Genomic DNA, 144,179 nt, shown 5'->3' on the forward strand with positions numbered 1-144,179 from the left:
GTGGCGGGTTGGCTGACCTCTCTCAACTGAAGACAATGTAATATAGTGGTGTAATTTGAGAGCATGGCAGTGTCTGTTTCTTATGACATGTCTCTCTCGGACGAAGAGTCTTCATCAGAGGATTGTCCCACTGTCAGGAACGAAGGGTTCTTGTCATTTAATTTCTCATACCCAAGCTATATTTTAACATGTTCCTTTATTGAGTTAGTCTCCGCCAGCACCCCAAGCTAAATCTGCTGTGACAATGCACATATGTTCACAATCATTTTCACAATAATTTCAAATGGGTCCTGCTTATGTCTGAATTATCCAATAAACGCTCAACCAATTAAAGTTGAGCTCAGCCTCTGAGAGCCCCTCGAGGTGCTCTACCTTAACCAAGTCCATGGCTGTTCTCAGAGGTTCTTATATGGAACAAAGATCCCTAATTCCTACTTACAGAGAGATATTTGTACACTCCCTGTGTTAATGTTCTTGATTTGATTATACACTCTCAATTGTGTGCAGCCAATTCTCATGTTTGCAGCGAAGTCAGCATCTTTGGGCACAATCCCATCCTTCTTTGACTAGGCTATTGAAAAAGGGAATTATGTGCAGTGCAATCACTGATTCATGGCCAATTTCCTGGACTCTGATTTTATTTGGTTTGTCAACGTTTAGGTGGCAGATGATGGCCCATTGACCCAGTCTAAAGGAGGTCTGAATCAGTCCACAACTATTCCTCATGACAGTGTAAGCACTCGTGTGGATGATGTTTGCCACAACCTACCAATCCGACAAACCAACTCCTTCTCAGATTGACTAAACCTCCCTGATCTATAAAGGTTCTGACAGGTAGACCAGACTGACTAGCAAGAGTTCCATGGGCACAGTTTTTCAAAAGTTACCTTTCCAAATTTCATCTATCGGATAGGATTAAATGCATAGAAATATAATGAATAGAACGGGTCTTTATTGAGCCTGGTTCTGACCTCAATAAACCACATGGACTCAGACCAGCAATCCACACAATAGTTTTTTTGACCAAGCAGATATATTAATAAAGACCATGGGACATCATACCACACATTACTGTGAAGTATGAAAAATGAAAATTACAAAACAATAGAACAAATATTTCCAAGGCATAGATGACAACTTTTGTGGCACTGTATATATTTTCATATATCCATTTTAATGGTGCAATATAAATGTCTACAATAGTTACTCCCTATCTTAGACAATGGAAATCCAAACCAGCTGGTGCAGGACTAAGCATTAGCCTGCATTGGTTTGTTGTGTGAGGGGCATGTTCAAACCTTGTTATGATACAGTGGTGTAAACATTTATGGCCTCAGGGATGTACTCATTAAATGGCATTATTTGCTTTCACAGTTACCACAGTGAACTCTGCAGTGTTTAATTGGATTAATTGGTGAACAGTTGAGGGGGTGTCTCATTTAGAAGCAGGGGTCCTTGCCCAATAACACCTCATTTATTTGTTTACTTGATTAACATAGTTAAAAGCCCATGATCGTAGACATGCCATTTATAGACATAACTCAGGGGTGAGACCCGCTATCTGCCCCTGGTATTTTCATAGTTTCAGCGGCACTGCTCCCCCCTGTAGGAGTGGGGGTATATTATTTACTTTGGAGATTCCAATATGGACATTTCTTAAGAAGGCTTTTCATTCATTCTTGTGCTTACAAGTTCATAATTGGATCAATCAAAAGCATTCCGATAACTTTTTAAAGTAACACTTTCTTCCAACCGCCTTTGTTTAATGAATCTATATTGCGTTCTACTGCACCCATATTGCACTACAATGTAAGACTTCTTATAAAAAATCATAACAACTCATGGGCTTTTATAATATGGCAATGCATTACACATTGGTAGTTCAAAGTGTTACAAATATGCTATGCAAAAAACAACTAGCCTACACACCGTTTGCTTGAAAGGTATAATCTATAACACCGTAACTGACTAATACAAAGTGAAGAAGGGGATGTGCAAAAGAGGAGGTGGGCCAAGTCAAACAAGGCCATCAGAAACAATTTTAGCACCTTTTTGTTAAATAAGAGCCCATTGTCCTCTACAGGATTACATCAGCATGTTCATCAGGGAGACCATTGTAGCAACAATTAGAGCAGTCAGCCGCCCCACCCTTCCCGAAGATTATTTGACAGACCCTCATAGTCTCAGACAGACATGAGTACCCATCCCCCCAAGGAGTTATGCACATTACGGCCCTACACAGACCTCCTAGACATTGGATGAGGAGAGAGGGAGCCAAATCCTCTCTATATACACTACCGTTGAAAAGTTTGGGGTCACTTAGAAATCTCCTTGTTTTTTGAAGAAAAGCACATTTTATGTCCATTAAAATACCATCAAATTGATCAGAAATACAGTGTAGACATTGTTAATGTTGTAAATGACTATTGTAGCTGGAAACGGCTGATGTTTAATGGAATATCTACATAGACGTACAGAGGCCCATTATCAGCAACCTTCACTCCTGTGTTCCAATGGCACGTTGTGTTAGCTAATTCAAGTTGATCAATTTAAAAGGCTAATTGATCATTAGAAAACCATTTTGCAAGTAAGTTAGCACAGCTGAAAACTGTTGTGGTGATTAAATAAGCAATAAAAATTGCCTTCATTAGACTAGTTGAGTATCTGGAGCATCAGCATTTGTGGGTTCGATTACAGGCTCAAAATGGCCCGAAACAAAGAACTTTCTTCTGAAATGTTTCAGTCTATTCTTGTTCTGAGAAATGAAGGCTATTCCATGCAAGAAATTGCCAAGAAACTGAAGATCTCGTACAAAGCTGTGTACTACTCCCTTCACAGAACAGCGCAAACTGGCACTAACCAGAATAGAAAGAGGAGTGGGAGGCCCCGGTGAACAACTGAGCAAGAGGACAAGTACATTAGAGTGTCTAGTTTGAGAAACAGACCCCTCACAGGCAAGGCAAGTTTGATTGCTTATTTAATCACCACAACAGTTTTCAGCTGTGCTAACTTACTTGCAAAATGGTTTTCTAATGATCAATTAGCCTTTTAAAATTATAAACTTGAATTAGCTAACACAACGTGCCATTGGAACACAGGAGTGAAGGTTGCTGATAATGGGCATCTGTACGGCTATGTAGATATTCCATTAAAAAATCTGCCGTTTATAGCTACAATAGTCATTTACAACATTAACAATGTCTACACTGTATTTCTGATCAATTTGATGTTATTTTAATGGACATAAAATGTGCCTTTATTTAAAAAACAAGGACATTTCTAAGTGACCCCAAACTTTTGAACGGTAGTTAATGTTGATATTCAACCCACCACATGCAGACTTTGAGCATGTTGAGAAAGGAGGAAAACTTGAAACACACTCAACCATAGCCAGTGATCCTTGGGGGGGTAAGCATTTTAGGGAGGAGCCTTGTACCCCCTGTGTCTGTCTTTCTGTCTGTCTTTAACTGCAAAGCTGACAGCGTGCCTGCTGGAAAAGTTGTTTTACTACACTGCCCTTGCTATGAGTAGTCTCCAGAGCCTTGGGTAAGGTATAGTCCTTTGCATTAACTAACACAGTTGTTGCTGTATCTGGAACAATCACAGCCTGAGCATTAGTAAATGCTTTCCAGCCGTTTGACTTCTGATGACTTATTCAGGTTTTCATTTCGCTAAGCTTCCTTGAGAAACAAAGAAGGGATTTCCTCTCAAACAGACAGACGGTGGCAGTACCAAGTACTCCTGGTACTAGTCTAATCAGAAAAAACATCAGTCAGTGATGTAAACGGTTGACTACCTGAACCAACCCAGCCACGTGATAATAAAAAAATCAGTAACATGAGATAAGAGTACATCTCATCTTCGTTTTCTCAGGCATGTTTTGGTGCTAGGCAGAAAGAAGGCGGTACTAGTACACTTTTCCGTGTGTTTATTGACACCATGCTGCCGCTCTCACCTTCCATTCTGAGAAGAAGATCTGTTTCTGAATACTACCACCACACAAGTGTGGAATTTGGAAGATTTTATTTACTTCTTTACTCGTATTTCCTATAGATGATGTATATATTTTTTGTAAAGGGTGGACATAATTTTTTATATATGCGTTGGCCGTCGTATTCGTCAACTTATTCAAATGTAGTGCTTGGACAAATGTAGTTCTCAACTGGATATATTCTATATGAACCAGGGGGGTTGGTAAGAAAAGGCGCTTTATTTCTCCACAAAAGAAGTACCCTCTCTATTGACTGTGTCCATGACAGAGGGCTTTTTATGTCTTATTGAATAAAAACAACAAAAGATAGAAAGTCCAATTACTTCATGAGTCAACCTTAAAAAAAGGTCACAGTCAACCTATACAAAAAGAAAGGCAAAAGGCAAACAAAAAAGAAAATAACTAAAATCCTTAAACTTGTTTAGATGATGCACTCTGACGGATGCAATCTTTTGTGAGCAGAGACAACATGTCTTCCCTAGCCATGTCCTCATCTACTACCCTTTCTCTCTCTCTATCTCTCTCTCTCTCTCTCCCCCGAACCCCTACCCCCCACACACTCCTTACCAGGAACCAGGGACCATCCCCCACATGAGCAGACACTGAAGCCCACAGATAAGTGACGGGCGTATCCCTATTTAGTGTAACAATAGCACATCAAAACATTAAGTAATCTATAGCTAATTTCAGAGCAGCAGGTTTGGACAGTGCATACATCAGATGACAAGACGTGTGGAGCTGTTCTTGCATTTTATGAATCAACAGGAGGCATTTGTGAGTGAGTGTGTGTGTGTGTGTGTGTGTGTGTGTGTGTGTGTGTGTGTGTGTGTGTGTGTGTGTGTGTGTGTGTGTGTGTGTGTGTGTGTGTGTGTGTGTGTGTGTGTGTGTGTGTGTGTGTACGGGTTTGTGTGAAAGTAAGTGAGGGCCCTGTCCATCCTGTCGCACAATAAACAGTTTGTTTCCCAGGAGCACCCCTCATGTTCCTGTTGTTGGCTACGTCGCTGCTCACTGGGAAACGTCCTGGCCTCTATTGTCCAGGGGTCAGGGGTCACAGGATGCTTCTAAAGGCCCAAAGGGGGAGGTGAGAGGTTGGATGTGAAGCATGATAAAGAGCCTTCCCCTCTAGAGAAAAGAAAACATTAAAATGTACTCTTCTTGCTCTCTTGTCTTTCTCTCTTTTATTCTGAAACACCGTTATTTCAAGAGTTTTGTCGAACTAAAGTAGAGTTTCTGGTTAGAATAGAATGTCCGACCATTTCTTAATAAACTTCCTGACTTTACTGCCTTTAGTTATTTTTTCATCTGAGTAGACCACTCTTCCCTCTTCGCGTTCTATGTATGTCTTAATTAGGTACTTCAATATAGTGATTTCCTTCAAAGGGGGACATAGTATACATGCTTTCCCACAAAAGTATGGGAATTACATTTTGACCAAATTGGGGGTAACGCAGATCATTAAATAGAAAAAACAACTAAGAAAGGACTGCTTGTGTCTTGGGTTCTCTAGCATACAATGCTGCTTATACCTCGGCTACAGAGCGACAGGCCTGGCAAAGTCTATACTGGAAGGTCCTGTCTGAAAATCATGCTGAATAGTTGATCAATTAACAGCTTTATCAACAGAATATTAAATACAATTGTGTGACGTGTATACACAGCTAGTTTTTGAATCTCATAGTATGACTTGGAATTTTACATACAAAGAAGAAGCAGACATCCATTACAAAAATCGGAGAAATGTCTCAGACTTGCTCTCTCTTGAAACTGCTATGCTTTGCAAAATTAAGGTTGATGCACAGCAGCTGACCGTAACTGCTTGCGGTCATGCATACCTATATACAGTATGATAATGTAATGATCTCTCCCAATAATTTGCATTTATCTAAACAATAACGCATCATCCTCCCAGGCCTTTCTTCAAGCTGAGGCGTATGCCAATGCTATTATGCTTGCACTCAACTGAAGTGTACAGGGGGATAGAAGTGCATAGGAGCTTTTTAGCCACAGTGGGTACCTGTGGGTACCTCAGGTAAAATCGGAATAATGGAAGCCAAGTATACAAGGGTAAGAGTCATTTTTTAAAGAGAGACAGAAGTGGCAGAAGTGTTTGACAGCCAGAGTGGTTGTGGTGCAGAGGTTTAAGAATACATCTAAATCAGTAGAGTACAATGTTTAAATTGTTTATCATAAATCCTAATCTAAATTAGTTTGATGTGGGATTCAAATGCCCGGCTTGCTTTACAAGGGAATAAGTTAATTATTTCTCTATTGCTCAGTGTACACATGCTCTTGAGCTTAGTGCACTTTAACCAAAGAGAGATTTAAGACCTCCAGTCTGTCCTCAAACCTTGTGTCTTGAGGGATTTGGATGAGTCTATGTGCGGTCTCTGGACATTCTCAGAGACACATCCATATTGTTTATGGTACTAGGACTTGAGCTTTCTGTGATATTCCAGATGCTCTTTGGCCAGGATGTTGTCAGGTTACTGCATGTTTATCTTGACATGTTATCTGTTGTGTCATCAACACACAGGTTGTTATAGTACATTACAGTAAATTATAAAGATGCAAAATAGTTTGTTAACAGTATTTGTGTAATAATACTGCAGCTCTCAAAGTCCTTAAAGCTCTGACTGCTATGAACCAATTGCTACTCAATAGATTGAAATTCTACTTTGAACAAGCATTCAAACTTTTTGCATACAGAAAATGATTCTGAGTGCTTTGTAGTTGAATCTGTGGGAAGGCTTAAAGTTATATGCAACTGAAATATGATTCAGTGTAGGTGTTACACTTGTCTTGTTTTTCATCCAACAGTGATTCGGAGCATAGTACTTGTAGTTTGAGTTACATATCTTGTATTTTCCTCGTGTCTCAACCCTCACCCCTTCTTGCCCTAATGGTATCAGATTGAAACCATTGGAGGGGGAGGTGACAGCTGGAAATGCTTTTTTTTGGGGTCCATGGATAGTTTATTTTCATATCAGGCTGCAGGAAATGGATCTTGGAGACATGTAACTATTGGTTTCAGTACTTTGTCAAATGTTTTATGAGACAAACAACACTGTCATTGATGTCACTATTATAAAACCTGTATTTCTGCATGTTATCTGTTCTACACTGATAACAAACCCAGAGTAGTATTCATCATCATGAGTGGTCTGGGCTATCTGTCTAAAATCTCCAGGTATGCTAGTAATGTGCCACTATCTGAGCTGATTAGTCTATGTATGGTTTGAATATTCTGGGTGCACTTTGACCCCTCAGAAAACATTTCCTGGCCCGTTGTGTTTCTTTGTCTACAACTGGGTCTGGCATGACTTGGTTTCCCACTTCCCCAGCCCCTTCAGATGGTGGGGTGCTTTTACTCTCTTTATGACCAAATAAATCTGACCGTGCCAAAGAACAAAAAAAACATGGGATTAAAATTCCCCTTTTTCTGTGTCTTGAAGAGCCCAGCTGCACGGCACTGTTTGTTTTTCAGAGCACGGTGCAGCTGCACAGCCAAGCATTTAAAAGTAAGTAGGCTAGTGCTAAGCAGAAATTACTTGTTTTTATTGGCCCGTACGATCCCTTTCACTAAGTGATAATTGTGTTGCAGAATTAGTGGAGAAAAGAACAACAGTCTGGCTAAGACAATTTTAATATGCGCAAATATGTCTTCTGTTTTGGGGCGTTTTGGAGTATTTTATGCTTTTAGTAAATATATATATATTTACAGTAGCTCTTTTTAACACAACAGTGTGACCTTCACAATCAACTATTACTGTGGGGTGATTGGTCAGTGTGTCCATCATCAGATAAAGACAGAACGTGGTGAAGTAGTGGGAGGTATTGTGATGCATGTGTGATTCCTAAACACAAAGAAGGAATGTGGAGCAGCAGGTAGGACTATCTTCCATGCGATTGGTCAGACGGTTCAGACAGGTTGAATGTGAATGAGCATGACCGCTCAGCAGGTTTATGAGTACCTTCACATCTGAATGCACCCTCTCAATACTTGGCAAGGCCTTGGGAAGGACTGATCCGTCACAGAGGGAAAGGGGGTCAGCCTTTCACTGAATATCCTGGTTTGCTCTTTACCAAAACAGAATATCTATGCCAGCCCTTAAACACTGAAAAATGAAAACAAGTTGTCCATTCAAACATGATGACCTCGACATTTGAAGAGAGCCTTCAGTATAATTCCACATCACCAGAAAATAACCCCTGTATCTATTTTTCACCTAGAGTGTTTTCTCTCTGAGCTAATAAATAAAGATACTGTATTATCGTAGATCAGCATACAGAGATTTTTCCTGTGCCCATTAGTGTAGTCTCACCGACAGTGGAGAGAAAAGCCTAGAAATAACATAGGCCTATTTTTCCACAACATTCATTCCTTCCACACCCAAATCACAGCTGTAGACACACGGTTGGTACCCAGGAGCACGAGGCAAATGCCTGAAGAAGGTTGTGTAGTAATTTTATGGTCCAGAGTTTTACACACTAACACATAAAAATGATGGCTTCCAGACTGTCCATTATATTGGACAGGATCTTATGTGAAAAAGGGAAAGAAAAAAAACTATAAAAAGTAATCCATGAGAGAAATGAAAGATCCTATAAACTGGGAATAACTACAACTTCTCCTGTGGATTCATTCTGAGAAAAACAGCTCGGACACTAAAAATATGCAAAAGACTTGTGGTGCAGTTTCCCAAGGCCACAGAAAGGAAATAGTCTGACAGTTTCTCCCTGACCTCTTTACTACCCCTGTAACCTCTAAACAACCCCCACGGGGGATCCTGTCTCTATGTGTAAAACAGACAAAAAGCATCCTGGAAACTCTAAACCCAAAAGAATCAGGGGACATGAGGAAGGCCAGTAAGCCTGTACATAGCAGGGCTCAGTCAAGAGATAATCCGTGGCCCACACAGACCAGGCGCCCAGTTTATGGTGTTGTAGTATGGCCTTGGCCATTCTACAGCAGAGCACCATGGTTATTGTTGTCTTTGCAAAGTAAGCAACTTTAGTGAGGGCAGTGGTGTGAAAACCATCTCTCTACTTCAGTGTCTGCTCCAGTCCCCTGTGTTGACATACAGGACAGGTGCAGCTGCTCTCTCGAACCCTATCAACTAACCACACACACACACACACACACACACACACACACACACACACACACACACACACACACACACACACACACACACACACACACACACACACACACACACACACACACACACACACACACACACACACACACACTGACACACACACACACACACACACAGCTTGGATGTCACAAGATGCGGGTTTATGTGGACAAAGCCATTTTCTTAAATATCTCTGCAACAATCAGCAAGGCATTGCTGGGTTAACACAGGGCCCACAGAGATGAAAACAATGGGTGGATTCTTCTTGGTTGAGGATGGCTATGGGAAATGGCAGGGATGCCAGTACTGATAAGTGACTGAGAGTCTCGAGTTACTTCCAGCTGTCTACAGCTATGCATGCCTCTGCTCAACGTATGGTTCATGCATAATGAAAACCATCTCAGACACGTAAAACTCCTAAAATCTGGCGGACATATTAAATAAAGTCAACATTCTTTCACTTGTATAGGGTTTACATCACAGGAAAGGACCTCCAATCCTCCAAGGAGCTCTGCTGTGCATCCTCAGCTGACAAAACACCAGACAGTTAAAAAGTGCTTGCCTTGCTAACTGGATCAATAAAATGTGTGATGGCAGAATGGGAGAGTCCCATATCTGAAGAGAGACTCATTTTGCACAGTCCAATACAGGGGACAATAGAGTATATTACATTTTTAACAGTGATTTAGGTAAATTACAGTAATCTTGCATTGGCATGTCAACTGCACTAATTGGGAATAAACTAGCCAGAGGGTATAGTTGATATTACTGTAACTTTACATTTTGTACTGGATTGTAAAACTTAACATTGTGTACCAGAGCTTTTTTCAGTTTTTTAAATAATGAATTGCTTCAAGCAAATGTGGAAGGCATCAAGTCATTTTTACAGGGTAGTTAGTAAAATTGTTGTCATGCATGGCACTCTTCCCTTTTCAGTGTTCATTAGAGTGGAAATAGGGTTAATCTAGAGTTGTATATGAATGATCTCAATAGGGCTGAGTACCGTGCTGGCTCAGTCACCAGGGACAAACAGGGTTATGTGGAAAACAAGTGCTGCACTGCATTAACATTACCTCAATACCAGCGAGTGCCTCTTCCTGTCCATTTGGAAAATATAAGGATGTTTTTAAGAGGAGAGGAGAGTGCATTTGGCAGGCTTTGAAGTTCTTGGCAATAATGCTCCTTAAAAGAAACCTCTGCATTACAGAGAACACAAAAAGGTATTTCAATCAAAGGACCGGGCACAATTTTAGGGAGCCATGTAAACCGTAAACACACAATGGAAGATGCACTGATACATGTTTCCTCTTGACCGTGTTTTTGGGGAGTCTTATAAAGCAGAACTGTATAACGTATGACAGGATTATCAGTATGAACAATTAAAATGTGCTCATGTGAGCTTTAAAACCGGCTAAATTGGGATTATATTCAGTGTTAAGATTCACTGAATTTAGACAGAGATAATGTGACTCTTGCGTGTGAACAAAACATAGTTTGGATCAATGTAGAAATGAACACCTTACCGTATCTTGAAAAATATAGCTTTTGAAAATTAATACTTTAAGTGCAACACAAGAGAAACTGAATGAATAAAATGCTGAAACAGTATTTTATTTTCTCTTCTCTGCACAGTTTACTGTTTCAGTTACACCCTCTTGGCAGTAAAAACTGTCATCTAATATAGTGTCATCATACAGTTTTAACTACCACGTACGCCCTACCAGCTTGAAAAAGGGGCCTTTCTTTAGAGAAAACGGATATGAAGTTATTTAATAAAACATATGATTGCATGAGGCACTCCCACTAAAAGTCAGAGTGCTGTCTGTGGAGGAGATAGGAGGGGGAGTTAGACAAATAAATAAACATGGGGACATGGCTGTATGAGTTGCGGGTAGCCCTGTCAATCAACAAAACATCAGAAAACATTCTCAATGAAGTGGAAAAAATATGTGGTTGCCTCTGAATAACAAAGAGAAAATGCTTGAGTAACTTCCAGCAACAATTCTAATAAACAAGATCTTTGAATAACAATAAAGGTGTTACGGAAAAATCCCACTTGAAGAGAGAACTTGTACATTCTGAAGTAAATCAAATCAAAGATCAGTATGACAGAAAGAACAACTTATCATTTTTCCACCTGTGAAACCAGTTGAATAAGTTCAACCTGCTTTATATTCACAGTTGCTAACTGGTTTCATTGTTCAATTTGTGACACACTGAATGGCCCTAAGGGTTAATAAAACATGTGTCATGTTCATGTGTGGATCAACATGTACATTTAGGAAAGCTTTGAAGTTGTGGACAGTGGAGTGAGACTTGAACCTGTAAGGACTGAGATAGAGGGGACAGCCAGTGTGGAGTCTGACATGTCTCTATCCAGCCATACATACATGTCACAGTGACTAGCTGGGCTCTGCATGCCATAATGTGCTCAACATAACACTGCAGATCAGAGCAGAGAAAAGAGCACCTAGAAAACAGTGAGGCAAATTCGTGACTAGGAGGCCGGAATTAGCTCTGAATTAAACATTACTTTGATGGAAAACTGATTGAGTGAAGATCGGCAAAACATAAAAGAATGACCTTGAATTTAGATAGGCACAGAGTATCCCACCCCTTCTCTCTCTTCCTCTCTCGTACACACACACACACTCGTTCTATTTCTCTCTTTTCGCTCTCTCTCTCTCCAGAAAGGAAAAAATGGGCATAAAGTCACGTAAGACAAGCCAGAGTTGAGAGAACAACTTCAAAGTAAGGCAGATGCAGGGACAGCACCCTCTGAATACATTTTCTGGCCACCAGTCGATCTGCCCTCAGGCTAAGATTGTGGCTGTTCGCATCTCTCCTGACCCCTCATGAGCTCCCAGTTCAAATGAATCCCTCACTAACAAGGAAGACATGGAGAAAATGAGAAATAGAAAAACATGATAAGAGTGGATATTTAGAAGAGAGAGGGATTCTATTATCAACTGTAGAAGTGCTGTAATAGGTTAAAGAGCCTTCAATTTTATTCAAGAATATATAGTACGTATTAATGAAGCACTACTGTATTAATCATTACCTTGCTGTATACTCCCTTGAGTTTTCACTTCATCATTCAGGTATAAGTGCTATGTCGCAGTGTGTTGCTTTTGGTTCTTACATGTATAACAGCATGTTTTTCAGCAGTAGTACTTCATAGCTCAGTGACATTGATGCATCCATGAGAATTGTCAGTGTGTTGGAGATTTTTGGTTCAGGAGGATCTAAGACCTAAAATCTATGTTGTTGTAATTAATTAATTAAATATTTGATTGGGTAAATCCTTCATAAGTGTGTGGTGTGTGAATGAAGGTAATTATGTCTACTGGGACACAGGATCAAAATCACATACACACATTCATTCACGCTTGCTCAACCACCACACACACACACACACACACACACACACACACACACACACACACACACACACACACACACACACACACACACACACACACACACACACACACACACACACACACACACACACACACACACACACACACACACCACACACTCTGGAAGGAGTCAAAGGACTATTATGTCATGTGATGCAAGGTGCCCTTCAATTAGAAATTGAAATCCTTGAAAATAATTGGATAAAACAAAGAAAATCATTTGTACCTTTCCTCATGATAATTGACTTGTGTAAAATAATCTATGCCTGAAAAATTGTGTAAGCACCAACAGTCGGTAGGAGTAAGTATTGTGGTTGTGGTTAGGTTATCCATTTGGACATACAATAGAGCAAGAGTTTTCTGTGCATCATGGGGAAAATGTTTTGTGTTATGTGCTGGGGATGCAGTAGGGCAAGAAGACACTGGGATGTAGCCCTTGGAGCAAAAATGTATCTGCGTGTGTGGAACTCTAAGCTGGGTCTATTGTTCATGATCACCATACCTGCAATTCATAGTGATATGGTACGCATGTGCAAAACGCGCACTCACACACACACATGGGGAGTGGGGCTCTAATGAGGCCCTTGGAGACTCTGCTGGATTGTCAATCAAGCATCTGCATGCTGACACGCGGTCGACAACATCAATGATATTTTTCCCAAACAGATAAAAGCCTGTCAGATTGCATCAGAAAAGAAGGGGATCAGAAGTCCATAGGAGTTTTGGTGAGAAAGATGAAGAGGGAGGGCTGAGGGAGGACATGAGGAAAGAAGAGTAAAAGCAAAAGGAAAGAGGGCAAGAGTAAAAAAAGAATAAGAGAAAAAAATGAATGAAAAGCCGGAGAGAAAGAAATTGTGGGCATGGAAGAGAAGATGATGGTGAAAGTTTTCTTCCCTCCAAATGTACACTATACAGTATAGAAAAAAGTATGTGGACACCCCTTCAAATTAGTGGATTCGGCTATTTCAGTCACACCCATTGCTGATTGGTGTATAAAATCTCCACACAGCCATGTAATCGCCATAGACAAACATTGGCAGTAGAATGGCCTTACTGAAGAGCTCAGTGACTTTCAACGTGGCACCGTCATAGGATGCCACCCTTCCAACGAGTCAGTAGAGCTGCCCCAGTCAACTGTAAGTGCTGTTATTGTAAAGTGGAAACGTCTAGGTGCAACAACGGCTCAGCCATGAAGTGCTAAGCCACACAAGCTCATAGAACGAGACCGCCAAGTGCTGCGTGTAGCGTGTTAAAATCGTCTGTCCTCAGTTGTAATACTCACTACTGAGTTCCAAACTGCCTCTGGAAGCAACGTCAGCACAATAACTGTTCGTCGGGAGCTTCATGAAATGGGTTTCCATGGCCGAGCAGCAGCACACAAGCCTAAGATCACCATGCGCAATGCCAAACATTGGCTGGAGTGGTGTAAAGCTTGCTGCCATTGGAGTCTGGAGCAGGGGAAACGCGTTCTCTGGAGTGATGAATCACGCTTCACCATCTTGCAGTCCGACTCCCACGGACGAATCTGGGTTTGGCGGATTCCAGGAAAATGCTACCTGCCCCAATGTATAGTGCCAACTGTAAAGTTTGGTGGAGGAAGAATAATGGTCTGGGGCTGTATTTCATGGTTCGGGCTAGGCCCCTTAGTTCCAGTGAAGGGAAATCTTAATAATACAGCATGCAATAACATTCTAGAGCAGGCCTGGGCAACTCCAGTCCTCAGGGGCCTGATTGGTGTCACACTTTTGCCCCAGCCCCATCTAACACACCTGACTCAAATAATCAACTATTCATGATCCTCAGTTAATAATGCAATTACTTTCAATCAGGTGTGTTTGCTAGGGATGGGGGAAAAGTGTGACACCAATCAGGCCCCCGAGGACTGGAGTTGCCCAGGCCTGTTCTAGAGGATTCTGTACCTCCAACTTTGTGGCAATAGTTTGGGGAATACCCTTTCCTGTTTCAGCATGACATTGCCCCCATGCACAAAGCGAGGTCCATACAGAAATGGTTTGTCGAGACCGGTGTGGAAGAACTTGACTGGCCTGCACAGAGCTCTGACCTCAACCCCATTGAACACATTTGGGATGAATTGAAATGCCAACTGCGAGCCAGGCCTAATCGCCCAACATCAGTGCCCGACCTCACTAATGCTCTTGTGGCTGAAAGGAAGCAAGTCCCTGCAGCAATGTTCCAACATCTAGTGGAAAGCCTTCCCAAAAGAGTGTTATAGCAGCAAAGGGGGATCAACTCCATATTAATGCCCATGATTTTGGAAGGAGATGTTCGACAAGCAGGTGTCCACTACTTTTCGTCATGTAGTGTATTTTCTGTTGTGCCACTCCTCCAGAACAATATTGTAGATCTGTTTACTATGAATCATTCAGTAAATCAAATCTAATTGTATTTGTCACATGCGCCGAACACAACAGGTGTAGACTTAACGGTGAAATGCTTACGAGCCCTTAACCAACAAAGCAGTTAAAAAGTAAGAAAAAGTAGGTAAATAAAAAAAGGATATAGTAACACAATAAAATAACGAGGCTATATTTATTTTTTATTTAACTAGGCAAGTCAGGTAAGAACAAATTCTTATTTACAATGACGGCCTACGCAGGCCAAACTCTAACCCGGATGACGCTGGGCCAATTGTGAGCTTCCCAATGGGACTCCCAATCACGGCCGATTGTGATACTGGAATCGAACCAGGGTCTGTAGTGACACCTCTAGCACTGTGATGCAGTGCCTTAGACCGCTGCGCCACTCGGGAGCCAATATACAAGGAGTACCGGTACCTAGTCAATCTGCAGGGGTACGAGGTAGTTGAGGTGATTGATGTCATTTGTACAGTACATATAGGTGGGGGTAAAAGTGACTAGGCAATCAGGATAGATAATAAACAGTGTGAAAGTGTGTTTATGTGAGTGTGGCGTCAATATGCATGTGTGTGTGTGTATGTATGTGTTTGTGTGTGTGTTTTGTGTGTGTGTGAGTGAATGTAGTTTGTGTGTGTTGGAGTGTCAGTGTAGTATGTGTGTGGGTAGAGTCCAGTGAGTGTGCATAGAGCCAGTGCAAGAGAGTGAAGTATGTGCCTCAGATGAGGGAAACTTGCTTCTGACTTCAACTAGATGATCAGACAGATCCCTTTCTGACAGTTATAATCATTTATGCCCTTCCTCAATGACACTTCACCATTTTTATTTTCAGTACTTATCAATAGATGCTGTACATAGATTCCATGCAGGGAAAAAATGACTATATAGAGTTGAAATGAATATATAAAGTTTTAATTGGTCAGCTTCAGCTTCACAGATGTGCACTTAAATGCACTAGGCTACACCAGTATATAATGCTGAGCTTAGAAAAATGCACAATTTCCAGGGTTAGGGAAAGATCGCATGCGACAAACAGGTACTAGAATATTAATGCACAGTGACAGGTATCATTTGACAATTTTTCTTCTTTTGCCACATTTCTGAACTCATCTGACAGTCACAGATATAGACATGATTCGTAATAGGTGATGGTCAGAGGGGGAGGTGGATTTAAAATAAATTATTACATTAAAATTAAAAAGCAATCTATTTATCTTTGAGAATATAGCTAACCTCTTTGGAAGTATATAAGTATAGTAGAAACATGTCTTTAATCATTTATTTCTCCTTATATTAGCTGGAGTGTGTATACGTGTTGGCGTCGTCCCTGTTTATTAGTCAACATCACACATGTAGATTCCCCTCGATGGTATCTCCAAAAGCCCCAACTCACTGCAGAGGGCATCATGCAGCTGGGGTTAGTGCAATGGCCAGGACAGTCCTGTCTAGGTGGGAGGGCTGGAGATCCAACCTCATAACAAGAGGATTTCATTACCAAACTGAACCTGAAGCTCTGCTAACAGACCATGCTGCTGGGCCTTGCCTTTCCAAGTGTATTGTTCCAGGAACACACCAACACACAATTAGCATGGCAGCGTGTAATTAAGACTCTTTTTTCTGAGCCTGTCATTATCACATGGCTTCAGCCCAACATGGTTCCTGCATGCTGCTGCTGGGTTCACAGCTTGGACAGGAGACAGGGATGCATGGGATGACATGAGCATGAGGTGCTGCTGATGGGTTCACAGCTTGGACAGGAGACAGGGATGCATGGGATGACATGAGCATGAGGTGCTGCTGCTGGGTTCACATCTTGGACAGGAGACAGGGATGCATGGGATGACATGAGCATGAGGTGCTGCTGCTGGATACTGTATTTATTTTCTTTGTGCTGCTGTATCCATCAGCAGCACAAATAAAATAAATACAGTGTTGTTGGAGGATTAGGTATTTCTAAAGATTACTGTATAGGTTTATCATATCATAATATTTGGTCTGCTTGATAGAAACCCCGACTTCTCTCTCTGTCAGAAAGTGAAATTCTGTCAGTAAGTGCCCACTGGAACAAATGTTTATGAATATTACTTTCTCTATTTCGTAGAACAATTTGCCTAAAAATAAGATACAACAAAAAGTAGCTACTGCAGGCAGGCTACGTTGAATTTTAAAGATTTAAATTAAAGTATAGACCTATTAGTTGACATTGTCATGGATCTTGGAAGCATTGTTAGTCACATAATAACCATTGATATCTTGCTGATGTTGAAACAACAGGATACTATTTCCATATGAATGGTAACGTTGTAATGTGTAATATGGTCAAACTGTTCCTTTAAGCATACCCGTCTACATGGTGAATGAAGTGTCGTTTTTCAGCGTTAACTCCTCCTTTGCATTCTGAACAAGTTGCGCTGTTTCTTACACTTGAACAACCAAGTAGTTTCTAAGCGCATTCCCCGTTAGCTAATGTGGAGGGAAAGAGGGTTCTTTTTTTACCTACCCGAAAATATAGATTTGGCACCGGATATCATTTGACAGTTAATATAAGAACATACGAAGGTCGGTTATTAAAGGTAAACTTCCTCGAAGTAAATATAGTTTTGATCGAAACTCTTGACTGAACGAGAGTGTCCTGCGAAGAAAGCAATAGCTGTGGTTCGATTTCCATGCTTATAATAAGACTCATCTTTTGCCTGTCGAATTGAAACTCACATATGATATTAGGAAGTGAAATTGGACGTCATCCTTGAATTTAAATTGGTTCGTGCCCAGTTTGTTTGCCTGTGAGCGTCTCGGGAAGAATATCGAAGTTGCATTCTTCAGCACCCATACGGAGGGAGAGTGGGTTGCAACTAACCCACTGGGTAGAGTGAAGAAGACACTTCTGGGAAGTTGCTTTATCCGGCTATTGACGCCGAAATTAAAACAGTTGCATTTGGTGGATTATTGGAGAGGTCATCATCATGGAAAAGTTGGAGATTATTCAGTATATCAAAATGGAGATGTGAAAACGTGGCATTTTGTTTTTCACACGGTCAGTTTTGGGTTTATTCTAGTGCACAAACTGGACGGTCCCCCCCTTTGCAAATAGACGATTTATTTCGGTTTGTTGGAGCGATCGTGCATTCTTGTCAACTTTATCAGGGAGAAACTTTTTCATCAGCAAAATGCCACAACTTAACGGAGGTGGTGGTGATGATTTGGGGGCGAACGATGAAATGATATCATTCAAAGATGAAGGCGAGCAAGAGGAAAAAATATCCGAAAATGTATCAGCGGAGAGGGATTTGGATGATCTGAAGTCTTCGTTAGTGAACGAATCGGAAAACAACAGTAGCTCGTCAGACTCCGAGGTAAGGCCGTTATATGCTGATCTGAAGTCTGATCTATTGCAAACGCGTGTCTATAGCCTATAGGCTTTATACTACATGCCCATTTAAAAATTATATTTTTTGGTATAGCCTATTGCTGAAGTAGACTACTATTACATGTTTTCCCCTTTTTGTTCTGTGTGTGCCTCTGTCCTTGTCAGCAAGCAGAGCGGCGCCCTCAACCAAGACCAGACTTGGACAGTTACGAGAAAACCAGGGATTACTTTAGTGAAGGTAAAATCTGTCACTTGCAATGCTACATTGTTACATTTGCTTTACTATTGTTTAATGCATTTCATATGTATGTGATGTCCCTTCTCTTTACTGATATTCATGCTCTGTCCTTGCAGCACTCAGAAGACAGCAAGATGGTGGCTTTTTCAAGAGTCCCCATTATCCTGGGTACCCGTTTCTTATGATCCCAGATCTTACCAACCCCTACCTATCCAATGGGGCCCTCTCCCCTAGCGCAAGAACGGTGAGTGACCATAACAAAACGAATCTACAATGTAGGCTACTCTTCAGTGTTGCCAGTTATCCGCGTTGCTTTCCACTGAAGGCATGTGTAAAAATTGGTTATGCACAACCAGACCGCCATATTCCCTTCGAGTGGCCTCTCAAGGAGTAGGCTAACTAGTTCTTTGTTCTTTTGGGATATTTTTCCTCCTGTCAGCCTTCTGTAGGGTACTAACTGCACATTTTTAGGCTCGATCTCTAATTCAGATGAAGTGCATGATTTATCTATGTGTTGGTCTATTTATTTCGAGGCAGAAGTGATTATGATAAATATGAGCAGTAAAGTGTTTTGTAAATGTGATTCTTCAACGGAAGCTGTGGCATTCGGGTGGTTAACAACTTATTAGGTACTAAGTACATACTACATTGAGGACCATGAATTCCAAAGCCCATCTAATGTTCCATAGAGCCCAAATTCAACAATAAGTATGAAGGAAAACTTTGCAATAATGATAACTTGTGGGTGATAGCCAACATGTACTCTTACAAACAGACACTTTATGCACAGGGCATCATCAGATGTTGCAGTCAAGAGACCTAAGCAAAACATGTAGGTGGCCACAGTAGTGTCCAATAACCTGTCATCCTGAATGTGCTTATTTTCAGGAGTTGACTGTCCTGTCAAAATGTGTTTTCGCCCAGTTATTTACCCAAAATCATATGCCCATGACTTAGAAAGTCATTTTCTTCTTTAAAATTATGCCTACTGTAATTTTCCATATACCACAATGTATTCCAGGTTGTGTGGCATATTATGAAAAAAATACTGAGACCTGCTTGTTCGGGCAAATTAAAGTTTTCTGCATAAAATATATATTTTTAAGAAATAATATAACTTGTTACCTTAGATATCTGTATGCTATCCATTGTGTATATAATTCACAATTAAATAATGTGCATCATTATCAACTAAATAATAGTGCAAACGTCATTAAAATACCACCTAATGAAATAATGTTGTTGTTAAGATAATTTCCATCCCCCAGTCCTTCTCACCCTGAAAAGACAGTGATTTGGATGGGACCAGTCAAGCATTTCAGTGAAAAGCAATTACCCTCTTTCTTTCTCTGCTTTTCCCTGCCTACTTTGCACTGTTCCAAACCAACTCTCCCTGCCTCCTTTTCACTGTTCCAAACCAACTCTCCCTGCCTCCTTTTCACTGTTCCAAACCAACTCTCCCTGCCTACTTTGCACTGTTCCAAACCAACTCTCCCTGCCTACTTTGCACTGTTCCAAACCAACTCTCCCTGCCTACTTTGCACTGTTCCAAACCAACTCTCCCTGCCTCCTTTTCACTGTTCCAAACCAACTCTCCCTGCCTCCTTTTCACTGTTCCAAACCAACTCTCCCTGCCTCCTTTTCACTGTTCCAAACCAACTCTCCCTGCCTCCTTTTTACTGTTCCAAACCAACTCTCCCTGCCTCCTTTTCACTGTTCCATACCAACTCTCCCTGCCTCCCTGTACCTTCCATTCAATTAGGGAGGCGTTTGTTGACCATTGTTATTCTGATCAGGCGCTTGATGGCTTCATTGGAGGTCTCCATTGGGGCTCATTAACTAAATGGCTACTCTCTACACACAAGTTGCATACCACTGTGGAGATCCTCTTTTGTTCCTCAAGCCATTTGTAGGGATAGGCAATTAGCATAATTGTTGCATTTAATTAGCATGCCTGTGTTTTTTTCCATGTTTAATTTTCATCCTCATGGACATTATCTAGATCTATTCCAATTCTTGCTTTAATTTCGGTTCCTTCGATCTATGGTTTGAGCAATACTCATTTTTTTGTACACTCCTTGCCTGAATTTGGCAATGAGATTTCAAAAAGTTTTTCAAATTAAGATAATTTTCTTTACAAAATGTTGTATGGTCCATGTTTGTGCAAGCAATCCATGCTGCTCTCTCACGTCACAAAAATATTAATTGTGTGGACAAATATACAATATTTTCCTTCTCACTGCTTCCTTCTTGATGTTTTTCATCACTTCCTCTTTTTTTGTGTGTGAGTTGACCAAAATGTAAATCCTATCCAAGGTCAGTGATATCAGAAAAAATCTGGGTATTTTTTGCAAACGTGCCAGGCCCTATTTACTAATAACCTTCCATGTTGTATTCCTTACAGCACTTGGTATTTTAGCAGAACTTGTGATCAAATAGCCTATTTATTATGTTGAGTTAGCGAAATAATAAGTAAGTACATTTTACTTAACCCTGTCTTGAACTCACGTTGTTCCTCATTGACCCCTCACACAAAGCATGCTGGGACCTAGAGCTCCACCGCCGCATGGTTTTGATTTGGTTTAGAAAAACAAACTCTTAAACAAAAAGTTAGTTAGGATAGCTGTCAGTTTTCTTTCTCAATGTTATACGCTTTAGGGAGGGATCCACATTCCTTCTAAGCCTTTCCAATTTGGAGCTATATCCCCTTAATGACATGAGGAGGACAGAATCAGGTCAATGGGATGTATTGAGCCCACTCTGTCAATCAGCACCACCATGGTAGAGAAACTACAGTGAGACAATGGCTGGCTGGAATACTCAGGATATTTACTGAACAAGTAGTCCTAAACTGCACATTTACTGGTATTGCCCCATTGAGCTGAATAAAACTCATTGCCTGGGATCTAACAGAAAATGCTCTGAATTCGAATAATCTGATAATGTATCATCTTTTAAGCCTACAATGACAGTTTTTGAACCGTTATGCCAAGTTGGATACAGCTGCATTTAATAGAGAATACTTGTCACTGGTCTCTGCTCAAACATTGGGTTAACAAGTTTGTTAAACTAATGAGTTCCACAGTAACATTTGCTCTGTACATACCTTCAAGGTTTCCTAATTGGTTAGTTAGCTGGAGAGTGTGACTGAGGTCTCTATACAGGCTCACATAGTAGATAATTAGTCTTGTTGAGTTTGACAGCATTGCTCCAGATTTGGGCAGAAATGAATTAAGGGCAGAAAGATATTATACGGTACTTTTGTATACTTTTTAGCCATTAGTTCTGAAAGTAGCGCCCACAAGCCAAAAGTGATCCCCGAAAATTGGATACTACGTCACAAATGTGCAGATATGTGCACCACATCATTTGTCTCTCTCTCTCTCTCTCTCTCTCTACTGTGTGTGCATCTTACTAGCAGTCACTCAAATTGCGTGGGCTGAAGCTTGTGGGCTGAAGCTCATTGGCTGAAACTCGAATTGCTAGGGGGCAGGCCCACGTTGGGGGAGTAAATGTTGCTTTCAAACTAGGGATTTTGTGGCTAATTGAGGTAAAACTGTAATTCTGCTCATAGATTATGCATGTATGAACTACACATTGGCACATCCCAGCCTAAAGCGGGAGGTTTAAAAAAATATTTACTAGTTGCCAAAGTACCGGAGCATGTCTTCAATTTCAAATCAGTTTCATACAGTAGTTTGGTGTTGCAAATATTCTGTTCTCGAGCTCAGTTAAAACAGAGCTCAGAATTAGAATAAGGAATGTAAACACAGATACTGGAGCAGTAAAGGTACATTAACAACACGGTCTCCCTTGCTTTGAACCAACCAATTGATAACAAGCGTAATAGATGTATCATAACTTTAGTAGTAATTAGTGAATGTTTAAATCTCTAACCTTTAGGTGGAATTGTTTGGGAAGTCTTGCTTTTTCTCCCCAAGGTGCATTCTCTCTGTCTCTGGGACAATGTTGTCGACAACTCCCCCTTCTGGCCTCCCCCAGTAATATAGATACTATGATAATACATGGGCATTTTCAATCAATTGATATGCCATGTTTTAGAAGAAGTAGTGTGATGTCCAGACGAAGAGAGCAGTTACAGAGGCTTCTCAAGAGACCACCATGCTTTCTCAGAATACGCCTTGTTTCTTTTAGTGTTTCTGGTTTAATCTAGTATTGTATGTCAATTGTTTTGAGGGAAAACTTGAGAATGTGGATATGACAACCCTATCGTGAGCAATGGTAAGACACTTTGGCTCAGCACAACACAAATCCCTAGAGGGAGAAGCATAACTGATTTAGTGGCTGTTCTGAGCTGAAATTCCACTGTAATCCGCTGAGGGTTCAGGAGGAACTTTGCTTTTGGAAATCCGTTTTACTAGACTTTTGTCATGGGTGCAGGGCCAAGGAGGCTGTCCCCTGTGAGGTAGAATATCAGACGGTGTTGTTTTTAGGCCTAGTGTAGATGTAATTAAGAACTCTCAGTGACGAGTGCTGGAGGAGTTGTTCCAGACTACAATGTTCATCGGCCCTATTATATTTTAGTCAAGATTGTTTTCTTTTTTAAAGGGACACCCTTTGTACAATGTTGTCAGTAAACAGTGATTTACCTCTTGTGTGAGAGGTGTCCGTCATGTCGGCTAAAGTCAGTTGAATACAACTAAATCAAATGCATGTATTCTAGTCAATCATGGGCTTTGAAATAGGGCTGTTACTATGTCTGAACATGTCAGTTACTACAATTGCATGCTTCACTGACGTGTTCATTTTTCCAGCCTTGCTGATGGTTTTGGTGTTTAAAAATGGGTAGACAAAGACAAGTAAACAGTGGCATTGTCCTATTGAATAAAAGGACCTCTCCTTGTATAAGCAAACAGTGTTTGTGTGGAGCAGTCTTTTCATCAGGTAGGACACTGCCTTTTCCTCTAACCTTGCAGTCCCAATGGTGGAGGGGTGGTTGAGGGAACGAGCATCGGGGGAGGTTCTGTGGCTGCTCTGCTATAGAGGGAACAGTGTCCACGCTCATTCTGACAAGCCTCGATACTGTGCGACTGCTGAAAGTCATCTCAATGTTAGCTGGCAAATATTTTTTTACAAGGACTGTGTAAACAGAGCTAACATTTTTTTACTAGGTTTATGTTTTAGAAAAGTTTTTTTTCTTCAAAGGCAAACAAATCTACATCAATTTAGTAGCAGCTTTTTGATTAAAAAAAGATTGCACACGCCCTCAGGGACGTCAAGACCAGCTAACATCTCACAACTAAAATTATTTATTTGTCATAAATGGTCTTATTGTTTGCAATGGGGGAAATTAAATGCTCAAAAAGCCTTATTATTTGGCTAAACTGAAGTAAACTACGAATCTGAAGAACGGTGTTCTACTAACCCTTTAATATACAGCTCTAACTCAGATTAAGTTCTGATATGTCTTAAAGACGGTTTGAAAACATTTCTCTAGTACCCACCCATATTAATTGAATGAATAGAGTATAAACCAAAGACTTGTTTTGATTTTGGTTTCTACTGATTACTTCATGCAGTGGTAAAGGTGCTACTTAGGTCTTTGCTCTGGATTCTCAGCACAAATCTCTTCCTGTGTCTCGGGGAGGATGGATATTTCTCTGTATTTCATCTTTCGGACTTAGGGTTGTTCATGTTCGGTTCATAACAGCACTTGTATTGAAGTGTGTGAAATGGTGCCAGTCCTGGTCTCTATTCCTCCCTCTTTGGTCTCTGTGGAAAGCATGAGCTGGCGTCAAATCCTCCCGCCATCCCTCGCCTGCTAGCTCACCACCTACCCACCCTCCCTCCCGCCTGCCATTAGAAATTCTGTTTATAGCACTCGCTGGCTTCTCAAGAGCAGGGCCCATCAGGAGCATCTCGGCACCCTTTGAGGAAAGGATAACCACCCCCTCAGCCGCAGACTCCCTACGTTCTGTGACATCAATGAATCCTTTTGAAGTGCCAATATGAATATGTGTGCAAATGTGTTTTTATCAATTTATCCCAGATATGTGTTTTGGTCTAACCAGAACTACTGCAGAGTTTGAGATGTAGTACAGTACTTGTCTTCATGAAAAAAAATTGGGACTACTTTTTGTCAAACCTGATAGATATTTTGCCAACCAAAGCATGAATACCTTTCAAGTCCACTTTGATAGCATCTGTTTTACTTGATACAGTAAGTAGAAATGTATATGTTATTTGTGAAACAAGTCACCTGGCCTAGTTTTCCAGGTTTAAGTTAGGAGCAGGTTGGAAGGCATCTGAGTAAGTGTTTATGACCATGAGTCAATGGCTTGAGTCAATGTAATGCTGTGCAACATCAAACCCCGGCAGCAGGTTTCAGGAAACCACACGTGGATCATATATACCTGTATATCACTCATTTCACCTAATATCTTCAACATTGTTACTGTGTAGGCAGTTTCCTGAACCTCTCCATGCCTGAAAAGAAAGACAGCACAGCACTGTGTGGTGTACATGGACGTGTTGATATTTGCAGCCCTCTTTTAGCAGATTCTCTTATTTTTCTAGCGTCTTTAGGATAGGCCGTGATGGGGTTCAGAGAGTCAGAGGAGTCAAGGTAGTGGAAGTGCAATTTGATTCTCATTGACAAACCTGTCATCTTCGGCATGAAGGTAAGGGCTAAGCCATGACCAGTGTGATATGTGGAATTCTCCCACTAAACAATGGAGCTCCCAGCAAGGCCATACAGCTGTTAACTGTATTGAAAGTAAAAAGGTTGCCATGACATGAGCTGGAGGTTGTGGGGGCTGGATCATATATCATATGAATGCCAGCATGTCTCATGCTCACTAATGTCTATGGTCTCCGTTATTAGGAGTAAGCCTCCGTTTAGGAGGGAGTTTTTCTCCCTAGTTTTATCAGGGGATCTGGGTAATCAATCTGCCTCCCAGGTGATTGGGCCAATCGCTGATTGATGGGGAAGGGGGCACAGTGACGACACCACTACTCACGGCTTTGGGGTTCCTTGTACGTGGGCCGCACTTTGCAGAGACTTGTTTATATTACATTAACTAAGGTTAGCTCTCAAAGTGTACACTAAAGTTTTCATTCCATGCTAATAAAACCTGATTGTACAGCAAAAAAAATCTAATCTAAATAGGTTTTATCAGTCTGGTATTACAAACAGCTGTTTTTAGTTTAAGTTGTGCATGCAGCAGAAGAGCGAGAGGGGAGCAGAGAAGGTAAGAGGAGAGATTGTTGATGAGATGTGGTGGTGGGAGCATAAACTGGGGCAGATATAGGCCTCACTATTCCTTTGCTTGTTATCCCGAGGTCGGCCAGCTTCCAGACCTTGAGGCTCTCTCTTATTTGAGGGATTCTCTCCCCCACAGAGCTGCACTACTCTGCTATGGACCAGAATGCATTGCCCTTTCCTCACAGGCCAATCAGAGAGCTGCAGGATACTGTCAGATCCTACAGATCTAGATTCCCTGGTACTTAGATTTTAATCTGGTCTCACTTAAATTCATATAAATGCCATGGAAATAATTTTTTAAGGCTTACTCTGCAACTTTTACTTTTAGGAACGCAGGATAAAGTAAGTATAGTAACTACTGGTAGGTTACCATAGGTTAATTGTGTTTGTGAAGTGTATATACTAGTATGGCCAGATTAGACTCTCCAACCTATACTATATAAAGAAATGGTTGGGTATCTTTCCAACATGAGTTTAGTTGTCAGTGAGCGGAGCAGCTGTTGTTCATGTTGAAGTTGTAAATCAGTGTGTCTCATTCCAGCACTGCTGGTCCCGGCTTAAGTCTCCTGGTAGAGCCATCACGTTGCACCTGCATGCATTCTAAAGGTCCTAGATACCACCGTGACACAGTAAGATGAGGACATGTTTTCTTGGACATTGGACATAAGTGTCCTTCTGTCATAAGACCTACGTACTTGGTGATTACATGACACGTTGAAAGATTTGTGAGAAACGTGTGTTAATGAACATGCAGTCCATGTAATCAATACAATGTCATACAAGTTCGCTAAAGTGTGAACTGGTGTGCTACTCCCATTTCAACTCTTATTACAATGTCATACATATTGACAGTGTAATAACACTAGTGTTTATAGTACACTAGTGTAATGTAAGCTTGCATACATTTACAAGCAGCAGATGGATGTATTGGAATGTTTCTTCGAAGAGAGTAGCTGCTACCCATTTTACTGAATGTCAACATTTATTAAATCACTTTAAGCTTCTGGAGATAAGGATTAACTTGTTCAGTGGAGGATGTCTGGGGAAGATGCAAGACTTTCAAACAAGGTTCTTTGGATAAGGCATGTAGGTGGAACATCACTTTTGGACCTGTGACAGAGCTTTCAGTGTAATGCCATAAACTGAAATGGTTATTTAGTTATCATTCAGCTTGTTGATGTGGATGTTGTCCTAACATTTCAATTCTCCATTTGCCTCTGGTTGCCTTTGCTGCCTCCAAGTAATCCCTGTAAACCAATTGTACTTGTTAAGGAGTCACAATGTTCTGCAGAGCATCACATTTGATTAAAGCAAAGACACAAGTCATCTGAAATGTGTAGCTTCGTTGTCTCCACTTGTGGATCTAGTTAGTCAGACGAGATGTAAAATTGTCACAGCTTTTAATTGTTTGATTTGTAGTTTTTATGGCCTTTCATGGAATATTTCAAACCATTATGCAATGTACTTGATTACCATGAATAATACACACTGATGCATTCCAGCTGAGATCGTCAAGCTTTAGTTTCAAGTGATTTTGGGATTTCCCCTTCTCCTGCCTTTTAGCAGGGACATGCACATAGGATTGTCTACCGTTCGCCAGCCACGAATAATTAGCACCTCTGAACAGTGTCGGCAGTCAATCTCTTTTGTGTTCACACAGCAAAGACCTTGGTCGTCAGTCACTCAGCCTGGTTAAAGTACTCCAAACCAGAAGGTGGCTGTAGCGTTGGCAATGCTTGTCCGTTTGTGTTGCTTAGTTTATGGTCTAGATTCCAATGTTAGTTTGCTAGCTGCACTAATATTGCTATTTTGTAGAAAGCCCTTGTTGATACTAGCCAGATAATTACCTACCAAGATGACGAAGAAACAATTTAATTCACTCTCCATAATCACATACTGCCAGTGCCAGCCCATAGCCAAATGTTTAGCTAGCTAATGTTAGCATATTCATTAGTTAGCACAACATAGCTGGTTAGCTAGCTAAGGACATTGCACCAACTCGGCAGCTAACAAAGGCAGTTGTTTCCAGGAAACTAATACACTGTGATTTAATTATAATGGCAATACTAGCTACGGTGGTTATCTAGCTTGGAGGAAGTATTTAGTGTTGTTTGCAATGCATCTGTGCACTTAGCTAGCTACCATCCCATAGCCTACATTTTCATATGGGTAGCCTAGCTGGCCAGTAACCGAAAGGTCGCTGGTTCAAATCCCAGAGCCGACTAGGCGAAAGATCTGTCTGTGCCCTTGAGCAAAGCACTTAACCCGAAATGTTGTCACCCCTGTTGGCTCCGCCACGTGGGGGGTTGTGCTCTCTGATTGACTAAAAGTCAAGTTGTTGGCCACTGACTAGCATTGCGATTCTACAAGTGGGAACGGCAGATTCGTCACTACCAGGTCGGCACGCAGCAGGTATCACTTTTGTTCTAGCAAGAGTAGAAACGGCCTCCTACTGTGATAAGTACCTATCGGCAGTGAGATTCTCTGTGTTTTTGATTCTTTAGATTATCCTTGTGATTTGTTCATTTGACGCTTGTCCTTATTTGGCTTAAAGATGTTTTCAAAACTTTGAAACAGTTGTCCCCTAGCATCATCAATAGTATAATAAAAGATAAGACTTCAAATTTAAACATGTTTAAGAGAGGGGTCTCTATAGGTGCAGTTGCAATATGGCGAGTTGGAATGATTAGATGCAAACTCCTCCACACCTTCCATTGGTATAATTTCTCATCCATTTACATGGTTTGATACAAAATCCTTACAAACGTGAATGACTTATTTGCTGCATAGTTAGACCAGTTAGCTACATTAAAAAAGCTCTAATCAAGCCTATATGACATGAAGTAAGCCAAGGAGTCCTTTTGTTTGATTTGTACATGGGCTGGAAAGGCCTGCTATTGGAAATCCCTGAAGCAGGCTTTGGGGGGCAGGTCTGATTCTCGTGTGAAATGGGAAGGATCTATAGCTGTGGGCTGAGTTGACTGGGGCTGTATGGGTGTGTTGGCAGCGAGAGCTCTGGTCATGAATAGGGTCTTTGACTACCTCAGACTTGCCCTAAAAAGCAGGACAAAGACCCCAGGGCAACTACTTCGAGCCTCACAGCTGAGCTACAGAATGCTGCCTTCGCCCAATGTTCCTCTCTCCTTGCCTGATTTAAATACTACAGTGGCTTTAAGCTTTCTGGAGACCAAGGCTTACATTCACTTCTATATGCCACATTTGCAATCAACACTCTCCAGTGTTTTTGTTTACAACATGCTACTGCTTGGAGGCTATTTACGTGAGCTATTGTGTTGAGTCTTTGGAAGAGCAGTGCATATGCCTCAGTGAGTTCCTTATAAACAGACTGGTTATTATTTGTTTGTTTCATCTATTTTTCGATAATGGGTTTTGCCATGTTATTCCATTTTTTTCTCCTTCTTTGCTATAACTCATATTAGTCTGGGCTTCGCAAAGCCCCTCGTTAAACATGTATAACTAGCTCCATGGAACCTCTCTCTCGCTTGTTGTTGGTAACCACAGCTTTGCTTGGCGTCAGGCGGGTGAAGTTGTTCATTAGGGAACAGTTTTGTTTGCTCTCGGATAATACGGAGGTGTTGGCAAATAAATTAGATTAAATGAGATGAGGACTTTGACCTCAAATTAGTTGTTTGCTTCGTTATTTTGATTGAGCTGTGTGCTACCCCATGGTTTAAGATGCGCATAAGAAAAAAAAGACACAATCTTATCAGCAGCGTTAATGGGTCAGTTCAGCCCTGTCCAGATACTCTCTCCCCATAGGGTCTCCTGTTTCAGATGTCACTCAGAGCTTTGTTTGCCCCCCAAAGGTGAAGGGTGAGAGGTCAAGGTTCAGGGCCACTTGGCTGAGTGGGCACCAAACCCCACCAAGCACATCCGTTCCCTTTTTCAGACCAGCTCTAAGCTGTGAAAAGAGAGGGAAAAAGCCACTCTATTGTTAAATAATTTTTTTCTTTCACAATGATTTATCTCAAATAAATGTTTGGGTTCACTCTAATCCATTGATGTGATTATGGTGGTTAAATACTTTCACATGGATGTAATGACATTGGCTTAGAACTTGAGATATGGATATGGTGTCTTATTGCAGGCTACGCTAGGGCCATTGTATAACTGTTGTTGGTATTTTTGCTGGAGGCCTACTTTGTGGCTCTCCCTCAATAATTACCCTTCACCTCCATACATAATGGCATTTAGATTGATTGAGCTTTTCATAAACGTCTGACTTATTATTTGCATGTGAAAAGTCATATTGTGAGGTTTACGCAAGGACTCTCCATCTCAAGATCAGCAATCTTGTTTTGCACCTCAGCAAAATTTCACACCACACAAATAAAAGACTCTCAGCCTTTTTGTCCATAACACCTCCAAAGTTTGTGAGCCAAAGACCTCTCTCGTCAGCCCCCACCAACAACTCCAGCCTCTTTCCGTCCCACCACCCCCACCCCCAAAATGTCCTCCAGTCAGGTTTATTATGCAGTTTCACGCAGACCAAAATTGCAGCTGCATGGAGAGCAATCTGGATCACATTATCTCAGGCGATGTGATTTATAAATTGTTTCTCAGGCCATAAATCCCTACTGTAATTGTGCACAAGCTCCCCTCTCCCTTCTCTCCCCCCTCCCCCTTCTTTCCTCCATCAGCTTCCCCCCCCCCCTCTCTCTCTTTCTGTCTCTGTCTCACTCTGAGCCACAGCTTACAGTGCTTGGGTCATCTCATTTTTTTTGCAGGAGTGAGCACTTTGGATTTGGAAGAAGTTTGTTACACTGTAAAGTAGGATAGGTTTAGTTTTTTGGAAAGAATATATCTGGAAATAAATATATTTTCTTCCACTCTCCATCAACAAAACTACTATGTGAGCTAAACAGCATGTGCGGTATTGCTATGGCCAGTGGTGATTGTGGAGAGTGGTCCGTGTTCAGGTCTGTGGCTGCGTGGTCTTGGCTCTACATTCCCGAACACTCTCAGTGTAATTGGTACACTGCCCTGTTCCTGCCTGGGAATCTGATATTTGCTGCAGCCCCTGATCATAATCACCTTGCCCCTCTCATAAGAATGTATACCGATTTGAATTATAGTAATATGCAGCGACTGGAATATTTTATCAAAATGGCAAGGTCAGCCTTTAGTTGATGTTGGTGTAGTTACAGCATCTTTATGGATTTCAATATCTTTCCATTGGCATTTAGTGGCCCTCCATTCTCCCTGATAAAAGTCTCCATGATATCATTGGCATTCATCAAGACTACTGGCTAACATTGTGCCTTTGGTACTTCCCGTCATTCCTCTCAGATACAGATAATTTTATTTCATTTGACATGGCATTTATTATCTGTAAAGATTTTATTTCTTTAAGATCACTGAATTTCATCCCTCCCTTTTCCTCCAAACCCTCTGAAAAGTATTTGTTCAAGAGGTTTTTCCTAAGTATTGACAGGGACTGAGAGGTTAATGTGTGCTCAGGAAGGTGAATATTCCCCTGCAAATGTTTACTACTCCATTGTTTTGCTGTCAGGCGACTTGGTGATCCTTGAAGAGGTTTAAGGATCTTATGACCCAGGCTCGTTTTGCTCCGTGTTCCTCCTAAAGGCTGATGTTTCTGGAATTAGGGAACTGGCAAGCAGGAGTATGTGCTGACTGCTTGCTCTGGGTTTAAATGTACTTTCTTAAGAAAGTGTCATTTTATTTACATTTGTACTAGTGAACATTTTTATGATTTTGTATGGTAACCGCTGTTTGACCCATTTTAACATTTTCGTCTTGAAAGGTGAGTCAGCAACACAGTCTAACTTTGTTTGATTAATAATTTTTACATGAATACGATTGTTTAAGTCCAAAATGCTGCCATATTAAACTTGAACAATGTGACTTGGATGTATGGGCTGTAGTAACGCAAGGGGAACATAGTGTTCAGGCATGCATACCCGCAGTGTGTGTGTGTGTGTTTCAGAGGGAGAGAGAGTAAGTTAGCAGTGGGGTGAGAGGGATGTCAGGCAGTAAAACTGAGACGAAGCAGGGCTGAGACTTCAGGCCCTGAGATTTGTGCATGCTTGCAGTGCAAACACTGGAGGCATCTGCAGGCAGCTGTGTGTGTGTGTGTGGTGGTGGGGAGGGTGGAGCTGGTGGAGGAGGCTGGGTGGCATTGGGGGGTGGCTGCAGAGAGAACACAATCATCCCTCTGTTTTCATAAGACTTGTGGTATGTGAGAGCAGAAACAAATGTGTTTAATTTAGGCTCTTTTTCTCTCTCCCCTTCTCCCCAGCACCCCACCCACTGACCCCACTTTTTCAAACTGACTTTTTCTAAAAGATGCTTCATGGCCTCCTGCCTCTGTCAGCTGCTCTGAGGCAGTTTTAAAAGACTAGACAAAATCGGCCTGGTTTGCTCTGTCGATTTAAGATCAAATTTACTCTGAGGTGTAAATATTTATCCACTTTTTCTGTAAAAAGTTTATTTGTATGTTTCTCCCTCAGTTTAGAAGTGATTACTGTGTAGTGGTATTTTCCCTGTTGTGTGAGGGTGTATGGTGGACTTATTATTGCGTCTTAATCAGCTTGGCAGGCACCACACTCTCCATTATATTGGTAACCCATGCTGTCCCTTTTAGTCTATGTGTTTTGGTTAAACATGAAAAATGCAGGTTTCAATGATGTGTCTTTTGTTTAGATGTTGCACTTTTATTTCTGTCCCTCGCACACGCACATACACACATACACGCACATGCACACACATGCACACACATGCACATGGAGTTCATTTGATTTCTCTGTTGAGCTTTACAGTAAACATCCAGCCAACCACTGTTAACCACCACATGTTCTGGAGTTAATTACACAGAGGTTTACGGCTGTGCATTTCAATGAAAGTAGGCTGCTCCCAAAACAATAAAATGTTGTGTTACTGGACAAACAATGACAGTAGAAATGATGTGAAAGACAGACAACGTCTTCTTCGTTATTGGTGTAGCATGGTTTGATATTGGACTGCATTAACACTAGGCTTAACAGAGAAGCCTATCACAATTGAAAGCAGATACGCCAGGTATGGAAAACCACATAACTGACTGCAACAGCATGGCAGCCTCCTATCCTCTCATGCCAGACGCATGATTATTTTCTTATGGCTCTAATTATACATTCAGTTTTATTCGACCTGCCTGTTGTTGTGTTCTGTAATACAATTGCTCACTTATTCCAAACTTTCACCCCAACAAGGCCTCACAAAGTGCTTATTTTCCTTAACCACATCTTATTGAAATTGCCTTAAAGTCAATTAAATAGAATAAAAACTATACTGTGCTTCCTTTAAAAAGGCTTTCACTCTGCTGCCGTAGCAACACATGTTAAGCTCTGGCTACAGGAAGCAATAATTCAGGGTCACATCAAACCCCCCAAAAAATTAACCCTGAAATAACTGCGTGAGCTGTAAAAATGCATAGTCTCACTAAAGCCATTTTCCTCTCTAGTAAAACCCCCAAGGCACTATTCAGAAAGGCCAAAATAAGAGTAAGCAAAATCCAACATATAACTTGGGCTTGCACTTCATGTTCATGTACAAAGAGATTGTGTATTGAGACTGAAGTCCAAATTCATTAGTGGGTCTTTACAAACAAAACCTAATGTTTGCAGCCTAAAAAACTCGGGGCTTGAAGACCAGTTTGGCATTTTTCAAAATATGCATGAGCTAGTCATATGACACGAAAGCTCATTGAGTTCAATGAAATTGAATCTCTGGTATGTTTGTGTGATATTTAGAAGTATTTTCCCTGTTGAGTATCAAACCAATACCAAAAGTGTGGATGAATTAGCAAGTTTTTTTTTCTTCTGTGTCTTAAACCTCTACTTTGTAGCTTGTAGATGACCGTGGCAGTGATGTCAGCTCTGTATTGGACTAAGACTGATAGTTGTGAGAAAGCATCGATGGATGTTATGTTGGATTTATCTGGGACTGTTTGGCACAGTCTAACTGGTTGAGAATCTTCGAAAAGCCCCTCCACTGTGTTTTTAATACCTCCCTCAGCCTTCCTTCCCTCTTCACTCTCCTCTCTCCCTCTTTGCACTAATAGTTATTTTGTGTACAAGAGCATGTTAAGAGGCAAATGAGCCTGGCCTTCATAGGCCATGTTGCCATAGAAACCAGTGCACTCTGGATGGCTGACCTTTGACCCATTTTCCCCGGCTGTGAATAAGAGAGCAGGGCGACCAACCGGGTCACAATAGAGGCCCAACGAGCGGAGGGAGTGCCCCTGTCACAGTCACTTAACTTCACTCCTCTACTTACTAATGGATACTTCAAATGTGCTAGCCATTAGCAGGATGCTAGTGACACTGCTGGAAACAGTGGCCTTCTCAGGGTTAACCCCACACATAAACTGGATGTTTGCTCTGCGCTGGGGGGCATTGAGAAATATCATTCTGTTATTCACATATCCTACCACACACATCTATAATTTTTGATGTACTCATATTCAAAATGGCCTAGTTGGTATTGTATCCATTTTATGGCATGTGCATTTGGCACACAGTTTTTCCTGAAAAGGGGGGGGGGGGGGGGGGGGGGGATGGTACCAACACTGATAAGGACATTGAAAGTGATTTGATAATGTCTCATTGTATTGCCTTGGAGTAGTTCATACATTGTTTAGTTTAAGAATATAACTGTTCAAGGCAATATTTGTCTTTAATGTGAAGAGCATCTTGTTATTTACTGACAACCCTATAAAGGTGGCCAGTGTATATCTATGTTTAGGTATGACATGATAAATACAGTGTGTGGATATATTCACAGTAAAGAATTGTTATTTCCATCAATTATGTAGGCACCATAATATTTTCTCCATGTTTTATTTCTCCTTGTAAGTTCCTTAGTTTTCCTCAGGATTGTTTTCATTGACAACTTCCTCCTAAGGTAATCCACTTTACTGCAGAGTCAGACTGGATAATGGGCTGTTTTTCCACTAGGACCGTTCCATGTTATTTCAGCAAGCCATGACACCCACCATCTCCGATTTTTCTGAAATAATTTCTGTAGTTAGAAACAGATATTAGCATTCCCGCAACATTATTTTGTTGAAACATAATTTTATCTCTAACAAGAAGTATACAGTATCCGTTTTCTATGTTAGACAAGTAGTATGTTTACTGAACAGAAATCTAAACGCAACATGCAAAATTGTACGGAGTTACAGTTCATATAAGGAAATCAGTCAATTTAAATAAATCCATTAGGCCCTAATCTATGGATTTCACGACTGGGGAAAAAAGACATGCATATGTTGGTCACAGATACTTTAAAAAAAGGTAGGGGTGTGGATCAGAAAACCAGTCCGTATCTGTTGTGACCATGCAATGCAAATAATCTCCTTCACATAGAGTTAATCAGGCTGTGGAATGTTGTCCAACTCCTCTTCAATGGCTGTGTGAAATTGCTGGATATTTGCCGGGAACTGGAACACGCTGTCGTACATGTCAACCCAGAGCATTCCAAACATGCTCAATGGGTGACATGTCTTGTGAGTATGCAGGCCATGGAAGAACTGGGACATTTTCAGCTTTGTTTCAGAACATTCTATTCTCTGCCAATAGCGCTGGTGGACATTCCTGCAGTCAGCATGCCAATTGTATGCTCCCTCAACTTGAGACATGATCTGTGGCATTGTGTTGTGTGACAACTGCACATTTTAGTGGCCTTTTATTTTGCACCTGTGTAATGATCATGCTGTTTAATCAGCTTCTTGATATGCCACACCTGTCAGGTGGATGGATTATCTTGGCAAAGGAGAAATGCTCACTAACAGGGATGTAAACACATTTGTGAGAGGAATGAGCTTTTTGTGCGTATGACATGGTACCAACACTTTACAAATTGCATTTATATTTTTGTTCAGTGTAGATGCGTCTCGGAGTATTATGTATTTATCCTATGTAATGTATTTCGTTTTTTTCCCCTGTTCAGAGAATTAGTCATTTAAGTTCTTAGGTTTGTGTCCCATCCTTCATCCTGATGTTACCAGGTTCTGACCACTAGATGGTTTTGTTCCATGTGATTTTTATTACATTTTTTAATCCCCCCACACCTCAGTGTTTGGTCCAAATGTTAAAGGGATATTTCACCCAAATTCTAAAATGACATATTGGTTTCTATATGCAGTCTATGGACAAGGTATGACAGCAACCCATGCTTTGGTTTTGTTTAACTGGCCTTTGTTTCAAATGCTAATACTTAACATTTGTGGCACAAAAAAGTCAATGGTACCTATATTTGCATTTCCACGCTCCATTTCCAAATCCTCTATAAGTAAAATTTTTGAGTTACACAATACATTTTTAGATACTTCAGGGTGATTTGGACATGAAGCGTGAAAATTGTAATTTAGGTACAATTTACCTTAATTGGATTTGAAACAGTGGGCAACAAAACCAACGCATGGATTGCTGTCATACCTTGTCCATAGGATGCGTACATGGTATGGAAACCAATGTCATTTTGGAATTTGGGTGAACTATCCCTTTAACATTGAGGTGTGGGGATTCTTTAAAAAAAGACCTAGAACAGCACCATCTAGTGGTCAGAACCTGGGAATATCAGAATGTAAGATGGGACATAAACCTAACTTAAATGACTAATTCTCTGAACAGGGGAAATAAACATCACCATACTACTTGTGAGACATAGAGAACTCAGAACTGATACTATATACTCGTTGTTGGGGTGTGGAGGGTCCGTGGGTGGCTTTTGTCCCTTTCTTTGTATTCCTCATGTCTAACTAGTGGTTAGAAAAAAGTTTAGTTCAAATCAGATGTTAGGTACTATATTTAATTAATATGAAATGAATCCTATACATTTAAATGGCCAATTTGGGTGCAATAAATTAGCTTCTCAGATCAAATTATATTTCAACAAAATAATGAAACAATTTCAGAACAATCTGAGATGGTGGGTCCTCTTTGTGCTTTTTGAGGTGGAACGACCCACTAACAACTATTTCTGTGCCCTGTAGCAGCCAAGCTGACCAGCGGAACTGCTTGTCGTTTCCCCATCAATTAACCACTAATTAGCACAATGAGGGCTGGACTTTGCCTATGTCTATGTAATTGCCCGCAATGTCTGCAAACAATGGGTCTTAATTCAAACTCGGTGACAAGGTGTGACTACTTACAGCAATTGTCTTTGCTCTGCAAGCTTATAATTGTATGTCATGCATAGATCAAGTGGAGGTGTCAATGGCTCGCATAAGCAGGTGATTTGAGCAGAGAGAAACGGGGGACTATGGTGTAAGGTTTGACAAGGCAAATGTGTGGAGCTGCTATTCATATGGGTAGAGGATCATTAACACCTCACTCTAACAGCAAGCTGTGTGGCCCATTTGTTTTATGTTGGAGGGCAAAAGAAAACCATACGGAGGGGCTCTCCACACAGTAGGTGATTGACATTATCTGCTGGAGCAGTCACTGGAAGCATTCCTCTGGCCCTGCTGTTTGGAGAGGAGAGGGGTGGGAGGGGGCTTGATGCCACAGCGCAAGGCAGCTTTAGGGCAGGTCTGAGCTGGAGTGTCACTGTCAATTAATCTGTTGCCATTGGAATCTTAGAACAGTGTATTAACATTTTAAAGTCATTTGGTTAGTAATTTGTAACCATAATAAATGGGTCTACAATAGGGTTTTTAGACAAGATTGCTCTTTAAAATAGACATTGTAGACACTCCAAAGACACATTTTTGTAGTTTTGTTTGACTAGAACAGAAGACCCCGAGGATGTGTCATGCCATTGACATCAGATTGATAACACTTTTTAAAACACTCCAAAGTCTGCAGATAGTTGGTGGAAAAGTTTGGCCTGTTTTTTTTCTCTCTCTGGCAGTGTCTGATTTACTTTGACAACAAATGTCCAGACATCTGCCTCTCCTCTCCTCCATGCTCTGATGTTGTCTGGCCAGCAGTATGGCACCACACACTTCAGAGATGACAAAGACACTTGGCTATGTTCCCCCCTGCTCTGTGAGAGAAATTTAACAATTAGAACCCAACTCTGGCAGTCAGCATGCCCCAGAGCATATGCTGTATTCTCTCTGTTCGAAAAACCAAAGAGTTAATCTTGGCTTTTTGGAAATTTTCTGTGGCGACTTTGCCACCTTTGTTGCATCTGGGTCCCTGACATGTAGCACAGTATTCTACTGATGTCTATTTTGAGTTCTGGAGGCTGGAAGACAGAGAGGCATGGAAATGGATCAGATATTTGCAGAAGTTGACTATTTGCACAGCTCTCACAGCTTTTTATCTGACACTCTTCTCTAGAGCAGTCTCTACAGTGAAACCAGCGTCTCGATGGAGGCCAACCATAGGCCTGCTCAAATTGTTTCTAATGAAATTAAGGACATCTGTGAAGCATTACAGGACTGCCTGAAGTTTACTGTAAAATGTAATTGCTGATTTTAGTTAATCAGTGTTTTCAATCTTTTACAGACTATTCAATAAGACTGCAGCCATGGGAACCTCCTTTTCAGTAGTATCTTCCTATTTACCGTGCCTTCCTTTCTGGGTTTTTAAGTACCTTTTTTATTTGGGGGGGATTTAATGAAGTCTCCTAACCAGGTTTCTGTGTTATAGTCCAAAACACCATTTGGATTTGATTTTGATTGAATGGGGGGAGGGGCTCGATTCTTAGGCTAAATCGGGTACATACTAGATTCAGCCGCGGGCTGATTTTGTTCGGAGCGGATGGTCAGGGGCAGGAACATAATTCTAATAATTTGTTCACTGCAAATTGACCACACCTTAGTCCAAAAATAGATTGTTTTGAACATAAGAATCATTTCATAACTAGATTACATTGAGACATGATCACTTGTCTCTTTTTATTTTTTTTCGTGGGAATACTTGGAGAACAAATTTTCTAAATGAAACGCATTTTTAACAGAATTCCTGGTAATTTTAGCAACCTCTGGCCTAAATGTTCTGTTATTTTGCAGAGAGAACATGTCATTCCCATTTGGATTTGAAGCTTCCTCCCCGTACTTAGAGTAATGTAAAGTTCTTCATGAGGAACACTGATCTTTTGCCAATATACAGCTCATTTGGAAAGTATTCAGACCCCTTTCCCTTTTCCACATTTTGTTACGTTACAGCCTTATTCTAAAAGTGATTACATTACACATAATCTACACACAATACCTCAAAATGACAAAGCGAAAACAGGTTTTTAGAAATGTTTGCAACAAATAAAAATGTACGGAAATAGTTTATTTACATAAGTATTCAGACCCTTTGCTATGAGACTCGAAATTGAGCTCCGGTGCATCCTGTTTCCATTGATCATCCTAGATGTTTCTACAACTTTATTCTAGTCCACCTGTGGTACATTCAAATGATTGGACATGATTTGGAAAGGCACACACCTGTCTATATAAGGTCCCACAGTTGACAGTGCAAGTCAGAGCAAAAACGAAAAAATAAATACAAATAAAATAAAACACATGAGGTCGAAGGAATTGTCCGTAGAACACAGAGACAGGCTTGTGTTGAGGTCCAGATCTGGGGAAGGGTACCAAAAAATGTCTGCAGCATTGAAGGTCCCCAAGAACACAGTGGCCTCCGTCATTTTTAAATGGAAGAAGTTTGGAACCACCAAGACTTTTCCTAAGCTGGCCACCCGTCCAAGCCAAGCAATCGGGGGAGAAGGGCCTTGGTCAGGGAGGTGACCAAGAACCCGATGAGAGCTCCAGAGTTCCTCTGTGGAGATGGGAAAACCTTCCAGAAGGACAAACATCTCTGCAGTACTCCACCAATCAGGCCTTTAAGGTAGAGTGGTCAGACGGAAGCCACTCCTCAGTAAAAGGCACATGACGGCCCGCTTGGAGTTTGCCAAAAGGCATCTAAAGAACTCTCAGACCATGATAAACAAGATTCTCTGGTTTGACCAAGATTGAACTCTTTGGCCTGAATGCCAAGTGTCACGTCTAGAGGAAACCTGGCACCATCCCTATGGTGGTGGCAGCATCATGCTGTGGGGATGTTTTTCAGCAGCAGGTACTGGGAGACTAGTCCGGATCAAGGGAAATATGAATGGAGCAAAGTACAGAGATTCTTGATAAAAACCTGCTCCAGAGTGCTCAGGACCTCAGACTGGGGCGAAGGTTTCCCTTCCAACATGATAACGACACTAAGCACACAGCCAAGACAATGCAGGAATGGCTTCAGGACAAATCTCTGAATGTCCTTGAGTGGCCCAGCCATAGCCCTGACTTGAACCCGATCAAACCTCTCTGGAGAGACCTGAAAATAGCTGTGTATTAACGCTCCCCATCCAACCTGACTGAACTTGAGAGGATCTGCAGAGAAGAATGGGAGAAACTCCCCAAATACAGGTGTGCCAAGCTTGAAGCGTAATACCCAGGAAGAATCGAGTCTGTAATCACTGGCAAAGGTGCTTCAACAAAGTACAGGGGGTCTAAATACTTATGTAAATGTGATATTTCATTTTTTTCATTTTAATCCATTTTCAAATAAGGCTGTAACGTAACAAAATGTGGAAAAAGTTAAGCGGTCTGAATACTTTCCGAATGTACTGTATTTGTGTGTGTGTGAGAGTGTGTCAGGAAAGATTTATAAGAAGCATTTGAATAACTTAGGCTCCTCTGAGTTGATCCCTGAGTTGTTTTTCTCCCTCTTGCTCTCCTTGTCTCCCCTACCACAGCCCACTGGACTGTTCTCGCTCTCTTGTTAGTGAGTGAGTGAGTGAGTTGTGTGTAGTTGACTACAGTGAGGTAGGGTGTGTAAGGTTGAGTAGACATTTGTAGGGAGGGTAGTGGAAGATGGTAGTTTGAGGGTTTCTTTCTCTAACCAGCCGCTCCATAGTGTACAGTGGCAATTATTTAAAGGAGGCTGACTCTTCTGAATATAAAAGTGCCTTAGGGCATGTTCCCCAGTCCTGGCAGAAGCTGTCAAATAAGGGAAGGGGGGGGGGGGGGGGTGGGGGAGCTGGGGGTAGGCATGGTCAGGGTAGACCAAACGCTCACAATAGGGCTTGTTTCATTTATGGAGGGACTCGTGAATGACATAGATTAGACAGTGAAAACTGTATTGTTTTGTTTTTTTTCCCCCAGAAAGCAGCATTCTTTAGGCAGTATGCACAGCGCATAATACATTTTCAATGGGGAGCTAGCAGCCTCTAAAAGCAAGGGCCTTCTGACAGTTGTATGGACTTGGGCCCATTAGTTGGAACCTGCGATTCAGCCTTGAGCAGTGTGGTGAAAATGAAAAGGGCTGATGTCAACTCCAAGAATTCCCCCCCCCTTTAGATGGGAATAAGGGTCCCCCTCCCTCCTCCCTCAGTACTCTATTGGACCCCAGCTGTCAGGAAACAATACCCTCTGCCTGCTCCGACAAACTAATTCCTGAATGTTTTTTTCCCCTCTCTCCCTTTCCCCCTGCTGCTATAATGTCTTTTCCATTTTTAACCCGCAGTCATCCAAGTTTCCTTCCTCTCTACAAACTCTGAGTGATGAATGAAGCTTTAAAAATCAAATCCTGCACAGATGATTGATAAGTCATTTAAGCCTTGAATAGGCTTTTGTCATCTTTCACATGCGTGCAGTGAGTTTTCCCCACCATATATACATCACTTTGTGCAACAGTATAATTTATTAATGAAAGTGCACAGCCTTGGTTTATGTAATATGAGGAAACGTGCAATGTCTTATTGTACAATATGGCCTTTTCCCATGCAAAATACTCTTTAATTTGTTTGATTCTGGGATGTGGTTTTGAGAAGTTAAACAGCAGGACACGATGACGTTATGAGTCAAATGTGATGTGTGTGTGTGTGTGTGTGTGTGTGTGTGTGTGTGTGTGTGTGTGTGTGAGAGAGAGCGAGAGAGAGAGAGAGAGAGAGCATGTATGTTTTAGTGCACTAGCCCCTGAAACAGCTGAGCTGTCAAAATGGTCTTAACCTTTAGATCAGGGCAGTGAAACAGTCAAAGGTCCACTGATAAGGCCTAGGTGGCTGAGGTTGGTTACAGGAACCATCATTCTCTATGTAGCCTGCTTCTGACCTAGCCATTTTGGGGAGTGCCATACTCAACATAAATTAAACTACTGAGTAATGTGCTAAACTTCTCGCAACTAGAGGATCCATTACTAAACAGCAATGCTGTTACATTACTAATGACACATGCAGAGGTGTTGGAAACATGTTGGTATTCAGATTAACTTTGATACCACATGTCTATGTGTGCTCGCACAAATGCAGCATAAGCTGAAATGAAAACCCTTTTCATGAATTTGAAGTCGTTGGATACCATGGAGAAAATCCACATGCATGACAATCTGCTGTATCCGGTATTTAAACTGATTCACAAACCAGATGGTGGAGCTATGCATCGAACAGATCACCAGCTCCACACAGCACCAAGACTGACAGGGAAAATGTATTTGAAACATGTTGCTTTCAGGCTGAGATAGAACAACTCCTGTATACATGATCCTGTTCCAAAGCGAGGATGCATGGGCTGGGCTGCCATAAAATAACAATTAGTGTTTTCCTTTCCCCCCAAAATGAAAGGAAAACACTAATGCTCCATATAATGATAACTATGATAACAAGATGAAAAATGCTAACAAGGAGAGTGGATTAGTTTGGTTTGGGTCAAAAGGCCAAAACAATTCACCAGGATGCCATAGGCTTAGTGTTGAGACCCCACCCCTGCCTTTCCCTCCCGTTCTGATGGAGCTTCCTTCCAGCTGTCCCTTCCCACCCGCTAGTCGATGGGCGCCCACAGCTGGACTCTTGTTTTTTCTCTGACAAACGGAGATTTCACAGTCCCCCTCCAGTCTGCTGTGTTCACTTCCCTCTCCCCCGCTCTGCCAAAAGCCGGTGTCTGACTCCAACAACATATGAGTCTCATACAGGTGTCTGTCAGAGTTCTGTCTCTCTGCTGGCTCCCACACCATTTATGACATGGTCTGCTCTGGAATAGCTCAACCATATTTCATGCAATTCAGTCTCAACAAGTATTAGCGAGTTGGTCTAAACACATTATAGCAAGTTCGATAATGGCATGTGGTGTAAAATTGTGTGAGTGGTAAATTTGAGTGTGCACCAAGCAGATTTGGTATTATTGTATAAGAAATACATTCATTTTCACTCTTTTCACCCCCCCTACATGTTTTTGTATGCTTGTCCTTACTGTATTATTTCAGTGTCCAGACATGTGTGTTTCATGTTACCTATTCTTCACCCCACAGTACCTGCAGATGAAATGGCCTTTACTGGATGTCCCTGGAGCTCCCGGACTCAAAGACCCCCGCTCCCCCACCCCAGGACACCTCGTGAGTACACCACACCATCCATCCAGCCACCCCCGCTCCCCCACCCCAGGACACCTAGTGAGTACACCATACCATCCATCCAGCCACCCCCACTCTCCCACCCCAGGACACCTCGTGAGTACACCATACCATCCATCCAGCCACCCCCACTCTCCCACCCCAGGACACCTAGTGAGTACACCATACCATCCATCCAGCCACCCCCGCTCTCCCACCCCAGGACACCTCGTGAGTACACCACACCATCCATCCAGCCACCCCCGCTCCCCCACCCCAGGACACCTAGTGAGTACACCATACCATCCATCCAGCCACCCCCACTCTCCCACCCCAGGACACCTCGTGAGTACACCATACCATCCATCCAGCCACCCCCACTCTCCCACCCCAGGACACCTAGTGAGTACACCATACCATCCATCCAGCCACCCCCGCTCTCCCACCCCAGGACACCTAGTGAGTACACCATACCATCCATCCAGCCACCCCCACTCTCCCACCCCAGGACACCTAGTGAGTACACCATACCATCCATCCAGCCACCCCCGCTCCCCCACCCCAGGACACCTAGTGAGTACACCATACCATCCATCCAGCCACCCCCGCTCTCCCACCCCAGGACACCTAGTGAGTACACCATACCATCCATCCAGCCAACCCCGCTCCCCCACCCCAGGACATCTAGTGAGTACACCATACCATCCATCCAGCCACCCCCGCTCTCCCACCCCAGGACAGCTAGTGAGTACACCATACCATCCATCCAGCCACCCCCGCTCCCCCACGCCAGGACACCTAGTGAGTACACCATACCATCCATCCAGCCACCCCCGCTCCCCCACCCCAGGACACCTAGTGAGTACACCATACCATCCATCCAGCCACCCCCGCTCCCCCACCCCAGGACACCTAGTGAGTACACCATACCATCCATCCAGCCACCCCCACTCTCCCACCCCAGGACACCTAGTGAGTACACCATACCATCCATCCAGCCACCCCCACTCTCCCACCCCAGGACACCTAGTGAGTACACCATACCATCCATCCAGCCACCCCCACTCTCCCACCCCAGGACACCTAGTGAGTACACCATACCATCCATCCAGCCACCCCCGCTCCCCCACCCCAGGACACCTAGTGAGTACACCATACCATCCATCCAGCCACCCCCGCTCCCCCACCCCAGGACACCTAGTGAGTACACCATACCATCCATCCAGCCACCCCCACTCTCCCACCCCAGGACACCTAGTGAGTACACCATCCATCCATCCAGCCACCCCCGCTCCCCCACCCCAGGACACCTAGTGAGTACACCATCCATCCATCCAGCCACCCCCACTCTCCCACCCCAGGACACCTAGTGAGTACACCATACCATCCATCCAGCCACCCCCGCTCTCCCACCCCAGGACACCTAGTGAGTACACCATCCACCCATCCAGCCACCCCTGCTCTCCCACCCCAGGACACCTAGTGAGTACACCATCCATCCATCCAGCCACCCCTGCTCTGCCACCCCAGGACACCTAGTGAGTACACCATCCATCCATCCAGCCACCCCCGCTCCCCCACCCCAGGACACCTAGTGAGTACACCATCCATCCATCCAGCCACCCCCGCTCCCCCACCCCAGGACACCTAGTGAGTACACCATCCATCCATCCAGCCACCCCCGCTCCCCCACCCCAGGACACCTAGTGAGTACACCATCCATCCATCCAGCCACCCCCGCTCCCCCACCCAGGACACCTAGTGAGTACACCACACCATCCATCCAGCCACCCCCGCTCCCCCACCCCAGGACACCTAGTGAGTACACCATACCATCCATCCAGCCACCCCAGCTCCCCCACCCCAGGACACCTAGTGAGTACACCACACCATCCATCCAGCCACCCCCGCTCCCCCACCCCAGGACACCTAGTGAGTACACCATCCATCCATCCAGCCACCCCCGCTCCCCCACCCCAGGACACCTAGTGAGTACACCATCCATCCATCCAGCCACCCCCGCTCCCCCACCCCAGGACACCTAGTGAGTACACCACACCATCCATCCAGCCACCCCCACTCTCCCACCCCAGGACACCTAGTGAGTACACCATCCACCCATCCAGCCACCCCCGCTCCCCCACCCCAGGACACCTAGTGAGTACACCATCCATCCATCCAGCCACCCCCGCTCCCCCACCCCAGGACACCTAGTGAGTACACCACACCATCCATCCAGCCACCCCCGCTCCCCCACCCCAGGACACCTAGTGAGTACACCACACCATCCATCCAGCCACTCACTGTGTCTAGTAACGGCTCCCAGCACCCTCTGCTGCTACTACTACTACAACTACTACTACTACTACTACTACATCATTGCAACAGTCATCTAGTCATTCCATACTATGAAGTGGGGAGGAAGTAGAGCAGCGTATTGTACCTCATATCTGGGTGATCTGGGGTTAGGGAAGTGATTTGTATTTGTGCTCAGCGAGCCACCCATGGTTACCACACTGTGGTTAAATAATCACAGTGACTCAGCCTGTGACCTTAGTGATTCCGGCTAGACGGGTCTGTTTAGTTTGTGGTGTGTTTGTCGGATCGCATAAACACAATGATGCACTTGACAAAGTCTTCATTGAGTGGCCTCAATGGGAAGCTGTTGTCAGTGGGAGCAGTGCAGGCCTTGGCCTGGGGAATCCAGAGCTTCTCTGTGGCTGACTTCCCTCTCAATTGGAAGCCAATTAAATATATTTTATTACAGTGCTGACCTGTCAGTGACTCTCTGTGAGTATGGCTCGTTTGTCTGCGGGACACAGGGCTCGCTGTGCCCTGTTTTGTTCCTGCCAATGGATTTTATTTTATTTACTTAATATATGACATTATGAAATGCATGGGCCTGTATTTTAGGGCAGCAAGAAAATGTGAATAAGGAGCAGAGTAATTGCAATTGAATTAGGAGGAAATGAAAGGGGCTATTGAAGACTTGACGAGGAACCTGAGGTCTTTGGCTTGGTTCCATGCTGCCCTACCTTGGCCAAACTCAAGATTCGCATAAAAGAAACCTACGAATGTTTCTCTGTGACGAGCCTTCTATATTTGTGTGACCTTCATCTTTATTGAATGTCCATTGAACCAGGAAGGTTGATAGAGAGAGACTTATGAGGACCAGGACTTTGAGATTCAGACGTGAAGGATTTAGTTGATTTTGAAGGAGAATATTTTACTTATTTTAATTGCCTAACTTTAGATTTTGTATTGGACAGTTTGCTTGTTCCCATTTCAAGTCACGGTCTCCTTTATATTTTCTTGCCCTTCAGCTAAATCTCTTCGGTCCACAGAGTATTTTAGAGTGGTCATGTTAACCAGAAGAGGATGTAGCCAAGATAAAATCAGGTGATCTGAGAGACAAGGTCATCAGATGTGTGAGCAGAAGCGTCCTCTGATACCCAGGCCATTCAGACTGAAACACCCCACTGTGCCCTTACCCCCACCATCCACCACCTCCCACCCACACACACACCATGGCCATAAGCCCACATGCCCCTCTGGTGAGCTGCTGCCAGGGAGCCAGGCTGATTATGTGCTCATTACCCTAGCAGCAGAGAGGGGGAGCAGGAGGCAGGCTCCCCAGGCCTGCAGGGCCCCAGCACTGCACTAATGAGAGCAGGGGGAGCGGATGGGGTCCGTGGGGGTCCAGGGATTACTGCCCAGGAGCCAGGGCCAGCCAGCCAGAGGGACCTGAGGAGAGAGGGGGACAGCAGCATCTTTATGTATTCCTGCTCTCTTCTGCAAGCACTCATTACATGTTATAATTGTATATTCATGACGGCTGGTGTGGAGACGAGTTTTTGTCTGGTATTGATTATGTGGGACTTCTGGGGATGACCGTCAAGTATCTTCCACTGTTCATGCACATATGGCTCTTAATTGATATGACTTATCTGCCCTCCAATGTGTTTGTTGAAAGGCCTTCTCCCCCCTTAGTGTCTTTGCTGATTTAATATTTAGCTGCAGCACTACAGCAGTAATGAGATGATGATGCCATTGGTTATGATCAGATTCCTGGTGCAATTGTCCCTCACGGTGCCTGGTCTGCAGCAGACAACAATGTGCATTGTAATGAATGATGGAGCTGGTCTCACTAGGACTCCTCTCGCTGTGTTAGTGGACCAGGAGTAAGAGGAGTCTGAAATAGAAATGAAACCCTTCTGTGCATTTGAGAAGCCCGGGAACAGGGAAGGCTGTCTGTCCTGTCACTGCTGTGCAGATTGGGTCCATAAGGCCCGTATGCTAATCAGAGCCTGCTCTGGCCAAGATCCTCAATTATTCACGAGACAGGTTTATTTAGCATTCAGTTGGTATTGCTTTTGGTAGTATGGGGGCGGGGTTTGGAGTTGGGGTGGGGGGCTGGATATGGAGAAGGGAACAAGCTTGTCTGTGAATACCACACCATCGCCCCAATATCACACCCTGTGTTCAGAGAGCTGCCTATTCATGCATTATACATCAAAGGCGATGCAAGGCCAGGTGATGCATTGTGGGTGTCAGCCTCAGCCTTGTCAGTCACCAGTAGCGGTATGCCAGCCGGACTAGACTGGACAGGGAGAGAGCTGCCTGCGTTCTGGCTCCTCAGATCACAGCAGCAATAACACACTCCTCAGACTAGACTAACTCTGCCTAATCATCACCATGGTGATCAAGCTGTGTCAATAGCACACACTTCCGCTGATTCAAGTCATTCTACCATTCCTACTGATTTTTCTATGTTAGACATGTCATTGGTAACAAGTGACTCACTGTTAAGCAAGTTTACGAAGTAATGTGACTTCCTAACGAGGTCGGTCTTAGACACTGAAGTCAGGACTATATCTGCCCAGTTCAGTCATCAGATGATCAGTACTCACAGCTCAAATATGGCCTCCTGTTCTGAATTTGACAAAGATAGAATAATTATTTTCTCTGTGTTTCAATACCCCATTACAGCGCAATCATGATGACAGGAGCGCTGTCTTGGTCCCCGTGTGTCAGTAGCATGTCATAATTCATTTAGTGGAGTATGGCGGTCACCTGGTTGCTTGTTAATTGAATTGAAGTGGTAAGACCTCAGCATTGACATGGATTTCCATTCCAAAGATGGCTTCTCCATGAAGTGCCCGTGCATCTTTCAGCACATTAGACTGAGTAGAAGTTTTTGTAAAGACGTCGACAGAGAATGGTACAGGTTGGGTTTGCCAAAGATACTTTCTGCTAGCTCGCAGTCCAAAATAGTTTGAAAGACCTTTGACTGGGTGTTCTCTGAGATTTGCCAGTGTTGCATTACGCATTGAACAACCAGAGTCCATCATGAAATCAAAGGCTTTGGGAAGCCTGAACTGAATACTGATGGGAAGGCTGCAGTCCTTTCATGGCTCTGCAGAAACACTGCTTTTATAGACACACACTGATAGGAATCAGGTCTCAATATCCAAGTACATAGCCACTAATAAACAAGAAAGTGCACTTGTTCCCTCAATTTTTGGGGGCACTGAGCAAATGTCAGGTCTGCTGAGTGCAAACTTGAACGTTGTGAAAATTCTGTGCAATTTCTGGGATGCATTTATTGTGAAGACTGACGCTGTACTTGCTTTAAGTTACAGTTATAACAGTGGCCAAGTAGTTACTGTGGTCATAATGTAGGCCTATCAAGTGGCCTACAATCAAAAACAATAGAGAAAATGCATCCCATAACATTTTAACATGGAAATAGCTGTTCTATCATTCAGCCTACAGTAGCAGCCAATGTGGGGTGTTCATTGTAGGCAAACATTCCGTAAGACTTTTGGAAAAAATATGCAGGGCTTGACATTAATAACCTCTTGAGCCTATGGGGGGTGCTATTTCGACTTTGGAAAAATTAGTTCCCAAATTAAACTGCCTCGTACTCAATTCTTGCTCGTACAATATGCATATTATTATTACTATTGGATAGAAAACACTCTCTAGTTTCTAAAACCGTTTGAATTATGTCTCTGAGTGAAACAGGACTCATTCTGCAGCACATTTCCTGTCAGGGAGTGAGATTTCTGAAATCGAGGTCCCTGTTCTGGGGTCAGTTTATAAGTCCCTATGTACGCTGTGGGGCTACAAACACTGCATACGCCTTCCTCTAGATGTCAGTAAGTGGTGAGAATTTGAATGGAGTGGATTGCGCAATCTGGGACCTTATATAAGACCCTGGAGCGGAAGTACCGTCCTTTTCAACGGTGCACCTGGCGCAGTAGGGACATCAGAGTGGCCTCCTGCCAAGCTTTTGTTTTGCCAGTTCTATATCTCCGGTCATGTTTTTATTCGTTATAGTTGTTAAAGACATCATAAGGTAGTTAATTTAAACCGACTTATAGCAATTTATATCAGTTTATTGCGATTTTCTGGCATTTCTTTGTGACGCGCTTTCAAGAGTTGGACACCTTTCCGGCACATGCCGAACGTTAGCGGCTATTTCGACAGGACAAGAGGACAGCTTTCAACCAAAAGACGATTGTTCTGGACAAAGGACACCTTTCCCAAGATTCTGATGGGAGGTCATCAAAAAGTAAGAACTATTTATGCTGATAAATCGTTGTTCTGTTGAAAAATGTTAAATGCATAAGCCGCCATTAATTTCAGTGTAGCCTTGCTTTAGCGCACGCTGTATTGCGCAATAACGTTAATTTTAAAAATGTAACAAAGCGATTGCATTAAGAACTAATTTGTCTTTCATTTGCTGTCCACCCTGTATTTTTTAGTCAAGTTTATGATTCTTTATTGATTAGAATAGGTGCCTCTCCAAGATGGCGCCCGACATTTTCTGGGCATCTCGGCAACTTTTCTCATTGTATAACCACGATTTGTGCCGCTAAATATGCACATTTTCGAACAAACTCTATATGCATTGTGTAATATGATGTTACAGGACTGTCATCTGAAGAATTCTGAGAAGGTTAGTGAAAAAATTAATATATTTTGGTGGTGAATACGTTATCGCTATGTTTGGCTGGCATCAATGCTGTTGTGTGGTTTGCTATTGTGCTAAGCTAATATAACGCTATATTGTGTTTTCGCTGTAAAACACTTAGAAAATCTGAAATATTGTCTGGATTCACAAGATCTGTGTCTTTCAATTGCTGTACGCTGTGTATTTTTAAGAAATGTTTTATGATGAGTAATTAGGTAATACACGTTGCTCTCTGTAGTTATTCTAGTCGCTTTGGGGAGAGTTGTGATGGTGGCTGCAATGGTAAACTATGATTTATACCTGAAATATGCACATTTTTCTAACAAAACATATGCTATACAATAAATATGTTATCAGACTGTCATCTGATAAAGTTGTTTCTTGGTTAGGGGCTATTTATATCTTTATTTGGTCGAATTTGTGATAGCTACTGATGCAGTAAAAAAATGGTGGAGTAAGAAAAGTGGTGTCTTTTGCTAACGTGGTTAGCTAATAGATTTACATATTGTGTCTTCCCTGTAAAACATTTTAAAAATCAGAAATGATGGCTGGATTCATAAGAAGTGTATCTTTCATCTGGTGTCTTGGACTTGTGATTTAATGATATTTAGATGCTAGTATTTACTTGTGACGCTATGCTAGGCTATGCTAGTCAGCTTTTTTACTGGTGGGGGTGCTCCCGGATCCGGGTTTGGGAGGAACTAGAAGTTAACCTGTTTATCCACTTGTCCTTCAGACAAGGAGATGACTGAAAATGTGCTGTTTTATGCAAGAAACCACTTTACAAAATAAAGTTAATTATTATTCCCATACCATTTTTACAGATAATCAGACAAATTATGCTACCTTCTGCCTATTGGCTACTTTAGTCTCAAAGTACAACACTGTCCCTTTAAGACAGAAAAAATGCTCTTTACCTGACTCGCTTTTCAAAGATGGATAGAAATGCATACTTTTTGTGCTCTTGTAGGAAACAACCACTCCCCCATGGCTGATTTAGAAATGAGCTATAACTGGGCTAATAATTCAATTACTAGCAAAGTATATGAACAAATGTCCACGCGTGGCTACATGCTGCTCTCAAGTGATCTCAAAACAAGCGCATATACTCACCACCATTAATGCTGTAAACACAGTCCAGTTAAAAGTGAATTGCACACATCCATATATGGCAATGGTCTATTTGCATATAGGGAGAGTGCAGCTCTGATTGGTTATGCACCACTGGTCTGTAGAGTATGGGCTGAGTCGTGCCTGTCAATGCAATAGAATCCTACTCCGGTGCGCTCTGCCTACAAGAAAATCTCTTGCATAGTTGTTTTTGTTTCTGTATGTTTCATTGAAAGTGGCTAATATTCACAATACCCACAGTAGAGGGAGACGTTGATAGTGTTAAAGGGGAAAAATAGAAAGTTGAGTGAAGTTCAACCTTGTGCTTCTCTGCGCGTGCTGATATTTCTTCTGCAAGGCAGTCCCATGGGAGCTGCATGCCCTCCCGCAGATTAGAGGGAACATTGCCTAGAATGTATCTTTATCAAAAGGTCAAACGTATAGGAATTTGATTATATAATTATATATAATTTGTTTATATACCATGTTAATGATTTAGACGTTTGTTGAATAATTATTCTCTGCTACCTCTTTTAATAAATTCACTATGTTTTTAGCTTGCCCTCTCAGTTCTTCACGTGACCTAGGTGAAACACTAAATTATTTATTGGTGTCTAGCCACTGCAAAGTGACACAGCCATTTTCTTAACCTTAAACATTATTGCAATTGACCCTTTCAGAGGGGATGACTGGTCAGACAAAGTGGCGTAGCTTCTCTGGGATTAATGTCATAGTTTTTGGTGGGTTGATTCTAAAATCATGTGACACGGTCAGTCAACTTACGTCTGTTTCCTTTTGTCATTGACAAACAAGGCTTGGATTTCTCAGCATGCTATGCAATCTTTTCACTCTTTCTTTCCTGGAGTTTTGAAAGGCCTCTGAGCCTCCCACCCTGAAGTGATTGCGTAGTAGAAAGGCATACACAAAGTTTGTTCTGCGCTCTCTTCCCCATCGGCTGTTTGCGTAGTAATTCAATTCAGATGTGCAGGATCCAAAAACATGTTTGCTTGAATGAAATCCACCCCTACACCCACATTGACTAAGGACTGTGGTTTTCTTAGCAGTGCTCCAAGTTTAATGACCCAGTGAGGTACTGCCACCTCGGTCTACTTCGCCTCAAACCGCTTAACAGACAGCGACCTTGTCTCTGCACTGGCTCAGCAACTTTTCTTCCTGTTACCGTGTTGACTCAGATCTAATATCATTAGTCAGTGTTGCCACACGACATTTGTGAAGGCATTGTGTTTTGGTACATGTTTATATTTGAAACATAGCTTATGTTCCATGTGGTTTACTTAATACACCTTGCCCATGTGATCATGAAGCCAAGCATGTGAAGCTGTCATGGGTAGGAGGGTTATTAGAGGATGAATAGAGGTATTGATGGGCTAGAGTCTATTGACCTAGAGTCTATTGACACACCTGGAATCTAATGCTGCGTTTAGACGAGGGACGCAAAAACCACCTGTTGGCAAAGCGGGACAAGAAAGCAAGAAAGAGGGTGACAGCAAAAGCAAGCCAGCACGACAGTATGTCTTGCTATGGAGATTTCAGTAAACAAACAGTGCAAATCAACATCCGGTAGAAAACAATGCTGCAGCAGACGGCAAAACTTTAAATATTTTAACTCTGGCGGCAAGTCTCGTCTTCCGCCGCCATCCTCTACAGCATTTACATTCTCATTGAAAAGAATGACATCTGGTTTGCTGTCTACCTCGTACCATCTAAACGCAGCATAAGAAAAAAAAATCCCCATCAAAATCTGTCAGTTTAAGCTAGAAATACAGTATCTAGCTTTTTGAATGGGCTGCATCTCAATCCACTACATCCCCATATGTCGCCCTTCCACACCTGCGGTGGAAAGTGGCAGAGCTACAGCGCTGTTTGTCAGACGAGGAGACTTCTTGGTCTTCTCACAAAAAGCACTGTAGCATCTAAACGGTTTGGTCTTCAAACTGATATGACCACTCTATAGAAAGGGAAGACTCTCACAAACACGGTGGTGTTCTCCGTTTTGCTCTTACAAGCCCCACGGGACTCATCTGAAGTTGGTCATTTGATGTCCCAACATTTGTCTGTTGCGTCCGAACCGTTTGGGCTACAAACTAATAGGACCCCACTGTAGAAAGGGGAGACACTCTTGAACACAATGGTGTAGTAGTAGTAACCAAAACCACGTTAAACAATTCAAAATATATTTTCAATTTGAGATTCTTCAAAGTAGCCACCTTTTGCCTTGATGACAGCTTTGCACACTCTTGGCATTCTCTCAACCAGCTTCATGAGGTAGTCACCTGGAATGCATTTCAATTAACAGGTGTGCCTTGTTAAAAGTTAATGCGTTTGAGCTAGAGGTCGACCGATTATGATTTTTCAACGCCGATACCGATTATTGGAGTACAAAAAAAAGCCGATACCGATTAATCGGTCGAATTTTATTTATTTGTAATAATGACAATTACAACAATACTGAATGAACACTTATTTTAACTTAATATAATACATCGATAAAATCAATTTAGCCTCAAATAAATAATGAAACATGTTCAATTTGGTTTAAATAATGCAAAAACAAAGTGTTGGAGAAGAAAGTAAAAGTGCAATATGTGCCATGTAAAAAAGCTAACGTTTAAGTTCCTTGCTCAGAACATGAGAACATATAAAAGCTGGTGGTTCCTTTTAACATGAGTCTTCAATATTCCCAGGTAAGAAGTTTTAGGTTGTAGTTATTATAGGAATTATAGGACTATTTCTCTCTATACGATTTGTATTTCACATACCTTTGACTATTAGATGTTCTTATAGGCACTTTAGTATTGCCAGTGTAACAGTATAGCTTCCGTCCCTCTCCTCGCTCCTACCTGGGCTCGAACCAGGAACACATCGACAACAGCCACCCTCGAAGCAGCGTTACCCATGCAGAGCAAGGGGAACAACTACTCCAAGTCTCAGAGCGAGTGATGTCACCGATTGAAACGCTATTAGAGCACACCCCGCTAACTAGCTAGCCATTTCACATTGGTTACACCAGCCTAATCTCAGGAGTTGATAGGCTTGAAGTCACAAACAGTGCAATGCTTGAAGCATTGCGAAGAGCTGCTGGCAAACACGAAAGTGCTGTTTGAATGAATGCTTACGAGCCTGCTGGTGCCTACCATCGCTCAGTCAGACTGCTCTATCAAATCATAGACTTAATTATAACATAATAACACACAGAAATACGAGCTTTTGGTCATTAAAATGGTAGAATCCGGAAACGATCATTTCGAAAACAAAACGTTTATTCTTTCAGTGAAATACGGAACCGTTCCGTATTTTATCTAACGGATGGCATCCCTAAGTCTAAATATTGCTGTTACATTGCACAACCTTCAATGTTATGTCATAATTATGTACAATTCTGGCAAATTAATTACAGCCTTTGTTAGGAATAAATGGACTTCACACAGTTCGCAATGAGCCAGGCGGCCCAAACTGCTGCATATACCCTGACTGCTTGCACGGAACGCAAGAGAAGTGACACAATTGCCCTAGTTATAAGACATTCATGTTAGCAGGCAATATTAACTAAATATGCAGGTTTAAAAATATATACTTGTGTATTGATTTTAAAGAAAGGCATTGATGTTTATGGTTAGGTACATTGGTGCAACGACAGTGCTTTTTTCGCAAATGCGCTTGTTAAATCATCACCCGTTTGTCGAAGTAGGCTGTGATTCAATTAGAAATTAACAGGCACCTCATCGATTATATGCAACGCAGGACACGCTAGATAAATTAGTAATATCATAAACCATGTGTAGTTAACTAGTGATTATGTTAAGATTGATTGTTTTTTATAAGATAAGTTTAATGCTAGCTAGCAACTTTACCTTGGCTTCTTGCTGCCCTCGCGTAACAGGAAGTCAGCCTGCCACACAGGCTCCTCGTGGAGTGCAATGTAAGGCAGGTGGTTAGAGCGTTGGACAAGTAACCGGAAGGTTGCAAAAACGAATCCCCGAGCTGACAAGGTAAAAATCTGTCATTCTGCCCCTGAACAAGGCAGTTAACCCACCGTTCCTAGGCCGTCATTGAAAATAAGAATGTGTTCTTAACTGACTTGCCTAGTTAAGTAAAGGTGTAAAAAAAAAAAAAAAATAGGCAAATCGCTATCCAAAAATACAGATTACCGATTGTTATGAAAACTTGAAATAGGCCATTCCGATTAATCGGTCGACCTCTAGTTTGGGTCAATCAGTTGTGTTGTGACATGGTAGGGGTGGTATACAGAAGATAGTCCTATTTGGTAAAATACCAAGTCCATATTATGGCAAGAACAGCTCAAATAAGCAAAGAGAAATAACAGTCCATCATTACCTTAGATATGAAGGTCAGTCAATATGTAAAATGTCAAGAACTTTGAAAGTTTCTTCAAGTGCAGTCGCAAAAACTATCAAGTGCTATGATGAAACTGGCTCTCATGAGGACTGCCACAGGAAAGGAAGACCCAGAGTTACATCTGCTGCAGAGGATAAGTTCATTAGAGTTAACTGCACCTCAGATTGCAGCCCAAATAAATGCTTCACAGAGTTCAAGTAACAGACACATCTCAGCATCAACTGTTCAGAGGAGACTACATGAATAAGGTCTTCATGGTTGAATTTCTGCAAAGAAACAACTACTAAAGGACACCAATTAAAAGAAGAGACTTGCTTGGACCAAGAAACACGTGCAGTGGACATTAGACCGGTGGAAATCTGTCCTTTGGTCTGATGAGTCCAAATTTGAGATTTTTGGTTCCAACCGCCGTGTCTTTGTGAGACGCAGAGTAGGTGAATGGATTATCTCGGCATGTGTGGTTTCCACCGTGAAGCATGGAGGAGGAGGAGGTGTGATGGTGTGGGGGTGCTTTGCTGGTGACACTGTCTGTGATTTATTTAGAATTCAAGGCACACTTAACCAGCATGGCTACCACAGCATTCTACAGCGATACGCCATCCCATCTGGTTTGCGCTTCGTGGGGCTAATCATTTCTTTTTCAACAGGACAATGACCCAAAATAGGCTGTGTAAGGACTATTTGATTCAAGAAGGAGAGTGATGGAATGCTGCATCAGATGACCTGGCATTCACAATCACCCAACCTCAACCCAATTGAGATGGTTTGGGATGAGTTGGACTGCAGAGTGAAGGAAAAGCAGCCAACAAGTGCTCAGCATATGTGGGAACTCCTTCAAGACTGTTGGAAAAGCATCCCTCATGAAGCTGGTTGAGAGAATGCCAAGAGTGTGCAAAGCTGTCATCAAGGCAAAGGGTGGCTACTTTGAAGAATCTCAAATATAAATATATTTTGATTTGTTTAACACTTTTTTGGTTACTACATGAATCCATATGTGTTATTTCACAGCTTTGATCTCTTCTATTATTCTACAATGTTTAAACTAGTAAAAATAAAGAAAAACCCTTGAATGAGTAGGTGTGTCCAAACCTCTGACCGGTACTGTATATTTCCTGAGTTTTATAATATCTCCAAGATAGAGGACAGACACTTCAAAACCTTTTTCTTTATGATGTATTTTTATGACTGTCTATTTTGCAATTCATGAATGTATTATTCTGTGGGCTATAGTAGTAAAGGCCAAATTCAATATTTTATCAAATTAATGTTTTTGAGGCCTACCTAAAGAGGTCCTAAAATTCAAAATCAAATGGCTAAATGATCCATGGTATGACCTTCATAAAACAATTCCATGTTCCATATGTTCCATATTCCCCCCCCGAAACGTCTTAAACTAACTTAATCCATTTTTTTAATGTTAAGACGACTTGTTGTTGTGGGAAATTCACATTTACTAACTGGTAATTACTGTTGAACTGCATTCCAGCTGAATGTTCAGGTGACAGACTGAAGAAGTGTAATACCATTGCCTTCATTTTTAAAAGTATTTTTATTTAATTGTAGCCACTCATAATATTCAGATCTAGTGGGAGGGACTTACTTACTTTTCAGTCAATACCTAATAAGCCAGTAGAAGTTGATGAGGTAACCATCTATGTCCCTTAAGGTAGACCACAGAGGGACCTCTCCTCTGGAGATGGTTTAAGCAGGTAGGCCGCTGGCCAAAATGGTTTTGCATGTGAACAGCCCACACCTACAGTACATATTTCTGTTCCACACTTTTTTTGGCAACGCTTTACTAAAATGCAGAGTCTGGTATCCATGTTGAAGTTGGCGCTGTTAAACTTAAAAATCCGTTCGAAGTGAACACGCGATTGGTGTATTCCAAAATACAAATTATTAATGCCGATCATTTCCAATTCTCACTGAAGTGCTTCCCAAAATGTGTTGGCACTCAGGTCCAGAGGTTTCAAACAGCATCCACAATATAGGAGAAATGTTATCACATTGTACATGAAGTAGAACAACAAAGCCTGCCTAAAGTATACATGACATTTGAGCACTGGGTTTTCTACATAATGCAATAATGCTTTATGCAACCATCATATAATATGAAAGCTTTATCCGTATCATGGGTTCTTTGGTTGTTTACACCTAATGTGCACTTTGAACAAATGTATACTTCACGTTTTACAAGGCGTTAAACATTTTAAGTTAATTTTATCTCACTTTGCATTTGTAAATATTATCCTCGTCACAACTGGCATTTCTGAAATCAAAGCAGGCTTTGGAAGCAGGAGAAACAAGTTTGCTAAGACTTAAAAAGGGGGAAAGGTTGGAACTGATATAAAAAAAGGGCAGAAAAAGCATGCCTGATATTTGGAACAATTCTAAGCAGCGTGAAGTAAGAGAGCGTACAGCCGTCTCAATGCAAACCTTGTTCCCTCCTGGACCTCATTGGTTAGATGAGAGGTTGAGAAGGAGTTGGGGAGGGATACTGAAGAAAGGTTGGAGGAACAAGATTCCTTTCTCCCCCCCACCCCTGACCCTCCCATGTGACGAGTTGGGCCAACAAGCGTTCCATTGAGCGGGGCAGCCAGGGGAAATGACTGAGGCTGAACGCTGCCTAATGAAAGTAGAGACGCTGGTTATTATTATCATCATCATCGTCCTCCTGGCTGCCCTGGCCAGCTCTAGTGCAGTTAGCTAGCAGACTATGGGGATCTGGAGTTTCTCTGGCACCACACAGCTCTATTAAAAAAGCTGAAATAACAATGAGTCTGCTCCAACAAACTTCTTGAAGTGTATATCCCAACTCCCATTGTGATTTATGCTGTATTGTGAGTGCTTTGAGTGTATATAGGATTTTTCCCCCCTTAGACCATATAGATAGATCTAATACCAGTGTAGTGTACTCAGACCAAATCAATGAGAGATCCTAAAAATGTGTATAGGGGTAACGTCATCCTACACTCTGATCAACTGAGGGCTGAATATTGTGTGGGTGAGTTAGCGGCATGAAATAAGGGATCCAGTCATGTGTATGGGCATTGAGGTACCTAGAGTACTTACAGGTGTGACTTTTGGATCATGGGCCCTGTTGTTTTGCCTGTTAGGCTGAACAAACAGTTCTCTCCGCCACTAAATGGCCGTAATGGTGTTGGCATGTATCCGCAGGCTTTTACTGTGCCTTGGTGGGGATCCAGATTGCATCATAGGGCCCGTCACACGCACAGCCACAGCCTGCTTTGTTTACCAGGGAGAAAGAGCGACAGCCAAACAGGCAGGCACAGACATAGAGGCTCACCATCACCTTTACACACATGACTTAGTGACACGGTGACTACCAACAACATACAGTGCATTCGGAAAGTATTCAGACCCATTGACCTTTTTCAACATTTTGTTACGTTACAGCATTATTCTAAAATTGATTAAATTATTTATTTTCCTCATCAATCTACACACAATACCCCATAATAACAATGCGAAAACAACACAAGTGTCTGTCCTATATCTAGGAGATATACAACTCAAGAAATATACAGTACCGGTCAGAAGTTTGGACACACATACTCATTCAAGGGTTTTTCTTTATGTTTTTTACTATTTTATACATTGTAGATTAATAGTGAATAAATCAAAGCTATGAAATAACACATATGGAATCTTGTAGTAACTAAAAAAGTGTTAAACAAATCAAAATATATTTTCTATTTGAGATTTTTCAAACTAGCCACCCTTTGCCTTGATGACAGCTTTGCACACTCTTGGCATTCTCTCAACCAGCTTCACCTGGAATTCATTTCCAACAGTCTGGAAGGAGTACCCACATATCCTGAGCACTTGTTGGCTGCTTTTCCTTTACTCTGCAGTCCAACTCATCCCAAACCATCTCAATTGGGTTGAGGCCGGGTGATTGTGGAGGCCAGGTCATCTGATGCAGCGCTCCTCACTCTCCTTCTTGGTCAAATAGCCCTTACACAGCCTGAAGGTGTGTTGGATCATTGTCCTGTTGAAAAACAAATGATAGTCCCATGAAGCGCAAACTAGATGGGATGGTGTATCGCTGCAGAATGCTGTGGTAGCCATGCTGGTTAAGTGTGCCCTGAATTCTAAATAAATCACAGATGGGGTCACCAGCAAAGCACCCCCACACCATCACTCCTCCTCCATGCTTCACGGTGGAAACCACTCATGCAGAGATCATCTATTCACCTTCTCGGTGTCTCACAAAGACATGGTGGTTAGAACTAAAAAATCTCAAATTTGGACTCATCAGACCAAAGGACAGATTCCCACCGGTCTAATGTCCATTGCTTCTAATTGGTGTCCTTTAGTAGTGCTTTCTTTGCAGAAATTCAACCATGAAGGCCTTATTCATGTAGTCTCCTCTGAACAGTTGATGTTGAGATGTGTCTGTTACTTGAACTCTGTGAAGAATTTATTTGGGCTGCAGTCTGAGGTGCAGTTAACTCTAATGAACTTATCCTCTGCAGCAGAGCTAACTCTGGGTCTTCCTTTCCTGTGGCGGTCCTCATGAGAGCCAGTTTCATCATAGCACTTGATAGTTTTTGCAACTGCACTTGAAGAAACTTTCAAAGTTCTTGACATTTTACATATTGACTGACCTTCATGTCTAAGGTAATGATGGACTGTTATTTCTCTTTGCTTATTTGAGCTGTTCTTGCCATAATATGGACATGGTCTTTTACCAAATAGGGCTATCTTCTGTATACCACCCCTACCTTGACACAACACAACTGATTAGCTCAAACGCATTAACTTTTAACAAGGCACACCTGTTAATTGAAATGCATTCCAGGTGAATACCTAATGAAGCTGGTTGAGAGAATGCCAAGAGTGTGCAAAGCTGTCATCAAGGCAAATGGTGGCTACTTTAAAGAACCTCAAATAGAAAATATATTTAGAATTTTTTAACACTTATTTGGTTACTACATAATTCCATATGTGTTATTTCATAGCTTTGATGTCTTCTATTATTCTATAATGTAGAAAATAGTAAATAAAGAAAAACCCTTGAATGAGTAGGTGTGTTCAAACTTTTGACTGGTACTGTATGCAAGGTCCCACAGTGCTCCGAGACAGGATTGTGTCGAGGCACAGATTTGGGGAAGGGTACCAAAAAAATGCAGTTGAATATCCCCAAGAACACTGTGACCTCCGTCATTCTTAATTGGAAGAAGTTTGGAACTACCAAGACTCTTACTAGAGCTGGGCGCCCAGCCAAACAGAGCAATCGGGGGAGAAGGACCTTGGTCAGGGAGGTGACCAAGAACCCGATGGTCACTCTGACATAGCTCCAGAGTTCCTCTGTGGAGATGGGAGAACATCCCAGAAGCACAACCATTTCTGCAGCACTCCACCATGCAGGCCTTCATGGTAGAGTGGTCAGACTGAAACCACTCCCCTGTAAAAGGCACATGACAGTCCGCCTGGAGTTTGCCAAAACGCACCTAAAGGACTCTTAGACCATTAGAAACAAGGTTCTCTGGTCTGATGAAACCAAGATTGAACTCTTTGGCCTGAATGCCAAGCGTCACGTCTGGAGGAAACCTGGCACCATTCCTACGGTGAAGCATGGTGGTGGCAGCATCATGCTTTGGGGATGTTTTTCAGCGGTAGGGAATGGAAGACTAGTCAGGATCGAGGGAAAGATGAACGGAGCAAAGTACAGAGAGATCCTTGATGAACACCTGCTCCAGAGTGCTCAGAACCTCAGACTGGGGTGAAGGTTCATCTTCCAACAGGACAACGACCCTAAGCACACAGCCAAGACAACGCAGGAGTGGCTTCGGGACAAGTCTCTGAATGTCCTTGAGGGGCCCAGCCATAGCCCTGACTTGAACCTGATCGAACATCTCTGGAGAGACCTAAAAATAGCTGTGCAGCAACGCTCCCCATCCAACCTGACAGATCTTGAGAGGATCTGCAGAGAAGAATGGGAGAATCTCCCAAATACTGGTGTGCCAAGCTTGTAGCTTCATACCCAAGAAGACTCGAGGCTGTAATAGCTTTCAAAGGTGCTTCAACAAAGGGTCTGAATACCTATGTAAATGTGATATTTACGATTTTTTATAATTATTTTTTAGATATTCGCAAACATTTCTTAACCTGTTTTGCTTTGTCATTATGGGGTATTGTGTGTAGATTGAGGGGGGGGGGAAACAATTTAATCCATTTTAGAATAAGGCTGTAACTCAACAAAATATGGAAAAAGTCAAGGGGTGTGAATACTTTCCGAATGCACTGTACCTTCATGCTCGCTGGCTCCATGGTAGATTTGGAACATTATGATGCAGAAGGCTATACATGTTTGTCAATGAAAATGTCAAACATCATGCACAACGTGTTACAAATGCCAGACTGTGTTATCTGTAAGTTATGAATGAGCCTATTTCTGTAAGAGTGTTTGGAGACCCAGGAATACCAGTAAACCCCTGCTCTAACCTATCCTGTCTCTCCCATGTCTAAAGTCCCTCTGTGTGTTCCTCTTGTCTCTCCTACAGTCCAACAAGGTCCCAGTGGTGCAGCATGCTCACCATGTCCACCCGCTGACCCCCCTCATCACCTACAGCAACGAACACTTCTCCCCCGGAACCCCTCCCTCACACCTCTCCCCGGAGATCCTTGACCCAAAGACAGGTACACACACAAACCTCATGGAATATCATGTTGCTGCCTAGTACAGCCTCTGATCCAAAAGCATTGCATGGCTTGCATTCAACTTTAACAGAGGTATGTCTGACTTAATCATTGGCTAATTTCTTAGAGATAATGACCTTGACTGTGACTAGTAAAATGACCTAAATGCTTAAACTGTCCCCTTTTGTGTTCCCTTCAGGCATTCCTCGGACTCCCCACCCATCAGAGCTCTCTCCGTACTACCCCCTGTCTCCGGGTGCAGTGGGACAGATCCCTCATCCTCTGGGCTGGCTGGTGCCACAGTGAGCAACACACAGCGTTAAATCTTACAGTCCAAATCTCATATTGAAGTCGGAAGTTTACATATATTAAAACTCATTTTTCAACCACTCCACAAATTTCTTGTTAATAAACTATAGTTTTGGCAAGTCGGTTAGGACATCTACTTTGTGCATGACACAAGTCATTTTTCCAACAATTGTTTACAGACAGATTATTTAACTTATAATTCACTGTATCACAATTCCAGTGGGTCAGAAGTTTACATACACTAAGTTGACTGTGCCTTTAAACAGCTTGGAAAATTCCAGAAAATGATACCATGGCTTTAGAAGCTTCTGATAGGCTAATTGACATAATTTGAGTCAATTGGAGGTGTACCTGTGGATGTATTTCAAGGGCTACCTTCACACTCAGTGCCTCTTTGCTTGACATCATGGGTAAATCAAAAGAAATCAGCCAAGACCTCAGAAAAAGAATTGTAGACCTCCACAAGTCTGGTTCATCCTTGGGAGCAATTTCCAAATGCCTGAAGGTACCACGTTCATCTTTACAAACAATAGTACACAAGTATAAACACCATGGGACCACGTAGCCGTCATACCGCTCAGGAAAGAGACACGTTCTTTCTCCTAGAGATGAACGTACGTTGGTGCGAAAAGTGCAAATCAATCCCAGAACAACAGCAAAGAACCTTGTGAAGATGCTGGAGGAAACAGGTACAAAAGTATCTATATCCACAGTAAAATGAGTCCTATATCGACATAACCTGAAAGGCCGCTCAGCAAGGAAGAAGCCACTGCTCCAAAACCGCCATAAAAAAGCCAGACTACGGTTTGCAACTGCACGTGGGGACAAAGATGATTATTTTTGGAGAAATGTCCTCTGGTCTGATGAAACAAAAATAGAACTGTTTGGCCATAATGACCATCGTTATGTTTAGAGGAAAAAGGGGGAGACTTGCAAGCTGAAGAACACCATCCCAACCGTGAAGCACAGGGTGGCAGCACCATGTTGTGGGGAGTGCTTTGCTGCAGGAGGGGCTGCTGCACTTCACAAAAAAGATGGCATCATGAGTAGGAAAATGATGTGGATATATTGAAGCAACATCCCAAGACATCAGTCAGGAAGTTAAAGCTTGGTGGCAAATGGGTCTTCCAAATGGACAATGACCCCAAGCATACTTCCAAAGTTGTGGCAAAATTGCTTAAGTACAACAAAGTCAAGGTATTGGAGTGGCCATCAGAAAGCCCTGACCTCAATCCTATAGAAAATTTGTGGGCAGAACTGAACAAGCGTGTGCGAGCAAGGAGGCATACAAACCTGACTCAGTTACACTAGCTCCGTAAGGAGGAATGGGCATACAAACCCAACTTATTTTGGGAAGCTTGTGGAAGGCTACCCAAAACATTTGACCCAAGTTAAACAATTTAAAGGCAATGCTACCAAATACTAATTGAGTGTATGTAAACTTCTGACCCACTGGGAATGTGATGAAAGAAATAAAAGCTGAAATAAATCATTCTCTGTACTATTATTCTGACATTTGACATTCTTAAAATACAGTGGTGATCCTAACAGACCTAAGACAGGGAATTTTTACTAGGATAAAATGTCAGGAATTGTGAAAAACCGAGTTTTTAAATGTATTTCGCTAAGGTGTATGTTAACTTCCGACTTCAACTATAGTATAGGAGAAACATTGACTACAGTCTGATGCATTTCTTAAACGTTAAAGCAAGTTCTGATATTCAAATATTAAAACACTGTCAAATTTGAGATATTTACGATAAATACTTCACATTCGATGGGTTTTGCCATGGGTCTTGTAATCAATTTGAATGGCGCTGTTCCTCACGCAGGGGATTGCAGTTGATGAGGGCTGGATTAGTGCTGCTGCGTTCTCTCTTAGCTGTGTCTGATCCTCTTCTCACTGTTGCCTCCCTCTCGTTCTCTCATTCTCAGGCAGGGCCAGCACATGTACTCTATCCCCCCAGGGGGGTTCCGGCACCCCTATCCCGCCCTCGCAATGAATGCATCCATGTCCAGGTGAGTGGATCTCTCTGCTTTTTGTCACCCAGTCTCAGGAACGTCCACTAGCCCCTAACCCTCCCTAAAAATGTAGATATTCAATATCTAGTGGTTACATTACACTCTGTAGTCATGTTTCTGATCTTGTCATTGCTCATTAGTTTATAACAGTATTAGGACAGGGGTATCCAACCATAGACAGCCAGTGGGGTAGGGACTACAAAGGAATGTGGGGGCTAAGTCTTCTAAAGATGAGATCAGCCTTCCTTCCAAAGAGAAAGCGAACAGACTATTGGCATTCAAAACCCTACCCGGTAGACAGCACTGTCTTTTCTCGCTCAGGCCAATGTTCTGAGTTGCTCTGCTACACACACACACAAAGATGAAAGGGCTAAGAATCGATTAGGACAAATCAAAGCTAATCTGAACCGACAACTCCCATCTGATTTAACTCTCTGCCCACTGTCAAATTTGAAAGATTTGTAGCGAGCCTTCCGGTGCTAGTATGGGATGAAATATTCATCAGGGTCTCAATGGGATCAATAGTGCTCTCAGTTCCTGCCACATTGTTACAAAGTTTGTCTTACCGTCCGCCCCCCTTGAACAAGACTTGATACGTGTGTCAGGTAATACTTGACAGTTTCGTCATAAATATATTATTTTATGTACTGTATCTCATACAGTATGTAGCAAAATGTCTGCTTGACTTTTTATGTTTTATATTTTTCTTTTCCTCATTGTTTTTTTGGGCTGCTGGGATTGTAATGGTTGAAAGAGGCCCGCCCCTTTTACGTATGAGATTATAGTTTAAATCAAAAAATATTGGAGAGATTATTTTCATAAAATTTACCCTATTGGGTTATCCTCAATTTGACTTGTTACTGTTATAGGGATACTTCAGGATTTTGGCAATGAAGCCCTTTATCTACTTCCCTGGAGACAGATGAACTTGTGGATACCATTTTTGTCTGGGTGCAGTTTGATAGAAGTTGCTAACTACCGTTTGCGCAATTGCTAACTAGCATTATCGCAATGACTGGAAGTCTATGGGAACAGCTCGCAAAACTACCTCGAACGTCCTTCATACTGGACTCCGAGACATAAAAATGGTATCCACAAGTTCACCTGACTCTGGGGAAGTAAAGCAAGGAAAGTGTCTGTGCACACTCACAAACTTACAGTACAATGCTATAGTAAATCATGGACCATATCTGTCTTAAATGTTATGAGATTTTTATGAAGCATTGAAGGATTTTCCATTCAATCATGTATTTAACAGGAATGCGTGGCAGAGGAGCACGGACCTTAATTTCCCCCTTTGTCCATGTACAATGTACCATTGTGTTGTGTTAGCACCACTCTCGTTTTCCGACAGTTATCTGAATGTTCTGTTCTGTTAGCTGTGGAAGTCCCTCCATGGTTTGGAACACAGGGAGGAAAGTGGTTTCAGGTGTCAGGGCCCCTTGGTCACCATGGTTACCACACACTCCACTTTTCTCCAGGCATGGTCGGATAAAGGGGCTTTTGAGCCTTTATTTGAAGAAAAAAAAATATGTAGCTAATTTTGGACATTACTTTAGTCTAGACTCCAGACAGACGGTCAAAGCGGTCGAAGTTGACTTGACAGGGCAGACAGAAAGTGCCTGTGAAAAGTTTAACAGGTGTTTGTCTTTTGTTGTTTTCCAGCTTGGTGTCTAGCCGTTTCTCCCCCCACATGATGCCCCACCACCCCCACGGCATGCACCAGACTGGCATCCCTCATCCTGCTATCGTATCACCAGCCATCAAGCAGGAGCCCAACAGTCATGACCACATGAGCCCCTCCATGCATTCGTAAGGACCATTAACTAACAGATTCTTCACATTTACTTACAGCCAAACATATAAACACTTTATACTGTGATCTTATTCAAATGGATTATTGACTGAGTATCCAGTCTCTATTCATAATTCCATTTAAAGGGCCAGGATTCAAGAATATCCTGACTCTTTGTAATGGGTCAGCCAGGTCTTCTGGAAGGGAATCAGACCTCACACAAAAGGACTATTTTAAGGGACATTTGAATGTGTGTTTTGTTGTCTCAGCAGGAAGTCTCCTGGCCCGGCGAAGAAGGAGGAGGACAAGAAGCCCCACATCAAGAAGCCTCTGAATGCCTTCATGCTGTACATGAAGGAGATGAGGGCCAAGGTGGTGGCTGAGTGCACCCTGAAGGAGAGCGCTGCCATCAACCAGATACTGGGGCGAAGGGTGAGCACAGCACACTGCCTGACCACACAGACACACACACAACAGTTTGGGAATGTGTTTGTGGATGTAAATTCTGTACATGCTTCGACTAGTTCTCTGACTTTTGTCATGTTTGTGTTCACAGTGGCACTCACTTTCGAGAGAAGAGCAAGCGAAATACTATGAGCTGGCAAGGAAAGAGAGGCAACTCCACTCCCAACTCTACCCAGGCTGGTCAGCACGAGATAACTATGTGAGTAGGACATCTTTCCATGGATCTTTTAACAATGAGGGAAATGTGGGTTGCTTAAGCGCCCCCTCATTTCCACTTGGTTTAAAAATGATTCAATACTGTATCTGTAATAATAACTGTACTGTTGTTCTCATACACTGAAGTTGTATGAGGTAGTGTTGAAGCATGTCGCTGTCACTTGGATAGAGACCAGTTTTTTTCTAAATACATTGTTTTGTTTATCTGCTCAGGGAAAGCGGAAAAAGAGGAAGAGAGATAATAAGCCAGACTCAACACCAGAGGGTAAGGGGCCCTTTTCTCTCTGTCCTTCTCTTGGACCGTTCTTCTCGATTTAGGGCAGAAAGAACTCCATCTGTAGGCCTGTGTGAAATAGTACCCCAAGCTTCACTTTGCTGGTCATGTGACTTGGCAGTGGTCCAATACAACATGCAATATGCAAAATAACACCTTTTTAAGTTTTTGACTTCAGTTTTTTCCTTCTTTACTAACTCCTCTCTTCCCTCTATACTTTGACAAGCAGCATATGAGGTTCAGTGCTAATAGTGACGTTGTGGCAGGTATGTCTGCTTTTATGAACCAGTGTGGCTGAACTGCAGGCCACTGCTCTCCACTCCACCCGCAGTGGTTTGGTCTGTTGCAGCACAACGCTCAAACCTCATTTACATGCAGGCATTTAACGTGTCATCGACTTTGTTTATATGATCACAGACGTTTTTCCGCCCGATTTGTTTAATTTATAAAAGCATATGCCATTTTGTTGTTAATTTCACTTCTGCAACTTCACCTTTTTTTAATAAATTAATTCAAAGTTTATCTGTTTGTCCCAGACCTTTTGGTTTTCCATGTTCTGTACATTGTCTGTGAATGTTTTGTATTTTTTGGCCAGCTATCATGTGTACAAGAGAACGGGCACTGTTGAAGGACACGATTGTCGGCTTCTTTAACAGCAATATTGACGAAGCCCCTTCCTTTTGTTTACCCAGACTTCTCAATCAGGAACAAGAATCAGTGTGTGCAGTACCTACCCTCAGAGAAGATGTGTGACAGCCCTGCCTCGTCTCACGGCAGCATGCTGGATTCTCCAGCCACACCCTCTGCAGCTCTGGCCTCCCCGGCTGCGCCCGCCGCCACCCACTCAGAGCAGGCCCAGCCCCTGTCCCTCACCACCAAACCAGAGGGACGCCTGCACCATCATTTCCTAACTGGCAAGCCCTCTGGATCTGCTTCTTCTTCGTCATCTTCATCCTCTTCCTCTTCCTCCTCGTCCCACCCAAGCATCTCTATCCCTATTGGTACTTCAGGCAGCCACTCCAGCCACTCTGCACCAATTTTCTCTCGGCCAATCCCATTCAGCTCCCTACACCACTCGATGCTCTCCCCGCCCTCTCCTTTCCATCAAGCAGCCCTGCATTCCCATCATGCCCTGTTCCAGTCACAGCCCCTCTCCTTGGTAACCAAATCGTCTGACTAAATCTACAAAAGCAATTCCTTTCTCTTTTATTGTGCTGTATATTGCTTTTACTTTTCAAAAAATAGATATTAGAACAACTTTTTTTAAATGATGAAAAGGAAGAAATATTATTGGTCAATATTTGATCCCGTCCTTTTCTACTCTCAATGAAACAAAATGTATTTTTTTGTAAAGTTTACTACAGAACTGGTTTCTCTTTTTGATGCATTTATCCAATGAACCAGTTGTATAAAATAACCCATGTATAAAATGTTTCTTTAAGAAAAAACAAGGAAAAGAAAAAACACCCTCTCCTTTTAACCAAAAACGGATTTAATGTTAATATTGAGTTTAATTCATAGTTTTTGCCAATTATTTCAGTAATTTCAATGATTCCTTTTAAATTCCCAAGTGTGTGACCTTCCTTTTGACATGTTAAATAAACCTTTGAGATTGTTTCTTAGAAATGCCTGCTTCTCTTTTCTTCCATGCACTCTGCAAGACGAGTGTTAATTTCATCACTCTCTGATCATGCACATTCATTTGAATATGAATCAATAACATAATTGTTACATTATATGAATTTTGAAGCAATGTACACATTACCTACAGATTCAAACCGGGTAGATGTAAATACAGGTGCAGATGCTAAGTTGGAAGGGGCCTATTTGCTGGGAGTTTTAAAACTTATCAACAGCTGATGGAGGCACTATGAAGTTCTTCAAGATAAATATTGGAAGTGGTCATTCATCGGTTAGTAACAGATATGTTGTATTTTGGGCACTTTAGTTGTGGATAATAAATATATCATCACGATAGTGGGGGAAGAATCACCAGTTTATCTTTAATAGGGTGAATTTAGGCTGACCACGCTGGAAAATGAGAAGCTGTGCCAAGGTAACAACATTTTAAGCCAAATATAAATACAAATAAAAAATAAAAGACATCCTGGAATGTAGAGTTCCATAACAACGACAAACAAGCAGGTCAGCCTCCTCCCCAGCACACCAAACCCCTTTCCCTCGCACAGTTCTACAGCATCTTTATTCACCATTTGGCACAGTGCTGAGGCTTAATTAACTCCGAGGTAATGGGATGGAGCTCCTGGGACCTAATTAGGATATTCAGTTAGTCAAAAATACACAAGGTAGGTTACAGTTTTTGGTGGCTTTGGAGATGAGGACCAGTGCCAGGGATGGTCCAATTAGCCTCTAGCTGTGGTACTAGCCTGGAAGAGCACATTGAAGTTCCTTCGCCCTGTGACTCTATGTTTTAGACCTTACCTTGTCCTTACCCACACTTCCCACAAAGAAGAGAGAGAGGAGAGCTACAGTTAGATTGCCATTGAGATAATTGGTAGTTTGGGTATTCTAAAAATCAAATAGAAGAAGTAAGAAATTAGTCAATGTATTCCTGCAACATCCAGATGGTAGGAGGCTGACCAGCCTTCCTGTCCCAAATCCACTCCTCTTTGGTTTCCCCAGGGTATCCCCTCCTGTGTAACACTAACAATGGTTGACAACATGCACACTCATTTGCTTACCATGCTCAGCATCCTTATCAGCTCTGATTGAGAGGCTATGAACATACAGATTAGCCTAGTTCTGATGGAGCAGAGTAAAATAATATGGCTCTGTACACAAAATGATGAGTTTTATTCTAATTCTATATGTATGCAAACAATACCAATAGCTGTCATTCATTAGTGTTGTCCATAATCGATAACTTGAACCATTTCCTCAACACAGCTGTAGGACAATGCCTTCAGACAAGGGTGTCTCGCTCTCTCTTAGACTGGGTTCTTTATGGCCTGAACTGCGAACGACAGACTGACGGACGTGTGCACACAGAGGATTTGTTTCCATTTTTGCCCTGCGGTGAGATACTGAGATGTCAGTCTCCCAGCAATGTTTTAACTAATTATTAGTCTCTGCTTGTTTTCCTCTGTCTTATGTCATCACAGGCAGAGGCCGTGGTCTCTGGTGCCATGCCTGCCTACCCTCAGCTACTTCTCCAATCCATCACTGATATGACAGGTAATGTTGTCAACAACAGCCGATAAAACTGTCTCCTCAAGGCTATACATCTATTGTAATGTTGCATTCTCTATAGTTAGTAACACATAAAACTGAAAGACTCCAGGTGAATGACTTAAAATATGCTGGCTATCCCAGGCTGGCTTCAAGCCATGTTATACTGCTTCAAAACATGGCTGCATCAAGCAATGTCAATGAATTTCAGTCAATATCCATCACTGCATTCTTGTTTCAAAATTATCATAGGAATACAGGTGCAGAATTTGTGATGAGGCAATAGTATTAGATGTACCTTGTTTCATACACTATATATACAAAGGTATGTGGACACCCCTTTAAATTTGTGGATTCGGCTATTTCAGCCACACCCATTGCTGACAGGTGTATAAAATCGAGCACACAGCCATGCAATCTCCATGGACAAACATTGGCAGTAGAATGGCCTTACTGAAGAGCTCAGTGACTTTCAACGTGGAACTGTCAGAGGATGCCACCTTTCCAACAAGTCAGTTTGTCACATTTCTGCCCTGCTAAAACTGCCCAGGTCAACTGAAAGTGCTGTTATTGTGAAGTGGAAACGTCAAGGTGCAACAATGGCTCAGCCGCGAAGTGATAGGCCACACAAGCTCACAGAAAGGGACCAGCGAGTAGCGCGTAAAAATCGTGTGTCCTCCGTTGCAGCACTCACTACTGAGTTCCATACTGCCTCTGGAAGCAACGTCAACACAAGAACAGTTTGTCGGGAGCTTCATGAAATGGGTTCCTTGGCCGAGCAGCCACACACTAGCCAAAGATCACCATGAGCAATGCCCAGCGTCTGCTAGAGTGGTGTAAAGCTCACCGCCTTTGGACTCTGGAACAGTGGAAACGCGTTCTCTGGAGTAATGAATCACGCTTCACTATTTGGCATTCCGACAGGCTAATCTGAGTTTGGCGGATGCCAGGAGAAAGCTACCTGCCCGAATGCCTAGTGCCAACTGTAAAGTTTGGTGGAGGAGGAATAATGGTCTGGGGCTGTTTTCCATGGTTCGGGCTAGGCCCCTTAGTTTCAGTGAAGAGAAATCTTAATGCTACAGCATACAATGACATTCTAGAGGATTCTGTGCTTCCATTTTTGTGGGAACAATTTGGGGAAGGCCTTTTTCTGTTTCAGTATGACATTGCCCCCGTGCACAAAGCGAGGTCCATACAGAAATGGTTTGTCGAGATTGGTGTGGAAGAACTTGACTGGCCTGCACAGAGCCCTGACCTCAACCCCATCCAACACCTTTGGGATGAATTGGAACACTGACTGTGAGCCAGGCCTAATTGCCCAACATCAGTGCCCAACCTCACTAATGCTCTTGTGGCTGAATCCCCAAAGCAATGTTCCAACATTTAGTGGAAAGCCTTCCCAGAAGAGTGGAGGCTGTTATAGCAGCAAAGGAGGGACCAACTCCATATTAATGCCCATGATTTTGGAATGAGATGTTCGACGAGCAGCTGTCCACATACTTTTGGTCATGTAGTGTATGTAGCTGCAATGTATAAAATTCATATTTGAACAAATGCTATCCTATTTGTTGCTTCATACATACAGGCTAGAAACTGAATTTATTTTTCTTGATATTAGTATTTTAGGTTTTATTTGCACAACATTGTAGAGTCTGAATCCTTAGCCCCTCGTTGATTAACTATAATAGAGTGACAATTAAATCTTATGATGGAACTAAAAATGTAGCAACAGCATTCTACCTATAAACATTTTCCTGATCCCATTTGAAAATAACAGATATTAGTACTGTATATTTATTGAAAGAGGGGGGGTTATTGTCACCCATTGTAAGTGTGCATCCCTAGCCCTTAGTCGTCACTGTTGATCCAATAATAAGTATTGTATTTGGTTGCCTCTACTAGATATCTGCCATGTGCACAAGGTCAGATTTAATACATGTTAATTTTGCTCATTAAATTCTTGCAGTCTCTTGTCATGGTTCTTTTTTGGGCCCTCCTTTGATCTCAAATTCATTCCAGGTTAACCCTTTGATATTTCAAATGCATGACACTGTAGAGATCCAAATAAGTACCCCATTAGACAGAGGAGTTAATACGATTCCTCTCAGGTTAGAATATCAGTGGTTAATTCTTGAATTAAATAAATAATACTATTGGATTATAGAGAAGGATCCATTCAGATTGGCATTCAGGAGACACTGTAACATCCTGTTATTTTATGCAGGTAGCATGCTGTCAAAAGGACATACAATCCTAGTAGTGGCTTATAGGCTACAATATTCAGGTCTGGCTAGCACATTGACACATTGACTCTGTACCGGCACCCCCTGAATATAGCCCCGCTATTGTTATTTACTGCTGCTCTTTAATGATTTGTTATTCTTATCTCTTACTTTTTTTGTTGTTGTATTTTAAAAAAACTGCATTGTTGGTTAAGGGCTTGTAAGTAAGCATTTCACTGTAAGGTCTACACCTGTTGTATTCGGCGCATGTGACAAATAAAATTTGATATATGAGCCATAATAACAGTCAGAATGAGTAAGTAATCCACATTCTACATGGACTGTCTAGGAGGGGTAGGGCTGCAAAAAATAAATGTAGTGCTGCTTATCTCAAATTTCAATTATGTTATTGTCTACAGACAGAACGGAAGAGTCTACCAGATTATCAACTAAAGTAATACATGCATACAGGGTTCAAATATGGGTTCAAATATGTCATTATTTCTGTACTTATACAATCACGCCTGCTTTTTCCTTTGTTATCATTATCTTGGTGCCCATATCGATAGATATCAGGATGTTGGAAGTGTCTGGAAGGTTCCAGTGTGTTTGCTTCTACCCTGCTTTCTCAACGTGATATTAATTGATTGTTTCCCCCCAGTTTGACAAGACTCAGCTGGCACCTCTATGAACACAGGTATCGCTTGCTGTGAGCTTAAGAACCCCCTGCTTAATGTATTATTCATACCCATTTGACCTTAAAGAAGGGAATGCAAATGTAACTCAAGAATGAGATAGATGATATAACTTTCTAAATGTCAAACACCATAATGAAGACACATTCATGACAAGAATCCACAGGTCTCTCGTTTCCAGCTGAGATGTAAAATACCTCTCATTAACATTTGGATGATTATCACTCCCACGATCTCAGGTCATGTGCTCAAACAAGTTGCATTTTATTGATGATTCCGTAAGGAGGATTATCTCAAGGCTTTTGCACATATTGAAATATGTTTACTTCTAGAGATCTAGAGCTTTTTATCGCACAACTTGACAAACAGCTCCATGGTAGTAGTCAGACCCCACTGAATCTCTCTGCATTTGCATATGAATGTGTTCACAGTAAGATCGGCATGGATCCCAATGTAATTTATTATGACACCATAAAATAATAATTATATTTGTCCTATTTCACGCAACTAGCAACTTTCCGTTCACTGGCCCAACACTCCAACCGCTAGGCTCTGCTGACAAAATACATAAGAAACCTTTACTTAATAAAAACATTGAATTTCTTAAACCAAACCACCTTGAAGGATAAAAAAATGCTCCTTATGGGATTTGAACCAACAACACTGTGCAACCTGGTCTCAGCACATTTCGTATTATTCTGTACGTAAATCCGGGACACTCCATTTAGTATGATATTTACATTTCGTATGGTATGTATTAAATTGTATGATATGTTGCGAATTACAATTTGTGTTATATGTTATGAATTTTCAAAACTTGATATACACTGAACAAAAATGTAAAACGCAACATGTGAAATGTTGGTCACATGTTTCATGAGCTGAAATAAAAGATCCCAGAAATGTTTAATACACACAAAAAGCTGCTCTCAAATTGTGTGTACAAATTTGTTTACATCCCTGTTAGTGAGCATTTCTCCTTTGCCAAGATAATCCATTCACCTGACAGGTGTGGCATATCAAGAAGCTGATTAAACAGCGTAATCATTACACAGGTGCACCTTGTGCTGGGGACAATAAAAGGCTACTCTAAAATGTGCAGTTTTGTCATACAATACAATGCCACAGATGTCTCAAGTTTTCAGGAAACATGCAATTGGCATGCGGACTTCAGAAATGTCCACCAGAGCTGTTGTCAGATGATTGAATGTTCATTTTTCTACCATAAGCCACCTCCAACATCATTTTATGGAATTTGGCAGTACGTCCAATCAGCCTCAGAACTGCAGACCACATGTATGGCATCGTGTGGGCAAACGGTTTGTTGATGTCAACGTTGTGAACAGGGTGCCCCATGGTTGTGGTGGGGTCATGGTATGGGCAGGCAGGCATAAGCTACGGACATCGAACACAATTGCATTTTATCAATGGCAATTTGAATGCACAGAGATACCGTGATGAGATCCTGAGGTCCATTGCTGTGCCATTCATCCGCTGCCATCACCTCATGTTTCAGCATGATAATCCAAGGCTCCATGTCCCAAGGATATGTACACAATTCCTGGAAGTTGAAAATGTACCAGTTCTTCCATGGCCTGCATACTCACCAAATATGTCAATCATTACGCATGTTTGGGATGTTCAGGATAAACGTGTACAACAACGTGTTCCAGTTCCCACCAAAATCCAGCAACTAATGCACAGCCATTGGAGAGGAGTGGGACAACATTCCACAGGCCAAAATCAACAGCCTGATCAACTCTATGAGAAGGAGATGTCGCGCTGCATGAGGCAAATGGTGGTCACACCAGATACTGTTTTTCTGATCCACACCCCTACCTTTTTTTAAGGTATCTGTGGCTAACAGGTGCATATCCGTATTCTCAGTCATGTGAAATCTATAGATATAGGGCCTAATTAATTTATTTCAATTGACTGATTTCCTTATACGCATGTTTGTTTATATTTTTGATCACTATAGATTTGTACAATATGTTACGAATTTGTTAAATGTATGGTATGTTAAAAATTCTAGCTTGTTAACGTTAGCTAGGGTTTAGAGTTAGTGGTTAGGGTTACATTTAGGAGTTAGGTTAAAGGGTTAGGGGTAGGGTTAGGTTTTGGGCTCCCGAGTGGCGCAGCAGTCTAAGGCACTGCATCTCAGTGCAAGAGGTGTCACTACAGTCCCTGGTTTGAATCCAGGCTGTATCACATCCGGCCGTAATTGGGAGTACCATAGAACGCACAATTGGTCCAGCGTCGTTCAGGTTTGGCCGGGGTAGGCTGTCATTGTAAATAATAATTTGTTCTTAACTGACTTGCCTAGTTAAATAAAGGTTACATTAACAAATTAAAAGTGAAGGGTTAGCTAAAAGGGTTAGGGTTAGCTAACTTGCAAAGTACTTGCGAAAGTTGTTTGTGATGAAATTTGAACTCACAACCTTTGGGTTACTAGACGTTTGCGTTATACACCCACCCATCCATCCACGCTGACCAAGTAACCATCTGTCTTATGTAACATATCATACTAAATGGAGTGTCTCGGATTTACATACAGAATAATACGAAATGCTCTGAGACCAGGTAGCATTTTGGTCTGTAAACATCTCCCATTAGACCTTAGCTGCAAACTGGCCTTTCTCCTATACAGATTCTCCTATACAGGCTCTAGTAGCTAGCAGGCCTATGCTGATTGGAAATGTATCACAAATGTAATATGAATCTGTATATATACGCGTCTAAACAGACCGGTATAAATATAAACCACTTCTAAGACATATTGGATAATATGGTTTAATGTGATATTCTGTGATACTGGTGATCAACTTCAAGGTTTATCACATCATCAGTAGGCCTGTACTGATCTCTGCTGGATTCCTTTAAATATTGCAATTGGCAGACAAAAAAATCTACATTTTGGAGCGATTGGAGTTGTGTGAACGCACATCACATTCAGTTGCATAGCCAACTGTTAATGTACAAAAATCGGATTTTGGAAATCGTGAGTTTATCCTCTTTTAATTTGACAATGTTTCAATCTGTGACGTAAAATCAGAGGTGTATTCTGTTGCAAAACGTTTCTTAGACGGAAGCAAACTGAAAGAAACGGGGCGGGATCTAGCTGAATTTGTCCAATAGAAACTGTCGTTTTACTCGCAAAACGGAACTGTTTGGACTAATGATTACACCGGATTACACTCTTGGTTTTGGCAGACATGAACAGTAGAAGGAGGAAGGAAGTGTTTATATCAGGATTTGAGTCATCACCTTTGAGCAAAGCATTATTGGGAACTCTTTCCGTAGTAATTTCTTATATCTGACTAGGTTTGTGTTGCCTCAAAGCTACAATGAGAACAATATTTATGTTGTTTATCGTGCTGGTTTATTTGTCTGGTGGTGTCAGAGGTGAGAGTTTTTGTAAAATATTATAAAAAGCTAGCTAGCTAATTTAGCGCTCAATCTGCTAATCTTAAATTGCCTAGACCAGGTGCATGCCATACCTCACCTCCTATATAACGTTACTTAAACAAATGTTTACCTTTATTGTACTGTTACAATAACTTTGAACAGCCAATCTTTGTTTTTATGTGTGTTTTTATGTGTGTACCGAGACTGGCTATACGTTAGATAATCGATTTGATCTGAGAGATATTGGAACATGACACAGCTAGCTAACGTTAGCTAGTTACCCCAATGACGTGGGCCAATTGCGTTACATAGCGTCTATGAATGGGTTATAGCAAAACTAACTACTTTTTAGCGCCTTTTGACAAAACACGGGTTGGGGCCAAACAGACTGAGTTAGTTTAGGGTACGTTCTTAAATTGACTCTGGCTATCTACTCCGATTTCAGAGCACTCTCGTCTGATGCCGTATGCCCACCAGAGGCACATGCGTTTTGCTGTATGTTTTTGCCAGATGTTTGAACTTGCTTCACAAGGCTTCAGAGCGGTTTGAAGCATGGATGAAATCATTTTCGCCCTGTTCGACCAAAGCTAATAATTAGAACAGATTAAAGATATTATCCTATTCACCTACAGTTTTTTTTAGGCTGGCAGAGCTACCAACAGGCTGGTAAACAGAAGGGTGCATTGCAACAATTCATCTAGTTTGTTTCTATTCTTCTGTCACACATCACTAGAGACATCAATAAATTGAACTGGTTGTTCACATATAGAGTACTGATTTCAAATCACTAGCTTGTCCTGCATGATGGCAGGCTAAATTGTGCACAGGACAGTTCTGTGCGTAATTAATTTTGCACACCATTCTGTTTGCTGGTTTCCTGAAAACTAGCCAACAGGGCGCACTACCCAAGTGTAGTAATGATGAATTGTCTGTCATTCTTACCTGAGACAACTTTCCAGTCGTTCAGCCGGTCTCTTCTCCAACTACACAATAGTCATAATTTGGCCTCTGTATGGTGTCATCCCCACCATGGGAACTTTTATGATCTTGCGTTTGTACCACCGCAAAGTCATGCAGCGCACAAGTTGAAAATATTGAATGCATGCGGTACACGGAATACACCACACCCTAGTGCGGCATCCCAAACGTAGCGTTGCAGACTGCTCCATTGACAATGAATGACGCCTTGATCACATCGACAGCATCATTACGCAAAATGGTACACAGCATCATCTGGATATGTGTGCAACAAAAGTTCAACATTTACCTTCTACCAATTCTGTCAAGCCGTTTGATAAATCCAACGTATGCACCACATGGAACAACTGCAGCTGCTTCTGCAACGCAAGGCAAACGTAACGTTTCATTGAAAATGAATGTACTTCTGGTGTACTAAAATGCAAAAACGCTGTTGGGGTGAATGAGACGTGACTTCCGCAGGAACGCAAAAAGTCGAACACATCTGCTGGACATGAAGCTTGAGTTAGGCTGGACAATAGAACGAGTCAAAATTCACCCAAGGCTGAAAAACGGCTTTAGAACGTTGGCTAAGCTGGACAATACAGTGCCACTGACACGGCCCGCTACCAAAACCTGCGGGCTCTCCTTCACTGCAGCCGAGGTGAGTAAAACATTTAAACGTGTTAACCCTCGCAAGGCTGCAGGCCCAGACGGCATTCCCAGCCGCGTCCTCAGAGCATGCGCAGACCAGCTGGCTGGTGTGTTTAAGGACATATTCAATCAATCCTTATCCCAGTCTGCTGTTCCCACATGCTTCAAGAGGGCCACCATTGTTCCTGTTCCCAAGAAAGCTAAGGTAACTGAGCTAAACGACTACCGCCCCGTAGCACTCACTTCCGTCATCATGAAGTGCTTTGAGAGACTAGTCAAGGACCATATCACCTCCACCCTACCTGACACCCTAGACCCACTCCAATTTGCTTACCGACCCAATAGGTCCACAGACGACGCAATCGCAACCACACTGCACACTGCCCTAACCCATCTGGACAAGAGGAATACCTATGTGAGAATGCTGTTCATCGACTACAGCTCAGCATTTAACACCATAGTACCCTCCAAACTCGTCATCAAGCTCGAGACCCTCGGTCTCGACCCCGCCCTGTGCAACTGGGTCCTGGACTTCCTGACGGGCCGCCCCCAGGTGGTGAGGGTAGGTAACAACATCTCCACCCCGCTGATCCTCAACACCGGGGCCCCACAAGGGTGCGTTCTGAGCCCTCTCCTGTACTCCCTGTTCACCCACGACTGCGTGGCCATGCACGCCTCCAACTCAATCATCAAGTTTGCGGACGACACTACAGTGGTAGGCTTGATTACCAACAATGGCGAGACGGCCTACAGGGAGGAGGTGAGGGCCCTCGGAGTGTGGTGTCAGGAAAATAACGTCACACTCAACGTCAACAAAACAAAGGAGATGATTGTGGACTTCAGGAAACAGCAGAGGGAGCACCCCCCTATCCACATCGACGGGACAGTAGTGGAGAAGGTGGAAAGTTTTAAGTTCCTCGGTGTACACATCACGGACAAACTGAATTGGTCCACCCACACAGACAGCGTTGTGAAGAAGGCACAGCAGCGCCTCTTCAACCTCCAGGAGGCTGAAGAAATTCGGCTTGTCACCAAAAGCACTCACAAACTTCTACAGATGCACAATCGAGAGCATCCTGTCGGGCTGTATCACCGCCTGGTACGGCAACTGCTCCGCCCACAACCGTAAGGCTCTCCAGAGGGTAGTGAGGTCTGCACAACGCATCACCGGGGGCAAACTACCTGCCCTCCAGGACACCTACACCACCCGATGTCACAGGAAGGCCATAAAGATCATCAAGGACAACAACCACCCGAGCCACTGCCTGTTCACCCCGCTATCATCCAGAAGGCGAGGTCAGTACAGGTGCATCAAAGCAGGGACCGAGAGACTGAAAAACAGCTTCTATCTCAAGGCCATCAGACTGTTAAACAGCCACCACTAACATTTAGTGGCCGCTGCCAACATACTGACTCAACTCCAGCCACTTTAATAATGGGAATTGATGGAAATTATGTAAAAATGTACCACTAGCCACTTTAAACAATGCCACTTAATATAATGTTTACATACCCTACATTACTCATCTCCTATGTATATGTATATACTGTACTCTATATCATCTACTGCATCTTGCCATCTTTATGTAATACATGTATCACTAGCCACTTTAAACTATGCCACTTTATGTTTACATACCCTACATTACTCATCTCATATGTATATACTGTACTCTATACCATCTACTGCATCTTGCCTATGCCGTTCTGTACCATCACTGATTCATATATCTTTATGTACATATTCTTTATCCCTTTACACTTGTGTGTTTTAGGTAGTAGTTGTGGAATTGTTAGGTTAGATTGTTAGATTGCCATTGTTACATAGTACAACAAAATTGGATTAGAACGTTCGGAAGGCGAGTTGGTGCCACAGTGCTCAATAGAACTAATAGGAGCTGGCAGGGTGAAAAATGCCCTTAAATAAGGCCTGTTTTTTTCTGTGATTACTTCAAAACTACGGCAGGCAGCTGGGATATATGGTAATATTATGAAACTGGGCTCCATCGCGGATGCAATGAACTACTTTTTATTAGAAAAAAGCATTGTTAAACATTTCATGTGTCCAGCCTACTTGAGTGTGCCAGAGTGATTTGATTTGAGTGTAGAATAACTGATGAGTTTACAACACCTGTTGAATATGGCTGGTATGAGTAAACACTGGCAAACAAAGTAATTATATTGTTGTTAGCAGCACAGTTAGTCACCAACGCTGTAGATAACATGAACCACATCTGCTATGGGTAGTAAAATGGCCAGAGTGAGGTGTTCTCTCATTTGTCTGGAAGTAGGTAGGTAGCAAGCAAGGTAGCCAACTAACCAGTTAGCTTGGGTGCTTGACTGCTGTTGTGAGGTTAGAACCCTCGATCAACCCTACTCCTCGGCCAGAGCGTCCAGTGTGCACTCTTAAAGCGAAACACTCTGAATTTAAGAATGGACAATCTGACAACACTCTGAATTTACAAACGCCCAGAGCGCACTCTGGCTCTACAGAGTGAATTTACAAACACACCGTTAGATTGTTGACAACATGTAAGCTCTATTTCCTGTCCAATGTTTATTGAAAACATAAATACATTTGCACAATGAGCACATGTCTCTAAAATACATTGTTACAGTTGTTAGTTAGCAAGCTAGCGAATTTTAGCCATATTAGCTTTGACATGAAATCAGTCAAAACAAGACATGATATCAATAACGAGCTGAAACGAGCAATTTACGATTTCCCACATGACAGTTTCTTGTCATTCTTGCTAGTAATCTGGCCAACCAGAATAACAACAACACGCTGACTTCTGCCCGATGGAAGCGCACATCATTTTTGTGAAGTCAGCTAACCCATCTGTATTATCTTCTGTCCGGTGTAAATTTGTTAACAGCCCAGACGCTCCTTCTGAACGTTAAAACGCATCGCTTGCGGTACGGTTTTGGAAACATTAAGGGATGTATCTTTCATATCAACAATTTTGAAAAAGCTAAAATTACTACATTATTTTATATATATTTTTGTATTAGACATATATTTTTTGTATTTTACCCCCTTTTTTGCCCCAATTTCGATCTTGTCTTATCACTGCAAATCCCCAACGGGCTTGGGAGGCGAAGATCGAGCCATGCGTCCTCCGAAACACGCCAAGCCACGCTTCTTAACACCCGCCAGCTTAACCCGGAAGCCAGCCACACCAATGTGTCGGAGGAAACACTGTTCAACTGACGACCAATGTCAGCCTACAGGCGCCCGGCCTGCCACAAGGAGTTGCTAGAGCGCGGTGAGCCAGGTAAAGCCCTCCCCTAACCCAGATGACCCTGGGCCAATTGTGCGCCGACCTATGGGACTCCGATCACATCCGGTTGTGATACAATCCGGGAACAAACATGGGTCTAGTGACGCGATTTTTTACGTTTCTAAACGTTAAAACACAGCGTCTGAATTGTACTTCACACGCAGGCAACCGTGTGCAATGCTAACTGCTGAAAACCCTGTGGAGAAGGGTTTTTGAAAGCTAGATTTGCTAGTGTCCTAATGTTATACTGAACTGGCTATTTAATCTGATCAAATAATTGTTGAATGGAGGGAGCCAGCTAAATCAGACACTATACTGCCAGTGCCACATTAGTTTTTTAATTCACATTTTGGTTTAAACACTCTGTACTCTGCTGCAGATTTCTTCCTCATATGTATTCGGGTGTGGGGTGCGCTCCAGGTCTTACTATAAATAAGTGCTGCGGTCAGTTTAGTTTTCACTAGGCAGTCCAGCAAATGTTTTTCAAAATGTTTGTTTAATCTGTTAAATCTATAGGTCTTCTTCAAGGAGACTCAACGGATCTGTTACCAAATTCTCCACCAGTAAGCAATATGCAGGCACAGATCATTTCTGCAAAGGACATGTCAGCACCAGGAGTATCTATTGGAAATAAACCAGGAGCGGGAGTATCTACTGGAAAGGAAAAGGAAACGACACTGGCACCAGTAGTCTCTCCTGAAAAGGAAACGGCATCAGCACCAGTAGTCTCTCCTGAAAAGGAAACGGCATCAGCACCAGGAGTCTCTCCTGAAAAGGAAACGACACTGGCACCAGTAGCCTCTCCTGAAAAGGAAACGGCATCAGCACCAGGAGCCTCTCCTGAAAAGGAAACGACATCGGCACCAGTAGACCCGGCTAGAAAGGAAACGGCACCAGTAGACCCGGCTGGAAAGGAAACCCACGGCACACGTGATGAGGCAGAGAGCAGTCACTTCTTTGCTTATCTTGTGTGCACAGCTGTGTTGGTGGCAGTGCTCTACATTAGCTACCACAACAAGCGGAAGGTACTTGGGCTAATATCGATTTACACATTACAGCTTTTGATTCTTGGTCATAATCTGGGTCATAATGAGCGTCTTTGAGATTCTCTATGTAATGAAAAGCGCTATATAAAATACATTCATTATTATACTGAACAAAAATATAAACGCAACCTGTAAAGTGTTGGTTTCATGAGCTGAAATAAAATAGCCAAGAAATGTTCCATATGCACAAAAAACACATTTCTCTCAAATGTTGTGCACAAATTTGTATACATCCCAGTTAGTGAGCGTTTCTCCTTTGCCAAGATAATCCATCCACCTGACAGGTGTGGCATATCAAGAAGCTTATTAAACAGCAGGATAATTACACAGGTGCACCTTGTGCGGGGGACAATAAAAGGCCACTAAAATGTGCAGTGTTGTCACACAACACAATGCCACAGATGTCTGAATTTTGAGGGAGCTCGCAATTGGCATGCTGACTGCAGGAATGTCCACCAGAGCTGTTGCCAGAGAATTGAATGTTTATTTCTCTACCATAAGCCGCCATACGTCCAATCAGCCTCACAACCACAGACCATGTGTAACCACCCCAGCCCAGGACCTCCGCATCCGGCTCCCTCACCTGCAGGATTATCTGAGACCAGCCACCTGCAGCTGATAAAACTGAGAAGTATTTCTGTCTGTAATAATGCCCTTTTGTGGGGAAAAACTCATTCTGATTGGCTGGGCCTGGCTTCCCAGTGGCTGGGCCTGACTCCCGAGTGAGTGGGCCAATGGCTGCTCCCCTGCCCAGTCATGTGAAATCCATAGATTAGGGCCTAATTCATGTATTTCAATTTACTGATTTCCTTACATGAACTGTAACTCAGTCAAATCTTGGAAATTGTTGCGTTTTTATATTTTTCTTCAGTATATGAATTAGTCCATAAAAAGATACCTCCAGAACAAGCACATCCAAGACACTAGTGATATGATTGTGTTAGCTAAAAACATGTAAGAGAACAGTCAATTAAACAAGTTGTGACACAGGCCTATTATTTTCTGTTTTTGTCAGATCATTGCCTATTGCGTCGAGGGAAAGAGGTCGAGATCGGGACGTCGGCCCAAAGGCGCAGAGTACACCAAGCTGGAACAGAATGTAAGTATGAAAAATATGGATTCCATAGTCAATTCAATCCCTTTTTATTGTTTTATTTATTGCTCTGTCCATACATGGAGGGTTCTGAATAAAGATATGACGCTCCCTATGTGTGTTGCAGGGTTTCAGAAGCAGATTGTATGTTGTTTCCCTGTCTGGCACTAATTTCGTTTATTTTCTTCTTCAGTAGTGAAGGTGCATCACTGTCATGAAGTCAATGCCAGAAAACTGTGGATATAGGTGTTAAGATGAAATAAGGCACCAAACTGATTCCTGGTGAAAGAAGACTTGCTTGGTTTAATCAATATTGATTTTTTTGATTTTTTAACAAATGGGTATTACTTAATAGATGTTTGTCTTTGGATGCTTATTGCATGACTATGCAGAGGATACTGTTGCTGAGAAAGATAAGCATGCTTGTGTTTGCACTCCTGTGTTATTGTGCTACTTTGGGGTGTCCTTTGTTTTCTCAGTCAGTCCATCTGACTGATATAATAACTTGATGTACTGACTCAGGATGATTTTTTTTGTCACAGAAGAAGTTATATTTTGAGGATTCCAACTGGTCCCTTAGTGTTTGCAAGTACTATTGGACAGTAGTTGGACACCTGCTATGATGACCACAATGTTGGCCAGATGAATGTAAAGGTACTTCTTGTATGTTTTGGAGTGTTGTATTTTCTTTTTAGCTTGATCCCTTCTGAGATGGCAGAGGAAAGGGGCGTTTTAGTTGCATTGTGTTGGTTGGAGTGTCAGTAAGTGAAAAACAGTGAAAGTGATTGTGTGACTGATAATGCATGTGGATGAATGATACTGAACTTAACCTAGGCCTAAATTCCAAATATATTAGAGCAGGGGTGTCAAAAGCATTATCTTCACGAGGTTTGGAGGGCCACACGTACAATGTTATATTTCCTAGCTGTCAGAATCTGAAAAAAATATTCCAATATCCATCAGTTTGGTAATTTTCGATGCTCTCTGACTGTCTAACATTCGATTAGATCAGGGTTTCCGAAACTGTCCTAGCCCCCCCCCCCCCCCCCCCCCCAAATAATGTTCCTTGAGTTTTGTAGAAGTTTAGAGTGACAAAAAGTAGCTAAAAGCCGATGTATGGTTAATCTGGCATCTGAATTGGCCGTAGAGCATTTACTGCGATGCGGTCTCTACAGAAGTCAGGGCATTCATAATTCTTGAGGAGCAGAGCAGAGTTGTTGTCAAGGAAGTGCGTTTGTATTTATACGGGATGTACCGCCCCCACCTACCATCAACCAATCATGTCAATGTGGAGCTGTACGGAGCTCCCAGCATTGTTACATGCGGCCTCCGGAGGCTCTGTACAGAGGGTGTGATGCAGCTGCGGCTCCTCTGGAGGCTTGCGGAGGCCGCATCGCCGCCCAGATTTTGTATCAATGCGGAGGGCTCCCTATAGCTTTGTATAGCTCTGCATTGACATGATTGGTTGACGGCAATGCCGGATCAACGGCTTTAACACTTCTCGCATGTCTCGCCATTGAGCAGAGCAGCCCAAACGGAGCCGTTGCTATGGTTACACATAATGAGCCGCCATGAGAATAGTGCATGCAGAGCGTGCTGCTTGCGCGCAGGGAGCGAGAGATGGACAGAGAGGAGCAGCTAATGGATTTACTAAGTGAGGAAGTTATTTCTGGTTTCGGGCAGGGCTGGGCCTTTAAATTTGGCAGAAGTAATTGGGCCGGGGCAGGGTAGTGCCTGAATGTGGCGGGCTTGGTTAGTGCTAAAATTCATGCACGTGCAGGGCTCTCCCGAGGATTAGAGCTATCTAGCATGTGAAGGGGGGCATTATGTATTTATGTTCTTTCTAAAGAGGGACAATATATTTTTTAATTTGACCTTTATTTAACTAGGCACGTCAGTTAAGAACAAATTCTTATTTACAATGACTGCCTACCCCGGCCAAACCCGGACGACGCTGGGCCAATTGTGCGCCGCACTATGGGACTCCCAATCACGGCCAGATGTGATTCAGCCTGGATTCGAACCAGGGACTGTGGTGATGCCTCATGCACTGAGATACAGTGCCTTAGACCGCTGCGCCACTCGGGACCCCAAAATAGCTGATCTGTCCCAAACTTTTCATGGTCTCAACAAAGCTGTCATTTGAGGGCTTTAGGTAGGATAGACGTTTTGACAAAATTAAGAGTATTGATTAACATTCCAAGGAATGTAGAAGATTGAAGAATATCAGATAATATTTTTAAGACTGAGCCAGTGTATATTTTTCATGTGTCTGCATCCTAAATGATCACTATATTTCTACCCAGGGCCTTGTTTCATAGAGATCTTTCTGTACAATGTGCTTTTCAATAGTCAGTTGAGTATATGGCAAATGGAAGTAGTCATTTTGCACAGATCCTTTTTGTATGCTGGACCAATTTAAGCTAAATTAGATTAGAAATGACATTTTATACTATACTTGCTGTGGTTTTGTCACTGTCACACAACAATGCAAATGTTTTTCTTTTTTGGTGGGAGTTGAAATGAATAAAATGTATTGAACAATATTCATTGTCATTTGAATGTATTTATAAAACCTTTCTACATGTGAACAATTCTTACCCTGGATGACACTTGAAGTTGTAGCCTTTACAAAACAGACAAACCTTTTTTTGTTTAGTTGTAAATCGTAAAGTGACATTGTACAACTAATTTTTATTTCTGAATCAAAGTTTACAAATACATTTGAGAGGACCACTTCCAACTCAACATACTGGATATAAAACAAGAGTATTAATGCATTTTTACAATGGGGTTGACAATCATTTTAACAAACAGTGCATGTCAAAGAGGAAGCATATCTTTGGTTTCCTCTTCATAAATGTCAGGTATTTCACCCATGGGGGACGTGATCATTGTGACCGTGGCACAACCACGGAGCTTGCGTTCATACTGGATGAGTTGCTTCCAGAATCCACTGTTTGGTCTAATAATAGGTCGACAAGATTTGACCTTTTTGTGGGCCTCCAAAAGTGTAATTCCATGGTACTTCATTAGATACACCAAGCATAACGTAGCTGAGCGACTCACACCTGCATTGCAGTGAACCAATGTGTGTCCACACTGCTCCCCAACGAGCTGGATTTTATCTGCTACCTCGTCAAAGAAGTCGCTCAGAGGAGAAGATGGAGAGTCTGTAACAGGTATATGGACATATTCCACCTCTGCAGTGGAAGTGTTTGTGATGTTTTGTGTGGCATTGATGATGCAGGTGATGTTGAAATGAGATATGACAGCCTTATCATTTGCAGCTCTGCCGTTGCTGAGGAAAAGGTGTTCGGTAACTTGACACAAACCTGCAAGTCTCTGTTCACCAGACTGATGCATTGAAACAGGTTAACCAAAGGAAGTACGTAGGCAGAGTTGTGTGTGGACCATGGATAGCTGACTGGCAGACAAGATGACACTTAAAATAGATGGGAGAAAGACACTTGTTAGGCAACAACACATGAATTGATAGAATAATCTGGCTGCATTCCAAGCACCTGCAGACTACTTAACACAAATCTAAAAGCATTGGCTTGGTGGAGACATGGGTTCCATCTTCCACAAATCTCCCTATATAGTGCACTACTTTGATCAAGGCCCATAAGGCTCCTGTCAAAAGCAGCTACCTATAAAAGGCAGCTAATAGGGTGTCATTTGGGACGCAACCATGGGCTGGGTTAGGGGAAGTTTCCACTATATTTCTTAGACCAGTCATTTCCTTTCAAATGATTGAAGGGAAGTAAATAAGTGTGTCATGGCCATATGTAGCGGACATCACGCTGCCTGCTTAGCAAGTACTGCCTTCTCCTGATTAGGCTCACGCTGAGGCTTGAAACCAGGACCTCTGCCATGTTAGCACGTGACCGCTCGCCCGAAGTGTCTTACCCGTTGTGCTTTGCAAAAAGCTAGTTATTCGGCAGTGCATGTGGACATCCCCATGTGCTACATTCACCCCTCAAACTTACTCCACAGCAATCCCAGCGTTGAGCTGAGAGCAACTGCAGATTGGAGTCAAAGCGCCATTCGTCACGCAGCTTGCAAATTCATGTAGATCTCTCACCGTTTCGTTCAAGAAAGTTTTTGCAACAAAACGGCGTAATGAATACGTGCCAGGTGTTGAACATCACAGGTAGGCCTACCACATAGGGGGCCTTTCTTTGCAGCTGTGCCTTAAAATGGGCAGCACCATTGTGGGCTTTCTCCATTTTTAAAGTAGTCAAGGGTGTTTACTGCCACCTGAAGTGTGTTGTCTGAACAGGTATAAAAGACAAGGTTGCTGATTTACTGCCCTCTTCAGTTATGGAACGTTTACTCAGGAGTATAATTAATTGGCTGATCCCTCCTGATGACCTGGAGGGAATTATGTGATTCTTCCTTAACCCATAGGAAGTCCCATCCAGTTGACTACTTCAAAATGGTTAAAGTCAAGTCCAGAGACATCTCACTCACTTTTTTTCTGGTTCATATACAGCACGTGTCAAACTCATTCCACGGAGGGCTGAGTGTCTGTGTTTTTTTTGCTCCTCCCTTGTACTTGATTAATGAATTAAGGTCACTAATTAGTAAGGAACGCCCCTCACCTGGTTGTCTAGGGCTTCATTGAAAGAGAAAACATATACCCGCAGACACTGGGCCCTCTGTTGAATGAGTTTGACACCCCTGAACTAAGCAGACCAGACCCAGCTGCTATCGCATTGGTGCCTTAAGCCAGGGTTTCCCAACCCTCTCCTCTGGCCCCCGCAGACTTTCACATTTGTGCTTTAAGCCTAAACTGGCAGACCTGACTCAATTAGTCAAAGGCCTGATGATTAGTTGGCTAATTGAATCAGGTGTGCCAGTTTAGGGTTTGAACAAAAATGTGAAAGATCATGGGAGGGGGGCCCAAAGGAGAGGGTTGGAAAACTCTGCCTTAAGCAGACAAGTGTATTTTCTTTTCAATGGTAAGCAGCCTGAGTAAGACATTTATCCACCAACTTTGACAAGTCTTCAATGGCACTGCCCATGCTGAAACAGGCTTTGGGGCACTAGAGCTAATCTTGTACTAGAGCTGTGGAAGTCGGCCTTAAAGTATATATGTTGCGACTTTTTAAACAAGATTTAGGAACTCAGTCGGGGTCTCAACTTATTAGTTAGAATAGACTACACAAGGTGCAATTTCGACATGTGGTTATGGTCTTATGTCAGTCACTCAACAATCTTTTAGATTGGTAAATTAGTCTAGCCATCTATCTAAACTAATAATTATGATGCCATGGAGTAATTAGTATTAAATTATGGCCGAATACCGACCAGGCTTGGGACCCCCATTGATTTAGTAACTCATCTCAGATAACATTAACATGGCAAGTGTAGAATTTCAGGAAATTAGCTTTAACTGATTATTTTATCACCACGTTCGAGGGGATTGGACTGAGCAGAATCACTAATAAACAAATCCACTGACCTTGCATTCCAAATACTAAGAAAATGTATGACTGACCTCATAATAATTTGTGCAACGAGTCTGAAATATTTAGTTAACTGCCTGGAACGTAGCCAGAATCTCTATCCCCAACCGACCGGCTGACTGCGCGATTCCTTTTTACGTCGTTTGTCATCTGCGTCCAACTGGAACGTATGCAGCCCGCTATACACACACGTGTCCCCCGGCGACCGCCTCTGCATAAAACATGCTCCATTCAATTGCAAGGGCGTCGGTTGCCCCTTTAACGAGCTTTAATGGGGAGCCGCCGGGGGGATGGAAAAAATATCTCCATGCAGCTAATAAAGCCAGCCAGTTGCTAGGAAGCAGCTAATCAACAGCAACTTGATCATAGCTCTGTTTATTAAAATAGTTCAATACATATGCCAAAATATCCTTTACCAATTATAAACATTGAAAACATAAATACAACCCACCTCAATTCAGTGCGCGGGCTCACATTCTTTTCAGGAAGAAGCAAAGTGATGTCTGTTTATTTTCATCAGCTACGGAATCCCGAAGTGACCACATCTTACAACGCGTTTCTTTTAAAGGGATAGTTCACCCAAATTACAAAGTGTTGTGTGTGATGAATGAAGTAGATCATGTAGACATTTTAGCATAAGTATAATACAGGAAGGTCCAATTTATAGTATAATATTTACACATGTATCATGGAAGGGGGGATTGGGGGGCAAGTGTTTAAATTGTACAGTATTAGCAATAGTTAAGTCTGGTAGCAACAGTTGATATGTGTGTATATGTATATACAGTACCAGTCAAAAGTTTGGTCACACCCACTCATTCAAGGGTTTTTCTTTCTTTTTACTATTTTCTTCATTGTAGAATAATAGTGAAAACATCACAACTATGAAATAACACATATGGAATCATGTAGTAACCAAAAAAGTGTTAAGTAGCCACCCTTTGCCTTTTTGACTTGAATTTATCCTCTGCAACAGAGGTAACTCTGGGTCTTCCTTTCCTGTGGCGGTCCTCATGAGAGAGTTTCATCATAGTGCTTGGTGGTTTTTGCGACTGCACTTGAAGAAACTTGCAAAGTTCTTGAAATTTTCCGTATTGACTGACCTTCATGTCTTAAAGTAATGATGGACCGTTATTTCTCTTTGCTTATTTGAACTGTTCTTACCATAATATGGACTTGGTTTTACCAAATAGGGGTAACTTCTGTATACCACCCCTACCTTGTCATAACACAACTGACTGGCTCAAACACATTAAGAAGGAAAGAAATTCCACAAATTAACTTTTAACAAGGCACACCTGTTAATTTAAATGCATTCCAGGTGACTACCTCATGAAGCTGGTTGAGAGAATGCCAAGAGTGTGCAAAGCTGTCATCAAGGCAACTTTGAAGAATGTCAAATATAAGATTCTTCAGATTCTTCCAAAACACCTTTTTTTGGTTACTACATGATTCCATATGTGTTATTTCATAATGTTGATGTCTTCACTATTATTCTACAATGTAGAAAATAGTAAAAAATAAAGAAAAACCCTGGAATTAGTAGATGTGTCCAAACTTTTGACTGGTACTGTTTGTGTGTGTGTGTGTGTGTATATATGTGCATATAATTGCTTTCTGTATGAGATTAAGCTCTTATTTAGATTAGGTTATAAGGGGTCACAGACAGGAGTGTGCTTACATTTAATTTCTCCATGGCGCTGTGCAGGCAAGGCTATTAATGTGATAATTTCAGTTTTTCTTTTACCTAACTGGACACTGGGTTTACATTGTGGTATAGGATAGGCCCCGTATTTACAGTATGCTTCATTCTATTCTATTCTAGCTCACCGCAGAGATGCTGTTGTTGTAGCCCATTTGCAAAGGTTGGGACAACGCATACAGACACGTTTCGATTACAGAGGGGACGCAGATGGTGGAGGAGACCTACGGGCATTCTGTCACGAGTTTGTAGTAACAATAGGACGTATATTTATGGCAGCTGGAGTCCGTAGCCTACATGCGCTTGCATATAAAATACAGACATCTGCATACTGGTTAATCTCATGCCATCCAAACACTCCTTTGTCCAGGCTTCTGTCTTTTTATTTACTCTCTTTTAACCGCCCATCAGAGGCAGCTGCTCGCCATTTACCAGACCTCTGCTCAAGCAACGTGACGCACTCCACAGCACGTCCTCATTTTAGAGGAGATCGATGCATGGGTAAGTTGGAATATGTTTTTGTGCACTGCGCATCACAAAACCATTGGTAAGGATTCGCTTTTAATTTAGAATATCTACACTATATGATTGATAATTTTGCACATCTCTCATCCTATCCGAAGGGGATCGGACAGCTCGAGCGCTTCATCGCAGCCTTACTGACTGACACAGATGCTGCGAGACTGGTGCATTGTGGACCGGTGGTCAAACTTACATCATTGCAAAAGGTAGGAGACCACTGACCGATTTTCTGATATTCGTTTAATAACATGACATTTCATTCTACATTTTAATATGTGATTAGCTTCCAAGACCGTAGCCTCAGACATACAATTGTTGTCCCATTTACATCATGCGCAGGAGAACATAGGGTATAAATAAGATGATTAAAACAATCATAATGTATGGTGTTTAATCATTCAAGCTGGGTTTGACAAATCGTCATTGCGAGGTTCATTTTGAAATTACGTTTTATGATGCGCTCGTGTAGTACGACAGTTTTATAAGAGCTAAATACCCTTTCAACACCCATTTCAGTGAAGTTTAAAGGCAAACGCCTAATACAAGCAGACACGCACACACAAAGCTCCGCAGGACCAACTAGTCTAACCCTACATTAATAATTGAGACATTTGAATGCAGCAACAGCGCAGTGAGTGTGAGTGAGCCACCACAGCATCCTATGCCTTGTCCGTTTTGGCAATCTGCTGTTCCATTATGGAGTTTAAAAATGTAATCATAGGATAGGAATAATCAACATGTATTTTTTTTGGGGCAGACATTCATGCTCGCAGCCCCTCTATGGCATCAGCATGTGATGACGCAGGGGTAGTGTGGATCAATCTAGTTTTATTACAAACAGTTCTTATATCCCCCTGTCCACCTCCACTGCTGCTGTTTACATAGTGCTGTTGGCTAATGGATGCCCTCTGTATACAGTGGCCAAACCCACAGCCCAGCTGTCGGAATGCAAGACCCCATGATGACTGGGGTTCCCTGGTGTCCCTGACTGACTGGTGAATACAGGAGTAGGGAGAGACAAATGGGTATGTGTCCAGTATATCCTCATACTGTGGAGGGGGTTCTTGTAAAGGCAGAGGTTTAACAGCCGTTATTGATGGTAATTCTGTCTTGTGTGCTCCATTCCGTGATATTTTTCAATGACTATTGTTGGTATTAGGGGAGCTGTCGTAACAAGTTATTCATTTAAATTAGGTTAGTTCAAAGTAAAAAAATTCAAATAAGTTAGAAAAAAAAGGTTATTCAGGTCCATTAGATACTGTTCCTCAACGCCTATGATTCTTGGTGATTTTGCAGATTAATTTAGTAACCCTGGCCTACTGCAGTTCATAGTATCTATTGGTAGTAGTCAAGGCCAATGGTCCAGCACGTCCTTGGTAGGGTTTTGGGGACAGGTGTTCCAGGGGGTTGCGTTCCACTTTCTGCTGCTCTCTGCTCTGTGTTTATCTCCAGATATATCCTGAGGAAGATGCTGGGATGGTACCAGCCCTCAGAGCCTATTTAGACGAGTCAACGACATGTCCTGACTGACAAGGCTGTCAACAAAGCTGTTTTTAAACAGGTAACACTATTTATCAAGCTAATGTAGATTTCCATTGAAGTCATTGACTAAGAAGGCACAATTATTTGCTAAATGACCTTGTTAAAGAGACCAACTGGTAACCTATACTGAGGTAGACTGTTTTCTCTGTTCTCTAGATATGACTGAGGCTTTGTTAGGCGTTTGAGCAATGAGACATCTCGTTACACACTGGTTCAAGGGCCTTATACTCACACAAAGAACAGTGCTACATTGAGGTTGTGCTGTACAGTATCTCCTCGTGCTGAGAGAGGGGGTATATGTAAGGGATTAGTTTAGTGTGTTTATACAGTTGAAGTCGGAAGTTTACATACACTTAGGTTGGAGTCATTAAAACTTGTTTTTCAACCACTCCACAAATTACTTGTTAATAAACTATAGTTTTGGCAAGTCGATTAGGACATCTACTTTGTGCATGACACAAGTCATTTTTCCAACAATTGTTTACAGACAGATTATTTCACTTATTATTCACTGTATCACAATTCCAGTGGGTCAGAAGTTTACATACACTAAGTTGACTGTGCCTTTAAACAGCTTCGAAAATTCCAGAAAATGATGTCGTGGCTTTAGAAGCTTCTGATAGGCTAAGTGACATAATTTGAGTCAATTGGAGGCGTACCTGTGGATGTATTTCAAGGCCTACCTTCAAACTCAGTGCCTCTTTGCTTGACATCATGGGAAAATCAAAAGAAATCAGCCAAGACCTCAGAAAAAAAATTGTAGACCTCCATAAGTCTGGTTCATCCTTGGGAGCAATTTCCAAACGCCTGAAGGTACCACGTTAATCTGTACAAACAATAGTACGCAAGTATAAACATCATGGGACCACGCAGCTGTCATACTGCTCAGTAAGGAGACGCGTTGTGTCTCCTAGATATGAACGCACTTTGGTGCAAAAAGTGCAAATCAATTCCAGAACAACAGCAAAGGACACTGTGAAGATGCTGGAGGAAACAGGTACAAAAGTATCTATATCCACAGTAAAACAAGTTCTATATCAACATAACCTGAAAGGCCGCTCAGCAAGGAAGAAGCCACTGCTCCAAAACCGCCATAAAAAAGCCAGACTATGGTTTGCAACTGCACATGGGGACAAAGATTGTACTTTTTGGAGAAGTGTCCTCTGGTCTGATGAAACAAAAATTGAACTATTTGGCCATAATGATCATCGTTATGTTTGGAGGAAAAATGGTGAGGCTTGCAAGCCGAAGAACGCCATCCAAACCGTGAAGCACGTGGGTGGCAGCATCATGTTGTGGGGGTGATATGCTGCAGAAGGGACTGGTGCACTTCACAAAAAAGATGGCATCATGAGGAAGGAAAAGTATGTGGATGGAAAATTATGTGGATATATTGAAGCAACATCTCAAGACATCAGTCAGAAAGTTTAAGCTTGGTCGCAAATGGGTCTTCCAAATGGACAATGACCCCAAGCATACATCCAAAGTTGTAGCAAAATGGCTTAAGGACAACAAAGTCAAGGTATTGGAGTGGCCATCAGAAAGCCCTGACCTCAATCCTATAGAAAATCTGTGGGCAGAACTGAAAAAGTGTGTGCGAGCAAGGAGGCCTACAAACCCGACTCAGTTACACCAGCTCTGTAAGGAGGAATGGGCCAAAATTCACCCAACTTATTGTGGGAAGCTTGTGAAAGGCTACCTTAAACGTTTGACCCAAGTTGAACAATTTAAAGGCAATGCTACCAAATACTAATTGAGTGCATGTAAACTTCTGTGTTGATCCTAACTGACCTAAGACAGGGAATTTTTACTCTGATTAAATGTCAGCAATTGTGAAAAACTGAGTTTAAATGTATTTGGCTAAGGTGAATGTAACCTTCCGAATTCAACTGTATATTAATCCACCGCATTTTAACAGTGCAGTCGACCTATACTGCCAGAGAAAGAAGGCGGAGAACAAAACAACCTGAAAGCAGAACCATAACTAAATCAGATTAGTCTAATCTGCTTTCATGGCTGATGAGTTTTAATATCTGACATGTGCCAGATCGGCCTATAAAATGTTTGGTTGGGTCAGGTCAACCAAGAGCTAGAGAGAAATAGAGGCTGCATTTGGAAGGGTAGTCTACATATGTGGTTTACCAAGGTAACACATATGTCCTGGAACTGTAGTAATTCTTAGAATCCTGCCCATTGGCAAAAACCTGATTGCACACACACAAGCCCTCTTGCTTATGACTTGAAGTTTGTGACAAAATGAGTGACATTTCATGTTTAGACTGAAACAGTAAAGTGCAGACTAAATGTCTGTTCTCCTCTTCACCGTAGCACCATGTCAGCCTGAACCAGTGCCTGCTTCTCTGCTCCCTCCATTTGTCTTAGTTGAGGTGTCCTCAGTAAAACTGACACAATGACTATTTCTCCGAGCCTGTCAAACTGTCTACTACTCAGTTCATCATCTTCATCTTTCTCTGCTGCTCAGTTTTCTACACACCTTACTGTGTTGTGTAGAACAGAACTCAGTGACTGTGTTGTCATGTCATTCCCTCTGCAGTTGTCAACGCGGTTCATCCTTACCGAACTGGGACTGGAACTGGGACCTATGGCTTTCACCCACTGAGAAAGGGGCACAACATTGGCATTCACCCACTGCTGATGGGGCACAGCCACACTTCTTTATCTATCAATATGTGTTAGAAGTGTATCACCTTGCTGTGATTATTTGGATATTTTACTTAGCCTACTTAAAATGGAAGTATCATTGGCACATTGCTGGTTTCCCTTTAACCTTTTACTGCAATGAGCTAAATCAGTCACAGTGTTTCTTGGTTGTCTTAAACAAATCTACTATGAAACAAGAGTATACACCTCACATACATGGTTATGGGCTTAAAAAAAGACCTGTACCATATCAGATATACATTTGAAATGTATTCAAGTTTGAGTTTGCATCCCAATATTACAGTTTATATACATCAAAGAAGACTGAAACATTACAAAACCATAGAAACACAGAATTTTCGGCGGGTTTTTGAAATAATGTTTATTAATGATGAAAGATATGAATAACATTCCACCCATGAGTCCACTAGAGGGCGATTTGGTAATTTGACTGCAGGAAAGGGCTACTTGTAGTCTTTTGTGCCACATTGTTCAGGACTTTATTGGATAGGACCACATTTCATGCCATAAGAGAGACTCATAAGGGGTGGAGTTGTAGTGTTGTGTGTCTGACGCTTTGGTGCTTTGCATTTCCTTCCTCGAAATACTGTTTAACTGAGGGATGCTTTCTCTCCCCTCCTTTGTAAAATAACTCTAACACGTTCTGATCCCCTTCCACACTGTTCAGCTGATCAAAGCACTGACACTGCAGTTGACTAACACCTCTCTCTGATGCCTGCTTCTCCTCATGCTGTCAGCACTGTCCTTTCTCTTGTCTGTAACCTTGGCAACACTTTAACGCCTTACTCACCTCCTCCAATCTCTGACGTCTAACATGACTAACAAGATTGAGTCTGCTGAGATGGCCTTGCTGTTAATTTCAATGATGTGCTCCTAACCAAGCTAGCAGGGAGCACACCCATGACAAGCCTGTGCGGATGGTTTGGTAACATTAGTCTACCCTAACGTTACACACTGTAGTATCTCTTGACTGTATAGTGCTTACTATTGGACTGTGTAGTATACTGGCGAATACTACACTCCACATTGTAATATCCCTCTATCGTGTACTGCTAACTATATATTTTTTAAATATACTGTAGAATACTATACTACACACCGTAGTATCCCTCGATCGTGTGTAGTGCTTACTATATATTTTTTTATTGTATACTGTATAATACTAGATTAAATAATACAGCATTATCTGCAAAAAACACTAGTAAATACTACAGTAATGTCCACAAAAACAGTAAAAAAAAAAAAAAAAACTATAGTTATACTAGATTATTTTAATTTGCATATGCTTCACATTCCCATCCCCCATACAGTGGTGTAAAGTACTTAAGTAAACATTTTTGAAAGTACTACTTAAGTAGTTTTTTGGGGTATCTGTACTTTACTATTTATATTTTTGACAACTTTTACTTTTACTCCACCACATTCCTAAAGAAAATAATGTACTTTTTACTCCTTACATTTTCCCTGACACCCAAAAGTACTCGTTACATTTTGAATGCTTAGCAGGACAGGAGAATTGTCTATTTCACAAACTTATCAAGAGAACATCCCTGGTCATCCCTACTGCCTCTGATCTGGCGGACTCACTAAACACATGCTTCGTTTGTAAATTACATCTGAGGGTTGTAGTGTGCCCCTGGCGATCTGTAAATAAAAAAAAACAAGAAAATTGTGCCGTCTGGAATTTTACAATATTTTTATTTTACTTTTGATACTAAAGTACATTTAAAACCAAAAACTTTTAGACTTTTACTCAAGTAGTATTTTACTGGGTGACTTTCATTTTTACTTGTCATTTCTTTTAAGGTTCTTTAGTTTTACTCAAGTATGAACATTTTGTGCTTTTTTCATCATTGCCCCCATATCTCAATTTGTGCTAACTATGAGTGAGATACTTACATGCCATGTATAGACTATATATTGTCTTCCCTACAGATTGTAAAAAAGAACAGATGCTCTGAACTATCTGATCAGACTCCAGTTCTACCTACCTACCTACAGGTTATGGAACATTTGCTATTTTTGCCCAGCAGGTTTCCTCAAGGAGAAATCCTCCATTTCTATGAGCCTCTCCCGAGTCCAAACATGAGTTTGCAGTGATGGGTCAAGATTGTAAGTACCAATTGGATGTCACGAAATTGGGGCGAAAAAGGGGTAAAAAGTACAAAAAAATACCACAAAAAACATAGTAAATACTAGAACAATATCTGTAAAAACTACAGTAATTACTATAGTATATGCTATAGTTTTTACTATAGGAATATTTTCAGTATTTATACTGTAGTAAGCTTTACAGTATACTAGAGTTATGTCCACAAAAACACTACAGTAAAGTCCGCAAAAACACTACAGTGAAAACCTATAGTATACTTCTGCAAAAACTACAGTGAATACTATACTATATTAGTCATGTCCGCAAAAACACTGCAGTGAATACTACAATATACTTCTGCAAAAACACTACAGTGAAAACTATAATATGCTTCCGTAAAAACACTACACTGAATACGATAGTATATAAATATAGGAATACTACAGTATTTAGAGCATAGTATACTATAGTATTTTTTAAATATGTCTTCTTCTTTTAATCATGTCACCCACTCCACCCTGCCCCTTGGTGAGATCAAACAGCATCTTGTAGGCCATGCAGTATATTGTCTTTACTTCCTGAGTCATCCTGAGGATACATCCTTTAGTCCTTGATCGTATGACATTTTACTAACCTTGGGCGATCCCACGCCAGTGGGAGCAGAAAATATTTTTGTTATCTCAGATTGTTCTTGCAATTCTCACATAGAAACTTCATTGGGAGGAAGGATGTTTGAAATGCTTTTATTTGTATCACAAACTGTTTGAGAGAATCATGACGAAAGTAGCCATTTTAAGCCTTTTTTTTTTAGACCTATACATGCCTCCTGTAAGACGTATGATCTGTGAACCGTACATCATACAGATATCTTAGTCATATAAAATCAAATGTTTTTTATTTGTCACATGTGGCGAATACAACAGGTGTAGACTTTACCTTGAAATGCTTACTTACGAGTCCTTTCCCAACGATGCAGAGGTAAAAAGTAAGAAACATTTGCAAAAAAGGAAATAGTCACACAAAATAACAAAACTATATACAAGGAGTACCGGTACCGAGTCAATTTGCAAGGATTACGAGGTAATTGGGGCAATATGTACATGTACAGTTGAAGTCGGAAGTTTACATACACCTTAGCCAAATACATTTAAACTCAGTTTTTCACAATTGCTGACATTTAATCAGAGTAAAAATTCCCTGTCTTAGGTCAGTTAGGATCACCACTTTATTTTAAGAATGTGAAATGTCAGAGTAATAGTAGAGACAATGATTTATTTAAGCTTTTATTTCTTTCATCACATTCCCAGTGGGTCAGAAGTTTACATGCACTCAATTCGCATTTGGTAGCATTGCCTTTAAATTGTTTAACTTGGGTCAAACGTTTTGGGTAGCCTTTCACAAGCTTCCCACAATAAGTTGGGTGAATTTTGGCCCATCCCTCCTGACAGAGCTGGTGTAACTGAGTCAGGTTTGTAGGCCTCCTTGCTCGCACACGCTTTTTCAGTTCTGTCCACAAATTTTCCATAGGAATGGGGTCAGGGCTTTGTGATGGCCACTCCAATACCTTGACTTTGTTGTCCTTAAGCCATTTTGCCACAACTTTGGATGTATGCTTGGGGTCATTGTCCATTTGGAAGACCCATTTGCCACCAAGCTTTAACTTCCTGACGGATGTCTTGAGATGTTTCTTCAATATATCCACATAAAGAAGCCATCTTTTTTGTGAAGTGCACCAGTCCCTCCGGCAGCAAAGCACCCCACAACATGATGCTGTTAACCCCGTGCTTCATGGTTGGGATGGTGTTCTTCGGCTTGAAAGCCTCCCCCTTTTTCCTCCAAACATAACGATGGTCATTATGGCCGAACAGTTCCATTTTTGTTTCATCAGACCGGAGAACATTTCTCCAAAAAGTACCATCTTTGTCCCCATGTGCAGTTGCAAACCGTAATCTGTTTTTTAATGGCGGTTTTGGAGCAGTGGCTTCTTCCTTGTTGAGCGGCCTTTCAGGTTATGTTGATATAGGACTCGTTTTACTGTGGATATAGATACTTTTGTACCTGTTTCCTCCAGCATCTTCACAAGGTCCTTTGCTGTTTTTCTGGGATTGATTTGCACTTTTTGCACCAAATTACATTAATCTCTAGGAGACAGAACGTGTCTCCTTACTGAGCGGTATTACGGCTGCGTGATCCCATGGTGTTTATACTTGCGTACTATTGTTTGTACAGATGAACGTGGTACCTTCAGACATTTGGAAATTGCTCCCAAGGATGAACCAGACTTGTGGAGGTGTACAATTTTTTTCTGAGGTCTTGGCTGATTTCTTTTGATTTTCCCATGATGTCAAGCAAAGAGGCACTGAGTTTGAAGGTAGGCCTTGAAATACATCCACAGGTACACCTCCAATTGACTCAAATTATGTCAATTAGCCTATCAGAAGCTTCTAAAGCCATGACATAATTTTCTGGAATTTTCGAAGCTGTTTAAAGGCACAGTCAACTTAGTTTATGTAAACTTCTGACCCACTGGAATTGTGATACAGTGAATTATAAGTGAAATAATCTGTAAACAATTGTTGGAAAAATGACTTGTGTCATGCACAAAGTAGATGTCCTAACTGACTTGCCAAAACTATAGTTTGTTAACAAGAAATTTGTGGAGTGGTTGAAAAACGAGTTTTAATGACTCCAACCTAATTTTACTTCCGACTTCAACTGTAGGTAGGGGTTAAACGTGACTAGACAATCAGGATGGATAATAAACAGAGTAGCAGCAGCGTATGTGAAAGTGTGAGTGTGTGACGTCAATATGCGTGAGTGAGTGAGTGTATGTAGTCAGTGTGGGTGGAGTCCAGTGAGTCTGCATAGTGCCGGTGCAAGAGAGTCAGTACAATTAAAAAGGGGCTCAATGCAAATAGGGTAGACATATTATTAACTGTTCAGCAGTCTTGTGGCTTAGGGGTAGAAGCTGTTCAGGAGACGTTTGGTCCCAGACTTGGCGCTCCGGTACCACTTGCTGTGCGTTAGCGGAGAGAACAGTCTATGACTTGGGTAGCAGGAGTCTGGCTTATTTTTAGACATTGTAACAATATACTCTTCAAACCATGTCGAATTTCCAGAGTGGGCTCTATCATACTTTTAATGATATGACCCATTTTTATACATAGATATTGACGTAGTTCACTAACCAATTCCAGTCCTCCTTTAAGTCACCGGCAGAGTTCCCTTTGAAATATTTTGCCCATTCACTGTGTTGGTGATGCTCATAAAATTGATCATACCTTCAGAATTAGCAGAGAGCTCACTCTGGAAATTTGATTTACTTGTAGAGCAGGGTTCCCCAACTGGTGGCCCATGGGCCGAATTAGGCCTGCTGGTGGAATTTTCATTGTTGGACATAAAATACTGCAAAAACACCAGGAAATCAGCTCCAAGTGAGTTTTTTAATTTAGGAAATATATTCCCACACATAAGAGAGACAGGTAATCGTATACAAATATAAGCAAGGTTTGAAATGATTGTTTTAGTCAAATATTATATCCGTTTAGGTTTCTTACGGTCAATTTGCAGTCTACAAATGATTTGTAATTCTGTTCCGACCATCCGCTCCAGTAAAATCAGCTCATAGCTGAATCTAGTTGATGATTCTTGTTGTAAAGTATATTGTTCCAAACAATATGTCTTAAAATGAAACAAATTCTAAAAAGGTAGTTTTGAGATATTCATATTAATAGTTGTGAAAGGTTTTATTTCAGAACCAAGACATACATATTTTACAGTACACTATAAGAAGAATAATAACACCAAGATGTCTGTGTCATGTACTGTTCAAGGGGTCTTACAGGAGGCATGTATAGGTCTAAAAAAGGTCTAAAATAGCTACTTTCATCATGATTTTCAACCGCAACAAAAAATTCTGATACAAATGTAAAAAGCATGTCAAACATCCATCTCCCAATGAAGTTTTTGTGAGAATTGCCAGAACAATCTGAGATAGAAAAAATATATTCCGCTGGCATGGAATCGCTCTATTGGGACATGATAGCTCCCCACAATCTAAAAAACAAACTAACCTACTAATTATCTAACAAACTAACTAACCTACTAAATATCTAACTAACTAACTAACCTACTAAATATCTAACTAACTAACTAACTAACCTACTAAATATCTAACTAACTAACTAACCTACTAATTATCTAACAAACTAACTAACCTACTAATTATCTAACAAACTAACTAACCTACTAATTATCTAACAAACTAACTAACCTACTAATTATCTAACAAACTAACCTACTAATTAACTCTAACAAACTAACCTACTAATTAACTAATTATCTAACAAAAAACGAACCTACTAATTATCTAACAAACAAACTGAAATCATGTGCTCAGAGTTATAAGGTTTTGAGGTTTTGGTTCAGCAAACCATCACCTCACTTTGGTGTGTGTGTCCGCGTGCATGTGTGGGCATGCATACGTGCGTGTGCCTGCATGTGTGTACATTTATTCTCAAACTGTGTGCATGACGAGGTGATTGTCTGAGTGTTAATGAGTATGTTTATGTATCAGTTTTCTGCTGAGTAACATTATGGCATAGCAATGTTGTCCTCATCCCCTATTTACAAGTGATTTAGCCTAAAAATGAGACCACATTTTATGATAACGAAACAACTGTCAAAGCTTGACTATCAAATTGATCAAGCTACTGTATGAAGCAGTTTTTCAGAGTAGCTCAGTCATAGGAGTTAAGGATGACCAACCTAACTAATCAGTGACCACCACAGTGTAGAAGAGGTCTTACTTCCTTGACTTCTCTGTCCTTTATGTACTGGCATTACTGAATACTGGATTGATGAAACACATTTCCCATGTCCTTTTCACTGTGGAATAAACTGTCACACATTTTGAAAAGCGCCTCTTTGTCTTGTGTTTTAGCGCTACGGTATTTATTTTTAGAAAACGGCTAAACATTCTCTAGGCCTGGTGTTTCTTGGACCAATTTTAAGTCCAAGAATGATCTTTCTGTATGTATATTATCGCTCTGTGGGAACCGCAGGTTGCCACTCAACCGTACTGCGTTATCACTCTGTACTCAGTGTGTGAAAGGCTCCCATGGAGGCTCTCTCATTCTGTCTGCAGTAGGCAGCTTTCACTCAACCAGCCAGTCACTGCTCCCCCATACCACCCACCCCACCCCAGCCTGCCTCTGTAGAGTGACAGACAGGTGACTGGGGCTATGTCTTTGATCTCCTAATTGCAGTAATCATAGCGGCGTGTGATTACTACCACAGTGTATTTGACACATGCAGAGGCCTTAATATTCACAATGCTGAAAAACACCTGTGCTTAACAAACCTCCTTAAACTGTGGAGAGCACTTCAACAACAATTTCCTGTCCAATGTTTGAATTGGAGGAAATATTTTTCTTATCAATTCAAGAAAGCATACTTTCAAGACATTGGATTGCCCAAATGTTAACATAAGTATAATATTTGTAACATCTTTTAATGGTCAAAATGTCCACCATAAATTAAATATCTTGTGTCCTGTGAAATGAAATATTATCTTGTGTCCTATGAATTGAGTAATAGTATAAATTTGCTATCAGTGGCATTTATGTGTGACATCTGATTGAATGACTTATAGTATAAGTAAATCAGGGAATATATACAGTACCAGTCAGAAGTTTGGACACACCTACTCATTCAAGGGTTTTCATTTATTTAGACTGTTTTCTACATTGTAGAATAATAGTGAAGACATCAAAACTATGAAATAACACATGGAATAATGTAGTAACCGAAAAAGTGTTAAACAAATCAAAATATATTTTTATTTTAGATTCTTCAAAGTAGCCACCCTTTGCCTTGACGACAGCTTTGCACACTCTTGGTATTCTCTCAAACAGCTTCACCTGGAATTAGTTTCCCACAGTCTTGATGAAGTTTGCAATTTTTAAAAAATATTTATTTTATTTAACCTTTATTTAACTAGGCAATTCAGTTAAGAACAACTTTTTATTTACAATGACGGCCTACCAAAGGCAAAAGGCCTCCTTCGGGGACGGGGGCTGGAATTAAAAAAAAGAAAATGCTGAGCATTTGTTGGCAGCTTTATCTTCACTCTGCGGTCCAACTCATCCCAAACCATCTCAATTGGGTTGATGTCGGGTGATTGTGGAGGCCAGGTCATCTGATGCAGCACTCCATCACTCTCCTTTTTGGTCAAATAGCCATTACACAGCCTGGAGATGTGTTCGGTCATTGTCCTGTTGGAAAACAAATGATCGTCCCTCTAAGTACAAGCCAGATGGGATGGCGTATTGCTGCAGAATGCTGTGGTAGCCATGCTGGTTAAGTGTGCCTTGAATTCTAAATAAATCACTGACAGTGTCACCAGCAAAGCACCAGCACACATTCTCCATGCTTCACGGTGAGAACCACACATGTGGAGATCATCCGTTCACCTACTCTGCGTCTCACAAAGACACGGCGGTTGGAACCAAAAATCTCAAATTTGGATTCATCAGACCAAAGGACAGATTTCCAGTGGTCTAATGTCCATTGCTCGTGTTTCTTGGCCCAAGCAAGTCCCTTCTTCTTATTGGTGTCCTTTAGTAGTGGTTTCTTTGCAGCAATTAGACCATGAAGGCATGATTCACGCAGTCTCTGAAAAGTTGATGGTGTAGCCTTCATTTCTCAGAACAAGAATAGACTGACGAGTTTCAGAAGAAAGTTCTTTGTTTCTGGCCATTTTGAGCCTGTAATCGAACCCACAAATGCTGATGCTCCAGATACTCAACTAGTCTAAAGAAGGCCAGTTTTATTGCTTCTTTAATCAGAACAACAATTTTCAGCTGTGCTAACATAATTGCATAAGGGTTTTCTAACGATCAATTAGCCTTTTAAAATAATAAACTTGGATTAGCTAACACAACGTGCCATTGGAACAGAGGAGTGATGGTTGTTGATAATGGGCCTCTGTACGCCTATGTAGATATTCCATAAAAAATCTGCCATTTCCAGCTACAATAGTCATTTACAACATTAACAATGTCTACACTGTATTTCTGATAAATTTGATGTAATTTTAATGGACAAAAACTGTGCTTTTCTTTAGAAAACGAGGACATTTCTAAGTGACCCCAAACTTTTGAACGGTAGTGTAACTCTGTATCTTCCTTTCCTGTGGCGGTCCTCATGAGAGCCAGTTTCATCTTAGTGCTTCATGGTTTTTGCGACTGCACTTGAAGGAACTTTCAAAGTTCTTGGAATGTTCCATATTGACTGACGTTCATGTCTTAAAGTAATGATGCACTGTCGTTTCTCTTTGCTTATTTCAGCTGATCTTGCCATAATATGGACTTGGTCTTTTACCAAAAAGGGGCTATCTTCTGTATACCACCCCTACTTTGTCACAATACAACTGATTGGCTCAATCTCATTACGAAGGAAAAAAATTCAAAACATTCCACAAATTAACTTTTAACAAGGCCGCCTGTTAATTGAAATGCGTTTCAGGTGACTACCTAATGAAGCTAGTTGAGAGAATGCCATGAGTGTGCAAAGTTGTCATCAAGGCAAAGGGTGTCTACTTTGAAGAATCTCAAATATAAAATATATTTTGATTTGTTTAACACTTTTTGGGTTACTACATGATTCCATATGTGTTATTTTATCGTCTTGATGTCTTCACAGTTATTCTGCAATGTAGAAAATAGCAAAAATATAGAAACCCTGGAATGAGTAAGTTTGTCCAAACTGTTGACTATTACTGTATATGAGTAGCACCTTACAATAAGTTTGTGTCCAAAGTCTCCCCCACCCTCCCTCCATGTTGTGTTTATCATATTTTATTCCTAGGGTTTAACAGCAGGGGGCAGTAAAGCGCCACGTAAGACAGTGTTGCTGCTGTCTGCAAATTAAACCTAGCCCGCTTAGATTATTCTTCTGGTCGTGATTGTTCAACAGCTTGGGGATAAAGGTGGGATTGTGCTTGGTTTAGCTCATGGCATCAGGTGTGTCAGCCAGGTTAGGTATTAGGCCAAAATAAGACTATGCTGTTCTCCTGGACCAATATGCCCTCCCATCCGTCCCTACACACAGGCCAAGGTCTGCACCACTGCTGATAAGGATGATAGTACTGTAAAGTGATATTGAACACACTTTCCATAGATGGCACGTCAAGGGGAAATATGCAGTTGCTACATCCATTTTTGGACTTAAATAAATTACATAATTGAGTTATATGTACCCAATGATTCTTGAAGAATATAGCTTATAAATGCCTCATGAGCTTAGTTCAACTCATGTACCCCATCAGAACCCCCAATATATTAAGGCTATCCAAACACCGTATAGCCTCGACATGGTTAAGACTATACTTTTGATATCATAGAGGGTCGGTCCTTGCATCCACAGCTCTGTCTATGATTTTGAGAGTGGTTACATTTCTCCAGCCCCATCCCTCAGCTTTTTACCAAAACAGTGGTGGGGAAACACTTTGTTTAAAATGCGGACTGCCCCTTTGAAGGGATATCATATATTATGATTGGGCGATAGCATTCTGAACCAGCACTGCATGTACTTTGGGGATTTATGTGAATTTGTACACTATTATGATGTAAGAAAGCTCTATTTTACTCAGAATTTTCAATCACATTACAGGAGTAATTTATTCCACTTTAAACATATGTGTTTATCCTGGATTGTTGCAATAATGCATCCCACCTGGGATGTTTAGGACTAATATTATATGCAATCGCATGGCCTTAAATGGCTATATAAATCATAATAGCAGATCTCACAAGCAGATTTATTTTCATTCAATTTCAGGACTTTTGGAAGTAAAAATGTTTGACCATTAAAAATAAAATGTTCCCTTAACCCTAACCCCAAAAACCCTAACCCCAAACCCTAAACCTAACCCTTAAGCTTAAAATAGCATTTGAACAAATTCAGGACATGAAAAAAGTTGTCAGAACAAAAATGTTATACATTGTCAGGACATTCAGGTTAATTGTTAGGACATTGGGGTCCTGATAAGGTAGGAAAACAACTATACACAAACACACACACACTGGCCTAAAATAGCCTTTTTCCTTTTGGGGACCGACGAAATGTCCCCAGTTGTTCGAATTTTCCTTGTTTTACAATCCCTTGTGAGGACTTCTGGTCCCCACAAGGATAGCAAAACCACACACACACACACACACACACACACACACACACACACACACACACACACACACACACACACACACACACACACACACACACACACACACACACACACACACACACACACACACACACACGTAATTGTGACCATTAAATTATGTAGATGATAATGATTATTTCATACTCTGACTTTTCTTACTGGTGATAATACACATTGTGAGACGATTAATGAAAAACAGTTCAGGAGTGCTCACCAAAAAAGTTCACCTGGAACACACTTTTCCCTCACATCCTTGTTGCCATGGATACCATGGTCAAAATGTCAGCTGTCTGCATTTCTCTGAGACTGAGAGACTCTCTAATGATAAAGCTATGCAGCCACCATTTGTACAATGGTAACCAATATCCATTTGTCCACAGAGACGTTTGTGCTACTTATATCTGCACATGCGCAGGCCCTCTTGGACCTTTAGTTGTCAGGAAGAAACATCCAGGAATAGTCTGATCCACAGCCACTCCGTATTATTTTATTACTTGGTAATTTATTTGCTTCGGGTAATTAAAGCATTGAAACTTGCACACCATTTCAGATGTTAACTGAGTTTGAGGACACACCTGTCTCTCATTCTCCATACTGAGAACGTGACTGGAAAGTGTGTGTGTGTGTGTGTGAGTGTGTGTGTGTGTGTGTGTGTGTGTGTGTGTGTGTGTGTGTGTGTGTGTGTGTGTGTGTGTGTGTGTGTGTGTGTGTGTGTGTGTGTGTGTGTGTGTGTGTGTGTGTGTGTGTGTGTGTGTGTGTGAGAGAGAGAGAGAAAGAGCCCAAGATATTGTATTGCACATTGATACACATAGAGACAGGCTTGAGTAGAAACACCAGTGCCCCCACCCTGTTCCCTCCCGATAGACCCCTACTCCCACCTCCCCTCTCCCTGTATCAGAAAAAGGGGTTCTGCTTTCCATTTGAGCCCAATGTGATCCAGATGAGGGGTTTCCATAGGTAGGAGCGGCGGGGCCGGGCCCAGGGTCTTCACGGGTCACTTTTAATTTACCACAGAGCTCAGCACACAGAATCAAAACACACAGGACCCCTTCACAGAACAGGCCAGGAAAGAATTTACACGTTACACCTTTATTCATTACCATATCAAGTGGTAACTCAAGGGCTTACAAGATATCATTTTCAGTACTGTTTGGCATTTATGTAAGCACGCAAATGCATATTCATCAAGTAGAGGTTCTTGTTTATTTTGACTTTTTAGGGATTCAATGTCATATTGGAGGCTATCATTGTAAATAAACATTTCTTCTACATTTATAAAGATGAAATAAATTGGAGAGCAGTGCTGTATATATCTGGTGTAAGGGGGGAGACAAAGGAGAGAGACAGAGGGAAAAGTATGTTGGCTAGATTCATTATTTTGCTTGGTCTAAATGAACTCCTCTTGCAAGAATGTTTTAGATTTGACCAATTCTTTTACTTTTTTAGTTCTGTCCTTTGTATGCTCCTCTCCTCTTCAACACTAAAGCAGGGAGTTCCCTGGAATAACCAGAGATACTGTGTGCTGGAATAGCAGCAGATTGCTTCAAACAGAATTTGTCTCTAAGCTGTAAAAGATGGTGAGGGAGGAGAGAGACACTAAGCTTGGGAAATATGTATTTCCACAGCGCTCTAATCATTGTGACAGTGCCTGGCCATGCACAGTTTAAAATAGTAAATCTGATCGAAGACATTTCAAGGGCTGAATAGTGATGGCTCTCCCTGAATCAGTGAGTGTGCCCGTGCGAGGCTGTGTACAGTTGTGAATGGGAGCTTGTAGGAATGTTTCAGCCAATGTCTTGATTGCAAGTATGTCTATCAGCTGTATGTTTTATATATCAGACAACCAGGAAACCTACAATTCCCAGACTGTCCTGTAGTCTTTTCCATACTGGACCGAGAGGAAGAAACCCCGTTCACTGGGGTTTTGAATAAGCACATATGTGTTTTTGAGCGTGTGTATCTATGTACCTCAGGCACTAGGAAATGGGGAATAAAGGGGGTAATGGGGTTGGCCTAATATTTCAAATTTACCCCCAATTCACCTCTAGGGGCAGGGGGAAGGAGGGCAAAGTGTGGGTAAATTGCATAAAATCCTCCCTGGTGCATTCTCAAAACCACCCTAAATAGCAGCATTACTCAGTGCTCTAAAACAGCCAATAAACACATGTTCATGTATCTGTTTCTGTGCCGAGGCTGTTTAACAAAACATGTTTTACATTACAGGTTGTAACTCACCTGAAAAACCCAGGAGCACACTAAGTCTCAACAACGTTATGATGAAGCGTCTATGGTTTAATACACAGGGTTTAATACCATGGCACAACATTAAAAGTAATGATCTTGCTCCAGTGTTATTGATGGGTCACTCTGGGAGACTGGAAAATGTACACACATACACTTCCACACTCTCAAATGAAGTAAATATACTGTACTAGCTAACACACTCAAATAAACACACAGAATCATGTCACATTTCAGTCCGCTGCTGGGAACAGGATTTGAGTTTAGGTTTTTCTAAAATAACATAATAGTTATGCTCTGGAAAGCTTTAAAATGAACCATATAGTAAATGAAGCATACAAGCTGATTTGAAAACTGGGGGACCAAAAACTGGGGGCACATAAAACATGTAATTCCATTTACAATGAACAAAAATATAAACGCAACATGTAAGTGTTGGTCCCATGTTTCATGCGCTGAAATAAAAGATCCCAGACATTTTCCATACGCACAAAAAGCTTATTTCTCTCAAATTTTGTGCACAAATTTGTTTACATCCCTGTTAGTGACCATTTCTCCTTTGCCAAGATAATCCCTCCACCTGACAGGTGTTGCATATCAACAAGCTTATTAAACAGCATGATCATTACACAGGTGCACCTTGTGCAGGGGGAAATAAAAGGCCACTCTAAAATGTGCAGTTTTGTCACACAACACAATGCCACAGATGTCTCATGTTTTGAGGGAGCGTGCAATTGGTATGCTGACTGCAGGAATGTCCACCTGAGCTGTTGCCAGATAATTTAATGTTAATTTCTCTACCACAAGCCATCGTTATAGAGAATTTGGCAGTACTTCCAATCGGCCTCACAACCGCAGACCACGTGTAACCACGCCAGCCCAGGACCTCCACATTCGGCATCTTCACCTGCGGGATCGTCTGAGACCATCAACCCGGACAGCTGATGAAACTGAGGAGTATTTCTGTCTGTAATAAAGCTCTTTTGTGGGGAAAAACTCATTCTGTTTGGCTGGGCCTGGCTCCCAAGTGGGTGAGCATATGCCATTCCAGGCCCACCCATGGCTGCGCCCCTGCCTAGTCATGTAAAATCCATAGATTAGGGCCTAATGAATTTATTTCAATTGACTGATTTCCTTATATGAACTGTAACACAATAAAATCATAGAAATTGTTGTATGTTGTGTTTATATTTTTGTTTAGTGTGGATTCATTCCAATCCCATAACATTGAGAAGCAAACTGCTTTTTAAAAGTTTAACCGCAAGAGTACTCTTTTTACATCTCACCCCTGAAATAAAAATGGCCAACGACACAAAAGATCAGTTTTCCTTTTAATTATTATTATTTTTCTTATTGCTAGGTAATCTAATTCCTTCCTGTGTCATAAATTTAGCCAAAGTAATCTGCAGCTTGTTAAATTGCTAATGGATACAGACAGAGCTCTGAGCCTCAGTGGTCATGTTATTCTGGGCTTTAGGACTAGAAGTATTGGGGAGGATTAATGTTTTTTTTTGTTATTTTGGAAGTACAATAAGGGCTTTTACACCAGGCCAGTACAGGGAAACGGTCAGAGAGAGAGCGAAAGATTTAAAAGTAATTTCTAAGAACAGCGTGATCTCTCTCTGACAGTGAAGGGCAGGTGTATGTGTCTATATGAATAGATGGATGGTGCACCTTGCATGTGACTTTAAACTTGCCAAAATGAGTTTTATTTGCAATGAATTATTTGAATGAGAAAATGTGTATGTCTGAACCACTGATCATAGAATGAATCTACCTATACCTCCTGGAACATAACTTCACCTGTGGCTAGAGATGCTGCTCCAGAGCTGTTCCCTACAAACCTTTTTTTTTACCCTCATTCTTCCTTCATGTCCTTCCCCCTTTCCTTATCTCTCTCTCTCTCTCCTCATATCCTCCATTATACCATTTGACACAATTTGTCTCGTTTCCTTTTACATTTCCCTCCTCCTCATCTCATTTCTCCCCACCCCAAAGTCCTGTGTAAAAATGGTGATATTAAGTCAGCGACCCGGTGCTTTCTAAACTGTCACCTTTACCCCCGCGTTCAGCCAACATAGCGAGGCTAGATAAGCGGACAGGCAGAGAGGCCCAATCTATCAGGCACGGCGCTGAATGATGGACAGTAATTAAAAGTTAGCTAATAACCTCTTCACACCTGACATTTCAACAGGGAGGTCCTGGGCACCATTATCTACATATAGATTAAAAGGCGTAATTGGCGGGGAGCTAGGGTTAGGAGGATTGCGAAAGGAAGAGAAAAAATCCCAGGCCGTCACCAAACCATTAAGTGGAATATCTGAGTGACACTGATTTTGCTCCTCTGCCTAATGTGACAGGAATTTAGCTGAACTAAAATTCTGAATGAATGAAGCCTATCTCACCGCGGTTATTACCGAGGCAAACACTGGCCATGGAAAATAGCTTTAATTTCATCATAATTGCTAGATGGACGTGACTCGTTAGAGACACAATGTTCAGAGTGGGGGGGGGGGGGGGGGGGGGGGGGACTCTGGAAAAACGATTATATGAAGCCTTTATGAAGTATTTTAGCTAGCATTGTCTAGAGGGAATAGTCAGGTGACTCAGTCCAAACTTTTACTTGTACGCCTAGTGTGGTGTGTGTGTTGTTGCCAGGGGAGATGATAGGGAGAGTGCAGAGTGCAATGAGAGGAGTGTCCAATTATATGTGCCTCTATACCTTCATACTCCTGTATGGCTATGAGGAGGGAGATGTTCTAAACTGGGGAATACATGCTTTTTCCACATGGAAAAATAAAGTGAGGTGGTATAACTATTTACAAGTTAATATGAAATAGTTTGGGCTTTTTTATTTTGTTGCTAATCTCTACAAATGCAATTACCAATTACAGGCAAAATGCCTTAGCTGGCAGTCAGTATTTTATCTTGTGTTTCACACTAGAATCTACAGGTTCATATAATCATATGCTTCAACTGAGACTTGGTACCTTTGAAGAAAAAGTCCCACTAGCATCCACAAAACCAGGAATAATTCCAACAGCTCTGTGTGTGTGCAGATGAAGCTCCCATTAGAGTAATCACACAGTGCATATTTGGCTCCTCTTAATTGTAAGTGCTAACACATTGCTCTGGGTATTCAGTCACAAGGGCCTCGGTTCAGCCAGGGGAGAGAAATAAACTCGGAACATTCTATAATACCTCCCAGCAGTATATTTACACGGATCTCTATCACGTGTCTGGGGCAGATCTGCTGTTACTTTATAGTACTACTATGATATATTTAAGGCTGTTGTGGAGAACTGTAGTACTGCCTCTCATTGATTGTAGTCTGTTACATTGATACTGTCTTGCACTGCTTTAAGGATGTTGACATGGTTTTCAACAGATACAATACTTTGTGTGCCATTAATTACATCGTGGGGTCAAGAGCCCTCTCTAGTAGTCACAGTAACTGTAATCGTTGACTTATCAGAGTGATATTTATCCAGGACCAGGTTGAAGTTGAAATGGAGGTATTCATCTGCTTCTGTCTTACCGCTGTCATTTTCTACTCACACAGAGCACATCCCTGTGGAACATGTTATAGGTCTTGTATGCTCCTGGCTCCTGACTCCTGGCTCCTGGCCACTAGATGTCCCTGTTGCCCCAGTGTCAGGCGCATGTTTCGTTGTGGCGGCGTCTGTCCATGACCTGTCTCTCCAGAGCCCAAGCTCATCCATCATGTCCAGAGGTGCTAGTCCCTCCAACACCCAAATCAGAAGAAAACACCTATTTTCCTCACTTTTCCCTCCCATCTTTCCATCTCTCTAAACCGCTCTCTCTTTTCCTCTATTTTCCTTCCTCTCCTGTCCTGTTCCCACTCTCCGATAAAGCGATCACTTTACTGTTTACACTGCAGGACTGGTGTTGTTAACAGGTGTAGGGTAATGGGATCTCTACTAGCAGCTAGGCACTGAGAGGGTTGTACTCCCTGGCCCCCCCCTCTCTCCTCTCCCCCCCCCACACACCCGTCTGATGGATTACACCCACCATTCATCTAAATTATGTCACTGGCAATGAGCAATCTGCTTAATCTGGCCTAAACGAAGCGCAGGGTTTGTTACTGTTGACACGTCCTCAGCACTCACTTCTCCTGATTACTGTCAGGCCCTGTAGGAGTGACAGCTGGGCCCCCCACACAGCCAGCCACACAGCCAGCCACACAGCCAGCCAACCAAGGGGAAAGAAGGGAAGGGGTACTTCAGTGCTGTGAGTTCCAAGGTAACAAGCTAAAACACTGCCACTACTGACCTCTCTGCAGCTGTGGGTGCACCAAGACAAGGCCTAATCGCCAAACTAAACCAATAGGGGCAGGGCACAGGAGGGCAGATGTGAATGGCATGGGGTATTAAACCTGTCTGACTTCAGCAAGTAAATGCATTAGTGTTCCCTCACCCCTGCCATTTTGTTCCACTCCTGCCATTTTGGCTCCTCTCTCTCTCTGTTCTCCCACCCTTCCCCGAGCCCCCCCCTTCCCCCATTTATGTTTAATTCCTTTCTCTCCTGCTGTCTCGCTCTCTCTCCAAAATCCTCTCAGCTGCAAGGCAGATGTTGAGACATTCTCTTTCTTTGACTCTTTCTTTCTTTAACTATGTCTTTCTTTCTTTTCAGAAATACAAACTCAAGTATGTTTTGTGTGGCTCTGAGGTCAGGCTGTTTGACCACACAGATAGCATCTGTAAAGGCCGGCAGCAGCAGAATACTGATCTCTATAATTGCCATGGAGCATGTCATCAATATGTTGGATACACGCCAACAAAATAACTCATAAACAGAAAGGTTTAAACAAAATCTCACCTGTTAAAATTCCCAACATTTCTCATGATTTCTCATGATTTTACAAAAGAATGAAATGTTCTATGGGTGTTCTCTATTACTCCAGTCGATGTTCTTGGCAGGGCCAGTTTGCAATAGGGGACCCCCGTGACAAAAATGAGGGGGGGGGGGGGGGGGTTATCAACATGTGGAGCTAATTAATCTCAGTTTATGGCTTTGTTTTCAAAGAATGTAAATGGTGAACAGTCTACTTCTGGACAGAATTCCTGGCAAAGGGTCAACCCTCATACTTCATACCCCCTTATCTCTCTCATATTATCTCTCCTATTCTCTCTCTCTTCTCTTCTCTCCTATTCTCTCTCTCATATTCTCTCTCTCCTATTCTCTACTCTCCTATTCTCTCTCTCCTATTCTCTCTCTCCTATTCTCTTCTCTCCTATTCGCTCTCTGTTATTCTCTCCTATTCTCTCTCTGCTATCCTCTCTCCTATTCTCTTATCTCCTATTCTATCTCTCCTATTCGCTCTCTCTTCTATTCTCTCCTATTCTTTCTTTCATATTCTCTCTCCCCTATACTCTCTCTCATATTCTCTCCCTCCAATTCTCTCTCCTATTCTATTTTCTCATATTCTCTCTTTCTTATTCTCTCTCCTATTCTCTCTCCTATTCTCTCTCTGCTATTCTCTCTCCTATTCTCTCTCTCCTATTCTCTCTCCTATTCTCTTCTCTCCTATTCTCTCTCCTATTCTCTCTCTCCTATTCTATCTCCTATTCTCTTCTCTCCTATGCTCTTCTCTCATATTCTCTCTCTCCTATTCTCTATCTCTCCTATTCTCTCTCTGCTATTCTCTCTCTGCTATTCTCTCTCTCCTATTCTTTTTTATCCTATTCTCTCTCTCCTATTCTCTCTCTCCTCTTCTCTTCTCTCCTATTCCCGTCTCTCCTATTCTCGTCTCTCCTATTCTCGTCTCTCCTATTCTCTCTCTCCTATACTCTCTCTCCTATTCTCTTCTCTCCTATTTCTCTTCTCTCCTATTCTCTTCTCTCCTATTCTCTTCTCTCCTATTCTCTCTCTCCTATTCTCTCTCTCCTATTCTCTCTCTCATATTCTCTCTCTCCTATTCTCTTCTCTCCTATTCTCTTCTCTCCTATTCTCTCTCTCCTATTCTCTCTATCCTATTCTCTCTCTCCTATTCTCTTCTCTTTTATTCTCTCTCTCTTATTCTCTCTATCCTATTCTCTCTCTCCTATTCTCTTCTCTCCTATTCGCTTCTCTCCCATGCTCTTCTCTCCTATTCTCTTCTCTCCTATTCTCTCTCTCCTATTCTCTCTATCCTATTCTCTCTCCTATTCTCTTCTCTCCTATTCTCTTCTCTCCTATTCTCTCTTTCCTATTCTCTCTTTCCTATTCTCTCTCTCCTATTCTCTCTCTCCTATTCTCTTCTCTCCTATTCTCTCTCTCCTATTCTCTTCTCTCCTATTCTCTTCTCTCCTATTCTCTCTATCCTATTCTCTCTCTCCTATTCTCTTCTCTCCTATTTTCTCTCTCCTATTCTCTTCTCTTCTCTCCTATTCTCTTCTCTCCTATGCTCTTCTCTCCTATTCTCTATTCTCTTCACTCCTCTCTCTAACCAAAATCACTCCAGCTGTCCAATCAGTCCCCTGGATACAGTAAGATGTATTAGCTTGCTAATGTGAGATACAGTATGTGACCAAACTGAAACACACCTTCTGATGTTGACTTGTTAACTAGAGGGAGGAGGGGAGAGGAAATGCTCTAGAAAAGCTAGCGCTACAGTGAGGGACAGATAGAAACAAAGAAACTGAAATAAGCCACCCCAGCCACTCTAGTCATAGACTGTTCTCTCTGCTAACGCACGGCAAGTGATACCGGAGCGCCAAGTCTAGGTCCAAGAGGCTTCTAAACAGCTTCTACCCCCAAGTCATAAGACTCCTGAACACCTAATCAAATGGCTACCCAGACTATTTGCATTACCCCTCTCTCTTTTACACTGCTGCTACTCTCTGTTGTTATCATCTATGCATAGTCACTTTAATAACTCTACCTACACGTACATATTACCTCAACTAACCGGTGCCCCTGCACATTGACTCTGTACCGGTACCCCCCCTGTATATAGTCTCACTATTGTTATTTTACTGCTGCTCTTTAATTACTTGTTACTTTTATTTCTTATTCTTATCAGTATTATACTTATCAGTTTTATAAACTGCAGTGTTGGTTAGGGGCTCGTAAGAAAGCATTTCACTGTAAGGTTGCATGTGACAAATACAATTTATTTGATTTGAAATAAGATGCCCCTACAGCACAGGTTCTACAAGTATTTCCTTACTTCCTTTTGTTAACCTGGTTGAATGTGTAAATCTTCCTTCAATATACTGCATCTTATGCCTCCCCGTTTCCTCCAATGAACAATCCACTAAAGGTTTACCATGTTTTATTATTGTATTATTAAATGTTATGTCTCAGGGGACAAAAGGAATCAATATACCCTGTAAAGAGTAGTAATCATGTCAAATCCACCAGGATCATTGCTTTTTACTGGAGAGAGATGTGGTGTGGGCTTCTCACCCAAAACCAGGAGATAGAAATAATACTGTGATTATTGATAGAAATAATGATCAATACTTAGTTTATTATCTCAAATCTCCAAGACATGTCCCCCAAGCATTTAGTACAGTATCCATATTTTACACACAAATGCCTGACAGTTGTCTTGTTCATAGAACATCTCACAGAAAGCCATTTCACAACATTTGCATCATTCCTTAGATGTCTAGACACTGTATGGTTGTCTTTTTTTTCTACTCCTTCTACGACTAAAAACCTTCAATCTGACGGTCTAGTATGTCATCTCCTAAGAGAGCAGTCTTTGACTGAAGTCACAATGTAGGCAGTACAAAGCGTCTTCATTGGTCCATATTTATAAAGGTGTCGCTATTACTGACACATTTCCTTATAGGAACAAATCACCAGTAGGGAATGGAGGAGCCTGTATGGTAGTGTTTGAAGCTTTGTGCTACTGCAGTCATCTGGTCTGAGATCAGTGCTGCGTGATGTTCACAGCACCCAGGGGGGGTTGTGAAGAGGGACCGTTTTTCTGTCCCCCCTGAGAATCCTAAAGATTTAGAAAATGAGTTCTTTCCCCTCCCTCTTGCAGGTGGTAACTAGGGAGTTGGTGGTTTGGGAGGAGTGGGGATTGCTGTCCTACTCAAAATAATGCTTACACTCATCTACCTCACGATGAGAGAGACCGAGAGACCGAGAGACCGAGAGACCGAGCACATAGGCCCTAACTACCGGCAACACTAACTTACCACTATGGCGGAAATTGCACTCAGTTGGAAAAAAATGTGTTGGTTGAAAAATGATGTGCTATTGATTGTTTGATGGGTTGAATAGACTACAATCTCTTATATTGTATTATAGATGTTGGTGTATCATAGATTGTTTGTGGTTATGTGTGCTTTATCATTACATACCACTGCTCTCCATGCCGATACACCTGCTCCAGTTGGATGGCATTGAACTCACACAGAGGTGACTACACAAGGAATTGAGTTTAGCAACAAGTCGATAGCTGAAGCACACACTGCCGGAGGTAATAGAAGTGGTGTGTGTGTGTGTGGAGGGGGTCTGCGGTCCGTCACTGGGCCCGGGTATTCCTCCACTGCCTCATTAGGACTGATTTACACCACAGCCAGGTGAGTAGGCAGGCAGGAATACCCCCTCCCCTCTCTCACACACACACACACACACGCATACACATACACACGCATTCACATGCACACACACACACACACACACACACACACACACACACACACACACACACACACACACACACACACACACACACACACACACACACACACACACACACACACACACACACACACACACACACACACACACACACACACACACACACACACACACACACTGCCCTGACTTTCTTCCTCTCTCCTTTACTGTCTCTCTCCCTATCACCCCCTCTCATTTTCCTGCCATGCACAGACAATGGGGCCCTGGAGAGTACCGGCTTCTGCTGAATTATTCAAAACAGCAGTGGCATCAAGCCGGAGAGTGAAGGAGAGAGGCAAGGAGGAAGAGGACAGAGAGAGGGGAGGGAGAGCAAGCAAGAAAGAGAGTCAGAAAGAGCAAGCAGAGGGAGAGACAGAAACATGGTAATGTGGGGAGAGAAAAAGAGGGAGAGGGAGAAAGAGAGAATTTAGCATGAGGGCCTGCTGTACAAATTGATGGAAAGTTGTGTTGGGAGGAAAACAAACAACATTATAAAATCAATATACACAAATAACAAATGTGCAGTTAAAATTGGCAATAAACATTATTTGGGTGTGTCTATAAGTTGTTGTTGTTTGTATGTATATGGATTAAAAAACAAATTAAAAAACATTAAAAATACAAATAATAAAATTGGCAATGTACACAGATTTCTTTCCTCAGGGCCGTGGGGTGAGACAGGGATGCAGCTTGAGCCCCACCCTCTTCAACATTTATATCAATGAATTAGTGAGGGCTCTAGACTAGTCTGAATTTCCACTGCGCTGTCAGCACAGTGGACAGAGCGTGCCGCGGTGTGTGTAAGGGGGCTATGGAAAGCCACTTGGGCGGTTAGGTATGCCTCCTTTGGGTTTCCATAACAAGCAGGAAAAAATGCTTCTCATCTCTGTGGCAGGCTAAGTGAATAACGTGATACGCCTCCACCTGTAGTATTTGATTTGGATTTACAAGGGCGGGGTCAAGTTTACCAGTCGGGCCCTGTTGGAGGCCTACAGTCTCTTTCCTCCTCCTCTGCTGTTCCTATGGGGTGCGCTCTGCAGGAGTGTCTGCCCTTTGGTTAGCTGTGTGAGGTTTTCATCCCGACATTGACTGACACTGAATTGAAGCCTGGAGAGGAGAGGGTGCGCTCTGACACTTTCTCCGGGCTTGGAGAGAAAATGACTGCACCGCAAAATGTTCCTGGGTGTGGCATGGAAGTTGTGTTACTGCTTGGGGGTCTGGAGACAACCCCAGTGTCCACTCTGCATTGTTAGGGGGAGAATGCTCCCTTACCTGCTTCAACAAAGGCCCATGTGGGGAAGGCCCCCGCATCGCCAAAAGGTTAGTGGACAGTGTTCAGGGCCTGTGCAAAATGTTAATCTGACTTGGAGCAACTGCTATGATGTTCCTTTATTTTCTCTGCCAATCTACCTTCACCAAATTGATACCATGCTGGTCAATATGTATCATGTACCCAGTGCTCGTTTGGAATGTGCCATTCTGCCTTGCTGTCACATGTCCATTAGTTTGGGTGTGTGTCTAAGAGTGGTGGTTAGACATATTGACCCGTAATCATTTCAGTTGAAGGGAAAATGACCACTGCTACATCCTGACAATGTTTATGCGGTTACTTGTTGTGTGAGGAACGTGTCTCGAGCATCATTTAAAATGTTGGGACCAGAATAAGGGGAGGGGTGTGTGGTCGAAGATGTTAGTTTCAATGTGTCAATGTTTATCAATGACCCGTAAAATATATATTCATCAGTGAAGTTACTGTTAATCCCAACATATTCCCCCATTCATTTGGAAATGTAGGTAATTCATTAAATATAATATACATTCATACCATTCTCATTCTCCAAGTGGAAAAGTTGTTTGGAGAGCTCACAAATGGTGCAACTTTTGGTTTATTTAATTACATTTACCAGATTACTGTCAATTTCTTCATTGTCTTTGTTTTGGAGAGCATGTGTCCGGTTTCTCCGTCATGTTTAATGTTGTGTGAACACGTGCGCTTTAGCGTGCATAAATATACCTGGCCTGCCATGAATAGGTGTGGCCAACTGTATTTAAGTGCCCTTTAAGTGTCACTTTGGGTAACTCAAGGGGAGGCTGTATCTGAGCCTGGTAGACCCCACCTGTGTTTTATTGCCTGATGAGGGACTTTTTCTTTTGAACGCTGACATTTTGAAGTCAGATCTTTGTATATATATTTGTAAATATCACCATCATCTTTGAAACACCAGCGCTGTGTAAATAAATCCAACACTCATTTGGACCTCTATCTGCCTGCCTCCTGCTGAATATTTGTCCTTATGACTTCTAGAAGACCCCTTTTTCATGCTGATACAGCGCAGCTTTGACCTAGTGCCAGGTCTGTCACCAAACAAGAATTCACAAAATTCACTAAATGCGACAAACACCCAATTGATCTGCACGCAGAATTCTGCTAAAATTTCCTTAGCATATAACGTAAAACCCCAAATAATGGGTTCAGGGCAGAATTAGGACTATACCCGCTAAGTATCAAAATTCAGAAAAGAGTTGTTAAATTCTACAACCACATAAAAGGAAGCGATGCCCAAACATTCCGCGACAAAGCCATAACCTGCAAAAGAGATTAACCTAAAGAAGAGTCCCCTCAGCCAGTGGTTTTGGGGCTCTGTTCACAAACAGAAACAGACCCCACAGAGCCCCAAGACAGCAACACGATTAAACCCAATCAAATCATGAGAAAACAAAAAGAGAACTATTTGACACACTGGAAAGAATCAAGCAAAAAACTGAGCAAACTTGATTGCTATCTGGACCTAAACAGAGAGTACACAGTGGCAGAATACCTGACCACTGTGACTGACCCAAAATTAAGAAAATCCTTGACCATGTACAGACTAAGTGAGCATAGTCTTGCTATTCTTTCCATACATAAAATGTATGCACGCATGACTGTAAGTCGCTTTGGTTAAAAGTGTCTGCTAAATGGCATATATTATTATTATTACTATATTACTATCGAGGGAGGCCACCATAGGCAAACCTGGCTCTCGAGGGAAGACAGGCTATGTGCACACTGCCCACAAAATGAGGTGAAAACAGCTGCACTTCCTAACCTCCTGCCAAATGCATGACCATATTAGAGACACATATTTCCCAAAGATAACAAAGAATTTGAAAACAAATCAAACATTGATGAACTACCATATCTGTTAGGCAAAAAATATTGCAGTGTGCAATCAAAGCGTCAATATTTGTCACCAGTTGCCATGAGAAAAGGGCAACCAGTGGAGGACAACAACATTGTAAATATAACCAATATTCATCTGTATTTATCTTCCCCTACCATTTGTACTTCAAATATTTGCACATTGTTAAAACACTGTACACAACTGATAACATAGCATTTGTGAGTGCAATGTTTAGTGTTCATTTCTAATTGTTTTTGTTTTGTTGTTTTGTTTCTTCTAATTTTTTTTTCTTGTTTATTTCACTTGCTTTGGCGTTGTAAACATATGTTTCCCATGTCAATAAAGCCCCTTTGAATATAATTGAGAGAGAGAGAAAGAAAGGTGAAAGAGAGAGACGGAAGAGAGAGAGAAAGGGGGGGTGGTGATGGTGGGAGGGGATGGGCGCTCGACAGCCGCTTGCTGTTGGCAGGAGGAGAATGCTCTGGTAATTAGCCAGCACCCGTACAGACAAAAACACAAGAAAATGAAGAAACAAAAAAATATGTGCACTGTGAAAACAAGGCTCCTGCCAGGCTATGTTCCCTAGAGGGGAGACCTGGACACGACTGTGTGATGTGGTGTGGTGGGAACAAAGGAAGAAGAGGAGAGCTAGAGAAAAGAGACAAGCCGATGAGGAGTGGGCCCATGACAGCGCCTACAGAGCTGCTGGAGAATGGGAGTGTGTGTGTGTGCTAATGTACGTGAGGGATGCCTTCACACAGAATTAGCCGCTCTTTGTGTGTGGTTCATCTCAAGAATGAGTTATTTCATTAGAGGCTCTATTTATAATTGTTTTTACTTTTATCCTTTTTTCTCCCCAATGGGTAGTTAGTCTTGTCTCATCGCTGCAACTCCTGTACGGACTCGGGGGAGGCGAAGGTCGAGAGCCATGTGTCCTCCGAAACACAACCCAACCAAGCCGCACTGCTTCTTGACACAATGTCCACTTAACCCGGAAGCCAGCCGCACCAATGTGTCGGAGGAAACCCTGTGCACCTGGCAACTGTGTCAGCGTGCACTGCGCCTAGCCCGCCACAGGAGTCGTTAGTGCGTGATGGGACAAGGAGATCCCTGCCGGCCAAACCCTCCCTTAACCCGGACTACGTTGGGCCAATTGTGCACAGCCCCATGGGTCTCTCGGTCGCAGCCGGGTGCGACAGAGCCTGGACTTAGACCACTGCGCCACTCGGGAGGCCCTTAGAGGCTCTATTTAACAAACCTAACGTAATGGTAAATCTTGGCACTGGCGGTAGCGTTATTGGTTTGAGTGTGTGTCAGAAATATTTTTGCTATTTTCACAACAGGAATTATAGGCACAGTAGTTGGCGGTGGCGTGAAAGGGCTGGGTTTTTGTGAATAAACAAGTTGTGGGTGTGTCGAGACTTGGCCCTTCACTGGCCAATCAGAACGTGCTCCATGGTTAAATATGTGGTTGCAAGTTTCTAGCTCCAAACCAACTTTTTTTTATTTCTTATATTATTTGCTCAGAACATTTCTTATATTATTACCTACAAGTGGAAATAACTGTGGGATATTAGATCGGTGGTCACTCACCAGAAATTTGAGCAGAAATTTGACTTCCATGAACTGGATCCTTTGTTTGAACTTCCTGAGGCAGCTCTATTTATCCCGGGGTCTGTACCAAAATGCTAACACCGGAGAAGAGGAAGTAGTAGGGCCATTGTCAGACACTAGCGGCGTGCATACCACCCACCACTTCAGAGTATATTACTCTCTAACGTTAAGTCCCTGGACAATAAAGTAGATGAGCTAAAGTAGATGGGCGAGGATCTCCTTCCAGAGAGACATCAAGCACTATAACATACTCTGTTTTATGGAATCATGCCTCTCTCCGGATATATTGTCCCCGGACAGAAAGACAGATCTCTCCGGGAAGAAGAAGGGCGGAGGAATTTGTTTCATGATTAACAACTCATGGTGTGATTGTGGTAACGTCCAGAACTCCAGTCCTTTTGTTCTCTTGAATACCTCACCATCAAATGCCGACCGCATTACCCCCTGAGGGAATTTTCTTTGTTCATCGTCACTGCCATGTATATTCTCCCTCAAGCCGACACCACCGCGATGGCTCTCAAAGAACTACAATGGACTATGTGCAAATTGGAAACCGCATATGCTGAGGCCACATTTATTGTAGCTGGGGACTTTAATAAAGGATATCTGACCAATTGGAATCTATGCTTCAAGATTGTTTTGGGGCAAGCAGACTGAGAAATGTTCCGGCTCGCCTCTGAGAATAGTATCGATGTTTACACTGACTCGGTGACAGGGTTCATCAGGAAGTGCATAAAGAATGTTGTTCCCACTGTGACGATGCAAACTTATCCAAACCAAAAAATGTGGATAGATTCGTGCAAAACTGAAAGCGGGAACCACCACATTTAATCATGGCAAGGTGACTGTGAACATGGAACGTGTACATTGCTGCTCGTGATATTTTAATAAAACATTGGTTAAAGGCTACGGATTAGGCTACTGTGCGCTTCAGCTGGCAAAATCGATGCCATAATCAATTGCGTTAGTGCTAAGAACAGCTTTTGGTGAGTCTTAAATATCACTAGCGCTGCTGGAAATTGATGCACGTTTCTAAGGACACACCTCAAATATTTCCACCCCTCCCACCTAGGTGCAAGTGAGCTGATATAAGACCTGTAAATTATCAACCCTGGCGCCAGGGTTGGAAAATAGCAGACCGCTGGTTTTGTAAATATTGCCATAGCGCTGCCTTAGAATGAGAATTACAGAATTGAAAATGTTGACATGATAAACTGTTTAGAGTTTACATTAAGACCGGTTTAATCTTGTCTGCATTGTTTGTGAGTCATAACAAGCTCAAGGTTTGTCAGATATGGTGTAGCCTACATCATGTATGTACAATCAAGACTAAAGGTGCATTGAGATCAAATGCTACATCAAAATGTGAGATGTTAGGAGACCTCTGGATTTCAAAACAAATAGATGATATAGCCTTAGATTGGCTAATGATGTCTCCTGAGTAGATTAGAGAAGACTACAGTTTGATTGTCCACCATGGTTTGATATGAAACAGGAGATTCCAGGACGTGTACTCCGAGCATGTGCTGACCAGCTGGCAAGTGTCTTCACTGACATTTTCAAACTATCCCTGATCCGGTCTGTAATACCAATTTATTTAAAGCAGACCACCATAGTCCCCGTACCTAAGAACGCCAAGGTAACCTGCCTAAATGACTATCACCCCGTAGCACTCACATCTATAACCATGAAATGCTTTGAAAGGCTGGTCATGGCTCACATCAATACCATCATCCCAGACACTCCTATTCGCATACCACCCCAACAAATCTACAGCTGACACAATCTCTATTACACTCCACACTGCCCTCACCCACCTGGACAAAAAGGCATTCAACACCATAGTCCCCTCCAAGCACATCACCAAGCTCAGGCCCTGGTACAGAACACCTCCCTCTGCAATTGGATCCTGGACTTCCTGACGGGCCACCCTCAGATGGTGAGGATAGGCAACAACACATCTGCCACGCTGACCATCAACACGGGGGCCCCTCAGGGGTGTGTGCTTAGTTCACCCACGACTGCGTGGCCGCGCACAACTCCAACACCATCATCAAGTTTGCGTTCGACACAACATTCATAGGACTGATCACAGACGATGATGAGGCAGCCTATAGGGAGGTCACAGACCTGGCAGTATGGTGCCAGGACAACAACCTCTCCCTCAACATCAATAAGACAAAGAAGCTGATCTTGGCCTACACTGAACAGAGGGGCGAGCACGCCTCCATCCACAACGATGGGGCTGTAGTGGAGTGTATCGAGAGATTGAAGTTCCTCGGTGTCCACATCACTAAGGAATTAACATGGTCCACACAGTTGTGAAGAGGGTTTGACAGTGCATCTTCCCCCTCAGGAGGTTGAAAAGATTTGGCATGGGTCCTCAGATCCTCAAAAAGTTCTACAACAGCACCATACCAGGTGGTGTCAGAGGAAGGCCCAAAAATATGTCAAAGACTCTAGCCACCCCAAGCCATAGACTGTTTTCTCTGCTATCGGACGGCAAGCAGTACAACAGGACAACAGGACCCTGAACAGCTTCTACCCCCAAGCCATAAGACTGGCAAACAACACTGCTAAATCTGTTGTATTCGGCACGTGACAAATAAAATTTGATTTGATTAAACTACCTGCATTGACAATTTTTTGCACTAACTCTCGTGCACTGACTCTATGCATACACACTGGACTCTTCCTACAAACTCACACATATATACACTCAGGGCCTTAACCAGGGTCTGAGTTTTAATCAGGTCTGGACAGGATTACAATCATTTTTAAGAAAGTTGAAGCTCATTTACTGCATTTCTATCCAATTGAAAAACACGAACATGCTATTTGGAGAACAGCAAAAACAAGCACAAATTTACCCAGCCATTATCATATTAGTTGCTGTAGCTTCATTCACCTCAGTTCATCTACAAACACATAGCCTATTAGCTAAACAATTAGGCGCTACACATGAACTCACATTAACTCAGCACCGGGATTAAAAACTATAATTGAATACGTACAGATGGATCTGTTAGAAGAAAACTTATTTTCTTACAAATTAGTTTGCTATATAGATTTTATTTTCGTGCAATTCTACACATTTTCCCATGACTTATGCCATGTTAATATGATATCTGAGTGAGAGTCACTAACATAATCAATGTACACAACACACTCCCCACCTCTCATCATGAGCCGTCTGGCCGTTCCGGAGAACCATATACCGGATTTTTTAACAGGGTCATTAGCAATTTCGTTTTTAGAGTATTTTCTGTGCCTACCTAGCTCAAATTCTAGACATCAGATTAAAACGAGACTATAGCATCCATGAAGTGACAATTGGACTCAAACATTTTGGATTGACTAAATTTGTAGGTCCAACAGTTTTTTATAAAATGTCTAATTTATAGCTCTCACGTGCTATTTTCTGTCCATTAGAAACCAATGATGTGCTACCTTTTTTGTAGCACTTCTGACAATGCTAACTTATTATCTATGCATAGTCACTTTACCCCTACCTACATGTACAAATTACCTCAATTAACCTGTATCCCTGCACATTGACTCGGTACCTGTACCCCCTGTATATAGCCTCGTTATTGTTATTTTATTGTGTTACTTTTTATTTTATTTTTTACTTTAGTTTATTTAGTAAATGTTTCTTAACTCTATTTCTTGAACTGGTTAAGGGCTTGTAAGTAAGCATTTCACGGTAAGGTCTAAACCTGTTGTGTTCGGCGCATGTGACAAATACAATTTGATTTGATATTTTCTGCCAAATCTCAGAGGTTTAAAACCGGGGCCAACAACTTGGTTGATAGCTAAGTAAACTTTGGGAAACTGCCATGCTGCTAACTTATACTGTACAAAAATATAAATGCAACATACAACAAGGGCTTCATTACAGACAAATGATTGTGTTGTGTGACAAAACTGAACATTTTAGAGTGGCCATTTATTGTCCCCAGCACAGCTGTGTTTTTTGTAATTATCATGCTTCTTGATAATCAGCTTCTTGATGTGCCAATCCTGTCAGGGGATGGATTGTTTTGGAGTAGAATTGCTCACTAACAGGGATGTAAACAAATTTGTCCACAAAATTTGAGAGGAATAAGCTTTTTGTGGTATGAAAAATTTCTGCCATCTTTTATTTCAGCTCATGAAACATTTGACCACCACTTTACATGTTGCATTTATATTTTTGTTCAATGTATTTATGAGATGTGTCTGTTACTTGAACTATGTGAAGCATTGGGTTGCAATCTGAGGGGCAGTTAACTTTAATGAACTTATCCTCTGCACTTGAAGTAACTCTGGGTCTTCCTTTCCTGTGGCGGTCCTCATGAGAGCCAGTTTCATCATAGCGCTTGATGGTTTTTGCAACTTTCAAAGTTCTTAATGTTTTCCGGATTGACTGACCTTCATGTCTTAAAGTGATGATGGACTGTCATTTCTCTTTGCTCATTTGAGCTGGTCTTGCCATAATATGGACTTGATCTTTTACCAAATAGGGCTATCTTCTGTATACCACCCCTACCTTGTCACAACATAACTGATTGGCTCAAATGCATTAAGAATGTATTGAAATTCCACAAATGAACTTATAACAAGGCACATTTGTTAATTTAAATGCATTCCAGGTTCACTACCTCATGAAGCTGGTTGAGAGAATGCCAAGAGTGTGCAAAGCTGTCAAATATAAAAAATATAAAATATAATATTTGTTTAAAACTTTTTTGTTTACTACATGATTCCATATGTGTTATTTCATCGTTTTGATGTCTTCACTATTATTCTACAATGTAGAAAATAGAAAAAATAAAGAAAAACCCTTGAATGAGTAGGTGTGTCCAAACATTTTTTATATATTTTTTTATTTCACCTTAATTTAACCAGGTAGGCCAGTTGAGAACAAGTTCTCATTTACAACTGCGATGTAGTTTTTGTCGCAAAGCAGTGCGACAAAAACAACAACACAGAGTTGCACATGGGATAAACAAACGTACAGTCAATAACACAATAGAAAAATCTATATACAGTGTGTGCAAATGTAGTAAGATTAGGGAGGTAAGGCAATAAATAGGCCATAGTGGCAAAATAATTACAATTTAGCATTAACACTGGAGTGATAGATGTGCAGATGATGATGTGCAAGTAGAGATACTGGGGTGCAAAATAGCAAAAATAAATAACAATATGGGGATGAGGTAGTTGGGTGGGCTATTTACAGATGGCCTGTGTACAGGTGCAGTGATTGGTAAGCTGCTCTGACAGCTGATGCTTGAAGCTAGTGAGGGAGGAATAAGTCTCCAGCTTTAGTGATTTTTGCAATTCGTTCCAGTCATGCAATTCGTTCCAGAGAACTGGAAGGAAAAGCGGCCAAAGGAGAAGTTGGCTTTGGGGATGACCAGTGAAATATACCTGCTGGAGCGCGTGCTACGGGTGGGTGCTGCTATGGTGACCAGTGAGCTGAGATAAGGCGGGGCTTTACCTAGCAAAGACTTATAGATGACCTGGAGACAGTTGGTTTGGCGACGAATATGAAGCAAGGGCCAGCCAACGAGAGCATACAGGTCGCAGTGGTGGGTGGTATATGGGGCTTTTGTGACAAAACGGATGGCACTGTGATACACTACATCTAATTTGCTGAGTAGAGTGTTGGAGGCTATTTTGTAAATGACATCGCCAAAGTCAAGGATCGGTAGGATGACTGAGGATGACTGAGAATGTGTGTGTTGGTGCATTTCAGCACATGTGTACTGTATGTGTGTGTGTGTGTGTGTGTGTGTGTATGTATGTATGTTTGCATGTGTATATGTGTGTGTGCTGAGCCAGAATTTGACCTGTGAGCCCAGTGCTACCCTCATTACTGAAAGGGCTTGGTTCATTAATTGATGTTAGTGAGGAAGTTGGGGCCAGGGCTCTGAATGCTAAAACAGAATTATCCAACACATCAGCAGCACTGAGCACAGAGAAGCAACTTCACACTGAGATATCCTTTTGTCTTTCAAATGCTCTCTAGTCTTACAGGAAACAGTCAAAACAATTACAAGGTTGTGTCGATAAATGTCAGAGCTGGTCAGTAAAGCCATCTCTCCCTTCTGTTCCTCCCCCACCTGAGCAGGGTGGAATAACCTCCGTACTCTCTCTGCCAATGGGGTCACACACACACACACTTCTCAGAGCAGAAACTATTGATAACAAGCTGCTCTCGTGAGTGAGTCAAGCAGAATAAATCATGAGAGTGAGATAGAGAGAAAAAGAGGCAAGTGGAAAAGAAGTGACAAAAAAATATAGAAAAAAATATAAACCACTGGAACCAAGACTTAAAAAGACCTGATATTGGCACAAGGTGGAGGGAATGTTGGAACATAAGTAATGAAATGTACACTTAATCCAGTTAGTTTATACTGGATTAAGATTACATTTTCGTTAGCTGTAAGAAATTCTACAGCACAATGGCAGAGTCATGTCTTACGGTTAAAATTAACTAATTACTCAATAGCATTTCCAGGAGACATGGATTATTAAGTACAAAAGTTATGTTTGTCAGAAGCGTTACAATGTAAATGCACTTTTAATCCGTCTGTCTGCATATTTCAAGACATGGCATATGAGGGTGCAGTGAGATACCCGATGGGTTGGATGATACTTTACCCGTCGATCATCTTAAAAAAAAAAAATGGAAATCAACCAATCCGCCATTGTTAACACAATGGAAAGGTCAAATGCTTTATTATCTAAATGTTGAAAGTGCGTGGGGGACGGAGAGAAACAAAATGGCAGTTTGAGGCCATGTAGCAGAGAGTGATACGGACGCCGGAGATGGAGGTGTGAGTAGGTGTGTCTGGGCAGGGGTTATGTTGTGGATGTTATTGTGCGTCTGTATGTTGTCATTTGTATGTGTACAGTATGTTGTGAATGTAAAAAATCATTGAGGCCTACTATGCAGTATGGGCTGAGGATGGATCCAGTCGCTGTGCCTGAGAGAGGCAGGCCGGTCCAGCCAGGCAGAGCCCCGGAGAGCCTTGACACAGGCTGGCTCTTTGTTTGACATGCTCCACGCTACTTGCAGCACAGCAGCCAGCCTTCCCTGCATCCCAGCCTCTGTCTGGAGTATCAGCCTGGCTGGGCCCACTGGGAGCTGGGTTCGGCAGCGCTGGCCACAGGGCTCAGATGGACTGCTGATGGGTCCTTCTGCCCAGCAGCCCCGCGAGGCCAGGGCAGGCAGAGGGGTGGGGAGGTAGACAGGTGTGCTTATGCTCTGCCTGTTGCCCCTCCAGGGGCCAGGACAGCTGCCCATTGCATGGGTTTTGGGAGGGGGTAGAGAGAGACAAAGAGAGAGAGTTTATTGTGTGTCAGATATTGAAATGCAAAGACATGGCTTCTGTACAGACACAGACAATGTAAGGTACAGTGTATAGGTATGAGATACAGCGCAGGTATGCACTGCGGAAGCAGAGTGGCACACTGCATAGGTCTACCCAGCAATAACATCCCAGCAAACCACAATTGGTTCTGTGAACGTTCCCAGAACATTCATTAGGTTGCCCCAAAAGTTCTAATAACACAAACACTGTCCAGTTGTGCTGATGATTATACAATGTTTGTATAAAAAATTTGCCTGATTTTGCAAGAACGTTCCCAGAACAATTTTTTATACATAACCTGGAAACCTAATAAGAACCTTAGGGTAATGTTACGTGGTTTTTGTTACAGATGTTGTGCACAACATTTTTGTGAATGTTAGGAGAACATTCCAAGGATATTTCCTTTTGCATTATTCTGGGAAAAAAACTATCATTTTGTTATCAAAAACATTATTTTGATATTTTGGGGATGTTATCATCCTAATGTTGGGATGAGGTTCAGCCCACTGGGCACAGACGTCAATTCAATGTCTATTCCAAATTGTAATTTAGTTGAAATGACCTGGAAACAACGTTGATTCAACCAGTGGGAGAACACCCCCAGATCAATGATTAAAGAATGTGGCAACATAAAAAATCCCACTTCCAGAAAGTCATTTTTTCTATATGCTCCCAGAGCAATTTTGGGTGATAAAAAAGGGCCTCTCACAGTCATAACCGTTTGATAATATTACGGGAATAGTACCCAATTTTACAGGAATATTACCCAATGTTCTTAGAACTTCCTCTCTATATGCTAGGTTGTACACCAGGAGTTTGGAGGCAACAGAGGTTGGTCTTGGGCTCAGGGCTCAGCAGGCTGCAGGTCTCGGGGTAATCAGGGTTTGGGGAGTGTAATCATACCAATTAAGTCCTAATTACAACGTAAACACATTCTGCTGCCAAAACCAGAGCCCCCCAGAGTGAGGCCTCTGCACCAGGGCAGGCCATGCAGCTCAGCCTCCAGCCTCCCGCTGCAGAACAACTTGACTCATACTCACACAGCCAAATGACAGAGCACAACCATCCAGACCTACTTTGTAAAGTGACAGGACCACACTCAGTCACTTAGCTATTAACACTGACTTACTGTACATGCACTCACTCATAGGCATACAGCACTGAAAGACCTGGAGCATTAAGGCAAAAAATGCAAAGGAAATCTATTGTAGCCCATTGGTGGAGGGTTAAATCCAGTATAAGTGAATATAAAAGAGATCTAGACAGGGCAGTGTCAGCTGCCCCCTCACCCCAGCCTCTGGTGCTTGAGATGGGAGAGGTAGTATGGAGGAGCCCTCTGGAGAGGGAGCAGAGAGGTGACGAGATGTCACTGTGCTGTCAGCTCCCAGGATGTGTTACACAGGGGTGGACTGGGAGAGGTTGTACTATGTCTCAGGTCAAATTGTCACCAGGACCTGTTGTTCCTTCAGAGGAAAAATAAAGACTTCCACCTCTTTCTGTCATGATTTTCATTTTATCTCTCTTTGTCTATTGCTTCCTCTGATCTCCCCTCTTTCAAAAAAAAAATCTCACACTTTCTCTCTCTCTCTCACACAGCTAATTCTAAATGCTGGTCCCATGATTCTCCTTAACAGTGAGTGATCTGTTCCACCATCCCTGTTGTCTGTAATGTATCCCATGACTGTCCTTGGCAGCCAGCCCTTCTCTGATTCTCTTATTGGGCCCTGGCCAGTTCAGCTCCTCATGGCCCTGGCCCTTCATCCTGGGCCATGTCAGCCCACCCCCAGTGCCACATAACCAGCCTAATCATCATGCCACTTTCCATTACCCATGTCATCCCTCACTCCACACTCCCTTGCCCATGTGCTAGTGCCCAGCCAGCTGCTCCTCAGGTGGGGGTAGGTGGGGGCAGGTAATGACAGGACAGGGTGTCGCCATCCAAAGTCCCCCCAGAATCTCAGAATGATATGATCACTGTGTATCTGTAATGGGAGGCATGCATAGGAATGTTTCCTCTATTGTTTTGCTGTATGTGAAGGCCTTGGGTGCAATACTATGGTATCTTGTGAGGTGAATGATTAGCAGTATTAGGACAAAACAGGTGAGACCAGTGAGTAAAAATAAGATGTGCTAAACCGTCGTATTTTCAATAAAAGTATTTTAAAGGTGGTTTATAGGCACAGCATGCCACTAGTGTTCAGTCTCTCAATGGCAGCAGCATCTCTGAAAACAACGCTGAGTAAATGAAGAATACATTTGAACAGCTTGATAAGCAACGGCTTTGGTTCTGTCTCATTACTTTAGTAAATGTAATCCCCAACCCAAACAGATTCCCATCTTCTGGCTCTCTCTCCCTTCCCTCCCTCCATCCCTGTGGCTGTATGTATTACTGGCTTTTTCCATTCACAATGTAGTGTAGCTAGGCTTGACAACTCCCACACCCCCTTCTACTTACCCACTGTACAAAGCCAAAATTATATTCCATAAATGAGCCAGGGAGCAGCGGCCATGGTTGACTGGTGGTGTAGCTGAAGCTGAGGCAGTGTCCAGGGGAGAAAGAGGGCGGGGCCAGAGGTCTGGGAGAATGAGAGCCTTTCACAGCCGCCATGACCTCACTTCCTGTCAGGGCGGCTCTCAGACGTTACTCCAGTGTGACCTCATGTTTTACTGTAGGTTTAAAGAGGGGTGGGGCCCAGAGAAACAATATGTTACTGGTCTATATTGGGGGCTCCTCCATCTGAGAATCACTTGAACATCATGAGAACAATATTAATAATTGTACCCTCTCCTGTCCTGCATATTCAGTTCTGGGTCATATCCATTTGCAACTGGCCAGTCGTATGTCTATGGCAATGCATCATTGTCAATCATCTGGACTCCCCCATTGCCTCACCTCCTCCCAACACGCAAACACACAAACACACAAACACGCAAACACACAAACACACGACACTCAGACTGTGAAACACAAAGCGTAATGCAATACAAGCCCATGGAAAGATGAAAAGAGGGGATGGAAAAGAGAAAAATGACAGGAGATGTAGGAGGGGCAAAAATGTCCAACTGACATTTAACCGCAACAAGTTCAACATGCTAAATCATCCATGGATTGGTGTGTGTGTGTGTGTGTGTGTGTGTGTGTGTGTGTGTGTGTGTGTGTGTGTGTGTGTGTGTGTGTGTGTGTGTGTGTGTGTGTGTGTGTGTGTGTGTGTGTGTTGAGTTGATGGTTTGGAGGGGTCGGTGGGTGGAAATGTCTGACATAGTGATTTAAAAATTGAGGCAAAGCCCTGCACCTGAAGAGCAATCACCACACTGATCCCTGTGCCCTGACTTGTGTCACTGTCATTGGGTGAGATATATTGACAACAGAATGACACTGAAAGAGTGGTCTGTCTGTAATCTGTGGTGCTGCAGATGCCAAGGTTAAATTGTTTTGGGAGGAGGTGGAACTCTTACTCTTCTTCTTAACGTACAACTTTGTGGCCGCAGCTTTATGTACTGCTATACATTACATTTTTCTACACTGTAAAAAATTACTCTTTGGATCAACCCCTCAAAAAATACTTCATCTGTTCAATAAATAAATTAGTTAGGTTTTCACAATTGAAAAGAATTATAATATTTAAACCAGATATATGACTCAATGTCAACAGTTTTTATTTTATTATTACCAAACCTATATTTCAAGTTGCAACCTATTTCTTTCAACACTCAATTTAATTTCCCCCTTTGGTTAATCCTTAACAAATAGCCGACAAATGAATATTTCATGTAAATACAATTTTTTTTTCAACACAAGCGAATTAACAATAAATTCCAAAATCAAGTTGGTTTCAATAACTTCTTTAATGTTTTCAAACATATTCTTTATACTTTCAAATTTAGTAGCAACAATATTGTTACCAAATATTGGCTACCTTATAAGGCTATTTAGTATCACATGCACTTATGCAAGTGTAATTACAGATGCTGGCAGTGTACAAGTTTAAGTTGAAGTTTAACCCTAACCTAACTCCTAACCCTACTCTTAACCCTAACCCTAACCTTAACCCCTAACCCTAACCTTAACTCCTAACCCCTTGCCCAGCTAACATTAGCGTTAACCACCTAGCTAACGCCAGCGACAACAAATTGGAATTCTTAACATATTTACATTTACATTTAAGTCATTTAGCAGACGCTCTTATCCAGAGCGACTTACAAATTGGTGCATTCACCTTATGATATCCAGTGGAACAACCACTTTACAATAGTGCATCTAACTCTTTTAAGGGGGGGGGGGGGGGGGGGGTTAGAAGGATTACTTTATCCTATCCTAGGTATTCCTTAAAGAGGTGGGGTTTCAGGTGTCTCCGGAAGGTGGTGATTGACTCCGCTGACCTGGCGTCGTGAGGGAGTTTGTTCCACCATTGGGGTGCCAGAGCAGCGAACAGTTTTGACTGGGCTGAGCGGGAACTGTACTTCCTCAGAGGTAGGGAGGCGAGCAGGCCAGAGGTGGATGAACGCAGTGCCCTTGTTTGGGTGTAGGGCCTGATCAGAGCCTGAAGGTACGGAGGTGCCGTTCCCCTCACAGCTCTGTAGGCAAGCACCATGGTCTTGTAGCGGATGCGAGCTTCAACTGGAAGCCAGTGGAGAGAGCGGAGGAGCGGGGTGACGTGAGAGAACTTGGGAAGGTTGAACACCAGACGGGCTGCGGCGTTCTGGATGAGTTGTAGGGGTTTAATGGCACAGGCAGGGAGCCCAGCCAACAGCGAGTTGCAGTAATCCAGACGGGAGATGACAAGTGCCTGGATTAGGACCTGCGCCGCTTCCTGTGTGAGGCAGGGTCGTACTCTGCGAATGTTGTAGAGCATGAACCTACAGGAACGGGCCACCGCCTTGATGTTAGTTGAGAACGACAGGGTGTTGTCCAGGATCACGCCAAGGTTCTTAGCGCTCTGGGAGGAGGACACAATGGAGTTGTCAACCGTGATGGCGAGATCATGGAACGGGCAGTCCTTCCCCGGGAGGAAGAGCAGCTCCGTCTTGCCGAGGTTCAGCTTGAGGTGGTGATCCGTCATCCACACTGATATGTCTGCCAGACATGCAGAGATGCGATTCGCCACCTGGTTATCAGAAGGGGGAAAGGAGAAGATTAATTGTGTGTCGTCTGCATAGCAATGATAGGAGAGACCATGTGAGGATATGACAGAGCCAAGTGACTTGGTGTATAGCGAGAATAGGAGAGGGCCTAGAACAGAGCCCTGGGGGACACCAGTGGTGAGAGCACGTGGTGCGGAGACAGATTCTCGCCACGCCACCTGGTAGGAGCGACCTGTCAGGTAGGACGCAATCCAAGCGTGGGCCGCGGCGGAGATGCCCAACTCGGAGAGGGTGGAGAGGAGGATCTGATGGTTCACAGTATCAAAGGCAGCCGATAGGTCTAGAAGGATGAGAGCAGAGGAGAGAGAGTTAGCTTTAGCAGTGCGGAGCGCCTCCGTGACACAGAGAAGAGCAGTCTCAGTTGAATGACTAGTCTTGAAACCTGACTGATTTGGATCAAGAAGGTCATTCTGAGAGAGATAGCAGGAGAGCTGGCCAAGGACGGCATGTTCAAGAGTTTTGGAGAGAAAAGAAAGAAGGGATACTGGTCTGTAGTTGTTGACATCGGAGGGATCGAGTGTAGGTTTTTTCAGGAGGGGTGCAACTCTCGCTCTCTTGAAGACGGAAGGGACGTAGCCAGTGGTCAAGGATGAGTTGATGAGCGAGGTGAGGTAAGGGAGAAGGTCTCCGGAAATGGTCTGGAGAAGAGAGGAGGGGATAGGGTCAAGCGGGCAGGTTGTTGGGCGGGCGGCCGTCACAAGACGCGAGATTTCATCTGGAGAGAGAGGGGAGAAAGAGGTCAAAGCACAGGGTAGGGCAGTGTGAGCAGAACCAGCGGTGTCGTTTGACTTAGCAAACGAGGATCGGATGTCGTCGACCTTCTTTTCAAAATGGTTGACGAAGTCATCCGCAGAGAGGGAGGGGGGGGGGGGGAGGAGGATTCAGGAGGGAGGAGAAGGTGGCAAAGAGCTTCCTAGGGTTAGAGGCAGATGCTTGGAATTTAGTGGTAGAAAGTGGCTTTAGCAGTAGAGACAGAAGAGGAAAATGTAGAGAGGAGGGAGTGAAAGGATGCCAGGTCCGCAGGGAGGCGAGTTCTCCTCCATTTCTGCTCGGCTGCCCGGAGCCCTGTTCTGTGAGCTCGCAATGAGTCGTCGAGCCACGGAGCAGGAGGGGAGGACCGAGCCGGCCTGGAGGATAGGGGACATAGAGAGTCAAAGGATGCAGAAAGGGAGGAGAGGAGGGTTGAGGAGGCAGAATCAGGAGATAGGTTGGAGAAGGTTTGAGCAGAGGGAAGAGATGATAGGATGGAAGAGGAGAGAGTAGCGGGGGAGAGAGAGCGGAGGTTGAGACGGCGCGATACCATCCGAGTAGGGGCAGAGTGGGAAGTGTTGGATGAGAGCGAGAGGGAAAAGGATACAAGGTAGTGGTCGGAGACTTGGAGGGGAGTTGCAATGAGATTAGTGGAAGAACAGCATCTAGTAAAGATGAGGTCAAGCGTATTGCCTGCCTTGTGAGTAGGGGGGGAAGGTGAGAGGGTGAGGTCAAAAGAGGAGAGGAGTGGAAAGAAGGAGGCAGAGAGGAATGAGTCAAAGGTAGACGTGGGGAGGTTAAAGTCACCCAGAACTGTGAGAGGTGAGCCATCCTCAGGAAAGGAACTTATCAAGGCGTCAAGCTCATTGATGAACTCTCCAAGGGAACCTGGAGGGCGATAAATGATAAGGATGTTAAGCTTGAAAGGGCTGGTAACTGTGACAGCATGGAATTCAAAGGAGGCGATAGACAGATGGGTCAGGGGAGAAAGAGAGAATGTCCACTTGGGAGAGATGAGGATCCCAGTGCCACCACCCCACTGACCAGAAGCTCTCGGGGTGTGCGAGAACACGTGGGCAGACGAGGAGAGAGCAGTAGGAGTAGCAGTGTTATCTGTGGTAATCCATGTTTCCGTCAGTGCCAAGAAGTCGAGGGACTGGAGGGAAGCATAGGCTGAGATGAACTCTGCCTTGTTGGCCGCAGATCGGCAGTTCCAGAGGCTGCCGGAGACCTGGAACTCCACGTGGGTTGTGCGCGCTGGGACCACCAGGTTAGAGTGGCAGCGGCCACACGGTGTGAAGTGTTTGTATGGTCATACGTTTAGCAAATTCTTAACATATGTTCTTACAACCAGGTAGATGTAACAATAGTAAACTTAAATCCAGGACACAGCAATAAGTATGGTATGTATTAATTTGTGGATGATGAACATCCACAAATGAATACCATACCATACTAGTTGCCGTGTCCCGGATTTACATTTACTATGTTACGTTTACCCCTGGTTGTAAGAACACGTTTCACTAGGCTGTGTAGGCTATGGGCTCTCCAACCCTGTTCCAGGGGTCCTAGGCCTATAGCAGGGGTTCCCAAACCCTTTTTGACCACAACAGCATTTTGATATCTGAAAACTCTCACTACTCCAACGATGTGGAAAAAAATGGGTAATTAGCCAATGTTTATTTATTGGGGCTATGGCAGTCAATTGCAAAACATTCTAACAGTATTTCTGATTGTTTTCTCAACTCACCATCATACTTTTAATGTGAGTAGTTGACAGTCAATTGTAAATTAGTCTGACATAATGTATATTTTCTGTGCACCACTAATGAGATGGATGTGCTTGATGCATGTCGCCTCTGAGCTTCTCAAAGTCACGTGCTCACCTCATCTCTCCTGTCACGTCCAACCTGGATCGATATTTGTTTTTAATGCAGACGAGAGCACTGAATCAGCGCACCATGAGTTTTAATGCTCAGAGGGAGACAGCACAGTATTCCCTTTGAGTCAGGAACCAAAACTCCTCCATGGTGACCTGTGAATGCGTTGTCTGCAGCATTTGGTCACATGACAGCTTGATCAGCTGTTCGATTTCACTTAGCACACAGCATGTCAACTGAGCCAGGATCACAGTCAAATGGATTTTGCTGATTCAGCCACTAGTCTGTAGATTTATTTTGTATTTCCCCTGCATGCTTGCGTTCAGTTTCCCAAATATGTCTGTTACGTAGGCCTTAGAGACACTTTGGGATAGTTAAAAGGCCAGTGTAGAGGACCTGAGGGACTGACTGGGTACATATTTTAAAAGCATGTCTGTCACGTATTGGGGTGCACAATCGTGGAATGATTTAAAAACCAATAGAATAATCTTAAAAGTAATTCTTAAACTCACTGGCAGCCAGTGCAGAGACCTTAAACCCCATGTAATGTGTGCTCTTCGTCTGGTCTTGGTCAGTACCTGTGCTGCAGCAGTCTGTATGTTTTGAGATTGACCAATGGCTTTCTTGGAGACAGGAGAGCATTACAGTAGTCAAGCCTGGTTGTAATAAAAGTCTCTCTGTATCAACCTGAGAGAGAAATGGCCGCACCTTGGCAATGTTTCTCAGGTTGTAAAAAGCTATTTTGGTTACATTCCTAATGTTTGATTCGAAATGTTTTACCTGGTGTTTTATCTTTATTGCCCATGAATTACAATGTGCCGCTAGATTCTCTCTCTGTGCTTTGGCTCCAACAATAAGTTCCTTGGTCTTGTCTTGATTTAACTGGAGGACGATGTGAGCCATCCAAGTATTTAAATCACTAATAGTCTAATAATTTATCCGTGGAGCTAAAATCCTCTGGTGACATAGAAATTATGTGTATCGTCTGTGTAGCAGTGAAAATCAATGCTGTGCTTTCTGATAACACTGCCAAGGGGTTACATCAGTGGTGGAAAAAGTACCCAATCATCATACTTGAGTAAAAGTAAAGACACCTTAATAAAAAAATTACTCAAGTAAAAGTTGAAAGTCACCCAGTAAAATTCTACTTGAGTAAAAGTCTAAAAGGATTTGATTTTAAATATACTTAAGCATCAAAAGTAAATGTAACTAAAAATATATACTTAAGTATCAAAAGTAAAATAATAAATAATTTAAAATTCCTTATATTAATAAACCAGACAGCACCATTTTCTTTTTTGTTGATAGCCAGGGGCACACTCCAACACTCAGACATCATTTACAAACAAAGCATGTGTGCTATGAGTCCGCCAGATTAGAGGCAATAGGATTGACCAGGGATGTTCTCTTGATAAGTGTGTGAATTGGACCATTTTCATGTCCGGCTAAGCATTCAAAATGTAAAGAGTACTTTTGGGTGTCATGGAAAATGTATGGTGTAAAAAGTACATTATTTCCTTTAGGAATGTAGTGAAATAAAAGTAAAAGTTGTTAAAATTATAAATAGTAAAGTACAGATACCCCAAAAAACAACTTAAGTAGTACATTAAAGTACCAGACTCAAAATCGAACCTTGTGGAACACCACATGTGATTTGCATTTCCTCTGAGTTATGTTCACCAAGGGTGACAAAACACTCTCGACCGGTTAAATAGGTCCTAAACCAATTTAGAACTGGACCGGAGAGGCCAGTCTGTCCAGATGGACATCATGGTCACCAGTGTTGAATGCAGCACTTAAATCTAGAGTACAAGGATAGAGAGCTGTTTGACATCTGTGTTGGCTCTAAGATAATTTACCACTTTAACTAAGGCTGTCTCTGTGCTGTGGTGGGCACAGATTAGAATTTTTCAAAAATAGAGATGGTGCTTATTATTTTATTTACCGTTATTTTACCAGGTAAGTTGACTGAGAACACGTTCTCATTTGCAGCAACGACCTGGGGAATAGTTACAGGGGAGAGGAGGGGGATGAATGAGCCAATTGTAAACTGGGGATTATTAGGTGACCATGATGGTTTGAGGGCCAGATTGGGAATTTAGCCAGGACACCAGGTTTAACACCCCTACTCTTACGATAAGTGCCATGGGATCTTTAATGACCTCAGAGAGTCAGGACACCCGTTTAACGTCCCATCCGAAAGACGGCACCCTACACAGGGCAGTGTCCCCAATCACTGCCCTGGGGCATTGGGATATTTTTTAGACCAGAGGAAAGAGTGCCTCCTACTGGCCCTCCAACACCACTTCCAGCAGCATCTGGTCTCCCATCCAGGGACTGACCAGGACCAACCCTGCTTAGCTTCAGAAGCAAGCAAGTAGTGGTATGCAGGGTGGTATGCTGCTGGCTTAAAAAATATTTTGCTTTATGAAAACCAATTTCTCCAGAATTATTGCATAAGAATAGAAGCTTGATGATTGGCCAAAAATAGCTAAGAGCTGAATAATCTAGATTAGGGGTTTCACCAGAGCAGTTTTTAGTGCAGTGGGGAAAGTGCCTGTGAACATGGAGTAATTAACAATAGCTTGCACTTCTTCAGATATGCAAATAAAAACTGTTTTGAAGAAGGTAGTGGGGATAGGATCGAGAAGGCAGGTTGAAGGCTTAAGTTGGGATATCACTTTCCTGAGCATGTCTGTGTCAACCAGGGAAAATAAATCCATAGTGCCTTTGTGTTGTAGTCTAGTTGCAAACTCATCATATTTAGATGTGTAGGAAAGTTTGGTAGGATTTATCAGGCCATCAATGGTTGAGAAGAGCATTCTCAAATTATTCTGATTAATAGTGATCAAGTTACAGAAATGAGCCCGTCTGGCATTTCTAATTGCCTTGTTATATATGCCAAGTTGTTCTCTCAGAACATCATAATGGACCTGCAACTTTGACTTTCTCCACTTTCGCTCAGCCTTTCGGCAAGTTTCTCTTTAATTGATTCGTTTCTTCACTCATCCAAGGGTCTCTCCGTTTGGATGTGGCCTTTTTCAACTTTACTGGAGCTATGGCATCAATGGTTGCCCTTAATTTTCTATTAAAGTTATGAACTAAATCATCACAGGAGGAAGGCATAATAGGTGGTGGAATATTGTTCATACTCTCAATGAAATCTGTAGCAACTTCAGTGGTAAGATAACGTTTCTTAATAATGCGTTTAGTATTACCCTGTGCTATGGGCAACAAGGTCGTCAAAAATAAACAGTGGTGATCAGATAAAGCAACATCAACTATAGAAGATATGTCAATAGAAAGCCTCTTGGTAATAACCAGGTCCAGAGTATGGCCGTGGTTATGGGTGGGCCCAGTAGAAAGCCTCTTGGTAATAACCATGTCCAGAGTATGGCCGTGGTTATGGGTGGGCCCAGTAGAAAGCCTCTTGGTAATAACCAGGTCCAGAGTATGGCCGTAAAAAAATCCATAGAGCTCAAAAGATTCATAAATTCAATGGCCTTGGAGTCAGTCTCTTTGTCAAAATGAATATTAAAATCACCCAACACAATGATTGCATTATAGTTCTCAAGGACACTTTAGTTGTGGCCACTTTAGTTGTGATACAAACCTTATCAAAACATATAGGCCTATGGGCTAGGCTACAAGATGCATGCAACTATGATTTGAAAAAGTCACAAAAAAATGCCTTAGACTGCACAAGCTGGGCATCATTCAAAAGTGATGATATTCTCATCCATCACTCTATTCTCTATGTAATCTTGTCTTTACATATACTGCACTAAATAATATATGTGTGAAATTCATTTTAGAATGAGCCATTATCATGCAGGGGAAAAAAAGTTATGTCATCCATGTGCTTTTCCCACTGTTCATGTTCATGCCAGTCAGGTAGGCTACTCTGATTGTAAAGTGAAGTAATGTGCTTAATATTTTTCTCATTTTACTAGGCAAGTCAGTTAAGAACAAGTTCTTATTTTACAATGCCGGCCTACCAAACCCTAATAAACCCTCTCCTAACCCGGACAACGCTGGACCAATTGTGCGCCGCACTAAAGGACTCCCAATCACGCCCAGTTGGGATACAGCCCAGGGTCGAACCAGGGTCTGTAGTGATGCCTTAGACCACTGCGCATAAATAAATATAGGCCTAGCCTATAGAAAGCTTATGGGACCCTTCTCTTTTTAATAGAGGCCATCAAAACTCTGTTTTCTCACTCAGTTGCATAGCATAGCCTAGAACTATTGCGCTACATGAGTTTATAGGAACACTTTTTTAATTCCATGCATCAACCAGCTATGAGGAGCTGGATCTCACTGAGCAACATGTGATCCGATTCTGCTCAAACTGAATGCCAGGGCTGTCATGAAGTGTTTGATTTGATTTTCGATTGCATTTGCATCAAGATCAGAGTGATTAGAGGGACAATAGAGTGCTGCGTGCCAGGCCATTAGCAACTGGCCGTTTACAAGTTTGGTAGGACACTAATGACCATCAGCGGCATCAAAATCGCAGTTTTGGAGAAGCCTATTTACTGTGACTGCAGTCATGACTCGTTACTGCCAGTGTGGCGGTCATAAAGTCACTGTAACAGCCCTACAATAGACCACATAACTGGAATTACATTCACTCACAGGGGTGGATAAGAAGAACAAACTGAAAGCCATGCCCCCAATAAGCCACACCTCCAACTCTTCTGATAGGCTGCCGCCGCTACATGGCCCCCACTGCTGTTCAATGTGTTTGCACATGAGGTGTTGAATGCAATTTAGAAGCTTTCATTCAATTCCAAAAATATCATTGATCTGTCGAATTTGTTATTTGATTTCAGACAAATTGAATAGAATAGGTTGAATTAACCAAAGCGTAATTTTCAAAGATTTCAATCATTAAAAGCACTTCAGATGAACAACAGTGTCATCCCACTTTTTACAAGTCCCTTGGGTCAAGGGAAATTCTAGATTTGTTTTTAAATAGATTATTATGCAGTGATTATTTAAGCAATAAGGCATGAGAACCTGGTAATTATCGTATGATAAGGGCTGTTCTTAGGCCCGAGGCTAAGCCAAGTGTCAGGAACAGCCCTTAGGAGGGAGTTATTACACGATAATCCCCGGGTTTGAGGGGCTTTTTTGTTTTTCTAAAACTGTTACCAACATATTTATAAAAATATGAATGACATTTTTTAAATTAAAAACCTTATTTTAACAAGTAAATTTGTTTTTGCATTTTTAAGTTGATATCCACGCTGGCTGGTCGGCAGTTATTTCCTCATGTTTTGACCCAGTCGCTCATTCTAATCATTCTATTCATTTGACTAGCAAGCAGAGATTCAATGATGAGAGACAAGAACTTCAATAAATCATTATTTAAAAAATATCTAATAGGCCTACATAGGCAACAACTATTTTGGTTGGCGAGTCCGAGATAACCAAGCTAGTTGGTGATGTTAAAATAGTGACGTTTCCGTTGATATCCCACGAGTGGAAGAACTGTCCATGGTCCTGGCGCTGGTTGGTGACAGCCAGTGCTTGCCTCTTCTTTGCCTCTTCCTAGTAAGTATCTTCCTCTGACCCATCAATCGCTGGCGCTTTAACCTTTCCTGAGTGCTCACTTTAAAGTGCATTAATACTATTTTATCATGCACACTGACAAGATTAATCTGTCTGAAAAGAGGCTTTTTAATGTGAAACTTAATCTGTTACTTTCGTACCTCAAGAGTTTGTTACTTTTCATACTTATAATCAAGAGTAATTTACTATGTTTACCTTGAGGGAGTTACTTGATTTGAGACAGGCATAATAGGTAAATGTCTTCTTTAAGCAAACGCAAACATTAATTAACTCCTGATTATCACAAATAATTAATTTACCCTAAATAGCTAATGATGCACTTGTCTGATATAAATGTAAGATACAATGTTGATTGGGAACCATTTTCTTCCTGTCTGTGTTTTTTCACTCAAAAGTTATTGTTTATAAAGCCATTACACATTTGTCCATCAACTATATATTAGGCTTAATAAGGTTTATAATATATGTGTTAGAGTCTGGGTATATGCGGTGTGTGTGGAATATATTTGATATATTGATATATTTATTTCAATTTATTTCAAGACCTCATCCCCCGTCTCTGACCCCAAAATCAATACCTTAATTTATGGTCCAACACCTTCAATCAATTCTCGCCCTATTCCCCGCTACAATGGACTGCCTCAGACTGGACACATGTTAGTAGGGCACCAGCCCTGTTTTTCCTGCTGGCTGGCCACTGTGTTG

At 42.2% G+C, this 144,179-nt stretch overlaps 3 protein-coding genes across 6 annotated transcripts; 2 read left to right on the forward strand and 1 right to left on the reverse strand.

Moving 5' to 3' along the window:
- The first annotated feature begins 17,371 nt into the window (after nt 1-17,371).
- LOC120021019 (transcription factor 7-like 1-B) lies at nt 17,372-68,920 on the forward strand. 2 transcript variants are annotated; one of them, XM_038964705.1, is made up of 12 exons: nt 17,372-18,282; nt 18,462-18,534; nt 18,651-18,778; nt 43,018-43,101; nt 62,095-62,230; nt 62,430-62,532; nt 64,475-64,558; nt 66,227-66,373; nt 66,626-66,788; nt 66,913-67,020; nt 67,251-67,302; nt 68,004-68,920. In XM_038964705.1, the coding sequence occupies exons 1-12, from the start codon at nt 18,097-18,099 to the stop codon at nt 68,489-68,491; spliced, it is 1,752 nt and encodes a 583-aa protein (XP_038820633.1). In that variant the 5' UTR covers nt 17,372-18,096; the 3' UTR covers nt 68,492-68,920. The 2 variants fall into 2 exon arrangements, with proteins under 2 accessions (XP_038820633.1, XP_038820691.1); XM_038964763.1 differs by having other exon boundaries at nt 66,629-66,788.
- A 7,713-nt stretch (nt 68,921-76,633) lies between these two features.
- Nucleotides 76,634-85,815, forward strand: tgoln2 (trans-golgi network protein 2). 2 transcript variants are annotated; one of them, XM_038964879.1, is made up of 4 exons: nt 76,634-76,822; nt 82,237-82,745; nt 83,782-83,865; nt 84,053-85,815. In XM_038964879.1, the coding sequence occupies exons 1-4, from the start codon at nt 76,765-76,767 to the stop codon at nt 84,053-84,055; spliced, it is 654 nt and encodes a 217-aa protein (XP_038820807.1). In that variant the 5' UTR covers nt 76,634-76,764; the 3' UTR covers nt 84,056-85,815. The 2 variants fall into 2 exon arrangements, with proteins under 2 accessions (XP_038820807.1, XP_038820882.1); XM_038964954.1 differs by having other exon boundaries at nt 84,056-85,815.
- A 696-nt stretch (nt 85,816-86,511) lies between these two features.
- Nucleotides 86,512-89,833, reverse strand: zgc:153044 (uncharacterized protein LOC751678 homolog). Of its 2 annotated transcripts, XM_039002324.1 has the most exons (3): nt 89,366-89,814; nt 87,839-87,884; nt 86,512-87,304 (listed from the first exon to the last, which is right to left on the reverse strand). In XM_039002324.1, exon 3 carries the CDS (start codon nt 87,223-87,225, stop codon nt 86,683-86,685), a length of 543 nt encoding a protein of 180 aa, XP_038858252.1. In that variant the 5' UTR covers nt 87,226-87,304; nt 87,839-87,884; nt 89,366-89,814; the 3' UTR covers nt 86,512-86,682. The 2 variants fall into 2 exon arrangements, with proteins under 2 accessions (XP_038858252.1, XP_038858242.1); XM_039002314.1 differs by lacking the exon at nt 87,839-87,884 and having other exon boundaries at nt 86,570-87,304; nt 89,785-89,833.
- Between the last annotated feature and the right edge of the window lie 54,346 nt (nt 89,834-144,179).

The sequence above is a fragment of the Salvelinus namaycush genome, chromosome 1, assembly GCF_016432855.1.
Source record: "Salvelinus namaycush isolate Seneca chromosome 1, SaNama_1.0, whole genome shotgun sequence".
Classification (NCBI taxonomy): Eukaryota; Metazoa; Chordata; class Actinopteri; order Salmoniformes; family Salmonidae; genus Salvelinus; species Salvelinus namaycush.

What these genes read in the sequence shown, in the direction of transcription:
- LOC120021019 (XM_038964705.1), top strand. Translation starts at nt 18,097, where the DNA reads ATGCCACAACTTAACGGAGGTGGTGGTGATGATTTGGGGGCGAACGAT. An exon ending in GGTCAGCACGAGATAACTAT is followed by an intron (nt 67,021 to 67,250) that starts GTGAGTAGGACA and finishes TTATCTGCTCAG; the next exon opens with GGAAAGCGGAAAAAGAGGAA. An exon ending in GCCAGACTCAACACCAGAGG is followed by an intron (nt 67,303 to 68,003) that starts GTAAGGGGCCCT and finishes TTGTTTACCCAG; the next exon opens with ACTTCTCAATCAGGAACAAG.
- zgc:153044 (XM_039002324.1), bottom strand. Translation starts at nt 87,225, where the DNA reads ATGCATCAGTCTGGTGAACAGAGACTTGCAGGTTTGTGTCAAGTTACC.
- tgoln2 (XM_038964879.1), top strand. Translation starts at nt 76,765, where the DNA reads ATGAGAACAATATTTATGTTGTTTATCGTGCTGGTTTATTTGTCTGGT. An exon ending in TTTGTCTGGTGGTGTCAGAG is followed by an intron (nt 76,823 to 82,236) that starts GTGAGAGTTTTT and finishes TTAAATCTATAG; the next exon opens with GTCTTCTTCAAGGAGACTCA. An exon ending in GCTACCACAACAAGCGGAAG is followed by an intron (nt 82,746 to 83,781) that starts GTACTTGGGCTA and finishes TGTTTTTGTCAG; the next exon opens with ATCATTGCCTATTGCGTCGA.